This window comes from Melospiza melodia, chromosome 10 (genome assembly GCF_035770615.1).
Source record: "Melospiza melodia melodia isolate bMelMel2 chromosome 10, bMelMel2.pri, whole genome shotgun sequence".
In the NCBI taxonomy this organism is placed as follows: Eukaryota; Metazoa; Chordata; class Aves; order Passeriformes; family Passerellidae; genus Melospiza; species Melospiza melodia.
In genome coordinates, this window is record NC_086203.1 from 16,718,058 (window position 1) to 16,840,428 (window position 122,371).

Genomic DNA, 122,371 nt, shown 5'->3' on the forward strand with positions numbered 1-122,371 from the left:
CTAAGGGTGCTCAGCTGCATTTGGAAGAAACACTTGCTATGCAAGACCACATACAAGCCAAATAATCCTTTTTTGTTCCCAGGAGCTTTTAGTCCAGCTTGTATAAAAATCAGTAGAGTCAATAAAGCTACTGGCTGTGGACCCAGCTAAAAATGAAAGAGTTGGCCAGCAAAATGATTGTACCCTGGATGAGGCAAGAGAGTTTGCCTCCTACCCTGTCAGGAAAGCCCTGTGCAAACTCCTCATACAACCATACTCTGTTTACAACCACTGCAGAGGCACAGGGAGAAAACCCTCAGTAGGTGAAGAGGACACTGGGGCATGGCTGAGACTCCCATGCTTGCAAATTCAAGGACACCCAGGCAGGGGGGCCAGAGTGGGAAACACATCACAGGAGCTACACAGCATCAGATCTCTCCTGCTCTGGTTTTCAACCACTTGCACATGAAGCCCAGATGGTTTCCAGAGTGAGGGAGAAGGGTGTGCTGCTTACACAAGCAATGCCATATTTCAGTAAATATCATATGCCATCCAGACATTCTGGACTGGATCCAATTTCCGTTAGGCTTTGCTCAACTGGGGACCTGGCTCCTCCAGCAGACAGCAAACTCCATTCGTGCTAATGCATGTCTAAGGCAGATCTGTCTCAGGCAGACACATTTTTACCAGATGATCCTTGTTACACCTGGCATGAAGAGAGGATTTCCAATGTTCAGTCAATCAACCTCTGCTTCCAGCCTCAGCTCAGACAGAAGTGAGTTAACTCTTCCTCACCAGCTAAGTGTAGGAATGTGCAGGCCTCAGCAACCTGCAGCTCCCACTTGCCTCTCTGGCCATCCTGAGTCTTCTCAGGTTCCTTTGGGTGCTTCACATCAATGTCTGGTGGGTACCTACAGTGCTAGGAAATACCTACTCTGTTTGATAACGATCACAAAAGACACAACACAGTTGGCAGTGCCTGGAGATAAGGTGTGAAAGTCTCTTTGTAATGTCAGAGAGAAAAGAATATCTTGAGTCCTTTCCTTAGGTACTTTTCAAATTATAATTATTAAACTTGTCTCTAAACTACTGAGGAAGAGCAGAAGTAGGAAGTATTTCAGCAACCCCCTATTTAAAATGTTAAGTTTAAGGAAATGAGGACATTCTCCAGTGTATGCATAGTCCCAGGCACAGACTTTTCTTTGATACAAAACTCCAAACACAATTTTAAAAGATGGTCTCCCTAGTCCTGATTACTGCTTTGCTGCACTAGGATGATGCAGATCTCTGGATACAAACTCTGTCCAGCAGCCTATGTGGCTTCAGGATCCTCTACTAGCCAAGGGAACAAGGTCTCATCCAAGGCATTCTTGCAAGCACTCACCATTTCAGGGCACAGTTCTCCAAAGACATGCTTCCCTCAACCTGCCAACGAGCAAATGTGACCATGAAAGAATGACAACAGTGAGAATCAACACAAGGCAGGAATCATTCCCTGAAAGAACCAACATATATTTTCTCTGACCATAACTTCATCGCCTACTTCTCTTTCAGAAAGCACAGCACATACTCCAGGCAGCTTTAAAAATCAACTTCCTTTTGAAAATCAAGCAGAATTCTTGAACAGCAGAACAAGCTTGGCAGAGGGACTGTAGATGTCTGGCTCACTGGCAACAATGACAAAAGCAGGGCTCTCCTCCTACAGCCCACATGCATGAGACACCAGAATGGACAACACCTTTGTAGAAGCCAAACCAGAGACCCAGCAGCTTTTTTGGTGTTTCTTTTGGACAGTGAAGCCAAAAAAACACATATACTTGTAAGCCAGGATGGCATGGGTTTAATGGGAAAAACTGAAAGCAAGTTTTGTTCCACTCAGGCTCTGAGTTCAGTTGGGGTTTGCCAGCATTAACACTCTGGCCACCACACTTGAGCTGCAGTGGCTGCACAGCCATGTCCTCCCTGCATACACTGAGGGCCAAAGGAGGTGGCCACTGATAAAGCCACAGTAAATGGCACTGCTGAAGCTGTTCGTGCCCTCTTAAGGGGCAAGAGCCACTCTAGCTCATTCTTTGCTCTTCTGTGGTTTCCTAGCCCATGGACGGCTGAGAGCCTTTCCTCTCCCCAGGCCTCCCAGACCCTGTGTACTGGATAACCTCTGCCTTCTCCCTGGTGTTGCGTGCAAACTCCCAAACAAAAGGAGATGTGTCATTCAGAGCCAAGCCTCAAATAAACTTTTCTCTCTGGGAGCAAAGAATTTTATTTAAAAACCCAAACCAGATAACTAACATATAAAGCAGTTCTCAAAGATCAGAGCTCCAGGCATGCTAGGCTCAGCCCAGGAGCACAGGCCTCTGTAAACCCTGGTTCCAGTTGTCACACTGCTGATAATACATGACCATCCTTACAACAGAGAGGAACAAACTAAAAACAACCTTTTAAATCAGCCCAGCTGGTGACATATTCCTCAAAAACTCTGACAAGTTGTAACTGTTTTAAAGCACATGCCCAACATGGTGCAGGGCATCTCTCCAGTTACTTCCATGGCTTCCTTAGCACTCTGAAAGAGGATGCTGGCCTTGCTCAGACACTTTGCTACATCCTTTTGCAAGCTCTGAGTGTCTGTGTGTGTCTCTCACGACTACTCCTTCTGTGGGACTCATGCTGTAAATCTTGGTATTGCTACAGCAATTTCCCAGTCTAATCACATGCCTTGTTGCATTACCACAGCAGTGATAGCTGGTTGAACCACACACCACATCCTTGCAATTGTTTCTATTACTCACGATTGACTTATTTATTAAATTTCAGCTTGCCCAGCCTTGCCAGGAGATGAGCAAGAACCCTGTCACCCCTCCTTGCTGTTGATCAGAGTGGCAGAAGGCAGGTGAGTAGGCTGTGAGTCTGAGCTGTGAAACAGTCCCAGCAATTTTGCAAGTTCATGCTTTCTCCAGCAGTCAGGCTCCCCTTGTATCTACACACCAGGGCTTGAGTCCTGGGAAGCAAAACCTTGAGTTGCAATAGAAATCAGAAGGGAAAGTAGATACAAACACAGAATTAATTTGGGATTTTAGAGTTGGCAAGTACTTCCACAGACTGCTTGTGGCATGGCACCAGGTGCAGTGCACACATCAACCCTTACTTGCAGATGTACCTAAGAGCCGTCCTTCACAGCAAAGAGAAGTGCCTCTGCATGCAAGGAACTCCTGTTGTGGGGGATTTCCTAGGCTTGGAACAAACAGCCTGATAGCTCCTGGCTGCTTCAGAGGCCCAACCCACCATCTTATGCCCTCACAAACACTCCTCTGACAAAAGACTTTGACTCCTTGCTTTCAAAGGGGAGCAAACAGAAGGCAAGTTCAGACAAGGCTCGTGGCTGCTTGCCCAGCCAGGCCTCAGCTAGTCCTTCATAGTAAATATTTGTTCTTAATTACACTGTCGTTTGCCCCAGGAGCTTGCCTGCAATCTGTAGGAGGGAGGGGGATTATGTTGTTGATAGGTAAATAATAGCTCTTTCATCCAGAGAACCCAGTGCATTTTCCAGAGATGAAAGCCTCCTGAATGTTTCCCCATAGGTTAGGGTAAGGATTTTAAATCTCTGTCCCACTCAAGGACATGCCAAAAACTCCCACATTCAGTTCAGAGAGAGTGAGCTTGGAGCTCCACTGTGGCAGCTTCCTCTCCAGCCTTGCTGTGAGCTGGAATCAAGTGGGAGAGGCTCAGCTCTGGCAGCATGGGTTAGGCAGGGTCTGGTCAGCCATTGGAATGTGACAGGAGGACAGAGTCTGCAGCACCCAGCACACGCTGCTCTCCATGTTCTGTCATGTCTGCTCATCACCCTGAAGCCAGGAGTGAGCTCCATCCCTCCTGTGCCCAGGTGCTGCTTCTGCCCAGCACACAGCCATGCTGCTTCCTGCCAGATCCTGTCTGGAGAGCTCCCAAGGAAGGGCGAGGCACTGTCCAAGCACAGAGCAGCCATGTGAAGCAATCCCACAGACAACACGTGGGAAGCAGCCAGTTCTCACTCTCCACAAAAGCCAGCAAGTGTGAGTTTTGATCTTCCAGCACTCAGCTTCCAAAACATCAAAATTACAAATATTTGTCAGCAGGACTAAGGGAAATGTAAGCGAGACAGCAGACCTCTGCTCTGTCTGAGGAGGAAGTGAGAAGTGACTTCCTCCCACCCACCATGAGAAAACCTCTCTGGCCTCTGGGAGGGAAGGAGTGGAGCATTCCCCCTCTCCCCAAGCTAATGTCACTGCCAAAGCGTCCAGCAGCTCAGAGTCAAGCGAACTTCAACCGCACATTACCCATTTCTTCCATAAAGAGGAAAACCAAACAAAAACAGCAACAAGAAAACCACCACAGGCAATCAAAACTGGTATCTAACAATGCTACAGCTCCTGCATTCCTAATCCCATCCCAGTTACCGAGCCAAGCACAGAGGATAAATGCTTGTGAACACCAGAAACGAAAGGAGCCTTCAAAGGCTCTGCACTTGTAGGGGAGAGGCCAACACACAGAAGTCCGACACTATAATATTTAAAAATCTAAGATAAACTGCACTCCTTTCCTCCCACATTGAGCCCATCATTTACAACAGATTTTTTGCAAGTCCCAGCCAGGCAGGAGCAGCTACAGAGCTGATACTGCACTTCTCATGCTCAGGAAAGCAACAGAAACCCTTCAGCACCACCTCTGCTCTCTTGCCCTCCTTGCCTTATCATGTGCAAGCAGATTTGCTAGGCTCAGATTTGTTCCTCCTTCTAAGCATCATCCAGGCCTTTTATTTTTCTTTGCTCTAAACTCTGCTTAAAAGAAAAATATATTGTCATTGTCTGCTTCCAGCTGTAAAGGGCCGACCTGAAATCTGTTGCCAGCGTGCAATAAATATTTGTACAGTTCCACTGTAACTTCATTTATCTCTCTCTACTGCAAAACTTGAATCATTTAGCAGTTTCCCCCTCTTACCCAAGGGCTTCAAGTTCCTAGACAGAAATTTAATGAAGCCTCTGAAAATCCCCAGTCCAATATCCTCTGTTAACACCCCCGTATTGAGCTGGAGTTTTCAGCTTGACCCACGTATGAAATCATCTGTGATGAGAGCAGCAGAAAAGAGAAAGATTTGCTCCATGCATCCTCCCCTCTACAGGAGTACCCCCACAGCTGGGGGACAACCAGTCCCAGGCCTCGCACGAGGACTTTTACACGAGCCCCAGCACCACGAGAGCTCAGACAAATGGTTCATTGGATTATGCCCAGTAAAGGACAGCACTAGAGCTATGGGACCAGAAATGTAACTGGTGTCATGTCTTTCCTCTGGCGTGTTGCTGTGTCCTACCCACCTGAATCTCTTTATTACATCCTTTAGATGTTGACTTTGCTTCCTGCCACTGAATTCGTCAGACAAGCTTCCTTGCTATTATGGTAGTTACAAGGTGCATGGTTAGAGGCACATTTTATGGTGTGCCTAAACAAGGAGTTAAACCTATAAATCTATGTAAGAAGCACATTACATTTAGAACAAGAAGTGAGCAAGGAGGGAAGTCTTGAAAGGCCACTTTCAAACAATCCTTGTTTATCCCTTACTGAGGCCAAGCCTTTAACACAAGTCTGCCAACAAGCCCTAAATCACCTGTAGAAGCAAAAGGCACCTTAAAACCAAAAGCACTGGTAGGTCTGTGCTTCTTGCCAAGAGTCCCACTCCAAAGCTTTCCAAAATTAAATCACCAGTTACAACCTTGTAAAAGATGAAAAAAAGCTTGGATTTGGGGTTAATATGTAATGCTCCTTTTGAAAGGGGAGTGGAGGCAGCCAGGGAGCATAAACGTGTTTACATACAAGGGCTTGAATCCTAAAGAAAGAATTCCAACAAAACAAATTACTTTCAGTTTAATGTTTTGGGGTTTTTTTCCTTTTCTGATGCAGGACAAACCACCTTTAAATGCTAGTAAAAAGGAGGAAGAGCGTTTCTCCTAACTCTGCTCTCTAACATAGATGCAGAGTACTGCTGGGGAAGCAGAGAACAGGGCTGAACAGATTTCTCATCAAAATCTGTAAGCCTGAAAAGAACTATCAGCCAAGAGCAGCTATTGGTGACTTCTGGAGTGAACTCACCTTGAGACCAAAGCAAAAAGCCCAGTCTCTTGATCCTTACAAGTCCCTAGAAATAATGAGAGGAAGGATGCACATATATTTAAGTTAATTCATTCAGAGTCTAGGTGCACACCCCCTTACCTTCAGCCATACAGAGCATAAATATTCACCAGGAAATGGAACAGGGCAGGGGAGACCAGAAGAAACACTGCACATCTTATGAGTCACAGCAAGCCATAACAGAGGATTCATTAACTGGATTCAGGTGATCCTATTAGCTTTGCAATTGCTGCACATCAGGCTGCAGAGTAATTAGGGCTGCAATTCAGAAAGATTTACCAGAACATTTTTTATTAAAACACAGTGGTTGTTAATCAGCCTGACTAAAGCCTTCAGAGCTATTAGCCTGCTGCACAGAAGTCGTAATTACTTCATCCACTGGGGAAGAAGGCATCAAAGAAATTGCCTGGGATCATCTGCAGGTTTAGAGGACCAAAGGAAGACTGAGGAATTTAATGGGACATCTCCCTTTGGCATCACCACAGGTTTTTGATCAAGTTTCCAAGTGGAGCATTTGAGAGGCCATCAGAGAATGTAAGAACATCAAGCCTACACAGGAAGGATTTGCCATCGGAAGTATGCCAAGGCAACACCCAGATGTATTAGCTGACTCAGAGTTACTGTATAAGTGCTAATTGCTGCCTAAAAGTTTAGTGGTCCACCTGAATTACATGATCTCTATCTGCTGAGGATGTTTGGCCACCCTGCAGCATCTCAGAGAAGCAGGGCCTGCATTTCCTCTTCCGGAGGCAGAGCATTTTTCAGTGCAGACAGACTCAACCACACCAGAGAGGGGTAAAGGGCATCTCCTGGCAGCAGCATCAGCTCCTGGGTTTTCCAGTGTAGAGCTAGCCATAGAATATCAGGGTGCATTCCAGCTCCAGTCCCTGACCTTGCTTCCACCAGGTTAAGGCAGGTTTGATTCAGGTGACAGACAACTGGCCTCAACTCTGGCCACAGGACTGAGAAAGAACAAAGCATTTGGGCACCTGCTGCCTTGCCCTGCTCTGCTTCCCAGACACCAGACACACAGCCCTCCATGAGGGCACGGGGCAGAGGCACCAACACAGGCCAGAGAAGAAATTATTTCCCTCTCCACTCTTTCAGACCAGACTTGGTGAGTGTAGCACAGGGGCTCTGCAAGTCAGGCTGACCCTCCTCTGCCACCAGCACTGCCCATCCCTTTCCTAGCTCACTTTGCTGAGAGATTTACTACCAGTACACAGAACATCCTTTCCCACTTTCACCCCAGCACAGCAGCTGGCAGGCACCCAGCAAGCTCCACTGCCCAGCTGATAGACCATGAGACCACACTGTGATAGCTCCTCTGCAGGGAACCCTGCCAGACCCTCCAAAACCAACACCCTCGCCCATATTAAGCAATACAGTTTATCAACAGTCTAAAGGGAAGCTCAGAAAGGAGAACACGATAAAAAAGCAAGTGGAAATAGATGTGCACAGACAAGCTGTGAGGATGTGGAAATAACATTGGGACAATGACAAGTAACCAGCCCTGACCACAGGCTCTAGGAGCGGGGGGAGATCCTCTTGTCAACCAGGCACCTTCAGGAGAGATAGTTTGACTTATATGCTCTGCAGAGCCAAGAGTTTGATGGATTCTGCTTTGCCTAATGCTTCTGAACAACTGCTTCAGTGCCCAGCCTGGGTGTGTGCCAGTGGGAATAGCCCTGTGGACAGGGTCTCCCTCAGAAATGTCCTGCTCAGACACAGAACAGAAGACATGAAAGAATTTCTAAACTGTGCAGGCTTTACTTCTGCAGATAACTATTCCATTTAAATCAGCAAGCTAAATTAGCATGTTAAATATCTTACTATTCCAAGGGGAGAAGGTAGGGGAGGCTTTGCCACCTTCCCCTCCTTGAGCACCTCAAACACTTTTGCACATCCGCCCTACAGGGAAGCCTGTACAGTGTCCAAACCTGGGGCAGGCTTTGTATCATTAGCCATGTACAGCACCTAGCACAGGAGAAATGATGTAATGCAAATAATTAAACATAAAATCATGGTTGGCAGTTGATAGAAGAAGGGAGTTGGTTGGAACAGCTCATAGTGACAGTTTGTTCTTCCTTTGCCCTAATTAAAGTTGCAGAGAGGAAAAGCACTGTCCTGGCTGGGTCCCAGTGCAGCAGAGACAAAGACCCCTTCCAACTTCCAGACCAAAGAAATTCCTTGATCACTGTTGTCATCTTATTGGAAAACTCCCATACCTTCTTGGTGATTTCTCATAGGCAACTCCTCACAGCACTGACTCCTTCTTCTTCACAGCACAGCCAACAAACTCCATCTCTCTCCTTAATCAGCTAACTCCAACCCTTTTGTAGCACTTGTCTTCTTATTGGACACAGCTGTGGCCTATTAAGGGCAGGCCTGTTCCCAATCTTTGGTGATTTGTACAGCTGCACCTCCTCAGGTGTGACACTACCTTCTGCACTATCTTTATTTTCTTACATTCTATCCCTCCACAGATCACTGTCTGACCAACTGCAGGGAATAATTGCCTGGTTCTGATCTCCTGACATCTTGCTGGAAGGGGTTAAAAAAAATAAAAATAAAAAAGACACTCCAAGGACTTCTCAAGTCTTTTCCCAGTAAAGCAATAAAAATAGATCTGATCTTCATAAACCCTCAATACTGAGCTTAACTGAACATTTTGCCCCTTTGCCATTGGACTCTAGAGCTAGGTGTACAACTTGGAGCCAAATGCTCATCAAATGATTGATATCCTTTGTCAGTTAACAAAGGAACCACAAACACACTTCAGTTTTGATGATTCTACTCATTGTGTTCAATTATTCAGGTTAAATATATTTCAGCTAATGGATAATTCACCAATTTTTGGTTGCCTAAATCACATGGTGACTTCCCAACATTAGATCACATATTAAATTTGGATTCCAAGAGGAGACAGCCTAAAGGGACTTGCTTTTCTAGACACTGTTTATGGGCTACATAACCACTGGTTTGAGGGACCTTTCCATGGTCACTTTTTAAAATCTAGGTCGGAATTCTCTTTTATTTTAAAATTGAAAGCTGTGCAAAGGTTTCCAAATTACAGACTCATTCCAGTGACATTGCTGAGAATAAACTATCAGCATTCCCATGAAGCTCTTAAATTTAAAGTGGTGCATACAGAGCCGGAAGCCCTTCGAGCTGTTTTCCTTTGAATCCTCCTGAGTTGTTTTTTTCCCTAAAGGCTTCATTGAGATTTACTGGACATAAATAAAAAAGTTAAACATTTCCTTTTCCAGTACATCACATCAATTGATACTTGACTCACAGACCTTCCAGGCCAAGAAGGTTTTGCATTCTTAAGGGATTGTGTCTCCAAAATGAAGCTTTTTTTGATATGTTTTCCTGTTTATGCTTACATTGTGTTGCAGTTGTAGTTTGCCTTTTTTGTTTCCATGCACAGCAAGAAGCAATTTCAATTAACATATAACAGATTCCTGTAAATTCTCTCTACTTGGGGAAAGTAAACAGGAGGTTTGTGGGGTAGAGGAAGAATTTTAAAAAAACAGAATAAGGGTTATAAAGATGAAAAGTAAACAGGCTAAGCTTCTTAAAAGTCCTTTGCACTGGAAGACACCTGTCTTCCAGCAGGCACAGGAGAAGCAGTGACATAAAAAAGCAGAAGGGGATATACTGAGACCCAACAGCAACTCAAGAGTGTGTGAAAAACCATTGGCTTTTATCAGAAAGGCACACCAACAGCAGAACCACCCGTTCCTCTCCGTCGGTGTCTGCAGGAAACATGATAAAAACTTTCAACAAAATATAAATAAGGAGTCAGGACTTGCCAGCTTGTTGTTTTTTTCTGACAGCCATGCCACAAGGGTGCTGCCCAGGCTCATGTCCCTGCACACTGGGGCACTAGAGATAGTGGAGAGCAAAGATGGTGCCCATCCTAAACTGGCTGTCACTGCTTATTCTGGAGCTACACACCTGAAGTCTTGTTTAGAGCCAGGAAGGAGGAAGACAGACTGGAGGCAGGCTGTGCTTTCCATTCAAAGCTTTGCTCTGCTCACCAGTAGCATCTGAATGGAAGCAATTGAAAGTGGTTCTCTGCTTTTTGGTATTGTTTGTTGATCTTGTCCTCAGTCTCTGGTAATGGAGCACACAGTGTTTGTATTCTTGTCCTCAGTCTCTGGTAATGGAGCACACAGCAAAACTTCCCACTTTTCCCACTCTGCTCTTCCAAACAGCAGTTCACCCAAGCCCCAACACTGAGTGCTCAGCCAGGAAAGGCCTCCACTTTCAGGAAACTGATCACTTCCACCAAGGCTGCCTTAGTAGCAAGTTTAGTGAATGAAAAATGCCCCGAGGAGAAAGGAGACAAGTGAGAGTTTGGCACAGAACACGCACCCCGCCCTGCTCACTGAGCACCTGTCCCTCCCAGTGCAGTGAAGAACATTCACCAGGGCTGCCCCAGAGCTGGACCTGGAAGTCAGCCTGTCCTCAGACCCCACCTCACGATCCTCCTATGTGCTCCCCATCTCCCCCAGCCAAGCCTTCTCTTCTCCAGGGCTTCCCACCGGGCAGGATGCTGCTGTCTGCATTACTCCAGGGAACACCTTCCCAGGTGAGGATCAGGATTCCAGCAGTTTGGTACTCTGGCCTGACACCTTGCTCCTGTGCTCAGAGGAGGCCTTGGAGAAGAAGGGTGAACCATAAGATCATGGTTTGTTAAAAGCTCAGAGCTCAATCTTTCTGCTGGTCTCTTGGTCCAGTGTGTTCACAGCCAGTGCAGGGCATCCTTTTCCATCTGTCCCCTGCTGGCTGAGCACCCTGTGAGCTGGTATGCTCCTTCCACAGCCAGCAGCACAGGGACTCCCCTTCCTGCAGCTTACCCAACAGTACACACAAAACAAGAATTCTTGAATCTTCTTCCTCCAGCAAGCCTCAACTCTCACTCCAGTTCTTCCGCCTTCCTGAAATCCAGTGCCATGCCAGGTGACTCAGGGCTCTGCAGAAATGTTGATCCCTTCAGCCTCACAGCTCTTCACTGCAGGGTGTCACCTGTAAGGGGGGAAATACCACACAGCAGCACCTGCTCAGCAAAGCATCGACATTCCAACAACCACAGTGCAGAAGGACTGAGGGAGAAAATCAACAAGGGCAGGCTTTGAGCTGTGAGAAGGAGCAGAGCACCTGGCAAGGACTGACAGCAAGAAGCAGTGAACTCAGTGACCAGGCTCAGCATTTCAGCAGTGACCATGGAGAGCCACAGTCAGTGTATCCAGACTTGACTGGTGACCAGGCAGTATCAAAGCACCACTTATATAATTAGGAGGTTAATAGATGTTACAAGTGCATTACCAGGTGTTGTGACTTGCTGGAAGCACATCCCAGAAGATAGCAGAAGCAATTATACTCTGCTCACTATTCAGCTGTATCAATCACCTGTAGGCACTACTTAGCAACCCTTTATGAAAGGAAACTTAGCACAAAGGTGATCTGCTGTGCCCACATCACTGTGGATGTCCTCTGAGCCAGCCCTGCTCCCTGACAGAGTTTATCTTAAACATAGCCCAAAAAAGAAAACCAAACCAGCCATCGGAGTCAAACTGTGCACTGTCTGTCATGAAGTAGAACCCTTGGATGACATAACCTGCCATGGTGGACAGAAAACAACAGAGCCAGCACCTCTGGAACAGCTCAGAGTTCACAGGGCAGAACATGGTTGTTCTATTGACTTTCAGGCAAAAATCAATTCTCCTGGGAGAGCCAGAAACAACAGGAAGTGGGAAATTAAGATACAGGTGGCATTTAAATAGCTAAAAAAGCCTTGCCCTTACTCATAAAGGAAGCATGGGACAGGGAACTACTGTATCACTGGTCTTAGGTCAAGCTTTGCAAGGTCTTCTATACAAAAGTGACTGGAAGTTTCTAGGGAGCAGCAGGGGTTTGTACATCAATGTAGCTTCACAAACCTGGTCCAAGGCAAGGCCTATAAAGCTTCTGATGGAAGAAGCTGTGATCAGCCCAGAGCTGGGCAACAAATAAAACACCATCGCCACACACCCTGTGAGCAGGACACAGAGAGTGAAAAGCCAAACGTGTCCAAACTCGCGAGGGCATGACGGCATTTTTCAGGAACTTGCAACACCACCTTCAGGGTGGGGATGAGCAATCAGTGTCCACACCTTGCTGCACTGTAGTCATTCACATGGGATCATGCTGGAACACCCGCTGCACATGAATGCGCAGTTAGGGACCCTCACGCCCCCACAAAGGCAATTCACTTCTCACAAACAGGCACCAGCTCTCACCCTGCTTGCCAACAAAACACACAGAGCATCACAGCCTCTGTGCATGGTGCTGGGATGTGGACAGGACAGGCGGGAGGCAGTTCAACAGGCTGTCTAAAATGTTCATAAAAGCAACTGTTTGTAGGGAAGTCCCCACCACAAACAGCTTCAGCACACTCCACCCAGCCCACATGAAAGGTGAGCATGAGGGACAGGCCAAGCCTCTGACTGGCGCAGGCTCCAGCTATGGGTCTAGGTAGGGGTAAGAAACACACACCCCAATAACCCACTTACACTAGAAGAAAAGATCTGTGGGCCTCTGCATTTTCAGCAATGCCAAGCAAATTTAAATACCCAATGGGCATATTAGCATGTCTGCTTCAGGAAGAAAATCACTCAGCCCTCTTCTTCTCCTTGTTTAGTGTCTTATTCAAATAAAATCCTGAAATTAAACACTCCATCCATGCACTGCAGCTTGAATCAGTATACAAATGACAAAAAATTGCTTTTAAAAATGCCTTTCCCTTGTTTTTTTTGTTTTTTTTTTCCTTCAGGTTATTCCTCTTCTGGTAACACAAAGCAGAATCTGTCTCTTCCCCTCTGCTGAAGCTGACATCAAACAGCAACTTCACCACATCATAAGTTACAATTCAGGCTACTCCTGGAAAAAGATGTTCCTTTCCTAACTAAATGCTAAAGCTGTCCTGGCATTTCTCTTCCTATTGTCTGTATGCAACCCTGTATTTATAAGATTAACCTCAAATTAGGACAGTTTCCTCATTCTTTCTTCACTCTTACTACAGTCTAGCTCCTGGGAATCTGATCCTATCTTCCCCAGAGGTTCCTCCCTGTTGATAGGAAATATCTAGTGTATGTGGGCAGGAAGCACCAACAGAGGATAATGAGGATTAAGAGAGAGTCCTTGTTAGGACTTATCACCAGAGCAGATCAGGAGACTCAGTGGGCCATTTGATCAACAGGAACATTAGGAACTGTCTCACACTCCCACACAGTGTCTCGCCCCACTGTGGTGTGTGTTAAAGTAGCACACGAGGGCTTTGAGGGCAGGATGAGTCGGCCTGACCCATCCAGCTCCTTCCACATCTTCCAGTTCTCCTTTGCTAGAAGCACAGTACTTCAGGAGGGAGGGGAGAGGATGGGTTTAAGAAAGCAAATCTTTTTGGAGCTGGTTTTCTGCCCAGATGTTTCTCAGAGGATACAAGGGTCATGTCTGTTGACCCAGGCAATGGCTTTCCATCACCTAATGATTCTGTCCATTTCAGAGTGACGGGTGCTGGTGAAGAACAAGATGCTTCTGTTGGTACAAAGACCTTCTCATTGCTTGGGCTGTCTGTCTGCAACGTCCATTTGATATCAGATGTACAACAGCCTCAGGAGTCTTCTCCTCCAGCAGCTCTCTCTACTGAGAGAGCACAGTATCTGCAAGCTCCACAAAAGCCCTTCACACACACACACAATCACAGAGTGCCACACAGCTTATTCCAGGACAGTAATTTTTTGAAGAGCAGAAGAATCACAGCCACTAACTATTGTTGGATCCATCTTCATCCTGCCCTGTAGTCCTGTTTTCTATGGTACTTCACAGCAGAACCAAGGGTAAGAACAGGCCATGCAGCTATGTAGCATGTAACTATGTTACATTATAATGCTTGCCCAGCTGCTTGCAGATGTGGGTATACTGTGATTGATTGATATTTAAAGATACTGTGTTGTATTGTAAATATCAATGCACAATATTGAAGATACTGTGTATTGATATTTAAAAGCACCCAATGGATTTCCCTTGCATCAACTATTCTAATGCCTTCCAAACCCCCAATATGTTCACCACATATCCATACAATGCATTTATCCTGTTTGTTCTTAGCTCTTTTATAAGAGGCTGACTGTTTGGAGCTTTAGGACCATACTCAAAGACTTGCTCCCACAGCACAGTTTATTGTACTTCTGAGACCTCCCTCCCTTGTGACATTATCCCATTCTGAGATGGATTGCTTTGCTTTGCTCAGCATCCTATGCTACAACTCCACCACTCCATATTGCAAGGACTTCCTACAGCTATGCAGTGCAGCTTTTGGATTTTGCTACTCTGAATAGTCAACAGACAACTTCATCTGCCACTTATTCCTATTTTTCATTAGCAGACACATTCAACAGTTTTGGCTTTTCACAAGCCCTTGTTGTATCTGACTGATGCCAATCCTCTACTGGGAAAGCCGGTCCCTCACCTCTCTATTTCTCATCTTTTGGCTTATTTTTTGCTCAATAGGGACTCCCTGATGAGATGTCCCAAAGCCCGAGAGCACAACAGGACCTCTGGCCATGGTCCAGCCATCCATGGAGTATCTTGAAAAAAAACTATTTTCTCATCTGGTCTCTCAGCCCAACTCCTCATCTTCCAGGCTGCAATAATGTTCTCCAGGAGGGCTCCCAGTTGTGTCAGGGAGGAAAGGAGAAGAGCTGCAGCCCAGTCCTTAACACCAGGACCCACACCAGGCAATGGAGCAGCCAGGCAAGGAGGCTGAGCTCCTCTGTTTGAGCATCCTCGCCTCTGCTGAGCCTGGCCTAAGCCAGGCCACTGCAAGAAATTTCTGGAGTTCAATATCTTTTTCCTGGGTTGAGCTTGAACTGGTCCCCACAGAAACACTACCAGAACTTCCTCCTGCAATGCCCAGGGGCAGCCACAAAGAGAAGGGTCATTAGTCAGCAACCCAACTTGTTCCCAAAGCCTGGAAAACATCTAGAGAGAGAAAAAAATGTAGTTCTTCCTATTATCCCTTTCACTGGATATTATTCCATAACCCATGGAGATGACTTTTTCCTCCTAGTAACAACCTCCCATCCTGCCAGCCATCCCCAGCTCCTCCCCAGCTTGTCCCCGTGGATTTTAGTCTTCAATTCCCAGCCACACCATGCTTTGGCAAAGGGTGCCTTCAGCCTCCTCCACCCCAGGGCTCCCTGTGTTCCAGCACCCAGAGAACAAGCCTCAGGAAAAGCACCTTCCTCTGTGTTCACAGGGAGAGGCCGATTGCTTCAGATAATGGCGTTAAGTGAGCACGTCGGACACTGAGCAGCACGATTAGTTCCCACAAAGACTGGGCAGTAATGAGAGTGGTTAAAGACAGGTAATGAGTGGGTGGCACCTGTCAGCTTCATAATGTAGATTATAATTTGTTTATTACTCTTGCTGCTGCTTTCGCTGCTGTTGGAATGCAATTAATTAATAGCACTGATGAGTCCTGCCGAGTATCTGTCATCCCTGACCCACAAACATCCCTGGGCTGCCACTGCACAAGCAGGAGCACTGGGCATGTGGTGGCATCACACGGACAGTAGGAAGGATCCCACAGCTTGAGGAGGAAAGTTAAGCATTTGATAAGCAAACCCAAATGCTTCCCCACAAGGAACAGGCTTACAGAAATTCTGGAGATTCAAGAACCATCATCCAGAGATTTGTTGACTGGAAACTGAAAGCATTGATTCTGTGTCAGGGGTGCATACTTGCAAACTGCAGGTTCAAACATGACTGACTTTGTTTTATTGAAAATACCCATATTTTTAAGCCTCACTTCATGCACACAGACTTCATGCATCTCTCTCCACTTTTACTAGATTTAAAATTAGACTGGAAATTTCTCTAAGTTGCCTGAGCAGCTTTACACAGTAAAATAACAAGCTGGCTGCTGTGGGCTTTTTCAGATACGGGGGTTTTGCAGATCCCCCTTATCTGAACCCCCATCAGCATGGTACTCTTCAGCACCAGTGCCTTCAGCATGTCCTGCTGCAGGACCCACAGGATGGAGCAGCCAGGGGGAGCTGAGAGCCTCAGCCTCACTAACTTTCAATAACAGCTCCCCTCCCCAAACCACTTAAATCCTTCCCCTTGCAAAGAAAAACACACCGCAGGGACATAAATAACAACCAGCGGTGAACTTCAGCACTGAACTGCACTATCAGTGCATGTTTGGGCACAAGCTAATGCCCACTGAAGTCAGCAGAAGTTTGGAAAGACAAAACACCTCCCACACAAGGGAGAGACAGAGGAAGCAGTCAGAGCTGCCAGGCAGATAAGCTGCCTGTCAGAACAGGCTTGGACTGTCCTAGCAGGAAGATGTCCAATAAGAGGGAAAGCTATTTGTGGAATGAATGAATAGTGAAGCTTCTTGTTAAAAAAAAAAAAAAAAAAAAGAGAACAAAAGCTCCAAAAAAAACCCCACAAGACTTTCCCAAACATTTCTCACTCTCAGCTTTCTGCCAAGAGGATGCAAGGCCAAGACATGCAGGACCCTGCCTGAACCTCTAACACAGGATCACTCAAAGACAACAGCTGGAATGGGCGCAGAGGGAAGGCGAAGCACGGCAGAGAGGACACTGAGATGGAGCTGACAGCAGAGCTGATCTTTGTTCTGTCAGAGGAGAGGGCAGCTTTCTGCAGGCTCAGCACCCTGAGGCCCATCAAACTCTCCTCCAGCACCTCACATTGCAGAGCTCTGAGAGGATCCTGCCTGGACCACTGCCTGCTCCAAGCAGCAGGGAATCAGCCACCCAGGGAGAGGAAATGGCAAATTTAGAGTAAGACCCAAACAAATTGCATCACTGGAGCAGGGCTGTAAATCTTTCACCAGGTACTGAGCACTTCACTGCCAGGATAAATGCATGGGGAAATGATGGGCTCAATTCAGAGCCACGCTGGCAAAAGGAAGGAGAGTGCTAATTCCTCTAACTGCACCCCCTCATGCATAATTCAATTCCAAATCTCCCATACAGAAAAATGCTGGGCTTTTAGGATGCAATCAAAGCTCAGAGCTCAGTTTCCCCTGGCACAGGGCTTTCACTAATGCCAGATCAGTGACCAGGGTCTCACCAATGCACCAGTCTGCTCCCTCCCATTTTTTGCAGGGCTTATCACAACAATTCACCTCCGGGAAGAAAGCAAGTCAAAACCACAAGTCAAACTGGAGCAGTTCTTTACAAGAAAATGAAAGAAAATAGAAGAAAAAAAACAACACAGACCAGAAACAAAGAGTAAATTTCATGAAAGCAAAACCCCAAATCATGAAAAAATCTGCCCCTGAGGCAATGATGGGAGATGAGAAGAGCAGAATGCCTGATTGCAGAGACTTTCAAAATAAAACAGTGAAAAACCCAGCAAATGGCTTTACATAAGCCAGATGTTTCTCTAAGGAAAGAAAGTTGGAAAATAAATCTGCCTGGATTTCCCTTTTTTCCAGTCTTGGATCCCTCACCAGATATTTCTTAGAGCCCTACATGCTCTTGGATCCCTTGTACCCCTGAGCAGCACAGAAGTGGTACACCTATCCCCTCCAAACCTCCCCATAGCACAGCAGGTCTCTATTTCCAACATGTCCCACTGTCTCTGAGAGGAATCCAGGGTTCCCTTCTCCTGCAGAAGGACCAGAGCTTTGCAGGAGCCACTGCCACATGACATCACCTCAACTCCCAACCATTTGATGAAACAGAAGGCAGTGGAGAAACCAGAGAAAGGAAATAAGGATAATGCAGAACAAGAGCAATTCCAGTGATGAGGACAATTGGTGGGGGAGAGAGAAAGGCCAACAAAGTACTGGTGGTCTCACCTTGCACCAGGCAGACAAGGGGAATCTCCACTGCCCCAGCACCAAGGGGTCTACACAGTCCATGGAGGCCAGTTCCCAGCAGTCCAGGGCCAGCCAGCCAGCCCAGGCAGCTGCTCCTGCTGCAGGAGTCATTCCCAACCCATAATTAAACCCCAACCCATGAGAGAGCCACCAAAGCTGAACCACAGCTTCCTGCCTGACCCAGCTCCCACCCCAAACCAGGATAGTGGCACAGCACAGCAGGGCATCGGGGACATGTCAGGGAGGAGCCCAGAGACTCCAGAAACTTGCAGTTCCTTCATGAGCAGCTCTCAGTCTCTCACAGCAGTGCCACCTCCATCGCAGGTTGAGGGATTCAGCTGGTTCAGAGCCATCCTCCATGGGCTCTTCATCCTCCACAGGACCCAGCCACTGTGATGGCCATGAGCTTTTCAGGCCTTCCAAGGCTGACGGTCAGGGTCCCTTCAGGTGGCACCTGACGTGTCACAGCATCTAGTGGGGAGGCAGAACCCCAAGTGCCTGCCACTACCCATGCTGGGGACAGCTGCCCTGAGGCTGGACACCGATCACTGCCTGCCTCACAGTTTCTCCCTCATGGCTTCCCACCTCATGATTTCCTCCCTCATGGTTTGCCCCCTCATGGTTTCCCACCTCACAGTTTCTCCCCTCACGGTTCGCTTTCTCACAATTTCTCCCCTCATGGTTTTCTGCTTCATGGTTTGCCCCCTCACGGTTTCCCACCTCACAGTTTGCTCCCTCATGGTTTCCCCCATCAAGGTTTCTTGCCTCATGGTTTGCCCCCTCACGGTTTCTCGCCTCACAGCTTCCCGCCTCATGGTTTCCCCCCTCACGTTTTCCCGCCTCACGGTCCCCCCCTCACGGTTTGCCCCCTCATGGTTTCTCCCCTCATAAGTTCTCCCCTCATGGTTTCCCCCCTCACGTTTTCCCATCATTTTGTGGCAGTTCCCACCCAGAGGCCACAGAAGCGGCTGTTGGACGTGAGCATGGCCCCCAGAGAACAGCCACGTTTAGTGCTGACACCTGTCAGGTGTGGCAGCCGGGAGCCCGGGCCAGTTGGTGATACAGCAAGAGACCAGAGGACAACGTCACTAGAGAGGGGAACTGTGCAGCTTGAGTGAAGGAACTCACAGGAACAGGACATGGAGGCGGGATGGGACTCCCAGGAGCTGCTGTGCCTGGTGAACAATCCCCCCCACACCCTCTCAGCAGCCAAGCACTCCACAATGAAAAGACAGATTTGAGGAAGCATGGGAGCAAATGGCACAAAATTCAGAAGCAAGCCCCTTTTCTCACACATTCAGAGCAGCCCAAAGCACAACTATTGCAGCCTGTGCCAGTAAATACAGGGATGTGTTTATTAGCTGAACTATTTGCATGCCTTTACAACACTGCAAATGGCCTGATTTCCTCACATAAAGGATAATACAAGAATGCAACAGCCCACAAATAACCTGGTTACCTTGGAAATGTGAGCACCCAAACTCAGATGGTAGCAGGAAGCGTCTGCTTTTCCACGTGTGTCTCTGGGTGTTGCAACAGCAGGCAAGTGCAGAGCTGCAAAGGTTGACTTGCATCACGCTCAGGATGTGTTCGACGCCACACCAAGGGAAGGGTAGAAACAAGCAAGAGGAAAAATGCTATTAGTAACCATAAAGAGCCTTCCCTGAGTTTGTGTCCTGCTCACAGGGCTCCTGATGCTGGTCTTCCAGCAGGGAATTGCAGAAGCTTGGCTTTGTGCTTTTGCCATGACTTGAAATGGAGGGAATAACTTTTTGAAAGCACCTGAGACCTGTGGTCGCTCTAACTGTTCAAATTAGTTAATATAAAGTCATCCATGGGGAAAAAAAAAAAAAGATTAATTCCCACTCATATCACCTGAGGGCTTGTGGCATCACATGTGAAAACCCAGGGACAGGAGATCTCTCTGCCCAGGCAGATTACTGGGTTTTGGAGAGTAGAACACCACAGAGCATCTTACAAACAGCTCATCTGGAATCAATGGGTTAACCGAGGAGCTTCTCCCTGCTGCGTGTGGGAAGCTCTATCTCCTTGCCAAATTCCACTGCTCTGAACATAACCAGCTTTCTCACTCAGCCTGTGCTCCTACGCTCAGCTAGTGCTCGTGCCTGCCTCTGCAAGGGAGTATAGACAGACCCCACGCTCTCTTCTTCCTCTGTAACTATTGCTCCAGCACTACCCCTAGCCTGATGTCAGTTCTCTTCTCCTCCTCACTGCATTTCAGGACATCAGGTCTCCAAGGAAACCCCTCCGAGATTTGTAAAACACTGATGGGCTGAAGACCAGCCAGGCTGGCTGCTGCTTGCTGCTGAGGCCAGGCAGCTTGGAAAAAGCTCCTGTGTGTCCTGTTTGCAAGTGGCAGGATGATTTTCAGACAAGTAATCTCCTTTGTTTGGCATCAGGGCTTCTGAGTGCCACAGTGCCAGGGCACTCACAGCATGACCCAGGATCAGGGATCAGGTCCCCAGGAGCTCCCTGCACACCAGCTCTTCCTCCAAGGCCACAGCAAACAGCAGCTGTGCTGCTGCAGACAGCCACAACTCAGCTACCACACAAATGTGCTTACAATGCTAACTGCAAATATCCTGCTCCACGCTTTAGCAGAAAAACCTGAGAGGAAATTAGATGGAAGCAAATACAGCCACACACCTGACAAGCTGTTCTGCACTCCTTCAGTGCACAGCCAGCCTCCAGCACAGTTTCCTATCTTCCTCAAGAGCTCCTCTACCATGTAATTACAAGGGAAAACCTAAAGGTCTTCTTTCCTCTGCAAACCAGGTAGATTTTTGTTTAGCCACAAACAGGTGTCCAAATCAATATATAGATTCCCATCATGGAGTCCAGGAGTAAACAAACTCATGCACACACTTGCTTGGCTCCTGCTTCAACCTCTACCTCCCCTCTGCATCCACTAGCCTGAGCTGCTTCTGGAATAAAACTACCTTTTGTGCTCAGACCCCAGGATTAGAACAAGATGACACAGACACTCTGAGGGACTGCACAACTGAAGTCATTTAATTTCTTGCCATTGAGGTTAAGACAAGGAATGCTGGGGGGAACCCACTCCTCCCCAGCTACATGCAGAGTCACAGCTCACTTACATAGGCTGCACTCAGATGTTTAGAGCCACGTTTCACCCTAAAGCATCCTCATCAGCCCCTTCAGAATTCCCACAAACCATGCAGGGAGCACAGTGGGACACGGCACCCCTTCCCCAGGGATGCAGGAGGGGGCTCCAGCTCTGCAAGAGCCCCAGGATAACCCATCAGGTGGCTGCCCACAAGCCCCTGACTTCTTGCTCTCCTACCAAAATAAAGTCTGCTAACACAACAGTTGTGGGCAAGGCCTTGCGATGCCTTTGTGGGCCAGGCTTAAACAGCGAACAAAAGTGTCTTTAGTTTATCTATTTATTTTTGGCACAGAGGAATGGCTGGGGTCAAAGCCAGTCCCATTCTCAAGCTGTTCTTTGTTCTCCAGTTTATCCAATACCCCCTATCCCTCTCCTCGCCCGCCCACCTCCCCCTCTCCATTTTACCACAGGTCTTAAAAATTAAGCTGTGCATGAAACCAAACACCACACTTGAACACAGCCCAGCAAACGCTCTCCATGGTCACACAAGGATCCTAATCAACCATAAAAAATGGATAAGAGCAGCGTGCCCTTATATGGGCAGAGGCTAGACAAGGATCTGACACAAACATCATTTTTAAAGAAAAAATAATATTTATTTGCAATATAAACAAAGTCCCAATATTGGATCAGTATATATAGGGTCACTAATTTTCCTTCATAACTCAGAAAGCAGAACCATTCCTCACTAACAAGCTCTCATTTTTACTAATCAGAAGATGCATCTTATTTTTTTCCTTTAAAGAATAAAGACCACTAACAGCACAGGAAGCCTTTACAAACCAGCTTAGCTGTAATGCAATAGAGATGCACTGTCAAAAAATCCCTGAAAAAATAAATTCCTCCATGAGGTAAGATGCAATTAGGATACTCTCAATTTTCTCACTCACAACTATACGCCCATTCTCCCTTCCAATGACCCACAATCCCAACATTGTGGCAAACAAAACCCAACAAACAAACAAAAAACAACCAGAAAACAAGAAACAGAAGCTCATTCCAACATTCTGATAACATCTTTAACGAAAAGAACAGTTTCAGGATGTGACAGCGTCAAACATTCCTCCAGATGGAGATTTTTTTTAATAATTTTTTATTTTTCTTGAAAAAAGTACAAAAAACTGGATATTTAGAAAAAAATCCGTGGCTTTTTTTTTTCACTAACATGAGAGTTAAAGTGGACAGGGAGGGGGGAGAAAGGAGGGACTACATTGCAGCCAATAAAGAAATCTCTAAATCCGTTCTGCCCTCCTCCCAGAAATTATTACCACTTCCTCCCCTCCCAGCTTGGTAAAAGGAGTTTGCCAAACACTAGCCAGAAATACATACAAGTCTTCTCAGAATAGAAGGCACGGCATAAAGTTATTCGAAAGAGGAAGAAAAAAAATCAGAACCTCTGTTGAAAGCTCCAATCATCTCAGAATTTGCCAGTTAATATATATATTCATATATATATATATATATATATAAAAAAATTCTCTGTTACAATGCTCTCCTCATCATTTCCACACCTCCTCACTCCCCTCACGCGCTCCGTGCGTGACGATCGAGTCCTGTCCCGCCACACAATCCTCGCTCTGCTCCAGGCGCTCGCTGCATTCCCCCTCCACCCCGCACACGTGGGAAAGAATCCAGTGTGCACAAGAAACGCCAGCACTGCAACTACCTTCTGGACTCGGGAAGCTGGAATGGTTTCGGGCCAGCTGGATGACGTTAAATCAGTCAACAGGCAGCAGAGAATGAAGCCGGGCTCAGACATGCTTCTACCAGCTCTGGAGGCTACGAGAGTTTTACCTCTGGCAATAGCAAACAGTGTTTTTGGCAGGGGTGGCATTAAAAAAAAAGCTTGCGGCTTAGTCACCTTGGCTGAATCAGTGCAGAGTTTGTGATTGTGAGTGCAGGAGTGGTGAAGGGGTTGCGGTTAAGCCCAACTGGCCTTCACACATAACAAAGCTTCCTACCAGATGCTAACAACAACAGCAGCAGCATGTATCTCTCTCTGGAGTACCCAGTAATATGCCAGGACATACCAAGGCTTCACAAAGTGTGCAAAATGCATTTGGTCAATATAAACATTTGATTAAAAAAAAAATAAATGATCAAACAAGAAACAGAATAAAATACTGGTTTTGCAACCTGGTCTGTACAAACAGTCAAGAACTTACATATCTAAAAAGAGTTTGAACCCAAAGCTCGAGTAAGATCTACCTTTTCTTATTTCTTTTTAAATCAAAAAAAGTAAACTTGGGTTTTAAAACAGTCTTGGCCCAACACCTTTTGTTCAAGGTTTCCAAGTGCATAAATCTCCTCATTTTCCACAGCAAGCTAACCCCCGGTAGCTCTTCACACGTGTGCGTGTTCTGACAGTCTCAATGGACCCAGGAAAGCGGTTATTGCCGGTGACAGCTGCGTCCGAAACGCTGTAACATCGCCCCTGTTAAATAACCCCCTGTAAAAACACTACCTCTTGAAACCACTTGGATCAGGATACCTAGTGAGCGGCATTAGCCTTCCTAAAGCAGCGACCAGGCACCTCTGCCCAGAGAAGCTACTCATCTCAGAGCTGCCTGGCTAGACAGATATTTTCGTAAGAGTTGAAATACTCAAGAGAAGCGATTCGATGCTCGAGGTCCCGACCAGGCAGCGTCCTCTTCATGTGGACTCCAGAGTGTTCAGCTGGAACAGGTTGTGGTTGGTGGGGGTGGTGAAGTAGAGCTGTTCACTGGGCGAGCGGTTGTCACAGGGGCTGTTGAGTCCCAGAGTCCTCTCAAAGTCCAGGAGTTGGCCCATGAAGTTAAAGTTTGGGGAAATGTTGGATTTTTTCCTTTTCACAAAGTCATAGGCATCGTTCAGGGACAAGTTGAGTTTTTGCATCAAGTAGGCGACAGTGACTGTTACGGACCGGCTGATGCCAGCGAGGCAGTGAACAAGGATCCCACACTTCTTGGAACGGGCCTCATCTGAAACAAGACAAGGGGAAGGGGAAGTCTATTATTCTGCACCAAAAACACATGGCTTTGGAGCAGGGCCAGGTGGCAGCTGCAAGCTCCCAGCACCACAACGACTGCCAGAACTGGATCCCCTGCCCCTAGTGACACCATCCCATGTCCCTTGGACACCCACATCTCTCCCCACAGGGCTCCTGAGATATTTCTGCTGCATGGCAAAGCTGCACATCCCCAGCAAGGCCAAGCACCTCGTGTGCTTGAGAATTATCAATCAGGTCTAGCAACATATCCCTTGCCTAGGGAACATCAAAAGCCTCTACTCAAAAGAGTTGGAGTAACCCAAAGGAGGCAGATGAAGCTGTGGACAACAGCTCCAGGGAGATGCTGATGGCTGGGCACAGCACATCCACCTCAACTCCAACTAAACCAGGGAAGGCTGTGCACTCAGGGCAAGGCTGCAGCCCAGCACTACATGACCTGTTTGTTCTCTTCTGCTATTCCTGTCCTCCTACCACTAGAAAGTTACATGAATGCAGCCAATGCCAATTTAAGTGGAGTCTGAAGTGCAGGAACTTCCCTTATTGTGAAATTGTTCTTTAGGATCGACAGAAATGCACTTCACCACAAACAAACGCTTGTGTTGGAGGAGGCTCTCAGGATGAATGGTAGCGGGAAGCAGGAATGCAGGCTGGACCAAAAAATGGCGAGAGAACAGCAGCGAAATTTCCCCTCCCTTGCCACCAACTGAAAAGCACACACACACTCATTGTCTCTCGCACAGCCGGAACAGCGTGATCCCTTTATGAATTGACATCTCAGTGCTGAAAGAGGGACACACCACTGAGAGCCCTGAATGCACGCAAGTACCCAGCGCTGCTTCTACTTCTGGGCAGCCCTTTTTGAAGTCAGTCATTTGACTGAGAGCTTGGCGGGGAGCGAAAAAGTGGCAGGAGAAAGAGGATCCTCGGGCAAAGCCGGAGGGAAGAGACGCTCTGGCAACGTAAGTGCAGGGAAGGGCAAAGAAGAAGCAGGCAAAACAAAAATCCAGACCCAAGCCACAACAGGTTTTCTGCCCAACCTCCAAAACCAGGCAAGAATTTCCAGTAGGGTGGGCAATCACCGCCCAGTGTACCCAGCCCTCCCCCCAGGCTATCCTGTTCAACATTTTTCCAGACATTTTTGCCTTTCATCTGACCTGCACAGCATTTCTTGGTGTTTGGTTTTAGAGTGAGGTAATCCTCCATTTCCTGTCATTAACTGGAAAGTACAAGCTCAGTGTTCACAGAGACACGGGCTGACTGGAGCGGAGCAAACAGATCCCAAATGCCACATGTCAGCAGGGACACTGTACCTCACCCCTGACGTTTAAAGCCCTGCTCACGCAGGAAGTGCAGATGGGACATCAGACACACTGAAGCAGCAACGTATGACCACAGCCATGCTACTGGAGGGCAGAAGCCAGGGGCAAAGCAGACTGTGTGGGAATCAGGGTTTCTGACAGCTGAAGATCAGCCAAGGATCCACAGCTGCTCTGCCCCATTTCAGGCCTTACAGCACAGCCAGCGCAAGCTACGGGGTCTGAAATAGGCTGCACAGGCTTCAGTCTGCAGGCAAAGGTCCCCCTCTCCTTTACCCATACAAGTGTTTGTAATCAGACACGGAGCCACGGGGCTTTCAATAGTTAACAGTGCTATTACTGCCCGTGCCATTCACCCCCATAAAACAGAGCTGATTAAGCTAATGACTATTGTGAGCAAACAGCACAGGTCAACCTGGAAGTGTACAGCCCTGTTCAGCCCAACATACACTTCCCACAGAATAAGAAGCAATTCTCAAAGTCAAGGCTGGCCTGAGAGAAGAGATCTTCCTTCCTGAACCCCACCACCACCAGCCAAAACTGTAGGGGCTGACTACAGAGCAGTTTTTCCATCCAAGCTCTGCAGTGTAATTATAATCACTAACTCATTGTGTTGACACTTACCTTAGGAGAAGTATCCATACAAGGAGTTAGTTATGCTAGGGTGACTTACAGCAGGATCCCAACTAGAGTTACAAATCCCCTCAGGAAAAGAAAACACACACACACTCCCTGATTTTAACCACATTTGGGGCTAAGGAATTGCTGGCAGCAGTCACACTAAAGCAGTTCCCATCCCCAAGCAAAGCAGCAAAGGAGCTCCCCACTGCCTGGTTCAGCCATTTCACAGCAGTGCAAATCCCCACACAAAGGCGAGAGGCAGTGGGGCCAGTCCAACCACTTGCAGGTAGCTTGGCTAAGGTGCTGCAAGAGGGCTGAATTTTGGAAGGGGAGGCCTCCCTGAACACAGCCAGGGTGAGATGCACCAGATGTGCCCCCTCACAGCGTGACACTCGGCTGCCAAGCTGATGCTGTGCCCCGGAGAGGTGAGGCTGCAGATAGCAGCAGCCCTGGGAAGCAGCACACCACATTCCCAAGCGGTGAGTATGAAAAGAGATGTTCTGCCAACTACCTACCAATGAAAGCAATGGCCTCGGGAAAGAACTGCGAGAGGTTCTGGCTCCAGTGATCTGAGATGGGGATCTGCTTGTACTTGAACTCTCCGTCATGCTCAAACATGTTTGGCAGGTTAGGAGTCACATTCAGGATGTACTTAATGCCGTATTTGCCCAGGACGTCCAGGTTGGTGGAATCTTTGGCACAGCCCAGGTACAGGTAAGGTAGGATCTGGACTGGAAAGGCAGGCTGATTGTTGGGGATGGGGCTCCCGTCCGACTCCGTGGCACTGCTGGGCTCCCTGTCAGATTCGCCATCCGAGCAGTCGGAACTTATCCGCAGCCCTCCCAGGCCAAGGACTGATGCTGGGGGAGAGTTGCTGGGTGAGGAGCTGTCAAGGTTTGTCTCGCAGTGCTCAGAATATTCAGTCTGAAACTTGTTAAAGCCACCTGGAAGGGGGAAAGGAGAGAGGGAAAGGGAGAGGCAGAGAGAAAGAAAAAGATGTTTTAATCTTCAGGATGGGTAATCCTTCCACCTGTGAACATGTTACTCAGAAAGTCTTTACCAGCAAGAAGTTGGTATCCCTTCAACATCACAGCAAGAAAAGCATTTCCCTGCTCCCTTATCTTCTCTGGGCAAACTGATACTGAGCAAACAGGTCCCAGGAGAGTAAGGAGTGGTTCTTGCAAAGTTCAATATTGCTTGTGAAAAATAGGGCCAAATCTCAACCACAAAAGAAAAACATCCGCAAATAAAATCAACGCCAAGACACAATCTCGCCTTGCCAGCGTCTCAAAAATAAGGGTCTGGGGCAGTTTAGGCAAGAGCTATTACTGCCACTTAGAGAGAAAAGTATTCGTGTCTGAAAAGACAGATCAGGGACAACCACCCCACACTCACCCCAGGCACTAAAACTCCACGAAATTATTCACCTCCAAGCACGAAAAAAGACCCTAAGTTTTGCCACAGACTGATCCTCAAAATTATTTTATTACTACAAAATAGGTTTTGCAACAGAGCAGTGTCACAGGTTTGTTCTTCACCCAAAGCACAGCAGGGGAGCAGAGAGATGGGACCCTTCACGTCTGCCCTTAAGACTTTTTCTGGCTCTTCAGCTCAGCTGCTTGGGAAGGAAGGCAGAGGCAGGGAAGCAAAAACCCCACCGATCTACCTCCTTTCCAGGCGGTATTAAAGCGGAGCTCAGCCATCGGGATCTGACACTGACAAATGGTTTAATTAGAAAGGGCTCCTGGAAACTTCGTTAGTGGGTTCGGCGGTTGTGGCGGGGTCACTGAGCAGGACAGACAGCTCCTGCCACATCCATTCATGAAAAAGGCTCGTCCTCGCCCTCCTCCTCCCCCCGCGCCGCCAGACAGCGCCGAGGAGCCATTTTGGAATTTTAATTAGAAACATTTCCCACCGAGGCTCCCGGAAAAAGGCAGAGAAAGGGGCTCAGCTCCTCCCCTGCCCATCGGGGAGAGCTGAGGAGTAACTTTAAAACCGCTCCTTCCTGCTGGGGATGAGCACGACCGGGAGAGAAGCGGGAATGCAAAGCGAGGAGGGAGCAACGGAGCCCATGGGGATGGGCTGATGGGATGGGAGACTCGCCCACGGGCAGGGATCGGAGGATCGAGGGGGAATGGGATCAACCCCTGTGCTGGCCCCTCACCATGTTTTGAAGGAGGCGTGTGCGGGCTGCGCAGCCCCGAGGGCCGGTCCCCAAATACCTGACTGTCCCCCTGCCGCCCCACCCCGCCACCAGGGCTTCTCCGGCTCCCCAAAAAGGGTCTATCAAGGAACAGCCGTGTTTTTTAAAGAGCCGCAAGTGGCAACTTTCTTGACCACTCTCCCCCACGCACGCTCCCCCGCTCTCCTGTTATTCCTGCCTCAAAGCCGCCACCCAGCGACCGGATCGGGAGCACTGGGAGGATGGGAAGGGTCCCAGCAGCCCAGCTGCGGGCTCTGCTCGGCCCGCTGCGATCTTCCAAAATGGCCAAAAACACCCCCAAAAACCAAAGCTCCCAAAGCACCCCCTGCCCTGGCGGAGGGGTGTGTGCGGGGTTCGGCTCCCCCGCAGCGCATCTCCCCGCTCCGCATCGCCGTGTCCCGGGGGAGCCGGGCTGCCTCTCTCCCAGACCATCACTGCCTGGCAAAGGGGGAGGAAAACCCTAGCGAGAGCTTTTAGGTTATGTGGGGAGGTAAAATAAAAAAAAGAAAAGGGCTCTCTTGCCCCTCAAAATTCAGCCATTCCTCCCGGAGGGCTGGAGAGGAGCCTGGTGCCGGCGCGGGGAAGCTCCCTCCGGGGAGCGGAGGCGAGGGGCGCCCGGCGTTGCCCAGCCGGGATCGCTTTGGGACGGGGCAGCGCTGGAGGGGCCGCGCCGGCGGCGAGCCTGGGGGGGCTCCTCCCGCCGCTACCGGGGAGGCGACGCAGGAAGGAGCGGGGCGCTCCCGGCCGCTTCCAGCCTGCGACCATTTTGTGCGGGGGATTAAAGCGGGATGCATAGGGGGGAGAAAAAAAAATAATAGAGAAAAATAGAAACAAATCAGGCAGAACGGATAAGAGAAGGAAGCAAAATGAGTCAGCCACCTCCGTCCGACCAGTGGATGAGCACCGTAGGGATGGAGCGGCCGGCCAGGGGCTGCGCAGGGGGACACGGACAAGGGCTGCGGGAGCGGGACGGGGCAGGAGGGAGGGCGAGGGGCGCCTCACCTTTCAGGTAATAGGCTTTGCAGCCGTCATCGCGCAGCTTCTGGAGCAGGAGCCCCAGCACGGAGGTGGCGGCACCGCTGTCCTGCCAGTCGGCGGTGGCCTCGTCGTAGAGCAGCACCGTGTCGGCCTTGCAGCGCTTAACGAAGCGCTCCTTATCCTCGTGGTTGGGGATGATGGAACGGATGGGCAAGTTGCCCTTCTTGAGGCGGCGCAGCATGAGCCCGGGGATGGCCAGGTTGATGGCCGTCTCGATGTGCGAGCTCTCGAACAGCTCGTGGGGGCGGCAGTCGAGCAGCAGCAGCGAGCGGCCGCCGCCCGACTCCAGCTCCTCCTGCAGCCACTCCGCGCTCTTGCACGGCATCGCCGCAGCCATGGGCGCCCGCGGGGAGCTCCCCCAGACCTGCGTTTTCATGGGGCTCGGCAGCGGCGGCCGCCAGCGCCCGGCCCGCCGGCCACCCACGCGGCGTCCGGACGCGGCCCCGCTCCGCTGGGTCGGTCTTGCGCTACGCCGGACGCGGCTCCGCTCAGCACGGCCGCGGGTGCGCGGTGTGTGCGGCCCGGAGCGCGGCGGCCCCCGTCCTGCCCTAGGCGCTGCGCCCCATGCCGGCGGCCTCAATTAAAGCGGCGCTCGGCCGGCGGCTCGGCGAGTCATGCCTCGGGAGGCGGGGCGGCGGCGGGGCCGCGCCTCAGCCCCGCCCGGCGCCGCGCCGCGCACACGCCGGGCCCGCCCCCGCCCGGCCCCGCCCCCCGCGCACCCACAGCCAATGAGGCGCGGCGGGGGCAGCGGGGCGGCCCAATATGGGCAGGGGCGGGGCCGCGGCGGGGGCAGAGCGCGGGAAGGGCCGCGGGAGCCGCAGGGCGCGGGCACGGCACCGGGAACCGGGCATGGCACCGGGGACCGGGCACGGCACCTAACTGCACTGCACGGCACCGGGAACCGGGCACGGCACCGGGAACCGGGCACGGCACCTAACTGCACTGCACTGCACGGCACCAGGCACGGCACGGCACGGCCCGCCCGGGCTGAGCCCGGACCCTTCACCCGAGCGTGGGCTTAATACAAAGGTCAGGCAGTGAAGTGACCCAGCCCGCGGGCCGGAGGGTGCGCAGGCCCGCGTGGGTTCCGAGTGGGTCGTGCCAAGCCCTGTTTGGTCTTTGACAGGAACTCACAGTTCCAAAATAAAATCCACTCAGACTCATTAAGCCTCCGCATTGCCTTTCGTTCTCAGAATGAGCTACAACATAGATGTTTTTATCCGTGCATCCTTGTTTATTTTTAGAGTATCTTCCCTGTTGGTATCCACTACTATAAATACAAACCTTTTGTGCTGCAACACTAACATTTGAAGACAGGAATGTAACTGGAGGCACCCTTTGGTTTCCTTCCATCTTTTACATTCCTTCTCATGTGAATCAGACCTCTGGTACCAGAAGTTTTCCGTGCCTCACACAAACTGTTCCTGTTACAAAATAGATTTGATCTTTCTCTTTTTAATGAGCAGGATGACATTAAAAATATGGTTCTGTATGAGCCACTTCTCCTGCAGTCTATTTTCACCATGCAGGCAGTCAAACACTGGTGGATTGCTCAGAGAGGTTGTGCAATCTCCATCCTCGACTGATTTCAGGATCCAACTCAACCATCCCCAGGTAACCTGACCTGTCCCCAGGGCTGACCCAGCTTTCAGACAGAGGTCTGATTGGAGCTCTGCTGTGCTCTCTTCTCTCCTGGGTTATCCTACAAGCCCCTGCTCTCCAAATTCCTGTAAGCATGAGTTGGAACCATTCCTTTTTCCCAGTCTGGGGCAGATAAGCCATTTCAATTCTCCCTAACTTTTCATCTCTTTAGCCTCTTAATATAAACTTTGTCAGCACACACTGTTTGAAGGGAAGAGGCAGGTCTGCTTCACCAGAAGATTCCCAGGCTCAGTAACCTGACTAGGTCTCCTCAAGTTTTTTTTCCCCAGCTGGCTGAATTTCAGCCAGAACTGGGCTGTACCTTGTGTAACAGGAAAAATATTGCTCTTAAAACACTCCCCCACACGCAAACAAACACGTGCACACACAGAGTCTTAGTTGTAATGTTGTTGAGAACTGTGCTGTTCAAATGGCATTGTCCCTAGGCAGAACTTCACATTGATTTGTATCTGAAGACACATTTCTTCTGGTCAAAATCTGTTTTTCTCAAAGCTGAGATCTACTGCTGAAACTATTTCAGAGCCATTGTCTCCTCAGTGGTCTTTTATAGACCCTTAACACATGAAATACACCAAGAGGGCTGTATTCCTGTGCCTTTAGTACAAAAGCAGCTCTTGGATGTGCAGGGGTCCCTGCCTCCTTTCAGTCTAATTCCTAAGGCTGGATCCTAATGAAAATACCAACTTAAGACAGCATTTGAGCACACGCTTAACTTTGAGCACAGCGAGCATCTCATTGCAAAACACTCTGTGATTTCAGCGGGACCGTGCTCTGAACCATTCATGGATTTCATTGGCATCAGCAAAATAAATGTCTTGTTGTACATCGCTTTTTTTGTGACTCAAGTGTGCCCGAGAAAGCGGAACAGCAGAAGCTGTCCACTTCCCCTTGCCCGGTTTATTTTTACCACTGGTTGCTGTGGGAAGCCATTGTGATTCAGTGTGGCAGTAGGAAGTTCCTAACACTGCTCTTCGCAGCAGAGGATGTCGAGGTTCTTATGCAAGCCACAGGCACAGTGAAAATAGCTGACCTTTCAGAATGTTTATCGAGGCACCTTCAATTCACAAGGGGAGCAGCAGCAGCTCGTGCAGAGAACTAAAATCTGGGTCTAAAGTCCCTGTTGTGCTGAAAACAGCCCAGAAATCTTACAGGGATCCTTTCTGGTGGTGCGAGGGAGGCAGGTGTAGCCGCCAGCGTGTGGTCCTGTGAAACCAGAAGAGAAATGTTTCACCTCCATTCTGCGGTCGCAGCAGCAACCGCATCAGTTTCGGGACAGGCTCCAGACGCGTCACCTGCGGAGACAAGCGCAGAATTCACTCTGAGAAGGGCCAAAGCAAAATAATGTCATTTAACAGAAGGGTGACACTCTCTGCCTGCCCAGCCAGGACCCGAGGGACACCGGAGGAGCTTTCCCTGGTGTCTGGCTGCTGCGGGCCGGCAGGGCAGGGTCGCGGTGCTGGTGCCGGGTGCGGTGCCAGCCGTGGCCGTGCTGCCCTCTGGAGTCAGCCGCTCACAGTGCGCCAAGGCAGCCCAGGCACCGCCATCCGGGACCGACACCCGCGGGCTTCTCCCGTCACAGGGAAATAAATCCCTGCTCTGCAGAGAGCTGCGGGCACCCCCCGAAATGCCCTCCCATGGACGGGGCATCTCCACCCCGCAAGGTTTCCTGAGACGTGGCTTGCAGGCTGGGGCCAGGACACGGTGTGCCAGCACCTCCTTCAGCCCAGCGCGGCTGGCAGGGCTCAGGGGTGCTGGTGGCGTTTGTCTCCCCACGCACAAGGCTTTGCTGACAGGCAGAACAACACCACTTGTCCAGAAATGGCCCCTGCCCTGCCAGCCCGCAGCAGCCAGGAGCCAGGGGAAGCTTTTCCAATGTCCCTCAGCTCCTGGCTGGGCAGGTAAGGATGTCACCCTTCTGTTAAGTGACATTATTTTGCTTTGGCCCTTCTCAGCTCAGGTCCCAAAAGCCCCAAGTGCTTGTGACAAGGACTGCACAAAGTGATGACCACTCTACATGTGGATTCATGAAATCATAGGATATCCTGAGCTGGGAGGACCTACAATGATCATTGAGCCCAGCATTTAGACCAAGACCATCCCAAGAGTGCCACCACGTGCCTGAGAGCATTGTCCAAACCCTTCTTGAACTCCAGCAGGTTTGGTGACCACTGGCCTGGGGAGCCCAGGGATTGCCATCATCCCCACACCACAAGACCAGACCTGACCTGGGTTTCTAATACAGGTTGTGTGCATCTTTCTGGCTGTTTTTCTGCTGTGGAAAGGCTCTATCCTCCAACAGTCCTTCTGCTGAATGCCCAGTGCAGTGAACAGGCAACTCCCCCTTGCCCACAGCCCCATCCTGCTGGCTTGGCTTCAGAGTGCTTTTGTCTTCACCTGTCCCCACCTCCCATGATGCTGGCGCAGATGTCAGCTCAGGTTCCTCATTTCCATCACCACCACCTCTCTTTTCCCAGATTCTCTGACTGCAGAGCCCACAGGCTGTTTTGATGTTTTAGAAACAAAGACCATGAGTCATGGCAGAACACAAAGTAAGTGCATCATTAGCAGATGTCTGCCCAAAACCCACTCCAGGCCCTGGCAGCCCTGCAGAGGCATCGCTCCCAAGCAAGATGTGAGTAAAGGGCAGAAGGTGTCACACTCCTAGAGGATGCATGGTACCACCTACAGTTTAGGTGAGGCAGGGGCTCCTAAGGATTTACAAAGTAAAGTAAATTAGAAGCTGGCCAGAAGTTAATATCTATTTTCTTCTTAAAAATGAACCTCTGGAAAGCTTTTCTTTTGTAACCTGCACTTTCTCGACAACACTTCACCCCCAAAGGATTTTCCTTCCAGCCTCTCCCCCAACAAACCTGGGCTATAGCAGCTAAACCTTCATAGGATTTACCTTCTCACCACTCATCAGCTGTTTGCTACATCTAAGAAGAGGTATTAGGTATGATTGGTGGCCCAGATACCAGCCCATAAAACTATTAAACTCTTCCAGAAGGATTCTTCACCTGGCTCAGGTGCCTGTGATCAAATATCCATCAGTACCAAGACAGGAAGCGCCTTCCTGGCAGCTCAATGCTGGACTGGCAGCTCAAAGCCGTGTTTTGTGAGCAGGATTTCAGCTGGGAATTTGCTCAGGTAACCTGGGCCCCCAGGCAGCTTCTGGTTTGCTCTGTGACGTTGAGTGAATCCACAGTTTTGTGTACTTCCCATCTGTAGGATGGGGCTGATACCTCCCATCACCTTTGCAAGAGTTTGGGTGCTAAGGAACCAGGCAGGTGGGCTGGTGTGATGTTAACATCCTCTTGCAGTGCTGAATTTCTAGGACTGAATCACTTTTTTCTATCTTTAAAAATAAATTTTTAAAAAAGACTTTTTATTTAATTTCAGCTTCCCTTCCTAATTACTTAATGTAGTAGGAGTTATTTTGTCAGGAGAGGGCACTTGTTGATGGTTTACCCCATGTTTCATTAATGCATGGAAGAGGTTAACTCCTGGTAGTTATGGTAGCAGATGCATGGTTTTAACAGAGAAAAAAAATCCCCAATTTTACTTTCTACTCTTGCACTAATTTGTGACTATTTTTATCAGTGTTAGCACTGAGCCAGGGTAAAAATACTCCCTAGAAAGTTTAGAATTTACATTTGTCTTCATATATATTCAGCAGAAATCCAGCTCCCCTGCCTCCGCACTGCCTAATCTGGACTCATTAACTTCACCCGCCCCCGAGAAAAATGTCAGATGACTTTGGCCTGGCGAAGCCTTTCACCCACAAACACTCAGCAGGAGGGTCCAAGTCTCCTGTCTGCAGCAAACAATCCCCGTGGAGCATCAGCTCTGGCACTGCAGGCATCCAGCTCAGCCATGGGAACAGATTCACCCTTCCTGACACAGCCCTGTCTCGGGGCAAATCTCCCATGCTGGGCTCCATCCCACAGGGATGCTGAGCCCTGGAAGCATCTTCCACATGGCAAGGCAGATGGATGGAGGCTGGGGGAGAAGCACCACAAGGAGAAACCTTTGTGGAGCATCTCCTGAAACACAAGGCAGCCACAAGCACGTGGAACTGGCATTGGAGGTCCTGGATAATCCGTTTTTCTTCTATTAAATGGACATAACATTTGGCTCTCTGAGCTGCCCTTTTGCTGCACAGCTGGAGACTTTCATGTCAATGTGTCAATGAACTCTGCTCCAAAGACAACAGAATTGTTCTCTGGCAGGTTCCTGCAGAAGAAGCAAACCATCCCCTCCTGTGCAGTGGGGTCATTACCATCTCACAGGGGCACAGCAGCCCAGAGGGGCTGAGGCTGGAGGTCCCTCTGAGGAGTGTCCAGTCCAGCTCCTGTCTCACAGCAGCTTCTCTTAGGGCAAATATTGCCCCTACTATTGGGTATCCCAATAGCTCCAAGGATGGAGGCTCCACACCTTCTCTGGCCAGGTTGGTGCAGTATTTCATCATCCTCACAGTGAAAAAGAGAACTGATATGTCCTGTGCTTCAATTTGGTCCTGTTGCCCTCACTGGCCACCCCAGGAAAAGTCTGGCTCCATGTTCAGGGTTTGAGGAAAGCCCTGAATTTTTATGGAAATGGGTGTGTTTTCTGTGAAACCCAGGAGAGAAAGGGGTTCATATTTAAGCAGGAGCTGAGAGCCCAGAGGCTCCCACAGCAAGAGAGGGCAGCTCCAATCTAATTAAACTGAGAAAACATCCTTAAGCAACACCATTCCCCTTCTTCCCTGCTTCACTTCCTGGGCTCCAGGCTCCTTCCAGAGGAAGAACTGGAGAATATTTAAGATTATTTGTCCTTTTAGCAGCGAGTTTTAAATGAGGAGGTCTGGAAGCTGCTCCTTAGAAAATCCTCCCCTGCAGAGGACCAGAGGAGGGGAAAGTTCCAATGCTCCCTTTAGCATGAGACTCTCCAGAGTCTGTCACTGCAATGATGGAATAGGACAGGATATTCATGGGACTTAAGAAGCCAATAACATCTACCCTGGCTCAGGCATGTGCTGGACACAGCCTGCACAGCCTGGAGTTGAATACAGACCTCCATTTCCCATTTATCCCTCCTTTTGCATGCCAGAAAAACCCTTCCTCCTCAGGAAAGAGTGAAGCAAGACAGAAATGGCCCAAGGCACGGGGTGCAGGACCTGTTGGTGCTGTGTGAGCCCTGGCCCTTGGCTCTGCTGGAGCTCCATCCCTCCCTGGCTCTGCAGATCCAGCACCTCGCCCGGCCTTGCACACGTCAGTTCCTCAGCAGCTCCTCCAGACAGCCAGGCTGTTTTCAAGAAGCAATTTCCTGCAGAGGAAGATTTTTTTTTCCAAGGAGCATAAGTGGGGAACTTCCTGGTGCAGGCTTTTCATGGGAAACCATTGTGAGAGCAGCTTCACCACCCACCAGGAAGGGCTGTCACTGAGCAGGCTGCACCCACTCCGTGTGCCCAGCCCAGCTTCCCAGTGCATGCCCAGGGCTGAGTTTGGTGACCCTCACTCATCTCCCCGAGCTGCTGCTGGGATGCTGACCTGTGGCAGGGGAAGGGGACAGATGGTGAAGATCTGGACTGGGTGCAGGCAGTGCAGAGCCTCCCAGGGAAGGTTCTGCATGGCCTGTCCCTCTGCTGGGAGAAGCTGAGAGGAGACATAAAGACTTCACCATACTTTGGCTCTCCAGCCTTTGCATTTTCCCTCTTCACTGTGCTGCTGGGTCTGATTTCCAGCAGGGCCATCAGCTACCAGGACAGGCTTCTCCCCACACAGATCTGGGTGTCACTGCTCCTCAGCCTGGTTCTGGGAGGCACCTGGGTGCTCCTCTGAAATGCAAACCCTGCCAGGGCTTCTCCCAGTGCTGCAAGAGAGGGGCAGCCCAGCTCAGCTCTGCTGTGGTGGAGCCAGGGCAGGCCCAGTGGCTTTGGGATTTACCCCAGAGCCCAGAGGCAGCCCCAGCCCGTGGCAGTGCCCCACAGCCCTGGCTATCAGTGAAACCCCAACATGCACCAGTTAAACCCTCAGCCAACACAGACACTGGGGCAGCAAGTTGCACTGTGCTGCTGCTTCTCACCATGGGTGGTGTTAAAGTCAATCATTCTTCATATCCTTTTACTCCAATGAGCTGTGCACGTCTCCCAGCCAGAGCAGGTTTCCTACAATGCTACTTTTCATTCATGCAGTTGTTCTGGTTGGAGTGTATTTTGTGGCTATGAATGGACAGGCAGCCCAGGCTCATGCCCTGCTTTGAGCTCTCACACCTGTGCTCTCCCCTGGAGAACTTCTGCTGGACATCTGTGAAGATGCTCTGGTTACAAAGGTTTTTGCCTTGTGTCAAATTCTCTGGTTTTGCAACCCCTCACTGCACTTAAAACTAAACAACACCCAAGAATCCATTTCCATGCAGCATTTCAGGAGCAAGGGGCTGGTTCCTCTTTCAGAGCATCAAAAAACAACTTCTATTTTCCTCACAGCGTTAGCAATGTTCAGCTGAGCCATGCTCTTTTTTCCCCAAAAAAGTTTAGTTTCCAGGAAACAGGACTTTATTTTGAACACAAAGCACCCCTTTGGCCAGCCTGAGGCTCTTGGGTACATTCACAACTTCTGAATACACATATATGACCTACAAGAACAGGACCCAGCATAGAGGGAACTGAACCAGGTCTTGGGGAAGAGTCAAGTCACTTCCCAATCCACCACTGGCTTAATTGTGTGATGCTGGGCAGGTTCCTTCCCTCTGTCTGTGTCCTGCTTTCCAAGCCTTGAACTGGGGTTTAAGTTCCTTCATGCAGGACTCTGCTGGACCTCAGAGTTGGCAAGAAGTACCTGAAGCACTCACAATGTGCCAATCCAGTTTCTGGCAGCAGTGCCTCATCAAAAAGGATGAATCAAAACCTCCTTCCTCCTTCCCCCTTGGCCTGCTGGCAATGCTCTTCTTAATCCAGCTCATGATGTTGCTGATTAATCCAGCTCAGGATGTTGCTGATTGTGAGAAGGCACCACTGGCTCATGGTCAGCTCATTATCCACCAGGACCTCCCAGGTCTCTACCTGCACAGCTGTTTTCCAGCCAGCTGGTCCCCAGTTTGTACTGGGTCATTGTACAGGTGAGTGGGGTCATTCCTCCTTGGGGGCAGGAGCTCCCACTCCCTTTGCTGGACTTCACAAAGCTCCTCTTTGCACACTGAGGTCCTTGTGAATGGCACCCTGCAACGTGCAAAGCCAGGGGAGCAGGGAGGGCTCACAGCATTCCATAGCTCAGGTGGTGGATCTTGGAGAAAAGGATGGAATTGGAGACACACATCCCTTCCCTTCTGCCCCACAACAGCCTAGGGACACCCAGGGCACGAGAAAGGGGGATCCTGCCAGCAGCTGGTGCCATCCCAGCACACACTGTGCCTGTGCTCCTTCACTCACCATGTGACAAGCAAGAAGCAGCACTCAGGGAAGGAGGTGACCAGGCAAATTCAGCAAAGACATCCCAGGGAGTGAGTCACTGGCTCTGCGTAAGAAGGCAGACTCTGGAGGGAGAAGGGCAGCAGGGAAGAGAACACTCCCAGGAGATGGCTGCAGGATGATTAAAAGGCTTTCACTTGGACCTTGCTTTGGAGAGCCCTCTGCCAGAGGAGTGAGAGCAGAGCTCTGGGCGTGCCCACAGGGACACAGCAGTGGGAGCTCAGCTCCTCAGGGAGGCTGCTCCCAGAGCAGGAGAAATCACCCACCTAAGCCAGGCTTTTCTCAGGAGAGGCTTGGCTCTGGTGGTGACATTTCTCAAGGGAAATATTATTTCCTTGAAAACCTTGGGTATTGAGGTCAGCTAAAAGCTTTCAGCACAGTGGCACCAGACACACTGAGCTGGCTGAGTCACAAGGTAATTTCCAACATATGTAAGGCAACTTCCGAGGACCAGAGAGATTCGTCACCATGTTTTCCTGGTGACACCTTCAGTTGTTTTGCTTCTAAGAATCAGCCTTTTGTTTACTGTTTTAGCTTATTTCCTTGTGGAAAGCCTTTCATTTACTCCCCAGCATTACCTGTAGCTTTTAATCCCAGTAGGTGAAGGAGGTGGAAGAGGAACAGCTCTTCAGCAGCAGGGCCAGTGTGCCAGAAATGGTAGGGTTTTTTTAAGCTGTTCATAAAGATAACAAGAGATGAAAAGGTTGTGTCAGGAGGGGGATCTTCTCTAGCTGGAAAGCACGAAATACAAGAGCACTGCTGTCTCTTCTGCTGGGGCCCTGGCATTTCTGATCTTACTGCTCTTAGGCTTTACCCTATGGAGCAGATGCCCCAGAAGGACACTCAAGGTGGACGGGTGGATGGGAGAGAAGCTGCCAAGGCACTCACACCCATCCTAGAGGGGCTGCAATGCCTCAAAGAGAGAAGAAAATCTGGCTGGAAAAAAAATCTCAGAGCCCAGACTTGTTGGGTGAAAGGTGTTGGAAATGCAAATCATTAATTTAAAGAACTGTGCCGGGAACCAGGGGTGCCAGGCTGAGCTGTTATCTGCTGCATCAGCTGTGAGCCTGGCTCGGGATTTCAAAATAAAATTAGACTTGCAGTATATGTCTTTAAATATTTAAATTACTTTCAGTAATTCATATGGTGACATTTAAACAAAGTACACCAAGCAAACGGCTCCCAGTGCTAAAAGGAAATGTTTGCAGGTAATAATATTTCATTTAAAAGGGAACAGCTGATATCAAGGCAGAATCTTAATGCTGAATTCAACCTACATTTCTCTCTCAACCAAGCAGGGAGGAATAAAGACCCAGGCCAGCAAATGGTTAAAGATGTGGAGTGGTGTGATTGAAGTGCTGGTCCCAGACACCCCGAAGAGCTGTGAATTACGTGGGTGCCCAAATGTTTTCAGATCAGGGCTGCTGTAGTTTTGTGGGCTCCCAGAGGTGGGGACAAGCAGTTTCCTGATGCTGGGAAGTGAGGACCATGGGGGCCTCCTGCCACCCTCACCTGCCCTCCCACAGCCTTCCTGGGCCCTTTGCTGTGAGTCTGTTGCAGAAACTAAAGGGAAAATCCATCCTGGGTGCAAACGAGCAGAACTCAATGAAGTCAGCTCACACACAGCAGCTTCACCACGGTGCTGCCGGCCAATCTGGAGAGCTTAGCTGGGTCTGTTACATCAGTCACACTGGATTTCATAACATCAGACATTTCAATGAGGGTGACTCATTCTCTCTTGAAGGGTATTGTATGTATGAGCAAAGATGATTAACTTTTGCTGAATGGTATGATTTCTGGGATGGGAACTGCTATTAATTAGGAGCGGATCTCAGATGTTCACAAACCCTGTTTTCATGGCCTACTTTGTATATTTTTCTCCATTCTCCTTGTTTTTTTAGCTCAGGATAAATATTAAAGTGCTCTTCCCTGCTATCTGGCACTAAGGCAGCCAGATGTCCAGCAAAGGCATCTGACTTTCATAGTCAGGCACGGCCCAGGGCTCAGTTCCTGTGGCCAAGCTTCAGCTACTTGCCCTAAAAAGCTCAGTTTTCACATTAAAAGCAAACAAAACAAAATAAAAGGGAGCTTCCAGCCTGCACAAGTGCAGCAGATAAAGTACCAAGGGAGGTAAAATAAGCACAAGTGTCTCAGAATGCAAAATCCAAAGAATTATCCTTTCTCACCCTCCCCCCAAATTTTCTTTATCGAAAGAAAGATGGGAGCTTATGCTAATCTCACACTTCTGGCTGTTGAGGGTTGAGGTTTGGGGGTTAACACCACCAAGGATCCTTGGGATAAAGAGTTTGCCAGGTTCAGGGAGAAAAATGCCCTTTCAGCTGCACTGGCTGCAAAGCTGGACAATGTACCAGCACAAGGGTCAGGGTGTTTGGTGTCTTCAAGCACATCTGCAGCACCCAGCACTGTGGTCCTCTGGAGAAATTAACACCAGCCAGCTTGCAAAAGCCAAAGGAGGCTGGGATGGGATGGGATGGGATGGGATGGGATGGGATGGGATGGGATGGGATGGGATGGGATGGGATGGGATGGGATGGGATGGGATGGGATGGGATGGGATGGGATGGGATGGGATGGGATGGGATGGGATGGGATGGGATGGGATGGGATGGGATGGGATGGGATGGGATGGAGCTGTCATTCCCCACCCCAGGCAGTGCTGGGGGATGCCAGGGAGCAGCCAGGCTGGAGCTGGGGACCTGACAGGTCAGTGTTTAACAGCCTGGCTGTTCAGTGGCACCTTGCCATCACCTCAGGATCCCCAGCATCTCTCCTGGGATGACAAAGTCCCCTCCCAGATCCAGCCTCTCAGCTCCCTCTTGTCCTATCCCATGGCACTGGCAGCGAGCAACACAACATCCCACAGAGCCAGACATCCCACCCTGCTCCAGCCCCACTGCTGTGGGCAGTAAAACAGACTGGGAACAGACAAACTGTGGTCAGTGCCTCTGTCTGGCCAGCAGGGAGCTGGAGGAAGTGTCCTGTTCCTGGTTCCTGGTGACACCACCGTGAAAGTCAACTGTGACTTCAGAGAGGGAAAGGAAGGGTCACAGCTCAGCCTGTATTCTACCAGCAAGGATGAGGTTCACGTGCTTTGCCCAATACCCCATCCCCACAGCCCCTCCAGCACTCACAGCACTCCTCAAATGTCAGGCAGGGACTGTGAGCAGCAGTGAGGCAAACAAAGGTCACTGGATCTGTGCTTTTCCCCTTCCATCAGCTGAGGCTGCAGGAGGCTCCTGGGCACAGGCTGGAGAGCTGGTCCTGCTCCACTGCAGGCAGTGATGAGGAGCATGAGAAGCAAACTCAAGAGAAATAATTGTTTATAGTTAATCGAGAAAAGAAGAGATGATTTCTTTTAATTAAAATTCAGGGCTAGGTGTTTGAGCACAAATGGGGGATGAGCAGTGGAACTGCCCTGTGGGTGGGCAGCCCTAACCTGTGGGGGTTTGGAAGCTTTTGGGGCAGTGACTGGCTCTCCTCTACCCCTCGTGCTTGTCACCAGGCAGCGGGCAGAGGGGTGGCCTGCCCTGGCTCAGGCACTGCAGCCAGGCTGGTGGCAGCACACCTGGAAGCACCTGCTGGCCAAGCCTCCCTGTAACCAGCAGGCTCCCAGGCTTGCTCTGGAGAAGCTGGGAGGTGTGGGAGCATTACAGGGCTTCTCCTTCCAGACTCAACGGTGAGGAATGTGCACTCGAAACAGAGATAGGGCTGGTTTCACTTGTGCTGCACACCAAAGCCAACCACGAGGCTCTCTGAGATGAAGTGGCATCTAGGGGTAGGAAAACCCCACAATTTGCCTAAAATTTGCACCCATAAAACGCCACTGGCAGATCACAGTGTGGATGTGTGATTCAGGCACAAGCCTGGGATGTGTGAGGCACTGCCCAGGCGTGCAAGGAAGGCTGAGCCACGCAGCACCGAGGGTTTCCTTGGAAACTGACGCACGAGGGGCTTCTCCTCCACAAGCATTCTCCCCCTGCCTCACCAGGCAAAGGAACAGCCCAAATCCCATCCCCACCCCAGACCCCATCCCCACCAGGAGAGCTGCTGGGGGAAGGGGCAGTGCTGAGAGCTCCAGAGGGGCTTTCCTCACCTCCGAGCGCTTTTCCTGTTGCGCAACTCACCCGTGCTTCTAAAAATGTTTGCTGGAGCAACAGTCTCTAAGGCGATTTCCATAACAATGGGTGCAGAAGAACGATCCACGCTGCTGCTGGAGTGATTTGCTCGCTCACACAAGCGGGCACACAGCAATTCCAGCGGTGAGATGCTCCTGTCAATGAGAGAAAAAGAGTATTTCACTGAATGCTCTCAGCAGCTGCTGGAAAGCTCCCCAGAGGCCCTGCTGTCCATTGCCTGGCCACGGGGCATTGTCAGAGTCTGCAGGCACAAAAATACCCACAGCAAAGGTACAAAACCACAGAAAATGCCTCCACACCTTTGGCTGGTGTGCCAGCAGTGCCCAGCAAACACACACCATGCAGGCACCTGCAGAGGGGCAGGACCCAGCAGCTGCACTCCAACATCAGCCAAAGCTCCTGCTCCACCCCAGGCCTGTATCCTTACAAGGCCCCCAAGTGTTTCTCTTTTATCTCACAGTTCTGGGTGCTCAGCCCCAGCCAAAGCCAACCAGGTTTGCTCCTTCCCCACATCTTTTCCAGTTGACCCATTAAAATCAACACTCAGCCATTGCCTCCAGTTTGAATCGCTCACATCCTGCCATTACAGCTTTGTTTAAATCCGTGCAGAGCTCAACCTGTTGTCAGACAGACACTAATTGGTGTGTTTCTAATTATTTGTTTCCATCTTAAAACCTGTTTTTCAGCAGATTGCAGCTTTATTTTAATACATGCTTGGCTAGAGCTTGATATACTGGTTGCCAGTAACCTAGACACAAATGGGATTGCATTGCACAGGGGGAGCAGGGAAAAAAAGAGACTTGAATTAAGAGCCTGTTCATAAAAATGAATTCAACAAAATTGTGAAACAAGCAGCAGTGTTACATTGCAGAAGATTGTTTCTGTATTCCTGTTTCTACCTCTTCAAATAAGATGAACCTCTGCATGCACAAAAGGGCATTTGAAACATCTCCTTACACAAACGCTTTGACCATGTTTTTTTATGTCATCAAAGCTCTAAAATTTAGGGTTAATCCTTTTTATACTCACATGGTTGGTGTTAAAATTAGCTCATCAGTGGGTGACCAAACCAGGATCAATCTCAACTGCTTTCCCAGGATGTGAATGCAGACACTCAGCCCCTTCATTCAGGCAACACCAATAGGCTTTTCCTCTTCCAGGAGCAGTCCTGGCCCCTTGTGTCTTGGTCACTTTCACACAAGTCTTCAGAGAGCAGAAGTAGCTGAGGTGCTGCTCCAAGGCAGCTGACACTGCTGGGACACACCAGGCAGCACAACCAGGGCCCTGGGACCTGCCTTGCTCCATTCTCCCTCTGTAGCTCTTTCTCTTGTGCTGAGGATTTTGGGGTCTCCCATCTAAAATGCAAATAGGGAAACAGAGGCAATTAAACAAAAATAAAAACATGTAATTTGCTGGCAAAAAAAACTTTTTAGTGCAGGTCATGATCTGCACAGCTCTGACTAAAGCTGCTTGCAACAGTCTCACCTTTGGCTTCTCCTCTCCAGCTCCTGCCTTTCCCTGGCTGTGGGAAAATGCAGCAAGAGCATCCCACGGACAAGAAAGCCTCAGTCCCCCAGCCCAGGGGTTGTGAGGACACCCACCCTCCCACCAGGACAGGCAGGAGCCACATGAGGAGTGGCAGTGTGCATTCAGCAGCCTGCTGTCTCTCTGGCATAACCTGACCTCTGGCTGTCTCCACAGCAGCCACAGAGGCAGAGTGAAATCCCTGTGCAGCTCTTTCCAGCAGTGAGCACACTCTAAGGACATTGATTTCTCTGCAGGCTTTTTGTCAGCAGACAAAGGGGCTCAGAAGCTGATGCAGCCAGAGGGGTGTGAAGATGCTCTTCCCAGGAGGAGCTAACTGCCAGAGGGAATTGGGTTTTCTGTTGCTAACACAGTGGCCTGGGACTTTGAAGGAGACGCCCAGGCTGAGGGCACAGCCCTGGCCCGTGGTGCCCCTGGTGGGCAGAGGCCCAGCTGAGAGTGGGCAGCATCTCCAGATGAACACCAGTGATCTCCTCCCTCCTGCAGGTCTTGGATTCTGTGGCGTACATGGCCCACACAGGTCATTCCACCTGGGAGAAGGCCTTTGCCAGGCCAAATTTTGGGGGTGGCCTGTTGGATTGGTCCTTAGAGGAGCCTCTCACGCAGACACATCTGCCTGCACCTGAAAACTGAGCCAGTGGGGATGGAGAGGGCCCATCACCTCCTCTTAGCCCTTCCCCATTTCCACACAAAGACATTTTTGGTGAGCTTCTACTCCTTTTTTTATACTAAAAAGGAAAGAAAAGAGGAAGATACGCACTTGATGTTAAGGAAATCTAACAGAGCGTGCAGCAATCCAACTGCTCAGACACATATGCCTCCTTCCTTCTGCTCCATACCAGCGAGGCTGTGCCATATTTAGATCTGGCTCCATCTCTCACAAACTTGACCAACTGTTCCTCCACAGTGTCATCTCTGCTTGTTTACCCCCAAACTGTTCACTGAAATCTTCAGTTTGGTGAGGGGAAAATAATAATAAAAATATTAATTTTAAAAAAGGTTTTCTTTTTAATGACAGGAAAAGCACTAAATGCCCAGAAAGGCAGATCATAACTGTAGTGGGTAAGAAGGTTAAAAGATCCCTTGGTGAGTCATCATCTCCAACAGGGACTCCAGTGTGAGGAGGCAGAAGTGTTTCCTAGAAATGAGTGGCCCTGGGGTGCTCCCAAAGTGTGTGCTCCCACAGGAGTGGCCCTGGGATGCTCCCACAGGAGTGGCAGGTTCAGTGACCACACATGAAGGCAGGCACAGAGCTGTGGCCACACTGGGGTTACCTGGGTGTGACTCCTCCAAGGAGCTGTCCTGTGCAAAGCAAAGGGGCAACAGCCTCCCTGAGGGAAAGGATGAAAGTACAGCTTTGTCACAAGGAGGACACATGGGAAAGAGCAGGGAGCATCTCCTGACCTTCCTCATGGTGCCAAACCACGGCAAGTTCACCCCAGTGTCTGGCCTCAGCACTGGGACAGGAGTCAGGCAGAGGTGGTTTTGCTCCACGCTTTCAGCCATGGTTGTGTGACACACGAGGCAGAGGTGAGCCCTTGTCCTCCCACACACAGTGAGGAGCCTTGGAGGCTTCTCTGAACATCCCCACCTCTGTCTGGCTCGCCTTTGATGTCAAGGCACTGCAGTCTGCTGGAGGCCTGGTGCCAGCCTGTCCTGCAGGATGTGCAGCACAGCACCCCCACACCAGCCATGGGCCTTGCACACAGAACTTGCTCACACTCGAGGCAGATCTTAGGGAGTTAAGAGCATTTTCTTGGCTTGCTGTGCTGGTGGAAGAGCGACTTGCAGCACAGCAGATGGATAAAATTCTAATTTGGGTTTCACATGATTTATATAAATAGGCTTAGACGAGGTTGTGCAGAGATGGCACAGTCATCTGCCAGCCTTGCTCTGTTTACCTCGAGACCCTCTCCTCCCCCTGCTAATGAGCACCCAGCAGTGCTGGCAGGAAGGAGTCACCTCAGCTGTGTCACCTCCTGCCCATGCCACCACCCCGGGCTGTGCTCCCAGCAGGGCAAAGCAGCCTCCTGCCCCCCACACCTGGCTGGGCACAGCTTGCATGCTCACCCCTCAAACCCAGAGACAATTGTCAAGGAGCACACCACACTCAGACTCCCATGGCTGGCTCAGAGGTGGGGCAGGGTATGGACCACGCTGCTCCCTACCCAGGGCAGTGGGAACAGGAGCAGGGCTCTCCCAGCCCCCCTCACTCACAGGACACCAAGTTCTGGTGGGGCCTCTCCCCACGGGTGGGTGGCTCAGAGTCAAGGGACACCAGTGGCCCCACCGCCACCCTCGTGAAAATGACACAGTAACTCTCCCTCCTCCCCACTAGTGCATCACCAAGGAGCCTTCACCACATCCTGACAGAAAGCATCAAGCACATCTTTGTCAAGTTTAGTTAGAAACCTCTTCCTCACCTCCACTGCTCCTCTGTCCCTCAAAGGGTGACATGAGCTGGTGCTGCTCCTAACAAGGGGCTTGTGACAAACAGATGAAGGTCTGGCTCCTGTGAGGCTCCAGCATGCATCTGCTGAACATCTCCATCTAGTATTGTCTCCTAGAAATCAAATGTGATGTGATCCCAGCAGAAAAATAGTAGAAAGCTAAGCTGCTGTTTTCTTTAAGTGGTCACCAGAAGCTGGATATGTGACAGCTGCATCTTCCCAGTGTCAGATACAGCTCAGGGGTCACTCACACCTGGTGCAGAGTGACCAGGGGCAGGGCTCTGCTTTTAGCACACACTGACCACCAGATATCCCAAGGTCTGAGATGCAGAGGCAATCAAAGCAAAAATGCCAGGTCTGGGCTCTAGTGGGACACAAGTTTGTCCAGTTTTTAGGCCAAAAGCCAGACTGCCAAACAGAATGACACTTCTCCCTGTGGGCCCACAGTACCCCGTGTCACACCATGTTACATTGTCATAGAAAACCTCTGCCTCTGAGTGCCTTTGGCCCTGGCAAAATGATCACCATCACAAAGCAGATGCACAGTTTGAGGTAGAAAATGATTGGAAACATCATTAAACTAGCCCAGAGTTTGTCTGTCTGCATCCTCATTTTTACAACCTGATTTTCTACAGAAACAAGGCTCTCACAGCCACACCACCCCTGCAGCCCAACTCTCCAACTCTCCTGCTTTTTGGACACTTTCAGCCACATGGGACTCCCAGTTGTTGTGGGAATGTAAGTTTTGTGAGGGTGGGGGGCTGATGAGGAGGTGATGGTGTGTGAGAGCCCCTGCACCGACACAAGCCAATCGGAAACCAGGCTTTGCTGGCTTCCGCTGCTCGTGGAACAAGCTGTGTTATTTGTATCCCTGTATCCTAGGAGCCCTCCTTTCTGTCCTGCACAGCCCCTGGCATGAGCAGCATTTTCCACGGTCAGCCTAGAAGGAGGGAGCAGACTTTAACTCCTCAGTGCAAAGAGCACATTCCCACATCAGGTTATTTCCATGCAACCCTCCCCAGGAGAAAAAAGCCCTGCTAGGACCAAGGCACCATGCAGAGAAATCTCAATGCCAGCAAGGGCTGTCTCTAGGAGAGGTGCAGGTGGCTTGGGAACAGCTGGGGACTCTCCTGGGGGCTGCTTGAGCCTACACAGCTCCTGCAGCCAGTGCCATCCTCAAACCCCACCTTCAGCCTGGTTGCTGCTAGAACTCTCTGATTCAGCCTCTCTTTCCAGCCATGAATCATAAACCAGCTCTTCACCAGCTGGGATAAGGCTCAGGTCACCAAAAAAAGGAAGAGAAATAGATTTCTCAAGGGCCAAAGCCCCTGTGATTTGACAGAGCTTCCCTGCTTGTGCATCTGCGCTGGAGGAGAAAAGCGATGTTGTGCTGGCAGGTGGAAATACCTCTGCCCAAGGAGATGCAAGCAGAGCCAGGTCCTTGCTCTGGGCCATGGTGGAAGGTAACAGGAGCTTCATCAGGCACCTCCAGCTTGAGATGAGCAGGCCAAGCCATACATGGCTTGGAGCTCCTTGGGATCTGAGCCTGGTACAAGCCCAGGTGCAGAAGGGGAAGTCTTCAGGGAGACCACAGCCACCCTAGTCCTTGCTGTCCAGGTTCATCACTGAGCTCCTCCTTAGCCAGCCTCAGCCACATCAACATTCCCACCCCTACTTGCTCCTGTTTTCCCAGATCTGCCTCTCATTATGGGCAGCAGAGAGAAGAAGGGAAGCACAGAAGGGCTGGAGACTCAGGTCAAAAAGCGGTGGGGTGCTGGGACTCCAGCAATTCCTAAGAGAGCTGCACACGTCCTGTGGATGAGGGCTAGGAGAGACACAAGGTGCAGGACCAGGTGGTGCATGGAGGCCCCCACCAGCCCCTCCAAGCTGGGCTGTGGCATGTGTGGGCCTTAAAAGCTGGACCATGAAACTTCTGTTGAGCTTGGAGGGTCAGTTTGTGCTGCCCTGGGAAAGAAGAGCAAGTGGCAGGTTCAGGGCACTGCCAGCAGCTGGGCAGAGCATTCCTGCATTTCCCAGTGCCCACCACAGTGGCAGATGAGAAACACCTCAGGCAGAAAATATTTGGGGTTTTCTTCTAATAGTTGTTGCCTCTGTGCTGAGGACATGCAAAAAAAAGGGCTGGATCTTCTGTCAAAACCATTTCCCACTGCTGCAGTGTTTTTAAGCAAAACCCAAAGCATTCCAGAAGAGAATGGGGAAGACACCCATAAACCAGAGAAAATAACTTATGGTTAAAATATTTCAGAACTGGATGATTTAATTGTTTCTGGATTTCATTTCAAAGTTCATTTTTCCAAAGTTTCTAAAAAGCACCTACTTTGAAGTAATGGCAAAGATATTTTCTTGGAGAAGCGTGAGTAGCTTGTAGAGGCAATGTTTGAAAAATAATAAAAAATAATAAAAGTTTGCTTTTACAGAGCACAAAGATCACATTTGTCTAAGAATATACTTACAACAGCAGGATTTCACCAGCATGTGAGCCAGCAGTTGGTATGGACTCAATCTCTGAGGCTTTCCCAGTCTCTTAGCAATTAAGTGACATTATTTCAGTCCCAAGCAGTAGAATTTCTTACATCTTCCAACAAATACCCCATCATCAAGCTGGAAGCTTTGACCAACAAGACAGCTGATTCCTGCCACAGATCACAAACCTCTGCTTCCCTCTATGAGTCAACACTAAGCACAGATTTCAGTGTGAACAATGAAATCACAAATCCAGCCTCGATCCATGCCAGCAGAAAAGTTTGGATGAAGCATCTACTGAAGCCTCTTCCTTGAGCAAGGGACTTTCCTGAGCTGGGTGCTCAGAGTCACTGCCTGTCCCTTGGGACACAGGGGCATCAAGCCTGGCTTATTCTGGTCTCATGTGGAGTGAAATCACCACCACTCCAGTGCCACTGGTCCCCATTCACAACTCCATTCACTCCAAAGCATTCCCATGGCCAGATGTTTATCACTCTTGTGTCACCCTCCAACTATTTTGCAGGGGTGGTAGGAGTGGCTTTTGGAAGACGTTTGAGTACACACACAAACACAGGCTTGGGCTGCTGTGTGTTTGGACAAATAAATAAGTGCAACGAATCAGTAGAAATGTTTTTATGTTAGCTGTGACCGGGAAGAGAGGATCCCAGCCCTGCCAGATGAAAATCCCCGTGGGGATTTCTAAGTGCACCCAAAACCAGCTGGACTAAGACCTTGTTTGTTCACCCCGCGGATTTGTGTGGGTGAGGAATTTAAAAAATATAGGAAGCTTTTAAAAAATAAAACTAAGTAAACAAAATAACCCCTCTGCCTCTTACCTTCACACAGACCGAACTGCTGGAAGAACAACATGGCTCTGTGTGTTGGGCAACACAGCCCTGAGCCAGCTCTCTCCAGCCCTGAGCTGGAGATGCAGCACTGATGGAGGAGGTTGCTCCTGCAGCTCCCAGCACCCAGCACCAGCAGTTTCTGTCCAAAATAACCACTCATATACATGTATTCAAAACTGCCTGGGTTTTCTCTCCATTTATAACGCACCTTGGAAGGTCAGCCTGTCTGGGAGTGCTTCTCCTGGCAGCAGCAGGCAAGCAGCAGTTCTAGTACAACACCAGTAGTAAACATCAGTAGTGTTCTTCCCCAGATAAAGCTGTCCCAGGCCCACTTGCCTTGATGTCCAAAACAGATGCTGCAGGACCTGGTGTTCCTGCTGGTTACAGGCAGTGATGAGCTGTTTCCATATCAGGAGATGGTTTTGAGGAGGCAAATGACGAATCAGCAGCTGGAGATGGCTCAAATGGAGCAAGGCTGTCAGAACCTTGTCAACCTGTCACGGTTGTTTTGGTGTCAGGACCTGTAGAGGGGAGGCAAAGCACAGCTTGAGTGCCCACTGTCACCCTAAGTACTCTGAGATCATTGCAGCACACAGGAAGCCAGAACCCATCCCTGGGCAGGGCAGCCCATCCTGCTGAGGTCAGTAGGGCAGATGTGCTCAACACCTGGCAGCAGGTCCTAGCCCTGATCCCTCTGAAACCAGCAGCTAAAGCTCCCATTTAGCTTCAATGGAAACAGGATTTGGCCTGGATCTCAGCTAAAGCATGGCCATCAATGGCTTTGCCTGGGGTTTAATTCCCTGGATTAAAGGGAATTTGCCCCGCAGTCACTGAGGGAGCCCCAGGCCCCTGGGCAGAGCTCAGCACCCACATCCCACCAGCACTGTGTGCAGCCAACCAGAGCAAACTGACCCAAGGGCCCTGGGTTTAAACAAACAAACAGCAAAAAGAGAAATAAAAAGGAAAAAAAGAAGAGCATTTATTTCCCCTGCAGCTGTGCTCTCCCAGACAGAGGATTTCTGTGGCAGGACAATGACCCTTTATGCAGCGAGGTTAAGTTGCAGTTACTTGAAACTATCAGCTCTTGTGTTCCCATCAGCTCATTACCTCCACAGTCAAACAAGGCTTCCCCATGGGCAAGGATTGGGTCATGCTGTTCAACTGGACACAAGGGCCAAGCAGGGCTGGGTTTAAAGGGATCTCAGGGGAGCTGCCCAGGGCTGCTTTGGGAAGGGGGATACAGCAGGTGTGCAATCCATCCTGTTGGGAGAGGCAGGTCCCATGTGTAAGAAAGAGGAACCCAAAATCAGGCTCTAGAGTTGGAGTTTTGGTTCCCAAATGTCCCCTCTGATAGCAATTTACTACCATCTAGCATCAGTCTTGGTCCTCTCCAAAATACTTAAGGTATCTTTGTACCCAGTGTGACATCTCCAGTAGAATTTCACTTTATCTTTCTTCAAGCCAACCTCCAACCCAGCTCTCTCCTGGCAGTTTCCTCTCCCACCAGCTGTTTGGGGAGGGCAGCACCTCTTTTAATTACCTATCCAAATTCTCTTCATGACCCAAATGGAAAGAAACAGCCCGAGATCCCATTGGCTGCAGTTAGGCTCAGCTTGGGAAGTTACTCAATATTTGGGCACATCCCACAGTCAGCAGCACATAACATGTGATGAAGATAATTTGCATTTCAGGGCTGCAAAGCTCAAGAGAGCAGATGCTAAAGCCTGAGTGGTGCTTCTGAGCTGAGGCTGCAGGGAGGCAGTCGGAGCACAGGGAAGCACATGCTGAATGTCACCTGGGGAGGCCATGGCTGATGGAGCATTTGCATTTGTCCCCATGCAGAGGACTCACAGGGATTTACAGACCAGCCCGGTGCCATGCAAAGGCAGGGGAAACACCCCTCACACTGCACAGGTGTGGAAGGCAATGTGCAGTGGAACAGGAGGAAAACAACTTGCCTGCACCTTCTTTGCTCACCCCAGAAGTGCTGCAGCTCCTCCAGTTAAACCTGGATGCCTGTCAGCCCCTGTAGCACTGCAGCCTGGCATGGAGCGGGCAGCAAGCCTGGGAGCTATGCTTGGAGCTGCTCCAGCTCTGCACAAGTCTCCAAGGGAAAAGTGTGGCTTCCATGTTGTGATCCACCCCCTTGCCCAGAGGTGAGATCCATCACTGAGCTGTAGAATGAAGATGAGGTGTGGGATCAGCTTGCTACCCTGCAGTCTTGACTACCAAAGGAACAGATATTGCATTATTAGACTCCAGAGCACAGCCCCAGCTCCCAGGAATCAGTGCCTGGGAAGGGAAGGTGGGGGAGCAAGACAGAATTCGCTGGGGACCCACATAAGCAGGGAGCTGCTTGGAGCTCCCTTCTGGGGTGTGTGCAGCAAAGCACTAAGGAAGCTCCCAAACACACAAGGCATTTCAAACCAAAAGCCTTTTTCTCCCTCCCAGCTTCCTTCCCAATTCCTTGGGATCCCAGTCCAGGGGAAGAAGGAAGCACAAATGCAGAGGAGTTGAGCAGAACCTTTCTGAAAGGGCATGAACCATGGCCCAAACAGAGCAGGACCAGCTCTGCATCCCAGACCCACCCAGAAGCCCAGCTGAGCTTGCTGCTGCCTCCTCGTGCCAGGGGACATCCTGGCCTTGCCAGGCCAGCCCCAAACACTCCGCACCATGGAGCACAAGCTCAGCTGGGCTTTCTGCACCAGCCAGCTCTGCCTGTCCCTCAGGGCCACTGGTCAGGAGCTCAGGGGATGGCCTAGACATGGCCACCATTTCATGTGTGGATTTCATACCTTCCATCTTCAAGTAGCTCCTGATTTAATGATCCCACAGGTTTCCACCCAAGCCCCAGGCTATGGGGAAATTTGCACAGGTGTGGCAGTGTCTCATTACACAGCAAGAAGGAACAGCTCCTGGCCCTGGGCACCAGAGCTTCCAGAGTGCTCTGGGTGCTGCCCCTGCATCACCCCCTGCTCCAGGTGCTCTGTGCAGCCCCCATGAGCCTGGCACCTCTGAACCCACCAGCACTGGGACAGGGCTGGCACACAGAGCTGAGGCTGGGCATGGACTCCTCACTGCTCTGTCTGGTACTTGCCATCCCACAGTCACCCAGGGTGTGAAAAGGCACAGGGTAAGTGAGCTAAATACCATAATTATTTAATATAATTAACCACAGGATTGAAATGGGCCCATTACCAATGAGATAGGCTGCTAGAAATCTTCCCTCCTCTTTTTTGAGCACCAACCCAAACACAGGAAAGGCTTTGTCATACCTTCCCAGTGGGGGAGCAGAGAGGAGTAGGTCCTGCTTTTTGTTTTGCCTTTGTTTAATTAATATTATTTTCAGAGATTGTTGCTGCTGACTTCAAAGAGAAGCCATGTCTCATCTCAGGCCCTGGCACTGCAAGATGCCAGCATGACCCCACATTCCTAGCCAGGTGCTCACACTGCTTTGGATCAAAGCAAGAGAGGCAGCTGCCTTCCCCATCCCCATCAACTGCTTCCCAGGGCTGTGGCCAGCACCTTTCCAATGGGGACAGTGAAATTAATTCATTAATTACTTCCATCCTTTGGTGTTTCAGGTGGGGCAGCTTACAAGAACTATCCATTCTGCATTTCTACGCCTTCTCAATGCAAAAGAGATCATTTTAAAGCATTTTTGGTACTCCAGTAGAGATCTTTTCAATGAACCTGCTTCTCACTCTTGCCAAAGCAAAGAGAGTCCTGGACAATACACAGTGGATGGGCTCTGGCCACATGCAGCCCTTGCACCAGGACTGGAGTGTTTCTGCAGTGCTGAGGTGATGGTGGGAAGCAGGGATATCTCATAGCATACTGAGGCTTGGGTATTTCACCAGCAATCAATTCAGCCCATAAAAGTTGTGCTGCATTAGGAGATCCCCCTTTGTGCTTCAGGTACAGCTGGAGAACAACACTGTGACTGTAAATGGGGAAATCCCTCACAGGACTGTGGGGTTCAGTACAGCCACCCTGGGTTCATGGCCAAACAGCCAACGTCCTCCTGTCACCTCCTCCAGGGCCATCCAAGCCCCCACTGTGCCCCACAAGCCAAAACACACCTCGAGACCCTTGGGCCTATGAGCAGAGCCACCCAAAGCTACACCATCATCCCTGGCTGGCCCCTGGTGGAGCAGCATCCCCTCAGCATTTGCAAACACTGCCTGCATTGGGGTGTGAGGATGAAGACATCCTTGGCAGGGCTCTCCCGGGCTCCCTTCCAGCAGCCCTCACTGAGGAGGGGTGACCAGCTCCCAGAGTGGCTCTGTGAAGCCATTCTCTACCAACAGCCTTCTCCTCCCTGCCATCCTCAGGGGGCACAGCAGCAGTGCCCTGCTGCAGGCTTTGCTTCCAGAGGCACCCAGAAGGAATCCTGGCTGCTCACAGAGTGCAGCTGGGTGCACCCAAAGGAGGGCACTGCCATGGAGCAGCAGCCCCCAAGGGCTCCTGTTCAGTGGGCTGGGTGACACTGCTGGGAAAAGGCTCAGGGAAAGCAGGAAGGAAACCACTCACCCAGCTCAGTCTGTCTCAAGCCTGATGCTGTGGACAACCAGGAGTCCATGGGCTCAGCAAAGCCTCTGCCCACCCCAAGGACAAGAGCCTGGAGCAGAGACTCATGTGGTGCAGAGCAGGAATGCAGGGGGATGCAGAAACCTTCATTTAAACGAGAGAAAGAAGGCATGAGTGATGAACACCTTCCAGAGGGGCTCCAATAGCAAAGGAGGCACTCACCCCTCACTGCAGCAAGGGTTTCTCCTCCACTCTCTTTGGTGCTCAGCACACACCCAGGCAGAGAGGGCAGGGAGCTGCCCTGGGGGGTGCTGGGTGCCCAGGCTGCTGACCCTGGGAGCAGGGCATCCCTCAGAGCCAGAGAGAGCAGCTGGGAGTGGTTCCCAAATTAACAGGAGTGGGGGCTGAGCTCCTGTGTTGAAGTATTTAAAGATTTTCTGGGCTGGCGTCTTCACCTCCTCGTCCACCCCAGCAGCACCCGCCGTGGTTCCACCAAAGGCAGTCCCAGTATAGCTCACCCTGCAGCGCTGGGGCTGCATCCTGCCCTTCCAAAAGCTTTTCTTTGCTCAGAGTGCCCCTGCCAACACACCCACAAACACTCACCTTCTGCCCCAGTTTCCAAATCAAACGGTTTAATTTAGGCCTGGATGAATTATTTCAAGTGGGGAGGAAAAAATGACAGGCAGAAACTGGAATTTCTCTGCCTTTTTCCAAAAACTAGCACGAGCCATTTCTTTAAAGTTCTTAAGAGATTGACCAGAAAATTAAAAACACTTGGTCTTTTCATGACTGCTTCCATTTTTTCCTCTCATTTTTTTGCTATGACAGAAAGCAAAAGAGAATACTGAAACCACTGAAAATCATTTACAAAAGGGAAGAAAATCTTATTTCTCAATTACAACACACAAGATTTTTAGTCTTTTTTAGCATCTTCACTTTCTACCTTCTTACTCCTAGAATACAGCAGAACAGGGAGATATCTTAAAAAGATTCAGGAAAAAAAAAATCTCCATTCCACAGATTCTGGCTTCTCATGCCCAAGAGAAGTTGCCAAAACTTACTGATACTTGAAGACAACATACTAGCACTGGAGCAGTGATGGTGGTGGCAATAGCCAGGAATTGATTTGGAATGAATTGGGTTTGATGGTGTTTTTACCATTTTGTGTTCCCTTCCATGCCCTTGGGGTTCAATAAGAGGCTGCAACACAACTCCTTTGGGGCTCAAAACTACCAACCAGAGACAGTAACTTTTCTCCAGGCTGGGGACAGCAAAGCCACACACGGCTGCTGTGGAGCTGCAGAGCTGGGGTTTGCTCATTTGACTTCCAAACACAGTGCAATTTGAGAATCAGCCTCCTCTGAGCAACTTCCACGACCAAGTCTGAGATAACCACACATCTCTTGACCTGCTGGCTGCTGTGCCAGCAAGAGAGGCTGCACTCAGGAATGAGTGGATCTGTCCTGAATGCCGGCAGTCAGCTGCCCACAGTTTGTTCAGCTGCCCAGGGGACACCAGCTTGGCAATGAGGCGTCCTTGCATGTCCCAGAGTGACAGAAAGAAAACACATCACATGAAAGTTGTGTGTAGCTCAACGTGCTTTAGAGGTGCTCTTTAAGGGGCCTACAAGCTCTTGCAAATCAAATGCACCTAAATACCAAACGGATTTCAACCTAATTCCAGAGGTAACACCACCTACTCACATGCCAAAGCAGGGAGCAGACAGCTTGCTAATTAACGTGTCTCCTTCATGAATATTGCACTTCCCGAGGAGGAATTTGGTGCTCAAGCAAGAGGCTGCTGAAAGGGAGCCAAGCCGGGCTGAGCAGCGAGGATGCTTTGAAACTGCTGAGATCCCTCTGGCAGGGCTGGTGCTAAAGCCAGCCCCTGGTTTCACACCCACTGGCTGAGTCAGTGGGTGCCACCCGGGTGCCACCTCCAGAAGACACTGTCAGCTTCCAGCCACTTCTTGGGGGCCACAGCAGAGGCCGTGGCTGCCATGGGAAGGGGAAACACAAACCCACAGGATGTTTGTGGTGCTGAACCTCTGTGACATTTGACAGTACCTGGGGCCTGACCTTTTCTAACCCACAACCAAACCCCTCCCTAGAACCTTCTGGGAGCTTCCTCAGGCTGCAGTACCTGCCCCAGCACTGCCCTATTTTCTGTTGTAAGCAGCCACCAGGGCAGTGTCCCACAGTCCCATCCATGCACAGTTGTCACACAGCCCCACACACTGAGCTGGGAAGAGCCAGCTTTGCCAGCCCCACTGGAGCCCATCAGGCAGGTTTCCCTTGGCCAGGGCTTTCAAAGCTCTCCCATGATGAGGCATTACCTTGGTCTCTGTTTCCCCTGGCAGCCTCCTTTGATGTTACCCCATGAGACGGAGCGAGGAGCCACCACAGAAACCTCACCAAGATACACCTGGCACTCTGAGAATGCAGCAAGGTTCCTTGGAGTCCTTCCCACACCAGCATCCCCAGCACAGCTCAGATGCCTGGTGCTCCAAAACCCATGTGGTGCCTAAATCCTGCTGGTCCTGTGCGTGGCTCAATACTGAAGTAGAAACGACACTCCTGAGCCCGCTCAGGAATCTCACTTCACTAGTTGTAGTTGAACTGGACAAGGAAAGCCAGGTTTGACCACATTAAAAGGGTTCCTGCTTTTTTACCAAAGTGCTGGAACTGCAGTGCTGGGGTCAAAGGACTCATCATTTCAGATCCCTGCAAACTCAGCCCGGGTGCTGACAGTGCTGGAGAGCAACCAACCAACAGCCCAAACCACATCAACCAGCACCAGCGACCGACCAACAGCCCTGTCATGGCCTCATGTGGAAGAGACCTCCAGAGGCACCAAATGGACCCCTTGGGACTACACCACACCTCCAGAGGAGACCACCTTCACCACTGGCCAAGCAGAGAGTCCTGCCCAGCTCCTGCTCTTCACAGAATAAATTCAAGGGCTGTGTGTGAGCTCTCCCCACAGCCGGGCTGTTGGCATTCAGCCTATGACAAACAGCAGCAGGCTCCAAGCTGAGACTGAATCCCACAGCATTAAAGCCACTTCTGAGAAAATGCACAGCCCATGTTATTACCCTGTGGGACAAGAAAGCTTCAGAGACCTGTTCTGTAGCCCTTTCTGGACAATCACCCCTTAAATTTAGCTCCTACTACATGTGTGCATGAAATCTGCTTGGAAGAGCAAAAAAAAAATCCCAGAAAATTCACACAATCTTCATTAGCATTTCCAGCATTGCACAAACAGCCTCCCTAGCCACTGGAAAGTCTGCCTTTACCCAGCCAAAATGCTCCTTTGCAAGTCATTTGAGCTCTTACCTCAGAAAACTCCTTTCCTGCCCACACACACAGGGAAGGAGCTGTAAACTGACTTTATTATGGTCACGCACGTGCTGTTGCCATGGAAATGGACACGATGCTACTGGATCCGACTGCAGCACGGCCAGCACAGCAGGGACCACAGCCAGGATCCTCGAGGCAGTGCTGCTGGAGAACCCCCCTTGGCAACTTGCTAAAAAATCGCCCAACCAACAGCAGTGAAAGCCCCTCAGACCAGGAAACTGAGGGTAGCACCAATGGCAAGTACACCAGAGGCCACCTGACACTCATGGTGGCAGCAATGCAGCTCTTTCTTTGTCATGAGCTCCACTGGAAAGTTATAAAGTCAAGGGGAAAACATCTCCAAATGTTTCTTGTTCTTCAGGTGACTGTGCTCAAGGACTTGGTCTCCTCAATGACTTGGCCAGTCAAGCCAGCCCTGTGCAGGTGTGCCATGGGCCACCACAGGAAGACAAAGTCCTTGCAGTGAAAAGCAGGACATAGCCCAGCCTGATGCACGCTCCTCAGGCCAGAACCTGCAAGGTGCAGCCCCTGAGGTCAGGAACAGCAGCCTTGGTGATGGGGGTGTTCCACAGAGCCTGCAGCTGTGATAATAACAGAGGCTATCAATTCCTGGAGAAGCCATCCTCTCTCAAGCATGATGGAAACCATCTTTGCCAGGGGAAGCAGAGTTTAAGCAATGGCTTGCCAAGGGCTGCCTGCCAGGGAAGGATGGGTCCACACATGCCCCTGATTCTTCTTCTAGGCTCTTGGCATCCCTCACAATTGCTGCTGGAAACAGGAGATGCTCCAGTCGGACACACAAAGGCTGTTCTTATCTCCTCCTTCAGGGCTGTGCTCAAGCCCTGTGCTAGGCAGGGCTGGGGACAAGTCCAGGCTCAGGCTGTGCCAGAAGGGACCACACTCAATCCTGCAGCAACCTGCCCCAGGGGGCAGGACAGAGGCCAGCTGTGCTGGGGCTGAACAGCAGCAAGGGCTTTGTAAGCATGGAAAGATGAGAGGCAGACAAGTCCTGTGAGTTTAGGAGTTGCCAGCATGTCAAGCAGAAAGGGCTCCGTGTTCAAGATTGCACAGGAGCTTTGAGCAAGCTCATCTAGTGAAAGGTGTCATCTAGAAAAGCTCATCTCCAAGGCATGGAAGTGGAACTCAATGATCTTTAAGGCCTATGCCAACCCAAACCATTTTATGGCCCTATGATCATGCAGATTGTGAAGGAAAGCAGAATAAAAACTTGACTCACTGAAGACAGAGAGAGGACAAAGCTCCAGTTGTCACAAGTGGGTCTTGACAAAGCAAAAATGCTCCTCTAAGGCCCTAGGAAGGAAGGAAGGACATCCCCAAGCTGCCCCCTGATGTCCAACTGCTCCATCCCTCCAGGCTGTGTGAGGAGTGTCAGCTCTCCAAACCCCTCAGCCTCAAGCAGCGTGGAGATGTCAGGGTGCACCCAGTGCCTGTCACCAAGGTTCAGCTCTTTGTGTGGGCAGGAAGGTTTCCAGCACCCTGCCATGCTGGATGGAGCCAGAGCCATCATCCTGCCATGCTAGAGGGAGCCAGCACCCTGCCATGCTGGGATCAGTGCAATTTCTGGCCCAGGCTGGTGCTGGAGCTGTGGCAAAGGGAGATCCCACATCAAGCACAGGGCTCTGTGCTGCACCCTGAGCTGCCAGCCCACACTGGGGCTGGGCTCCCTGCTCACAGTTACACATCTGCCCCTTCCTCTGGCCCTTTCATCATCCCAAACCTGGCACTGGCCTCTCACTTACCTTCCCAAGGGTTGAAAGAACCTGGCCAGTATTTATAGCAGCCAATCAAGCCAGTAGTGCACTGGATGCTTTGAGAAAAATAGCTGAGGCTTTTCTGAGTCCAGGATTATTTATTATTCATCAAATTGGATTCCAGCTTCCTCCTTCGATTTTATGTGTTGGTTTTTCCTAAAATATGGATTTTAGTTTATGATGAGGTTTTACTTTAGGATTAAAAAGGAGGGCATAGAAAAGCAAAATAGGAGAAAGGAAAACAAGATGATAAAAAAGGCATTCTGTAAAAACAACAAAATTTTCAGTGAACAAAATTTACCCTCACAGAAACCAACAAAGGCCAGGACATCAACCAAAGTGACAGTGCACATTTTTTATTAATTACTTCATATGAATCACTCAATGGATCAAGAACCCAGTTTACACCTCTACCAGAGCCAAAGTGTCACAGCTGACAGAAAGTGTCCCAAAGTGGCTGTGGGACAAGTACCCTGCCAACCAGCAGGATCCCTCTGGGAGGACAGGAGAGGCAGGAAAAGACACTTGGCTGATGCAAGGCTCCTGCTCAGAGCACCTTGCTCTCCTGTCAGCCACCTGGAGCACACCTGACAAAGCCAGCTGACCACAGGGCCGTGAGAAAAGGATGGGACCTGCAACTGAATTACCACATCTATTTTCTCCAGGGATTGCCCAGGAGTGAGTCATGCCAGGAGGAGGCTTTGAGCAGGGTCTGGACCTGGGCAGATAAAAGCAGAGTTATTTGTGTGTGTTTGCTTGAATCAGCCAGAGAGAAGTGCACAACACATCAATCCTGCAAAATAAATCACCAGAGCACCATAGAGGGCTACCCAGGAGAGATGTCCTGGGAACTGCTCTCCTTCATTCATCATCTGCCCTGGGAAGAGAAACCACAATGCAAGGAGAAACCACATGGCCAGAGGAGAGATGCCAAGGCACAGGACACCCTGTGCCCACCCAAAAGCTGTGGTGGTGGCTGGGGCAGACAGTGCCCAGGCCTACACAGGGCTGGGAGGGAAATGACAGGATCAGATCTTCCTGGCATTGTTCCTCCCCGCTCTTCCCTTTTCCCTCAGAGAAAGGCACTCCCCCAGCAGAACAAAACTCCTGTCTCAGAGGTGGGGGATAAAGGGATGATCCCTTCCCTGACACCAAAAACAAGGCAGAACTGACTACAGTCACATCCCACTTGACATGAGGCTGCAGTGGGCACATGGCCCCTTCCCCCTGCACCAGGGACCCACTGTGTGGGGTCAGGGTAAGAATCACCCACAGATGCACAAACACACTGTCCTACAGTGCTGCCAAGCCCTGAACAGGGAGGGGAAACAACCAGGGGAGCTTTTCCCTGAGCAGAGCCTTTTGGGAGAGCCACAGAAGGGCTCCAAGGCAGTCAGGCAGGCATTTCCCATTTCCCTGGTTACTCCAGCAGTGAATCTCTCCCCCTGTGTTACAGGTGTTCTCCACTGCTGCAGGATCACGTCAGGACAAGCTCTGCAGTCCCCAGGGCTTGAGCAAGTGCAAGTCAGACAGGCAGAGCCTGAGTGTGTCTCTTCCATGCCAAGGGGAGGGAGAGACAGCAAGAGCCATTTAAATGGGGAAAAACAAGTTCACAAAAGGGGAATCAAATCCACCACAAAAACCCAAACCCAGCACCAGGATGTTGGTGGGAAGAAGGCTGCAGAGCAGGCTTAGGATAGAAGACCAGGAAGAGGGAGAGAGCAGCACCTGCAGTAAAGGACCAAGACTGGAAAGAGAAGAACCAGGCTGAGGAAGACACCAGGAAAGGCAAGAGACACCTCCACAGCAAGAAACAGATGGTCCAAAATGACAGGCAGGTCCTTGCACGTCACGTCAGGCACCCTGGGTAAACATTCATGCTGACATTTCACACCTACACAGGGCTGCATCATCACATCCCAACACCCAGCAGGAGAGACAACATCCTTGCTGCACTTGTCCCCAGGGCCAGGTCCTCCAGCCCAGATCTCTGGAATTAGACCTCAGGTCTGTTCCCTGGAGAGCCTCAGTGGAAGGTCTGTGTGTGAGGAAAGGGAGTCCAGCTCAATTGCTTTGTTGCTCTGAAGAGCTGCTGTGCCTCAGACATTTCTGCTCTGGAGGATTCCAATTTATTTGGTCACTTTTGCCCTGCTCTTCAGTCCAGGGCAAATATTTGAAAATATTTTCCAGGGGCACAAAAGTTGCTGAATTCTCCTTGATTTCCTCTTGAACCCAAGGGTCACAGCAGCCCTCCAAGGCTTGTGGTGAAGGACCACAACACCTGGAAGGGGACACCACAAACCTCAAGGAGTCATTTTGTCATCCAAGGCCAGGGGGGAAGCATGCAGGTGTCCCCAGCCAAGCAGGGAACATCAGGGTGCCAGGGGGTGTGATTTAGAGAGCCTTTTCCTCCCTGACACCTTAGAAATTAGCTCTGATGTCCCAATGCCAATGATCATTTAAGACTTATCTTCCCCCATCTCCACGAGCTTCAACACAGGACAAACTGAGCAGCTTCTTACGTGACTGAAAAAATACTGAATAAAACAAGGTGATAGGATTTAGGAACTGGGCAAAATGGATTCAGATCTTTCCAGAAGCAAGAGGAGGTTGCACCTGGATGCAGTTCCAAGGGAGTGCTTTGAGCACAGAGGAGCAGCAAAAATCCCAGCACTGCCCTGACCAAAGTCAGCCTAAATCTGTGATGGGCTCAGGGTAAAGGAAGTGACATTTTTTTGCAGAATTGCTGTTCACCTGAATCGTTCACCCAGCTTCACTCACAGCAAGTCAGTAGATGCTGGCTGGCAGCAAAGGCCATTTGCTGGTGTTGCAGAATGACTCCTGCTGAAGCACTAAATTGACTCCCAAAATTTCCACTTTTGGTAAAGAAAATTTTCCCCAATGCTACCCAATGAGAAGTCTATCATATTTCAACAACAGCAGGGAAATCATAACCACTTGTTCCTTGGAAGACTAAAAACAACTAAGCAATAAGAAACAAGCAATTTCAAACAGGACAATAAATTTTCTTTCAGTCATAAAAGAAAAGTGTCATTTTTTCCCCTCAAAGACCCCAGAGGTCTCTAAGCATGAATGAAAACCAGAAAATTGCTGCTTGATTCCTCCTCCACAACACAACTGAGTATATGGAAACATCTATGGGATCTGTGTAACAGGAAAAAATCTCAGAATTACCTCTATGAGAGCAATGAGGCTCCAAGTTCCTGATAAAGGATGTGCCATTACACCTTACACCTGCATTGCAAAATGAGTTTGTGCTAAGGGCAATTAATCCCTCCCACCCCAAAACATTTCTATCAGATCTGAAGTGTGCTGGAAAACAAAGGCAATTTTTATGGGAAAATATTCACAGTTGTTTTTCTATCCACACGTGTCAAAATTGGAGTGGGAAATTAGGAAAGCCAACTCATCAGAGAATGCAATAGTGTCACTATTTCCACCAAGGTACTTGTCCATCCTTGCCCATGACTGTGTACCCTGGCACAGCTCACAACCCACCTGGGTCCTGGGCAGAGGGACAGTTCTGTGTGCAGCATGCACTTCAAACACTTCCTGAACACCTGCAACAGGTATGACACATTTCCCAGAGCTGTCAGCTCTACCTCAGCTCTCCAGCACCTCAAGAAAGGCAGTCAGCATTTCTCCTAGACCCACCTGGTTCCTGATGGAAGGTACAAAACCATGGCCCACTCAGCATGCCCACACCAGCTCCCTCAGCCTGGGAGCCAAGCAGGAGTTTTACTGACCTGGTTTGTAAGATTTAATAACTGTCAGACCTCTGAAAGAGCCCACACAAAATGAGCTTGTGCAGAAACACTGGATGGGCTTTGAGAAGAGCAGGCATTTGCCCTGGACTGAGGAGAGTCTTGCTGCAGTAAAACCCAGTTCCTTCAAAAAGGGTTTACACCAGTTAAGTGTTTCCTAACAGTGCAGATGTTCTGTTGCAGAAAACTGGTGTAAAGCTGGAGGCCCACACTCCCCAGCCTTCATTCATCATTTTCAGCTCCACAACATGAAACCTCACTCTCTAAAGCAGTACAGAGACTCCAGGTCAGCCAGCCCAGAGGCTTTCCACAAGCATCATGCACCAAAGACAAGATATTGCAAGCTTTCCTTCACAGGCAGGCATCTGCTGCTCACCCAGCCACACCACAGCAACCACCTGGTAAACTCAGACCTGTAAGCTTTTGTTGCAGAAGGCACAACTGAGGGCATTTAGATAAGAGATGGCATTTAAGACAAGAGAAGGTATGATAAGAGATGGCATTTAAGATAAGAGAAGGTATGATAATCTCCTGATTATGCCTCCCATGCAGCCTAATCTGTCCCCACAATCTGCACAGAGACCACCATAGCACTGTTCCCCCAGGCTGGGTGACCCCCAGGCAGGATCCATGGGTGATGAAGGGCAGATGAAGTGCACACATCCTGGCCAACCTCATCAGCTTTGATCTGCAGCTTATTGTCTTGGCATGGTTTAGGGAGCTAATCCTCCCCTGTGGCTGGGGAGGACACGACCTCCCCAGCTTCCCTCAGCTGCACAGCCCCACAGGGCACAGGATGGGGGGAGCTGGGCTGCCTGGGGGCAGGTCAAGCTCACAAGCTCAGGGAAGTGTTGGGCACGTCCAAATCGTGTGGATTTTTTCTGAAATCCTCCTACTCCATAGCAGCCAGCTTAAGCAGCAGGAGCCTCATCTCTGGCTCCTTCCTCTGCCTATTGCAGCAGCCTCCCCTCATGCCCTGAGCCACCCTGGGCCATGGTGAAAGTGCAGGTATCACCCCAAACACATTAGGGAAAGATGTAACACTGCCTGAGCAACCCTCTTTGTGCAATGCAGGTGTAACACAGCCAGCCAGGGCAGATCCCATCCAGCACAGCCTTATCTCACAGCACAAGCTCCCTGGGTCAGCTTTGAGAGGTGAGTTCACACTGCAGGATATCACTGTGGTTATCAGTAACACACTATGTATGGCATCTGCTGGACAACAGATGCTTTCTCTTGCACTCTGCAAGCCTTTGGGAAGGAAACCCTAATTTTGGGATTTGCACCTGAAGCCCACGACCAAGGAAACCAGTCTCAAAGTGGTGGTGATAGTCTGTTCCAACCCTGATGCTTGAGGAAAGATGTGGTTCTCAGGAACTGCAAATCCTATCAGCAAATTCTGAGCATATTGAGGGAGAGCCAAGAAAATGGACTTGAAGCAGGGACACACTCTGGTCACTCAGCACAACACAATAGGGAGAAGGGCCTTTTTGTCAAGAGATGCAGTCTGCAGGGAAGAAAAAAGGAGAGAAGGATCCCTTCCTTCTCAGAGATCTCCAGTGAGCCTAACAGGCATGAAACCCTCAGGAGACAAACAGAAAGAATTAAGACACAAAATCCAAGTGTAGAAACCATCCTGTGAAGAGTCAACAAGGGAGGAGGTTTGGTGTGGAAGACAAGAAAGCCTCTTGAGAAAGCACTCAAGAGATGAGCTGCAAGATGCACAGGAAATGAAAGAGCACCCAGAGCTCTGCACCTGGGCTGTCACCCAACCAAACACATTTCAACACAGCCATGAGCTATTTCCTCAGCCAAGCACAGACACAGGTGAGGGATGCAGGAACTGTTAGGACATGTCTTTAGGATGCTGCTCTGCAATCTCCAAAGAGACTGGTTCACCCTCAGCAGCCTCTGTTTTGACTGACATTTCCATCTCATGGACTGTAACAACAGAGGGGAGAACATCACCATAGTGGGTTTTCCTGTAGCTTTCCACACCAGCAGGTTTTTTATCAGTAACTCTGGTACCACTTAGCTTTGACTTCCACACCACCCCTTTCATAGCAATATTATCCCTGTCTATGGAGAAAAAGGCCCAGGTCTCCAGGGGCCTCCAGGTCTCCAGGGTCAATCATCAGCTCCAGCTCAGGACAGGGAGCTCAGAGCCAAACCAAACTTTTGCTGCAACACCACATCCCTACCCAGCACCCAAACTCTGGGGTGCCTTCCAGTAGGCAAAGCCACAAGTATCCCACAGGACAGCCAAAAGAAACAGAAACACAGGTGCTGATCTTGGCTCAGCCACTGCAGCTGCAAAGCTGAGCCCCACACAGGCTGCAAGGGCCAGCTGAGGCTGTGGCACCACAGCTGGATGCTCCAGCCACACCACACTCCCACTGCCAGCAGCACCCAGGCAGCTGCAACCAAACCTGCCTCACCATGCTCCAGCTGGAGGCCACAGCACAAGCACTGCAGGCAAGTGCCATGGTCTGAAACAAGTCACTGCACCTCCCAGTGAGTCAGGATCCCTGTCCATGAAGGGTGGCTGGAGTATGGCCTCTCACACCTCACAGGTCTCCAGCAAAGATCCCAAGGATGTCTGTGCCATGCTGGCATTATGAGACATCCCACCTATGTGACAGCTTCCACCAGACAGGAGAGCAGAGAAACCTCCCAGCAGGGATGTGGTGGGGCTCCAGGAAGGATCACCAGCTGGAGAAAACGACTGTTCCCACACTGTCCCAGACTCCTGGATGTAGTGTAACTCACACACATACCAGTACACTCAAGTAGTACATGTTTTTCCCTCCAGCCCTGTGTTGTCTCACAGGACTGGCCCTGAAATCCTTTAGAAAGGGGTTTTGGAAAACCCACCAACTGGGGGACCTCAGGTGTGGAGCCTGCAGAAGCCCATGACTGCCAGGGTAGGATAAGAAACAGTGCACACAGTTCTCAGTCAGGCCAGGCTTCTTGAGAGGCTACAGGAAAGGAGAGGCAAACAAAAATCACAAAGCAGAAATACCTGGGGAGGAGGTGGAGCCAGATCCAGCATCTCCCTGGTGGGCAGGAAAGGAAAGTGTCATGGTCTGTGCAGGCAGGAGGGTTTCAGGAGGATGGAGGCAGGTTACAGGTAGCCACAGGAGAGGGGAGTAAGCCACACATCAGCAATAATTTGGGTCACTGCCACATCCTGCACTCTGGCTGCAGAGCCTGGGGGATGGCACTCGCAGTGAGCAGCGTTTGGTGCAGGGTGGTGGGAAGCTGATGAAGGGTAAGGAGGGGTCCCAGGACATCAAATAAATGCTGGGATAAGAATTCCAGTCATGCTTTTAAAGAGGTTTCTGCCAAGGCCACTGCATGCTCTTGCCCCTGGGCTTGGTGGCTGCACTGCCTTGCCACTCACTGCAAACAGACAGACAGACAGACACACTGGCTCCAGCCATGGGAGTCACAGTCCCTTTGTCACTCACTCAGTCTTGAGCTCTCTGAATACCTGAGATAGCACAGCATCCATTTCATGCCAGTCTCAAAGACAGGGAAAACCTTTCCAGTGTCTGCTGGAGATTCACCATTTGGCATTCCAGCACCTTCTCCCAGAGCCTGGCTCCCGGGACAGGGCCACAGCAGCTACCTGCAGGATGAGGGGCAGCTGATCCCACAGCTCTTTGATCAAGACTGTGAACTGCTGGGGTGGATTAAGGAAAGAGGACTTCAGCTGACTTTCATTAGCTTTCTGCTGCTCCTTTCCCAACTTGGAAATTAGCAAGTATTTGCATCCAAAAGGCAGGTGAGCCAACCTGCTGGGGATAGGGAGGAGGCACTTTGTAGAAGGGGCAAAGGGGCTTTTTATTTAAGTGAGGGGAGAAAAGACTTTCCTGTCTTCCTGGGCCAGGCTAGAAAATCCAGACAACACAGATGCCACCTGGCTTTCCCCTCCCCTCTGGTGCCACAGTGGAGCCTGGTACAGGGCTGGCCAAATGACCATATGAGATTTCAAAGCTGCCTCCCAACTTCAATAGGTGGGAGAGCAGGAAGGAAAGCAGCCCCTCAATCACCACACAGATTTTCATTGCTATTAAATATAATTATCTCTGCTGTCTTTCATCTTCACTTCTCCTGTGAGAGCTGGCAATGAAGGCAGCACACAGTGAGGAGAGGCAGAGTGGGGGAATTGCAGCAAACAACACAACCTCCAAAATGCACTGCTGACCCTTGGGGAGGGAGCACAGGAGGCAGGGAAAACAAGTCCATCACTATCAAAGGGTGGGAGAGGGACCAGACACAGACACTTGCTCAGCTTTGTTTCTTTCCCTCACCACAACTGCAATGTCTCCAGAGCACTCTGAGCCTGCTCAACACCACCAACAGCTCCTCCCAAAGGTATCCCAAGAATTTTCAGCATCCTCTGCAGCACAGAGCATGGACCATATCCCCCCACCTCCCACCTGGGCTGCCAAATTTAAAACACCAAATGTCATGGCCCACCCTTATTTCTGGCCCTGCTCCACTGTGTGACCTGCAGGTACTCAGGCAAGAATTTCTGTTTCTGCCCCCATCACCTGGGCTGCTGTTAAGGCATTTTCATGGACAATCCACCCCTTTGTGCTCAGGTGAGCTCCTCTTCTCTCCAGCATGGGAGATGGGAAAGGCTGGCCAGCAGGCAGGTTTTCACTTTCTCCTCAGCACACCTTGCTCCAGACACTTTGTGGTAAGAGCTCCTTTTTAAGACCTATTGATTTCATAAATAATAGAGTAAAAAAAAGAAACACATCACACAAATACACAGGTCAAATAATCTCTCCCTTAAGAAACAAAGAGGAGCTACAAAGAAAAAATAGCCCAGCAGGCGAGCATTGATCTTTAAGCAAGAGATCAAGTGGCATTAGAGTTATTTGTTAATTAACTTAACAGCACAGAGATAGGGCCAGAGTCAAACAGGTCACCTTGGGGATCCTGCTTCACAAACATGATCTTGAAGCCTGCCTTTCTCATTCCAGGAGCACCCAAGGAGTTTCTGCAACACCACAGCTACCTCTGCCTTGGTTCTACTGACTGGTGTCCACAGGGGACAAGTGCCAAAAGCCAAAATCTTCATCCCTAACTCCTCTAAAAAGCTCCCAGCCTAGGGAATCCAACATGCAATGAGAAACTTTTCCAGACAGAGGCCTGCATTAGAAGACTCTGACACAGAAACCAACACCTACTGCTCCCAGAATGAAAAGAACAGTGTCTCCTGAAGTAACCACAGCCTAGAAGAACAAAAGGAAAAGGATATTCCTAGGCTGTCACAGGATGAAAACCATCTCAGTTAGCCCTGGTCACCTCATGGACCAGGTGTAACAGGGGACAGGCAGAGCCCTCGTGGCAGAGGGGACTCACACAAGGGGAACAGCAATGCCCCCCGTGTCCCCTGCCCACGCTGCCAGAGGATCCCATGGTGCCCAGCACACTCCAAGGTGCTCATTTCAGCTGGAACAGGCAAAGCCCTTCCTGCAGTTGGAAGATTGCAGCACACCAAGGCTCAGCTCTGGCTGTGAAAACGTGAGGAGGGAATCCCTGCCAGGAGCAGCCACCAGGCAGCTGCTCAGCTTAACCCTTTCAGTCACCAGCTGCAAGAACAGCTACCACCAGTGGCACATGCTCCACACAAAGCAGGATTGGCCACAGCAGCATTCCTCACTGGAAATTTGCAGAAAAATCCTCGTGCCACACAGAGCACCACTGTATCCTCAGCTTGCCTCATCTCTGGAAGGCAGCAGTAAGTTATGAGCTGCATGGAAGGTGCCTGCAGGGAGCAGGAACAGCCAGGGAGAACAGGGGTGACAGCTTTTTGGCACTGGGTGACGGCACTGGTTCAAGCCCAGCATCTTTGTGACAACAGAGCAGTGTGCTTCCAGCTGTATTGCATTATCAGGGAGGAAGGGCTGGAGTGAGTATAAAGAAATCTAAAGGTGGTCACTGGGGAAAGACTTCCTTGCAGATGGCAAATTCTTGGCCTGGAGCAGTGGTCACCTGGCCTGTCTCAGCTACAGCTAAGCAGAAAATGACCCTCTGCCAGAACATGTCCAGGTGTTCACAGAGCTCACCCCCACCAGAAACCACCCCACAGCACTCTCTCCCATCTTGCTGGTTTAACCATATACCCTCACCTTTGCTCAGAACTGATACCAGGCAACTTCAAACTCCACCTGAGGTGACAGCCACCACTTGTGCAGTGCAGCACAAAGGCTCTCAGCACACGTTTACCAGCAGCACTGGCTGCTGTGCTACAAGGAGACAGGGAGAAAAGAAGGGATGCCAGAGACCTGTGCCCTGCAAGCCCATCACTCTTTTCACTGACGCCCCACATTGAAATCTCTGACAAACTTCTTTCATGGAACCTGTACCTCAACAGAGGAAGGAATTTATAGACATCTCCTCTGACAAAGAGAACAGGGGGACTGAAGAGTGATGTCTGCCTGCAGTGACAGCTCTGTTGTAGAGCTGTAAATCCCAGCTTTCCCCGAGACACACGTAAAACTTCCTACAGCACACTAAATCCACAGGTCAAATACACAGAAGAGTATCAATACAAGAATCTTCTTTCCCAGCTTATTTCCTTCCCAAAACTACCAGTGATCAGGTCCTGCCACTTGAGAAGCACTTGCAAACCAACCATTTCTAAAAGCAAGAGAAGAAACACAGCCCTGCTCTCACGTCAGAGTGACAAACCTTTGTAAAACGATTCGCTTCCCTCCCCTCCTACTCACTCGTGTTTCAAAAAAGACTTCGTTCAAAAGCAGCTCTTTAAGGAGGTTATATAATAAGTGATTTGTACCACAAGGCTGGCTAGTTTTAGCCCAGCTACTTAGATCATAGTTGGATTTTATTTCCTGGTTAGTTGGCAGGACCCATGTCCAGTGACGAGCCTGTGGGCAGAGGATGCTCCTGGCCAGGAGAGTCAGAACCACAGTGCTCTGCTGTTTCTGCCTATTCAGTAAAGCTCTGCTGTTGTATCTGTCCAACTCCAGCTCCCAGACAGGAAGGAAAGTGGGCACTGCTTGAAGATTCTTACTTTTTCACAGATCACAGTTATGTTTAACATGCTCCATGCTCACAGCAGCCAAAGCCATTTGCAGCAGCACCGGGCTCCCCAGGGGCCAATCTCAGCACAAAGAACCCTTGCTGAAAGTTTAGTGAGGTCATATGTCTGGCAAATGTAATGGCAACAAATTAAACTACTTTTTTAAGAACTTGGCTTCCACCGTGCCTTGGAGATCCAAAACAAAATCCTTAACTCTTGGTGGGCTCCTCCTGCACAGAGCTCACCACATGAGGTTTGCCAGGCAGGATTTGTCCTCGAGCAGTGCAGAAGCCATGGCAGCCTAAGGACAAGCCACAGGCTGCTCCTCACTTGGCTGCTCCACTGCTCCCCAAGTTAACAGCTTCACAAATGGGACACTGCAGATGTGCCTACATTAAAAAAAAAAAAAAAGATCATGAGTGTAAAAGTGGGTTTAACTCACTCCAGAGGCTACTCTCTCCTTAGCACTCAAAACCTGTGCTGCTTCGTGGATAAAGAGCCTCAGAACAAGACAGACAACAGGATTTGGGCTCCTCAAGATTTTTTTTTTAAGCTGTTGTTCAATCTAAGCCCAAGGATTAAAATGTCAGTCTTGTAGTTTCCAAGCTTTGCCTGCCTCTCAAGCAATAGCCAGCCTTCTGAAGTGCTGGTACATTTTAAGTCCTATTCCAGGTAGGAGGGTTGTAAGGGGGAAAATGAAGTTGCTGAGATTTAGGATAAAGGAGGTAGTTAATATTGTCAGAATCTTTTTCTTGCCTCCTAAATCATATACAGGTTGTAAGATTGCCTCTCCTTCTGACTCCCCACTGCCATCCACCCAGGGTTACCACTACAACAACATGGAACAGAAGGGTAAGAAAAGCAATTTTCCCAATCTGCTGCTTTTGATTGGGATAGAGTTTATGCTTTTACCCAGCAGCTCCTATAGGGCTGTTTCAGATTAGTGCTGGTAACAGAGCTGATAATTCAGGGATGCTCTATTTGCTGCTGAGCAGTGCTTACACAGAGCCAAGGCCCCTTCCACTTCTCACCCCACCCCAAGAGAGGAGGCTGAGGGACAGAGTTGGGAGGGGACAACCAGGACATCTGAGCCCAGCTGACCCAAGGGATACTCCAACCATGTGGCATCATGCTCAGCATGCAAAGCTGAGGAAAGAGAGAGAAAGGGAGGGCATTCACAGTGCTGGCATTTGTCCTCCCAAGTCATCATTACATGTGATGGAGCCCTGCTGTCCTGGGGATGGCCGAACACCTGCCTGCCCATTGGAAGTGGTGAATGAATTCCACATTTTGCTTTACCTGATCAACTGTCTTTATCTCAATCCACAAGTTTTCTTTAGTCTTCTGATTCTCTTCCCCATCCCATTGAGGTGAGGGGCTGGGTGGGGATCAGCTGCCAACTGGGGTTAAAACACAACACCCTATATTTCACTTGTCCTCAGCATTTGAGCATTTAACCTGTTTCAGAAGCACACTTACATCTTTCAAATGGATTCACTCAGAACATCTGAAAAGCATCTGTGTATCTGAAGTGCCCAAATGCGGGCACCTCTGGACACACATGAAATGTGTTACTTGTACTGCCATCCTCTCTAAAATACTACATACAGTTGCTTCTGTGTCTCTAAGACATTAGAAGCTACACATTAAAAGGATGCAAAGGCTATTTTTAAAGTAAATCACAGAATATTCTGAGTTGGAAGGAACCCACAAGGATTATTGAATCGAACTCTCAAGTGAATGGCCCATACAGGGATCAAATCCACAACTTTGGCATTATTAGCACCACACTCTACCTGAGCTTAAAAACTGATATAGGAATGTTTCAATTTTCCCCTCCACACCCCAATCCCAAAGGCCAGTCCACAATACTGAGGATCACGTTCAAAGTTTAGGCTCTTGCAACTGATTTATGTCATTGTTTCAGTGGCAGCAGATCAGGGCAGGAACAGCTGTTTTTCCAGCAGCAAATTGGCCACAGCATCTTTGAGTCCCCTCCTCCCCACCCATCTGCATCACCACACAAGCTCATTTCAATGAAAATGATGTCAGGCTCTCAGCAAAAAGCCACTGAAAGCTTAGAGCAAGAGCACAGAGTATCACCACTGAATTGATTCCATTAAGGGAAAGTAATGATTTATCAGACTCAGAGCCTGGAAACAGAAAACAAAGTCTGTGGCAGAGCAGAGAGAAACTCATCATCAACCAAGCATGGAAATGAGAAAGCTCTCAGCCTCCCACAAATAAGGAGTGAAATATTGTGATCATGCCAGCAAGGGGCTCTTAGAGATGTACAAAAGACCAGGAGGGAAAGAGACCAGAAGCTTCCTAGTGGCTGGCAGGAAAATACAACCTGTGGGATGAGGAGCATTAACACCACCAAGGAACTGTCCCAGCCAACACAGCCTGCAACAAAACCAGGTGCAACACCTGAAACCATCCCAAAGCCAAAACCACAAGGCCTGGCCTTGAAACCAGCTAAACCCCATGTGAAGTAAGGATGCCAGCCTGTCCTCAGGGAAGCATCCAGAGTGCCACAACACACATGGAGATGGCACGAGGTACCACCAAGGGCAGGGACTGAGGCAGCCTCCCTGCCTGCAGAGCTCAGACAGACAGTGCTGAGGAAGGTAACCGTGGGGTGCTCAAGTTTCTCCAGGAATGTGGGTCAGAGTTTATTGCAGGAAAGGAGACCACCAGTATGTGTTAGCAGAAGAGGTGTTGCAGACAGGATCTCCCAGAAGTCCAAATTCTTGTGCAGCTACATACTGAGCAGCTGCTCAAGCCCCAGAACAGTCAGGAGGAGCAATGAGGGGAGGAAGGCGCCAGTGATGAGCTACTCAATAGTGAAAACATCTGCAAAATGACCAAAAATTAAAGGCAGTCCAGTATGAGAAGAGGGGAGTTCCATGATGGAGAAAACATTCCACTTCCTGTCCCTTTGCCCTGTCTTTAATTTAAGAAGCAAAGATGAAGCAAAATCTCCTTGGAAATCACCCTGCATCTGACACGCTGGGGCCTCTGTTCCAGCCTCAATCATTTTTCCTGTTGCAAATGGGAGCAGGATGAATGTGACAGATTTAATCACCTCTGCACAAATATCACCCAGGGGCTCAGCTGCTGTGTCAGATTTGCTGTGTGAGACTTGGCTGAGACAAACCCTTCCAGGTGCCAGTTGCACAGGACCTCACCTGCTTGATATGGTCCTAGAGCAGAGGTGAAAGCTCAATATGGTCCTAGAGCAGAGGTGAAAGCAGATACCACTGCCCCAGATATCCTGAGAGCACTTTGCTCCTCACCTTCAGGCAGCACATGCCTCAGCAACTGGCCTAGTACAGCCTGGGCCAGGCATCTGGCAACTCCAAGGTGCTTACACACTTGTAACTTAGTAGGACAAGAGACAGGAGAGATGTGACCTTCAGTCCACGTGCTGGCTGCTGGACTTCTGGAAAGCACAAGAGATCACAATTGTTACCCACACTTAGGAATAAAATATTGCTTTTATTTTAGTGAAGTAACAAAGCTATTTACAGATACAGTAACTATACATTCCAATTGAAAAATAGATTGTGCTCAAAATTGTAAAAGCAAGTCACACACAGTCTGTTAGGAACACACACAACCTCAAACCTCCCAACTCCTTCAGCTCCTGTCTGATCTCAGGAAATCAGTTTGTTCTGTTCTGAATGATTTTCTGCTGAGTCTCAAGACATTCCTTCAGCTTGTCTTCAGTGAGTGTCAGCCTCTGCTCCAGGATGGAAACTGTCTGCAAAACAAAAGTGAAAGCTGCTGTTGAGCTACTGACAAAGACACACTGCACTCCCAATAAAATGTGCCCAATAAAATGCTAAATTCACAGGAATATTTTGAGGCTGGAACTCCAGTGTCAGTATTCCAGGAGGGCAGAGCCCTGCATGACTTCAGAGAGGAGCAATAGCAGACAGTGGGCACAAAGCCCTTCTGCAGACAACACCAAGCACCCATTTCAGCACTGGCTCTGCATTTCCTTTCCTGGACAGGTTCATGAGGCACCAGGCACTGGAGAGCCACCAGACACATTTCTGCTAACGAGACACAAATTTTAAACAATTTTACTCAGTTATGGCTCTGATTTTATCTCTTTGCTGCCAACCATTTCCTCCCTTCCCTCAACATCATGGGTCTGCTGTAATTAAAACACTCAAAACTTGCTGGACAAGCACCATGACAGGCAAGAAAACCTTCCCAGCCCAAGACAATACAGCAGGAGATGGAGGGGAAAAACTCCACTCCAAAAGTGGCAATATCTCCCTCAACATAATGCCTACATTTCATTGTGTAATCCACTTACCCTGCAAAGGATTGCTCTCTTTCTCCTGGAGCTGAAGTCATCATGTACAGGATGCACAGGAAGAACATTTTAACCACGTGGCAATAAAAGCTTCTGCTGAAAACCTTTTATTGATCACTCCAAGATAATCAAGGGCCCCAGCTATGCACAACCACTTTCAGCTTCCAGAGACACCAGAATGGCTGATAATGGGTGGTGATGATTTAATGCTTTAATATCCATAAACTTATCAGCAACAATCGATAGCTTCACATTTTGGGCATTTTTACTGCATAAATAACATCCTCTGCTAAAAACAAAGGATGCTCAGAACCTTGGACTTTAATGAAGTAATTCAAATAAACTTGGCCAACTGCTGTTTGTATAGCAGTTATACATAGAAAGCCTTTTAATAGCACATTTCATAAGCACATCTCTAAGTGCCTGACAAAAGCAAGCAGGTCTCATTATCCCCATTTTACAGCTGGGGAAACGAAAGCACAAAGAGAGGAAATAGCTTGGCTAAGGCCACTTGAGACTAAGAAAAGTCTGCTGTAAAATGATTTGGGGAATGAGACGAGTCGTGGGGGAGAAGAGAAAACAGACATGGTGAAAACAGCAGGCATAAGGCAAAGCCATCTTGCAAGACTACATCAAGGAAGTCACGAAGGGCTTGAGGTTGTTCAGTGCATCATAATGCACCTTCCTCTCCTCCCTAAACACAGTTCAAAGCTTATTTCTAATATATTTCTTATTTCTGACCTGTGACAAGGCAGAAGAGCTCTGCTGCAGCTGTAGAAAGCTTCACTTGAAAGAATAAACCCTGCATTGCCCAAATATTTCATGGGCTACAGCACCAGCTGCATTAAAGTTTTTTCCTCCTCTACTTCCATCCCTTAGAGGCACAGGAACTGAAGTACACAGAGAACCAGAAGAAACACTGTGGTGCCAGCAGGTAACATCCAGGTGCCCCAGAGCCAGCAGGAGCCCTCCCATCTATTCAAAGGAGAGAGGACTTAATCTTTTCCACATCCAGCCATGCCATTGCCTAGTGACTGTCTTGGAGACCAGGACAAAGCCACCAAGGGCAGAACACAGCAGGCCAAATGTCTACCAAGGGTTTACAGCAAAGATCTCACCCTTTAAGCAACCAGACAGAGAATGAAAACCAGTAGGGATCCTGGCTTTTCCATCTGAAAAATGAACTAGTAACTCAACACTCCAATAAAAAGAGAGAGAATGAAACATTGCATCAAATTTCCTTTAGAAAGATAATCAGCTGAATTAAAGGCCCAGTCACACTGCCCTGCCAGAAGCAAAGCCCAGATCACTCGTGGCTCCTCTGTTCCATGATTTACTGCCACCATGATCCTGTCAATAGGAGTTCAGAGCTGTTACACACAGCACCATGAGACACAAGCAAAGCAGCTTTCACAGAGTGTTGAATTTGTGAGAAAGCTGTAAGGAAAATGTTTATTGGAATGGAAATTGCACGTAAGTATAAGCAGAAACTTGCAGTAAGTATTTTTTGGAAACTAAAAGTGGAAAAGTAGCAGTCAGTCAGAAATTAAATTCAGGAAGAACAAAGTAGGAATCAATGACACTAGTCCATTTAGACTTGAATATATGATGAATATAAATAGCCAGGGCATCTGATATCCTGGGAAGGTAAGGGAAAGCACAAATACTGCCCAGTTGCTATAAGTGCTATATTGCAACTTGCACAGAACAGCTCCTTTATTAGCAGCTGAAAGTTTTACAATATTTCCATGCTGCTATTTATAAAGCAAGTCATTCTCAGGAGGCAAATGAAACTGCACCCATTCAACTCCTGCATGCTTTTGCTATGGCTTCTCAAAGATAACAAACCAGCAGCTAAGCCAAGGAGGAGAACACTGTTAGCCAGATCCAGTGAGGATTCACAGAGCCCAGTCTGCACTCTGAGACAGGATCTGGGCTTCCTGGAGTGTCAGGAACTCAGTGCATGTCTCCATCACACACCAGGGAGTAAATGCTGGATAATTTATTGAAGTCCTGGCTCAAACTGGCAGAAGGACAACAGCTTAGGCTTAAACAAGAAAAAAAGACCAAGCTATTTATTTTTTAAGGAGTGTTTTTGACATTGCAGTAATATACTGAGTATTACTATGGGCACCAGAACAGAATACAGGAATTTTTCACAGAAAACCTAAATCACTTCTACCAACACTTCTGGCAACATTGGTCTTCATTTATCTTCACAGACTCAACATTGAAAAAAACCAATCTTCTGTTTGGAAACGTTAACGAGAAGCTATGGATAAATAAAAAGTTGCCTCCAATTTAGTTAAAAATTCTGGGTAATATTCACTCCCATCCTCCCCCAGGACACCTGAACTGAGGCACCCAGCAGTCATGCTTGCTTACCTGAAGACAGGTCCCTTATGGCATTCCTCCAAGTTACTTTTACAGCCCAAATAACAGTGATTTGGGATGCTGCTCCAAGGTGCTCTTATGGTATCTCTTCCTTAGTCCCTCTTAAGCAGCAGAGATAGTTCAAAAGCCACTGGCCTTAGGGCTGAAGCTTCTGCAGCAGCCCTGGAGGGGCTTTTGAGGAGGACAGATAAGGAGAACCAGGTGCTAATTGAATGCCAAAAGAAACCAGTTCCACCAGCATGGAAGGAAACCTGAACAGGAGCCCAGAGCCAGGGAGCAGAGGTCACCAGCAAGGCTCTGGAGCAGCAGAGGAGCCCCTGGAAGGAGAGATCCAGCCAGCCAGATGGGCCAAAGCAGGACTCAGCCTGGAGCTGGGGGCAAGGCAGGCAAGGAATAACTAATGGAATAACTAATGCTCAGCTCAGCCTGCTCAGGGACATTCTCTGCAAGGCCAAAGGGCCTTTCCAGTATGCAGCCACAGTGGCTCTGAGCTAGCCATGGAATAGCACAGGGGACAGAACTGCCTGACTGACCATCAATAATCAGGAAACTCTCCCAAAAGGTATGGACACAGCAGTTCCTCAGAAAAGTAACAACAGCTTGGCTGAACCTACAAGGGATATGATCCTGCACACTGACTGCACCACAGATGTGTTCTTGGCTTTGTGCAGGAAAAATAGGACACTTGCACTTCTATTCCTGTTTCTTCAAAGCAGAAAATCCCTCTCTCCACTGATCTCAAAGGAAGCAGAAGTAGTTTCCTAGCTTTACTTAAAAAGATTCTCATAAGTTTGCTCCACTGTTTTTTCTAAGCATATGCTAAAACATTTTGCAGAGCACTAACATATCAAACAGCTCAAAGAAAAAACATTACTTCTGCCTCTTCATATTTTTCTTCCCTATCTGACATGTTAATTTATGAAGACAGCATTTTCTTTTCAATTTATAAAAAAATAATCACCCACAATAAGCACACAACAAATGCAGAAGTTTGTAAGTTTCTGCACCCACACTTTCTCCACTCCACTGTGTGGGTACAAGGCAGAACTTAGGGATTGATGGTTTTTAAAAGGTCCATTGAAGACTACAGATTGCCCATAGATTTACAGAATGGGACTTGTCACATTTGAACTGCAGGTTGCAGGTTAGAGAGCTCTGCCCTCTGTAACAAGCATGGCCAGTGCAGGTGTGTTTTCAAAGACACCCTGCTGTAACTTCAGGTAATTTTCCCTAAAATTAGCTATTTCAGAGCCCACTTTACTCCCAAACATGGCCAGGAAGTACATGTGAACTGCATCATAAAAATGCTGCCTTAGCATCCAAGGGGCAGGGAGGTAAATCAAGCTTGGGAGCCCTTTCTCTAAACTAATGCAATGAGTGAAATAAACTACATGGGAAGGGTTTGCACTGGGGTAGCCCTCCCTACCTTTTACAGGAGGAAAAAAACCCTTAACTCCCACCACTCATCACAGCTTACAACTCCAAACTGCAGCTGCAAGATTGAAAGGCTCATGGCAGAACTTATGCAGAGAGTTCAAGCACAAAGCTGTCTGGCAAGAACAGCTTCTCCTCCTCCCATCCCCTGCTGGGCTGTGCCCCAACCTGCAGCCAGTGCCCCTCAGCCCAGCAGCTGCACCTGGACCCCCAGAGCAGATCCCTGCTCTTACCAAGCACACCTAGAGAGAGCTGGGCTGCTCTCCTCGGTGCAAATTGGAATTTATCAGCTTTGAGATGGCACCCAAGCCAGCTACACCTTCTGCACCTCTGAAGCATTCTCAGAAGAGCTGGCAGCTCAGACTGAGTGAGGAGAGAAGTCTCATCTCACAGTAGAACAAGGCATGAAGCTTTCACAGAATTAACACTTTATGTAGCAAACAAATGCCTGCAAGGACCAGCCTTACTCCAGTGGTCAAAGCCTTAACCTCAGAGTGGGTTTTGGTTTAAAATAAGATGTGGGGTGATTTCTAACACAAATGATAGCTCCTCATGTGCTCAGACTAAAACAAGATGTGCTACCCCAAACATTTAAAACCAGGTCTGTAGCCCCTCACCATCTGAATGGTTTTGAAGGCAGACTCTAATGTAGACTCTCACAAAGCCTATTTGCACAGACTGTTTAAAACCAGGCTGAGTTAATGAGTGAAGACTCAGCACTATCCCATTCTCTAATTCAACACCATGAACCTTCCTGGGTTTACTTTGTAACTTGCTTCAAATGTGGCTGGCCAGGAACATCTTGGTCAGTGCTGCTGCACAGACTTGAGTCAGGAAGTCCCACAGAGCCCTCAATGCAGGTTTTGCACATCCATCCAAGGCTCACCCTCACATGTGGGGTCACATGCATTAGGAACACATGACAATGCCTGCAGAAGGACAGATGCCAGCACTAGGCTGGCCTCATCAGGATCTGCTCAAGTTGTGTTGCTCAACAACCTCCTTGTCTGCTCTCTAGTGCAGGGCATGAGAGTTCATAGTCCCACCAGCTCTCTTCATCCACCATTCAGACATCCACTACTGAGGACACTTGGAAAGTAAAGAATTTTCTGTTTAGCAGCCTGAAGCACTACAAGAGGGAAATGGTTACTGAGAAAACTCAAAGCCAGTGCTCAGCTACCCTTCCCTTAGAATTAAAATGAGGGTGCTGAGGCCCTGGCCAGGCTGTCCATGGAAGCTGTGGCTGCCCCATCCCTGGCAGGGCTCAAGGCCAGGCTGGATGGGGCTGGGAGCAACCCAACCTGGCAGCAGGGCTGGAACTAGATGAACTTTAAGGTCCCTTCCAAACAAACCATTCTATCATTCTCAGCTGCCACCTCTCCTTCCACCTCCCAGCACACCCCACTTTCTGCAGAATTACCTGAACTACAGTTTACCAACCCTTTCACTAAATTACAGGAGCAACTTTGGTGTAATGCACAAATCCCCTGCAGTGGTACTCAGCACAGCAACAAGTGATCACTTGCAGTGCTCACTGTGCTTTTTACAGTAGGAAAACCACACAAGCATACACAAAAATTCCAGTATTTGCCAGAGCAAGCAGCATGATCAGTACCAGTATCACAGTGACCAAAGGGACCCTGGGGTACAGAAAAGGTTGTCTTTTGTATTAAATAAACCCCAGGTACAAAAATGAGCCACAGGCTCTGCCAGTTTCATCCACACAGGGTGGAGACACAAGGCACACAAGCCCCTTGCAACTGAGTCTTTCCATTTACAGCCCTCTGAGTAGAAATGTTTCATCACATATTGCTGTTGCTTTAGTCTTGACAGCTGCTCAGCCAAAGCTGAACTGATGGCACTTGCATCACATCCTGCACGTTTCTACAAGGGAATGGCTGATGGCTTCAGTGCAGCCTCCTTGCTGCAGAGCCCCCAGACCTCTGGGGCTGGGCCAGCACAGCAAAAGGAGTCAGCAGACTCCCACTTTCACAAAAAAAAACACAGCCAGTCAGAACAAGCTACAGCAAAATGTCCAAACATGCACCATGACAGCAACAGTACAGAGGTTAGAACCCTGAATGACCAGAGGTCTTGCCCAACCACAAAGACATCAAAGTCTTCCCATATCCATCCCCAGCCTCTGAGAGGATGCAAATCTCCCACCTAAATGAACTCAGCTGCTGGTACCAATAGCTGAATAACAACTTATATTCATCTTCAAAGGCTGCTTGTGAAAACAAATTGTGGGAGGTGTTTAATATTCCTTCCCATTGAGGGAAAATGGAAGGTGAAGGTCCTGTGACCATCCAGGGAGAGGATGAGCACTTCTGAAGAGCCAGCCTTCAGAGGGTGCCCTGCTAACACAGCAACAGCCCTCAGAGTGCATTTAATTTAAGCAATCTTAGAAAGGAGAAAAGTGTATTTGCATCAAGATTTTATAAAAGCGTATTTTGGAAGTAAATTTCAGGAGGGAAAAAAATGTTGCTCTGCTGAATGACACAGAGGACTGGCAATAAGCAGGGTACTTAATTTGTTTTGAGTGAGAGATCAAAGCTACTGAAATCTCTAAGAGATGGGTCTAATTCACAAGAAATAGCCTCTATGTCTTTTAAATTCAGATTTAAAAACCAGGCTCATCTGACACTCCACAGATTTTCAGATGAGAACTTTTTTATTAGTGTTTCAGATTTCAAACTAGTTCTCTTGGAGTAAAAATTACTTGCAGTTTTTTTCCTGTATATTGGGTCCATTGGTGTTCAGGTATTGAGAGCACTACAGAAACCAAGATATTTGTGAACAGCAAAGATAGAAGCACTTGGGACATGATCCCCCCCACCACTGCCAAATATTTCTTCTTGATTTGAAACTGCTTGAAGTCATAAAGCATATATTTTACTACTTTACATTCAGTGCCTCTCCAAAGTGAGACCACATTCATCCCTCACCAACATAGGCTTGAGACCACATCTCAAAAAAGGAGTAAAAATTTGATTTAACTCGCTTTCATTACTAAGCACTGGACACACAAACATTTTCAGCTTTAATTAAAAAGCAGCCTACTTGTGTCCAAGTCTTTTTTTATGCTAAAAATAATTTAGAAAAATTCTTTCTCCGCCTGCAATCTTTTCTGGAGTGAAATAATCCTTTAATCTCACATGAGCTAGATTGTCCTTCAATTCAGGCTTTGGATTATTTTACAGATTTATCAAGTCTTCTCCATTTCACTGTGTTGTTTTCTCCCAGCTTCACTGCAAGATTAGTTTGGGGAAGCATATAAAGCCATTTCCTGTGGGTGGATTATCACAGCTATTTATGAATTTTTATGCTAACCTGGTTCTGAACTCTTCTTTTGGAGAAGACATCTTCCTTCCCACATAAAACCAGCAGCTTTTGCCTCAGTGCCTGCTGCCCACAGATGAACAGTGAACACAGCAGCTGGAGGTGTTTGGAGTGAGGACAAGAGTACATTAAACTGTTGGAAGATGATCACTGCAAATGCAGCCAAGACAGTTACTCACAGATGATCTTTGCAGAAGGGCAGCTCAGCTCTAAATGCAGGAAATGCACCTGAACCAAGCAAATCTTTGATATCTGCTACATTTTTGTTTCAGCCAAAATACACTTTTCTGTGCCAGGTTATCCAAGAGAGAAAAATCACCTTGTTTGCCCCTTAAACTTAAATATTCACCCCAACCCTTCCGAGATACTGAGGTCCAGTCCTCAATATAAACAAATAAATGGATGAACAGTTTGCATTTTCATATCTCTGAAATGCCAGTAGAGATTTTTAAACACTGAGACACTGACAAGAGAATAAGCTGCAGGAAAGGGAGGAGCAAAGCATCAGTATCATACATTGATTATTCTCATCTTCCTCATTCCTTTGCCAGATGTGAATTGCCTGCTTTCCTACAGAAGGGAACCAGGGCATCTAAGTAATCCAAAACTACTGGAACAACTGGCTTATGTCCAGGTCTCAACTTCACTCTTCAAGGCAGCAGAATAATTAAGCACATGCTACTGTCCTGAAAAAGAGCCATGTAAGGCCAAACACAAACTGCTCGTAGGAAAAAATATGAAGACCCTGTCAGGTCACATTAGCCCAGTTTCTTACAAGTAAAATGAAAGAGATCCTGAAAGAGCTTTGGGGAGGAGGAGGAAAAAAGGTTTCATTGAATTAAAGACCAGTTGAAAGAAAGTTGCCAAAACTTTAAAGAATTGAATCACATCAACAATATAAGAATGAAGCCTAGTAAAGCTTCTATTCACTCTCATGGTTACTGCTAGTTGTGATACACAACAGCCACTGGATTCTTTTGATCTATCTCTCTCTGGTAAGAACTGAAGTGCCCAGCTGAAGGAGCAAGTTCTGCTTCAGTGTATCCTCCTGTGCAGGGCACAGCACCTCCACAGCCTCAGTGATTGGTGACTGGCTGGAAGAGACCTCTGAATTGAACAAAAACAATCTCACTCAAAGCACATGACACCTCATTTCATCTGGAAATCTACTGCCAGCAGAGGGAAGGTACTAATAATTGGTGATGCAGCTTCAAGTGTGCAGCTCAGAACAAAGCTGTGTGCTGGCAAGAGATGACAGCCCACAGCTGATGTCTTACTATCACCTCTTTCAGCAGAAATTGGAAGTATTTTCTCTCCTTCCCACTTCTACATGATACCAGGTTTAAACCTTGAAATGAGAGTTACAGAAAAAAATATTAGGAAAATAAATTTGGCTTAGATCTGCATAATTTCCCCAACTGGTTTATCACAACTTTAACTTTCCCCCACCGGAACTTTACATGATGGCAACACAGCCTTGCATCTACAACAATGAACACAGGAACTCAAGGTACCACATCAGAAATGAATCCAAGCTCCCATGGAGCTAACAGATTAAAATTTCTGAGAAGCCCATGGATGGCTGTATCATTTCTGGAAATCATGCTCTTTCCCTTTAAGTGGACGGCTCTGTTTATGCCCTTAGAGTTCTCCTGAAATACACAAAACTCAGGAATTATGATTTTAACAGAGCACTAGGAGCATCTTCAGCTCTTCTCCAAGAAGAGAAAACAGTGACACCTGTTAAGTGTTGTTTATGAAAGCTTTCTGCTGTGAAGAAGCAGTGGTGTCCTCCTTTCACAAAGAAGCCATCAGGCCCAAAGCTGCCACACACACACACTGGTTTGAATCTGCTGCCTGCAGGGAGCAGCACCCATTTGTGCTTTGGCAGAAATGCCTTGAAATGACAACCAGCCCCACACCAGGCCCTGCTTCCAGTTCCCTTGGATCTCTGCACACACAGCTCCTACCAGAGCACATCCAGCTGCAGAGAGGGGTAACAGTGGCTCTGCTGGAGCTGCACTCCCTTCTCCCACCAGCCCAAGGTGGAAAAGCCAAAGTTCAGACATGCAAGTCAATGCCCTCCCTATCTGCCTTGCTACTGCCCACATCCCTCCTCTCTGAGGTGCCTTAGTCCAGGAATGAGGAATTCTTCCAGGCTCATTTGCTAATAAAGTTTCTTTGGTGGCAGTTTGTGTTGCTTCTACACATCAAAACCTTGGCATGAGAGCAGCACGTCAGGAACACCTACCTGTACAAATGCTTTAAAATGGTGTTAATACAACATACACAGAGTAGAACCAATGGGAAATGAAGTGCTTCAAAGATGGTAAAAATGCTACAAAAAAAGGTAAAAGGTTGAAGAACACAGTTACTCAAGGCAGCTTTTTGGTTTTTTGCTATTTCAGGGCTATTTCCAATTTTATCCTATAACTTACTAATTTATTCCTCCCCCACTGATCTCAATTTCTCTTTCTGCTAGGTTTAAAACAACATTTAGAATTTTCTACAGTTACACAATATCTTCGACAGAGATATTTGCATTGCTTATATTTAGGTTAAATCCCACACGTACTGTTTACTGCAATATTTGCCTCCTCTAAACACCTATGAAGTTGAAAAGGAGCCATTACACATCCATCACCAGAAATGTGGATGTGATTAATGTAATGAAAGATAACAATCACATTCCAAGCTTGCTAGGGAGACGTAAAAACAGTATTAAAATATTTTGTGTATACATTGGGTTGCTTTTTACTCACAAGTATGAGGGCCCAGTGTCACACAAGATTTCCCTCCCCTCCTCCACTGTTCAGTGTTTTAAAGATCACAGCAAAAGTGCTTTTTTGCATTTCTGCCAAGTGAACTTAAATACCTTTTGGGTTTCATCCTACACTATTTTAGACTGCTTGTAGTTGTGGCATGTTTTTAATCCCTAAAACAGCCTTCAGTCTCCTGATGGGCCCTCCAACCCATCATCTTACACTCTTTGACAAGTACTTTGACAAGTTAACTCTCTCAAGAGCAGAGAGCTAACTCAGACTACTAATCAGTATGTTCAACACCAAGAGTTTAAGACCTACTTGTTCTTCCTCAGAAACAGAATTGAAACTCACAGAAAAACCCTCCCAACAGATTTTTCCATCCTACCACCACAGTCCCAGCTACAGGAGACCTCCAATGTCTGCCATTCCATACTTTCTCCCTGCTCCTCACATAGCTCAAAAAAACACAATGAGATTCAGGTCCAGCCCACTAGAAACAGTATTTCTCTACAATGACCAGTTTAGATAATCAAAAACACTTCTATCCCCAAATTCTTATTAAGTAAACACATTCTGTGATGATCACCATTCATGGCTGGTTCTCTTCAAACATTGCTTATTGACTCCAAGAAAGAACTGTTTGTTAATGCTTTAGCAAGGGATTAGTTGTTTGTAGCTGTAGGTGAAAAACATGTTCCAGCAAGGAGGCACAGAAGGGCCCAGACTTGTTGATGGGAGGAGGATTCTGCAGAGATTGGACTGTGTAGGTGACTGCAGGGTGGGGAAAAGGAGCAGGATCTGAACAGAGTTCACCTATGGGCTGTGGTATAACGGAGGAGGCAAGAGAGACACAGATTATTCACCAAAACAGAGTTGTTCTGCCAACCACTCCTTTAGGAATCACCTCAGATAAACCCTGGCTGACAGCACAGTCTATCAGAGCTGCCCCAGCAGCCTCTACCACACTGCAGCACAAAGAAACCAGGGAAGAACAGGGCCTAAGGTGGAAGTCACTGTGAGGGAACTGATAGAGAGAAGCTGAGAAGCAGATGATGAAAGACTTAACAAAATACTAGTAAAAAGCAGAGGTTTTGAACTAGCATATTATTATTCAATGAAACTATTGCAAAACATTCCAAATTCTTCCAGTCACAAGTACCTTTATCAATAACAAATTAAAAAGCAAATCATACCTGAGTCAGAACATCCAGCTGTCCCATAATATGCTCCAGGGTATTTGCAAGACTGTTCTCCTCCTCTTGCTGCTCATGGGTTCTAACAGAATCCTGAGTTTTTGTTTTCTTATGATGAATGCCACCATCCATTTCTGACTGCTAGAAAAATAAACAGACATGATCTGCTACTGCAATGCAAATAACTGCACAGGGATTGCTGCTCCATGGAGGGTAAGCAGTAAAGGACAGTTTATGCTGGGACAGTCTATGCTACTAAAAACAGGCAAAGGAGGAAAGGAATTGTTCTTGCCACAGCTGGAAAAGGAAAAGCTTCTGCTGACTTGTCTGCCTGCTCCAGGTGGAGGGTGGTTTTGTTGTTTTCTGGGGGGGTTTTGTGTGTGCTTTTGTTTGTTTTTAAACTCCCACCAGGAAAGGCAAACCTTAGATAAAAATCTTGAAGCAATACTACAAGATTGAAGTTTTCTATGTGCAAAGAACTTTGGTGTGCTCTTGTGGCACACAGGCACAGACTACAGGTAAGTGAAGACTTACTGGAGCTGCTTAGGGAAGCACTACATCTCAATGACAGGAATTAAGTAAGCTATCCCAGAGGAGTCTGATTATTTCACTCCAACAGTGAAGTTAAAGCCTCTCTCCATGTTTGGTAGTTGAAAAAAGACTAAGACACTGTACCATAGTTAAGTTCAGAAGCAGAAGCAAGATGTCCCAATATGCATTGGAACTGTTTTGATTAAGTAATTTTAATTTTGTTTATATCTCAAACTGGTTTTCCTCCTCAACGAGATTAAGAACAAGTTTACTTTGAAGTTTCAACTGTTTTAGTTATGCAAGCTTGAATATTTCATTCAGAATAAATTAAGTTTGAAAAACACAAATACATCTCTACTAAAGAACCTATTCTTCTTTCCTTTTCTTTCAGAATGGTATCTTTCTTGTAGAACAAACACTATTTGCATTGTTTACCTGCAATATTGCCAGTAGAAGCAGTACAAAGAGGTTTAGCTAAAGGAGGTAGCCAACTGGTTAAGCAACTGCAGACTTCAGTTTCTCAATTTACACTAATGGACAGAATTTGAATTGAAAGCCAAGATCACAGCTCTCAAAACACTTCTCCATAGCCCAGTGCCTGGTGCAGCTCCATCCCATGCACTTATTACTCACACCAAGTTTACAAATCAACAAAGCAAGGAATTCTGACAGATTGAAAAACAGTCAATTCTTCCACATGTACTTTTTCTAAGTAGAAACAAACATTTGCCTCTGTTTCTTCTCTCCTATGCAACAGCAGGCATGCATTTCTCACCAGCACACTACTGATTTACCTGCTCCTTTCTGTATTTGATGCCAGATGTGTGCAGATGTGCAAATAAACTGCAACAAGACCAGCTCACATAACTTGAACCACCAAACTGTTCAGTACATCATGAAGATATATACATGCATACAAAAAAATTCATATATTTAAAAAATATACATAAAAACCCTTGTGCTGTGATTGAGGCCACATAAAGGCTCCCAAAGCTGAGATCCAGCTCAACAACACAGGCAAAATATGCAATAAGTAGTACAAGGAGCAGAAATTAAGTACCTAGAGAAGGTGGAGACTGCAGGGGGTGAGCAAGAGAAGAAGAAATAAGAGGAGGCTGCAGCAGCTTTGACAGGAGAAAGCCTTGCTGCTGGCCACCAACTGCAAGGAGCTGACCATTCTTGCAGACCCTGCCCACCAAACCACCCTCCTACAGCTAAGCCTCACATGGCCAGTTCTGCACAGGGAGCAGGAAAGAAGGGGAAGGTTTCAGTGACAGCTGCTCCACAGGGCTCACTGTGCTCCCCCACAGGCCAGGGGGCAGCTGGGGATCAGGTGGTACCAGCCACACCAGCCTCTGCTCATTTCCTCCCTCCCACCTGCTTGAATAATTGGGATTGTCTACAGGCCCCTGGCCAACACAGCCCACACTCCAGGTCACACAGCATGGGAGCCACACTCCAGCTACTCCTGTGCTGCAGGAAGCCAAAGAGCCACACATTGCTCACTGATGCATTGATTTAATCAACTAAAATAGGTTCTTGCAGAGATGAGATCAATCCAGTCTTAAAAACCTCCTATTTGCTGCTTAAATTTAAAAGTGAAAACAAACAAAACCCACAAACCACTGCTTTTCAATAGGTAACTAGCATTAAAAAAACATTTTCTTTCTATTTTAAGGCTGACTAGCTTATGCTGATGATGTAACTTCAGGCCAGTCAATCATGGCACAGCAGAAATTTTAGTGAGCTAACACTGCATACAACCTGCACTTAAAAACCCCAAATGATGATGAGCTATCCTCTTCAAAACCCATTAGAACAAGCTGACTCACAGAGCAGAAAAATGACTGTAGCAACAGATTTTCTCCATCTATCTTTATAGCATATGTCAGACAGCTTTTCATAAAAAGCTTTGGGGTTGAACTCTGAGTCTATATTCTCTTTGTTACAGTTCACAAAGTGTAAGAGCCTGGCAAAGGCAATACTGCAGAGATGTTCCCACACTGATGCTTTAGGGGTCAGATGCTCCCTGATCATGTCAGGCTGAAGGCAGAGCTGTCAGGTGCCATGTTCTGCTGCTCACCTCACAAGCTACGTCCCACTCCCACAAAAAGCCACCTCCCAAAGGCCATGGGGGCTCCTGAAGCCAACAGCCCCAGAACAGAAATATATCTACATTTAAAAACAGAAGCATGACAACATGACATACTGTCCCATTTCAAACAGCACAGGCTCCTTGCTGCCCACCAAGAAATGCCACAGCTGCAGCCTTCAGCAGTGAGGTTCTGAGTTAGTGCCTGTGTCTAAAGCAGGGACACAGCCAGCCAGCAAATAACCACTGGGTCACAGCAGCCACTTCCCAAAGGGAGCCTTCCAGCTGACCAAGGTCTTTGACCACTCAGTTCTGGGAAGTGTGCACCTACCTGAGGAAGAACCAAATTGCAGGCAGGTTGAAATATTTTAAAATATTGTAAAAGCAGACTAAATCAGCTGCTGTTCCCAAGAATGAACAAGAAAACCCTTAGAAACATACAGCCTTAGAGAGACTCCAGGAGCCCTTCTAAAGACCATTTATTTCATCTGAGCCAGCCATCAGGAATTTAAATTCTAACAGGTTTAGAAAAACATTGCAAAAATACAAAATTGTGTCAGTCTCAGTACCAATGACCATTATGATTACAGGCAGTGACACCTGTGCTCTCATCTGACTCACCTGTGGGTGAAGTGCCAGCTGAATGCTGGGGACAGGCACCAGAAACAATGGCACTGCTGCAGAGGTTTGATTCATTTCAGTCAGAGTTCAAGTGTACAATTTATTTGGCACAACCAAACAAATGTGTCTGCCATTAAATATCTTATTACAACATCTGTGTATTACACCCTGGGAGCAGAGCAAGGAGCAGCTGAACATTAAAGGAAGAAGAGATGAGCAGTTTCAGAATACAATACAGATCTCAGTGACAAAGGGAAAACAGAAGTGATTTATTTATAGCAACCACTTAAAGACAGCACAAGGCAACTACTTGGGGGAAGGGGAAAATTAATCAGCCTTCATTCCAGAGGTCTCTTAGTGAGCCCCTTATGAAAATTGTTCTGGCTAAACAGCATCCTGGCCAGCAGTTGGAGTGCTGATCAGGGCTTGGGGGGCAGGTATGAGCTAAACACCACATGTGCATCTGTAGGAAACTGCAGGAGACAACTAAAAATGCCATTTTGCTCCTTAAATGGTGATCCTCAGAAAATATATTGATACAATAACCACCTACCTCAGTTTTACACCCACTAATAAAATGTAGAATTCTTATAATTCGGTCCAGAAGAAGTATTTCTTCTCCCTTTTCCTCACCTCTCTCCACTGGATGGGAAGAATTGAGTGGTGTGAAGGGGGTAGGTTCAGCTCTACCTTTAAGTCCCTTCCAATTAATTAAGAGTAAATAATTTACTCTTTTGAGAGGTTTGTGTTTTGGTGGGGTTTTTTTAAGACAGTATGATGTTGCCAAGAATTAATTTTCAAGTATCTAGAAAGACAGCACACCCCTTAAACAACACATACATCCAACGTGTTCAATTCAACACAGACCTTCAATGTATTAAAATCCCCTAGTGCAATCAAATTCATTATCTTAGCTGAAAAAATTCCCCAAAAAACAAAGCAGCAGAAAATCCTCAAAGGTGCTGTATGCAGTTCATCTGAACCCCAATTCTACTAATCCAAAAAAAGAGAAATACCTTTAAAAGTCTATTCTGAGAAGTCATTTTCACTACAGGTAAAACACTTTAATGTGTTCCCACAGAGCAACAGTGACATCCAGTGGAAGCACATCAGCTCCAAGGTAAGCTCCACAGGAAGGTCAGGTGGAGCACACCGTGCTAGACAGAAGGGCTCATGAAAAGCTGGGAAGTACCTCAGTCCTCCCTGCTGCACACAAAGTACCACTGACTGAGCACAGGCACAATTCTCTAGCCTGGAAAGGCATCCCCTCTTCAAGGCAGCACTGAAATTTCTGGAGCCATCACATTCTTCAAGACTTGCATTACTCCCCATCTACTGTCCAGAGCAGCATAGGGTAACAACTCAATTTAGGACACAGGTTAAATTAGCTTTGTGAAACAATTAATATGACCATTCATCTATGCTCAACTCTTATGTCAGAATTCAAGCTGCAATAAGGCAGAGAATTTGGGAGGGAAGGAGAGGAAAGAGAAGGCAGATGAAAAGAACATTACTTACTTTTATTTTTGCTTCAGACAAACAGTACCTTGGGTTTGATGCAATCATTTACGCAGAACCCTCCTCCCTACTGGTGTTTCTAAAAAACCACTAAAATTTGGCACCTCTACTGTAGCAGCCATATTTCACCATAGGCCAATAAATATTAAGTTCCTGATAAACTCAGGAAGAAATAAGAGTTAATATGGACATCTCAAAGCCATTTAAATGCCCAGGCACTGCTGTGCCAAAGCCTAAGTGAGGCACTGGCAGGAGGAGGCAGAAGCAGGCTCGTGTGTTTAAGTGAAACAGCAGCAGAGCATCCAGCCCTGCTGACCAGAATGCCCAGAAGGACACAAACAGGGGAAGAGCTGGTGCCCAGCTGAGGGACTCAGAAATGTACAAAACAGCCTGTCCATACAGAGAAGGCTGCACTTGGACTGAAATTTGGATTTGCTTGCAGAAATATCAGCATCCTATCTCTGCAAGTGACCCTGTCTGGCCATCTCCAACCAAGAACAGGTCCTCACCAGAAGGGAAAAGCTGTTCCCATATTTCAGTGACCTTGCTCTGTGGTTCAGTGTCTATTGGTCCAGTTTACTTACCCTATAGTCTGTGTCACTTTTCAATCAGGACAGACAGTAGTACCATCAGCTTCAAGGTAACACTGAAGACAAATGGGAGTTTGGCACATATTGCATTTCCAAAAGCACAAACAGCATTCATGTCAGGAGTGAAATAAGAAATAGTAATGCCAGACACTGAAAGCCCAGTCACAGATAAAACTTAATGACTGCCAACTGTTAAAAAAATAAAGCAAGCCTGTATTTCTTGAGAAGGAAAAGCTAAGGGTGGACTTCAACATTTTAGATTTATGTTTCCTGCATTTTATCTCCCTTAATCAATTTTCCCCTCCCATCAGTCCTAGGGTTTCTTTAGGAAATAGGAAGAGGTCTTTCAGAATTCAGTATGGAATAATTAAGCTTTGTTGCATAGGTGATGTTCAACTGTCTAACACGCCTCCTGGAGAATAACAACAACAAAAACTTCAACAGAACAGTTTTGTGTGGAAACAAGCCATGATAGGAACAAAAACCTAAGAATGAAAACCACTTGCAAGAAGTGTCACCAAGAATTGAACTGCTTCTTTCTGGTCCTGATTTTGGAAAAAAACTTTCAAGTAAAGGCAGCCAAACATTGAAAAAAGGTGTTTATTCTCAGCCTTGGGTTGTCCAGCTACAGGTTCTTTTACATTAAAAGCATCAGCCTCCAAGGCAAGTGATCTGCTGAAATGGGAACAACAGCTTCCAGCTCGTTCCCTTCATCAGAATAATTTTTCTTTTTCCACTGATTTAGGTATATACACACTGTGTAACATACAAATCATGTGCATACCTATTTTGTTACTTATATACATGTATAAAAATGCATGCCATGTATATGTAAATGCAGACACAGACACACTACAACACATGCACTTGTTCTTACTCCTTGAAGTTTGAATTTTAGCAGAAAAGTCTGAGATCTTAGGAACTTTTAAAGCTTAAGCTAACTTCATCCATCTCCGAGCTGGCACAAAACTGCAGCTTGAAAAAAACTTTAAAATCTTGCCTCCATCTCACTTCTTTGAATTATGACTCAAGCATTAAAACAAACCTCATACAGCAGCAACCTAAGTGGGAGAATTTACATTAATTAGCCTGAGATGCTCAACTTAAAAGGCAATTTTTATTCTGACCAATAATGACTTGTCAGGACTTGCCTTATTGTTCCAGAGTCTAAGAACAAATCTATTCACAGTAAGATGACAGAAATTCAAAGCTGATCCTCTTATTTCTTGAAGAAATCTTGTCAAACCAGAGCACAAGGGAAAACAGTTGTAGCAGCACAGCTGCTCCATCCACTACCAGGCAAAGCTGCTGCAGGTTGCTGCAGTCATTCAGGCTCCTTGCACAGCCAAGCTGAGGGTGCTGCCTTTTCCTCTCTCCCAGTCCTTCACCAAGACACTCCTCCTGTCACTCCATGCCCTTATCCCTCTCCAGCTCCTCTTGTAGGCCCCCCTCAGGTACCTGAAGGGGCTCTAAGGTCTCCCTGGAGTCTTCTCCAGGCTAAACAATCCGAAGTGTCTCAGCCTGTCTCCACAGCAGAGGTACTCCAGCCCTCTGATCATCCCCATGGCCTCCTCTGGACCCACCCCAACACATTTTTGTCACTTTGGGGGCTGCAGGTGGGGTCTCACCTGAGCACGGCAGAGGGGCAGGATCAGCTCCCTCAGCCTGCTGCCCACAGGGCTTTGGATGCAGCTCAAGGCACATTTGACTTTCTGGGCTGCAAGTGCACATTGCTGGGTCAAGTCAGGCTTCTTGTCAAGCAACATCCTCAAGTCTTTCTCTTCAGGGCTGCTCTCAATCTCTTTTTCTCTGTTCCTGTTTAAGATTTGCTCCCTCACAAACCAATTACAAAGTCACATCTCCAAACAGGCTTAGATAAGCGGGTTTCCTTTAATAAAAGGAGGGGCAGCTATGGGTAATCATCTGCAACCACCCTGCTTGAGAAGGACATAGGGAAGAGCTCCTGTGATCAATCACAGCAAGGCTGCTGCTCAACCCTACAAAGTTTCTGCTTGGACAGCCAGGTAGGATAGAGAACAGTGGAAACACCTCGAGTACCCATCATAGTTTTTCTTTTAAGTAAACAATCTACCTACCTATCCCAGGAGGAAGGAAATTGTGCACCAGCCTAAGTTCCTGGAGTGGGAATCCTCAGAAAAGTAAGGTGATAGCAGATGGGGAAAAATCATCATTTTGCAGACCACATCTTCACCACAGACTGAAGATTGGATCCCCGCTCTTGAACACAGGATATAATGTGTGTCTTCCTTATAATGCTTAAAGTTACATAAACAGAAGGGGGTGGAGAAGGTGCAAACAAAAACCCACATTCACATCCCATTGCAAAGAGCTGCAGCTCTATGCAATCAAACTGATTCCCAGGAAGGAATTTCACAGGAAGTTAAAAAAAAAAAGGTACAACAGGATTCATAAGTATTAACAAATGCCAAAATTAGATACAGTTACCAATTTGGAGCCAAAAGGTCAAAAAAAGAGGCACATCTGGCCTGCGAGTAATTGAGAAGGAATTTGTTTACACAAGGACAAGCTGACAGGATGAACTGCTGCAGTCAGCATGAGACCATGGGCTGAGCACTGGAGGCACCCGAGGTCACCAAACCAACCCAAGCAGCAAAGGAGAGAGGTGGAGTCAGCTCTGGACATTCAGTGATGGACTTCAGACAACTTTATAATCACATCACATTTTCTGGAATTTGCCTCCAATTCTATCCAACAGGACCATTTGGGATAATTTACCATTGAAGAAATAAGTACAGTCCAAGGCCTGGAGAAAGCTCTAAACTCAGCAGCATCAAAATAACCTAAATGTCTGTCTTAACTCAAAGACACATTTGAAGAGTCACAGGCTGCTTGTTTCCAAGTCCTTTCTGCTGAAATGCTGCTCTTACCAAGCCTTCCTTTGTGAAGGTCAGCCACTTAACTCTGTAAGAGCTAAGGATATTTAAAACATTTGTGTTCCTGAATTTCCAAAGACAATGTCAAGAGGACAGTTTTTTGCCAAGAGAACGTCAGAGGACAGTTCCTACTTCTGGCCATGTCTCCCAAATTGCCCTACCAAGGGATTACCTCTTTCTGAGTCCATCTGTCTCAGCACAAGCAAGTTTTAAGGTATTTTTCATTAGAAAGTTATATATGGATGTTGAGGCTAAACTCTCCTCACATAAGCCTCCTCCTTTGCAAAGTAACATTGTGCACAGTTACAACATGCCAGAAGGTTTATGTTTATATCTGAGCAAAAAGATCTATATATCAATGCATATTTCCATAATATTTTATTAAAAAAACTGTCTACCTACTTAGCTTATACTACAATGCTTTTATTCACCATTTGCAGTGTTTAGATAAACAAGCTTAGATAAACACCCAAGCACTGTCTAACTGTCCGTGTGACATCAGCCATTCAGCATTTGCTGTGACACTTTACCATACCCAGCCTTCCTGGAATTAGTAACAGCAGCAAATCTGTTCCATAATGAAACAAGTGTTCTTGCACACTCACATCAGCTGCAGCTACACATGCAAAGCTTTCCTTGTACCTGTAGAAAGAACAAAAGTCCACCACCAAACCTCCAACATAAAGCACATTATCTGCCCTCTCTGGAAAAAAAAAAATCCTATGTTGAATGTTTTCATAACTTATAAGAACAGTGAACACACCCTCTGATCTGATCCTAAACAACTCTTCATCCAGACAGACCTAAATGCTTACAGTTCCTGACCCCAGATAATTATAAAAGTTTGTATTTTTGAAATCACCTACACAACCCATTCTCTCATTCTGACTTTCTTTTAGGTCCTCACCACTCAATATTGTAGCATAAAGCATAAATTTACCAATTAGATTCTAGATCAAAGGAAGCACAGTCAGAGGATAAAGGCACAGGACTGCAAGACTTCCTTTCTTCCCATCAGCTTCCCACTGCACACACCAGGAGTGCTTGCCCTGAGCTTTGGGTTTCAAGGTTATTATGCAACACTTTAAAGCAACAATTGTTAGCCTATAATTTAAGAGCAAGCATTTATTGCAGAGCTACTACTTCTGATCTAACATTTACAGTCTCACATCTATGCTAACATACTTAGAATTCGCTTCTGACAGCTTCAGTTGTTTATCACGCTTTCACATCTCTGCTTTCACACCAGCCACGGCTGCAATTCTGCCCATGTGTCCTTCTCTCATTTGCATTAGTCCTTGCACAGATCAGTTCTCCTTCCAAAGCAAGCTGCATCTCCCAAGCCTCTGTATTTACAGAAAACACAAGCAGGTGGGCAGAGCAACTTTGAAGTTTCTGTCCATTGTTACAAACATGTCCAATAGCCTGATTCATCCTGAACTAAAACCAACTGCCTGAGAAACCAGAATCTTCTAAAGGCTCCAGTCTCCCTCTGCATAGGAAAGTGAAAATTGGTTTGGAGCAAGTTTGGTTTTAAGCTCACCAACCTTGACAATATTTCATGACTCTTATCCCACAGCTTATTTAGGATTGTTTTTCCTTCCTATTCAACTTGATGACAAACTAGTTTTGATGTCTGTATTCAGTTATTCTTTCTTGCATGTTAGTCAGCCTCTCTCCATGAGAAACCAGATACTGGTTTTACACAGCCACTGTTTTCATTAATATCTGTGCCTTCACAATGCTTAACAAAAACAATTATACAGCTACACAGCAGTATAAGCTTTCCTTGGAAAAATATTCTCATAGACTTAAGAGTGGAAACAGATGTGTCAAGAATAGTGTTCATGTATTTTAGGGGTACCAAAACTAAATAACCCATATGCCTATTTTAAATGTAATTAAAATCCGGCAATGTCTGCAAAATCTAAAGATTATTCAATAGGCAGAATCCTGGCACACTAACACAGCAGTAGAGAAAGGAGGAGTAGGTTCACTTGTCATTGAAGGAAAAGGTGACCTTGGCATGAAATCAGGATCTGCAGGTGGCAGCTTCAAGTCTGAATTTGACAGAAAACAACTATCTCACCTACCCAAAACCCACCAAAATAAGCAATTCACTATTAAAAAAGCAAGCATTTGGCTCAATACGAAAGAAATTAAAATACAGTGAAATTTAAGTCTTGCAGTGGGTTGTAGGAGTGGTAGTACTCTTAAAGAGCCCAGCACAATCTATTTCTAAAAGATACAAGACATGACATCGACTTAAAAGAGGAGACTGACATGAGTGTATAAGTTACTATGGAGCCAAGATCTCCATGCTCAGGTTATACTTAAAATAGAGAATGAAGCCATTTTCAGATACCAGTTTCTTTTTAACAGCAAAGAACATTTCAGATCAATTCTAAATTTAATCTTAACCTAGGGTATTCAAATGTCTCAGAGGACATTATTTATTCTTCCCCTCCTAACTTGAGCAATTTTAACTGCCTTAATAATCCAAGGATATAGTACTAGCTGTATTTTGCACCTCCCACGCTGCATGCCCAAGCCAAAGCTTGCATTTGGATGGCAGTTTAAGAAAACTCCTTGGAAGTAATTTAGGACCCCAAATCAAAATATCTTTCTGCTGCATGATTGAGCATGGATTCAGTTCTGCCTCTGCAAATGCACAGCACCTGGGCCAAACTAACACATGACACCTCAGAATACAGAGAGCCTTGTTTCCTACAGCCTCAGAGCATCACTAAAGCAAACCCTTTCAGCCACCAGCACGTGACACAGATTTGCTGTCAGTGGCACACAAACAGCTGCTCCCAGCAGCATCTACTGGATGTTTGGCCAGGTAAACTCTCCTCCACAGGGGAACACTTGTGTTGGAGGGACAGATGTTCAAGGTGGTTAGGCATTGTTCAAGGGATTTGTTCAGCAGCTCCCTTCAACGGACATCTTAAAAGGTTTCATAATGAAAAACTAAGTTTTAGAAGAGCTCAGGCATTTTCTTCCTTTCTTTAAAAGACTACTGGATAAGATGCTCTGGCAATACATCAGCACAGGAGAGGGTAAATTTACCATCATTTCCCATTAGCTGATACCTTGTCTACATTTTTTTAAGCCATTAAGCATGCTACAAAGCAAAAGTGTTATTTTTCTCCCAGAAAGGATGTATCTATGCTGTATTACACTCTGCCATGTTTTAAATTAAAGCAGATAGAGTTCAAAGCTAGACCAGTTCAATAGGCTAATAAACAACGAGGTCATTGGACTGATAGTTTCATAGCCTGCATAATTTTGGAGTTAGAACAGGAGGGGAGGAAAAGGAAGAAGTCAAATTTAGCTAAAACCAGCCAAGGACCAATAAACACTTTCACCTCCTTCCTCATGTGACTGTTTCCTCCCATGCTCTCCCACTAACCTACATGAACCAACCTCAGGTTTTGTTTGCTTTCTTTACACAGCATTCCACATAGCAGGGCACCAGGCTTAGAGCTGCAAACTCCAACCTTGTTCATCCCAAAATACTGTGGCTATTCCAGTATCTCCAGCAATGGACTGAAGCCATATTAAATAAAAACACCATTGTGTTTGAGAGGTAACTGTAGTGCCCCAGTAAAGATCTAAACTGATATGGGTCAAAGACACTGCCACAGAGCAACAGACATTGCCTGAAGTTTGGCCTTCAGCTGGGGCAATGCCACTCATGCACAGACCCCTGGTTCACAGAAAGCCTTTCAGCTTACAGCTCACACTGAACAAGATTAACTAAAAACCAGCTATGGTAATAACATACAGCAGAACCCTATAAGTATACCCAAATGTATCAAAAATATCCAGAGATTGACAAGACAAAATAAAGACCTTTAAATGAATCACCACCATGTGCAAAAATCACAGCTTTTACGGGCAGCAGCTTTCAAGGGTCACTTGTAACAGCCAGATCTGATCTAAGTTGCACTCAGATCTGTGCATCACTGAATTGCTCAGCTGCTGGATTTATCCTCAGGCACAGTCAGAACTCAGAGGTCTAAACACATGATTCAGGGAGCAGATATGAACTAATGTCTCCAGGTATTGAGGAAAGAAGCTCCAGTACAATATGTCACCTATTTGTCATGTGTGACACCTACACAAGGCAATTTTTTTTGTCTTTGCTGACTGTCAGTGAAAAGATATCGTGAATTCTATTTTCAGGACTGACACCAGCCTGAAGGATTCATGTCAGCTAGCAAAGCCAACTTCAGTTGTTGCTTACATCTGCTTTTTTGGTGAACTATCACTCATGTCACTATGAACCACACATTCCTAAACAGTGGCTGTTACTAAAAAACACATTTATACATGCATCAAGTTTATCTTCCTTTTAAGATCATTATATATAATTGCCCTATGAAGTAAGTACAGTTAAACAAAAACAAACAATACAAGGTTAGTTAAAAAACAGCAGCTCAAATAAACAGCACAGAAAGATGATTCTACAATTCAACCACCTGAGTCCCACTCCAAGGCTGCACAAGTGTACTGGAAAGGAACTCTCCACAATTACTGATTGCTGACCTACCCCAGTGCCATGGGTCTCATCCACACTGCTGCAGTATTTCTGGGGTTTCACTACCTCACCATAATCAGCATCAAAGTTGGTCTTCCACACCATGACCTGCAGAAGAAAGTTACCTCCATTAAAATTTCCCATCTAAGTTTGCTTATAGGTCATTTTTTTCAACCCTTCAGAAGAATCTGCAAACTCACAAGAAGTTTCCCTAGGAAAGCTTTGCCATTGATTAAATTAAGGATGTTGTTTGTAAATATGCTACTAAACACAGACAGTTTAACTGAGTTCTCAATGGATAAGTGATCTCTTTCAGCATGCTTTGGGTCAAGAACATCATTAAACTAGAATGACCAAAAGAACTTCAAAGCAACATGAAGAATACACCATTAAAACCACAAATATTTTTAAATACCATGCTCAGCATTGTAACATTTATCAGCCACAGCCCAACTCAGTCATTCATTTATCATGAGACTCAGAGGGAAAGGAGAGTTAGTACCAATACCAGCATTAGAGATCTTAAGCTAGTTTGTCAGCTGGACACCAAACTTAAATCCAAATCCATAACATAGTACTGATTTCAGAAAAGAGGCCTCTGACACATAAATCACTCCAACATATCAAGAGGAAATCCATGAAATAAACCTCTCAGCAGTGACTTTACAAGTTTAAAAAAGTTAAAGAGCAATCAATCAAAAATTTCAGAGGTCTGAAAGACATCCAAGATTCCAGACTGCTCCTCTGGTTAGCAGAAGGAGCACTTATTCTTCATTTACAAATTTGCATCACTGCTTTGCATAAAATAAAATCAATTTTCTGTCACTGTTTCATGGACAACCAATAAGGCCATTCCACTGTACAACAGGAAAAACAAAGTGATGTTCTTGATGAATTGACAAATCTATCTCTTCACAAAGCTGCTGTTAGAGATGGGCATTGCCACCTGGTCCAACCTGGGGATTGGGAGCAAACACAGCCCTTTGAAGACTGATGATCCTTACTCAGACCACTGCTTTGGGCTGAAGTCTGTCTGTGTCTACAGCAGAGCAACTCACAGTGCTAAAACCAGGACATATTTGCAGCACAGGCTGGGCCTGATTGCAGTTTGGCAATTGAGTATGGGTTTCTTGGGCTACATGTCTTATATTACCAGCAAAAAAATTGGGTTTGACCTCTAGTTTTTTGTTCATAAAACAGAAAGTTGCTTCAGCATGGTTCAGACATACCAGATAAAAGTTACACTTTTGCTTTCCCCATTGTTCAACAGAGAACAAAAAGCAGCAGCTTTTAAGGAAATGTGAATCTGGATTATAACTTAGAAATTAATCAGGTACCTGTTCATCAGAACCTCCAGAGGCAAATAAGTCTCCATCTCTTGAAAATGCTACACAGGTAGCTGGGCCCTGCAAACACATTTAAAAGACAGGTTTAAAAAAAAGAGAAAAGAAAATGAATTGTTATGTTCCATTCATTACAGCTTTACAAGGTATTTATCATTTGACATCAGCAATCTAAAGGCAAAATTTGAAAAGCTCTTACCTGTCAGGTAAATGGGCCATAATTAAGATGCTCAGCTTGCTGGCACTTACCATTTCCCACACTTCTGACCCCAGTTTAAGACACCCACTTTTCAATTTATGGCAGAGACAGGAACAAGCCAATTTTTACATCACCAGACTTTTTCTTGTTCCCGTCAAACATTCCCTCTTCACTTTAGAATTAGCAATTTCTAAAACTCCTGTTCATTTATTAAAAGTGTTGAAACTATGAGGTTTTTGTATAGTAGGCTGGCTTGAACTGCTTTTCTCTTCGTAGTCTGATAGGAGAGATGCCAGAGTTAAGGTATCCAGGATTACCTCTGCACAGGACTTGCATTTTGAAGAAGGCTCATGGTTAAAACACTCAGTTCTGAGAGACTTTAAATACTTCTGAGTGCTACAGCACACCTTCCACACCACACACCTATTTCAATGTGTTTTCCACCCTCCAGCAAGCACACAGGAGGATGCACATGGCAGGCTGAGGCAAGAGCTCTGAGCTGCAGTCAAACAGAGCTGAGGAATTGCTACGTGTGTTTGAGCCCAGGCACAACAGACAAACTGTTCTGCTCAGAGTAAACAGCTGAGAACCCAGATCCTGGGGTTTTATGTCAGCTGCTGAACACATTCCTCTGCACAATGTTCAGCAGCAGGGGCAGAGGTCAGAATGAGAACTTCCAGAGGCTGCCTATGGAGCTGACTGGCTGGGGAAGGCTTGAGAAAACACCAAAAACAAGCAGAAAAGCCACAACAACCACCAGAAACCTCCACCAAGTGATCATCCACCTCCTGACAGAAGCAGTTACCCCCTTTCAAGTAAGGCCATGTATCTCAGAAGGCAAATAAGAAGCTTCTCCTTACTCTGTTGGAAGGAGACACAACTCTGAGTCCCCATCTTTCCAATGGACACTGCATGAAAACCTCACACTCTTTCTTTGCCTTCTTTATAAAAGTGAATTCAACATAATAAATTCTGAAGACAGACAAATACCCAAAGACTGCATGTGAAATAAGCACCCATCTGTCACCGCAACCTGTGTCCCACAGTCTTGTGGGCATCCAAACATGCTGGCACAAGGTTATGGCAGCAAAACCAGAGCCTTGCTGGGCTCAATCCCAGTGTGAACAGTTTTAGCCTCCTTAAAACACATAAAGGTGTTTCCATATTATCATTTAACACACAGTGATTTCCAAATGCTTTGAGGCTTCCCCTAGCAACACCTCACTAGAGAGGCCTTGCCAGGAGTGCTCCAGTAGCAGCAGCTCCAAGGCGCAGGCGCAGTCCCTGCTGTGACTCAGCTCACTCACCTGACACAGCAGTAACTGTAGGGGTAGGTATTGCACACCAGAGACATCAACCAGCTGACACAAACTGTGCTCTGCCTTTATTCCCACCCACCTACCCCAGTGTTCAGCTCTCTAGTCATGTGTCAGGAATGGAGGCTCTAAAAAAAAAAAAAGCAAAAGCGAAAGACAAGCAGTAAGAAATGGTAGAAACAACCCCACAGCCAGAAACCTGCAGTGGTGAATATTGCTCCAAGATAACAGAGGTTGAGCATACAGAAGCTGCTCTTGGACTATAATAAACCAGTCAAATTTTTTTCTGTCCTCCTAACTCTAAGACAAAGTGTTCAGGAACAAGCATAAGTGGGGAACACTGGAAAGGAGCAGTGTTTCCTAAAAATATTTTTTATCAGTCTAAATATTTCAGTCTATTTAGACAAAATCTAGTACAACACAAATCACATCAAAACAGGCAATGAACTGACTCCAAAGTCATGGCATTATGAAGGGAAAAAAGTTCAACAGAACATATTCTTCCCAAAATAGAAAATTATATCAAAGACTGAATGTGCCTTTATAAATTGAAAGAAAGGGAACAAACAAGTCTACAGACGCAACATCCTCTACAGATTTGTTGACATAAGTTAAGTGAAAAAGTATTCCTGCTCCATACACTCCCAGAACTCTTCCAAGATACAACAGGTTTGCTGTAGCAACAGTTTGCCAAATGCCCTTGCAATTTAATATTGACACACCAAACTAAAACTAAAAAGCTACACTTGGCAGTTATTAGATACAGCCTAAATTCCATTTGTCCCAGGAAAGCACAGCAGAAATCCAACAGATTTCTGATGAAGGTCTGGATAACAGATATGAGATTGGAGAATGAAGAATTGAAACCTTTTCCCCCCTGTGTTAATTTACTGCTTGCATTAAAAGTATCAAAAAGTAGCAGTTGCATATTTTTCTATAAAAGTTGTAGAGGGAATTTTAAGCTTATTTCCCACATAACTAGAACTTGTGGGATGCAGCAGCCTTCTTCTACTGGATCTGTAGAAGGATCTTATTTTCTGTAGCAGGATCAAATGGCCCTCTATTAGTGTTTCCTGGAGGTTCAGAATTTCCAGCCTGAACCCCCCATGGCCCAAGGTGCTCCACACAAGCTGCTGGCACCAATCCCCAAACTCCAGCAGCTTCTTGCCTCAGACTACACAGCAAGCTGCAGGAAGAAAGGGTTGGGCAATGACATACCCCAAGTCAGTGGTAAGGAACATTTCTGTTTAATCCTCAGCAGGTCAATGTCAGGACTGCCAAGATTTTGTGCATGTCCAGTAGAGTTTGAAATTATAACAGCAGCTTTAGTGATACTGGGAGAGCTGCAGGAATTTTGAAGAAAATACAGAAGAAAGCAGCAAGTCACCCACTGAAATTGTTGAGTGAGAACATGGCCACTGACATTTAACTCATCTCCTCTAATGAAAGAGTACCAGGCAAGTACCAGAAAGCCTCGAAAAGGACAAATAGCCCAAATACTGGATGGAGCAAAGCAACCATAAAGAAAAAGGAAGCCACAGAAAGGAATGATAACAGCATCAAGCCTCATTGTTTGCTGCAGGATTCCCAGTGAACACAGCTCAGGCAAGGTCAGATCTGCATGGCAGGGCAGCTGGAACACCAGGTGACAGCCCATTTCTAACTGCTTGCACAGGTGAGAAAGGTGAGGCCCAGCAAGTTACATCATTTATGTGCAGAGATAGAGATTACACCTTCTGCCTATTTTCCCACTTCCTACAAAGGAGGTTGGTGAATGCAAGGCCTTTGTTGCCCTAGCATTGCCCAGGTTGATCAGCTTACATAAAACATTATGTTTGGCCTTCAAAATAGATGGTGAGACTATTCTGAATGACTTGAATGCATTAATCACCAAGATCTGAAGCCAGGACACAGATTACACCACCAAGTGACTGGCAGGATGCTAATAGCATCAGTAACAACTGACACAGGGGTGACATAACACAACAGGAATAGCATCACTGAACACAAAGCTTTCAAGGGTAGAGCTAAAAATAGATGTCTCTGAAAGAAATACTTAAGAGAAAGGCCAAGAGGTTAGTCTGGAGAAATATGACTGGAGCCCAGAGTCACACCTGCACTCAGGCAGATGAATGTGTACCATCCATAAATAATGAGTGGACAATCACAGAGAAATCCCTCTTGAACACCCTCTTCTTCTCCCAGAGCTGCTGGGCACAGAAGGCACAACACTTCAACAACAACAGGGCCAACACCAACAGGCAAGTCAAGAGAGGCCAGACTTTCAGGCTTCATCTAGGAACAGAGCTGACATTTCAGCTTCACAGAAAAAACAACAGCCAGGTTGGAGGGGGTCCAGGGATAAACCAGAGAAGAGTAGTTTAATGATGCACTGGCTGCACTATGAAAGGAGAGGCAGTGTGGAAGGAAGCTAGAGAGACAAGTGGGGTCAAGGACACTAGCAGATTTTTACTTTTTTTGTTTCAGTCCTGCAAGAAACCAATGCATAGTAGAGAAAAGCCAGGTAAGAAAGCAAGGAAAATGCCAAGAGTTGGAATAAGGCATACCTAGAGGATGCAAATATTTGAATTAAAGGAGAGCTTCCTCTTCCACTGCCACAAAAGAAGATGTAAAAGTGGGAGCCAGTACATTCAGCCAAACTCTCCAGGAACGGACTAACTAGTGCAGAGAGAAACAGGAGACATGAGAGGAGACAAGGCCTGAGAAGCAAATCCAGCAGTAACCACACTCTGGGATCCCAGCCCTGGCATCATCAGCTCTAGGCATAAAAGAACAAACAGAGCAGTCACTGCCACTGTTGACAGTGCTTCAGCTGCTTCAAGCATGGGAGAAGAGGGCAAGTCACATGGGAAAGGAAGAAGGGAAGGGAATCCAGAAGAAAAGCACAGGGAACAGAGGTGGCAATGACAAGGATGTTTTCAGGTGGAATACCTATGACAAGAAGCCCCAAGGATTCCCAGTACACTGAGCTTTGAAAAATTCCTGAGCAAGACTGATATGTTTGCATCCTCCTTCAGCAGGGAGTAAGAGCTACAACTAACACAGGGCAAATTTATGCTGGCATCTTACAGCTGAATCTTCAGCAGCTTTAACTCCTGAAAGTTTTAGTCTATAAAAATATAAGGCAAGGACAGAGAACTCAAGACTCAGAAATGCTGGCCTAAGTCAACTGCTTGTTGTTTGCAACACACATTTCTTTCTTGTTTGTTTGACTTCTGTGCAGCCCAGAGATATCACTCTTCAAAGAGAACAGGCCTGCACAGATGTTTAATGCCACCTAGGCAGGGCAGACAGTAAAGGAGCACATTTGTTTCCTGTGCACCTGCTCAGGAGACCTCACTCATTAGTCAGTGATGTTGCCCAGGTAGGTAAAATGTAGCTACTTCACAGTTCAAGTCAAGGTTGCTTGAAGAATTGTAACTTTGCATTTTCTATCTTCCTATTTATGAACATAACCATGAGATGTTTTCTAAATATTTACTGAGGACTTCCATTCTACTAAGGAAGTCAGTCTGGAAATGTTCTAATTAAACCACTCCAAAGGGCAGACAAGTACCATGTACATACCTGCTCTCCTCTAGCAACTCTCTGGGGTGGCTTTGAGGCCTCAAAACATTCTGTTCTTCAACAATGATTCAGTACTAGAGGTGGATTTACATACCAAGCCAGTGTCTCATCTGTATGGAATTAGATAAGGGCACTTCACAGCTTGAAGCACTCCAGAACCAAAATATGCAGCACAATACAGAATGATATCTTGCAGCTGCAAGATGTCAGCTCCAAACTGCAAACTTCTGTCTCTAATGATCCTTCTGCTACAAGGGGCCAGCTACATTTCAATTAAAGACAGCAATGTAAACTTGGCCAACCTCCCCATGTAAACTACAGCTAATCAGCTGCTAACAAATTTCTGGCACTCCAGCAGTTGCGTCAAAGAATGTCTAAAAGACCTCGGGTTTTTTTCCTTTAAGTGTCCACTTGCATGCAGCCTTCCCAGAACAATGTAACAGCAGCCAGCTGTCAAAGCAGGAACAAAGTGTCAACCAGAACAACCTCAAAAAGTCACAACTCAAGAACATCCTCAGAACAGGCTGTCCATTCAGTGACTAACCTGCAGCACTCACTTAAAAAGGCAAATTAATTTAATGACCAAAAAGTCCACACCACTTTGTTTTTAGCCTCTTGAGGATACTGGCACAAGTCACAGTAATAACAGAGGGACAAAAAAGTCCCTCATTATTAAGTAAAGTGGATTTATCTATGAGCAGAACTAGCTGGAGAAGCAGCCAGTTCAGGAATCCACCCCTGGAGACAGCACAGCCTGTAGCCACTGACAGTGGCTAAGTGGGAATGAAGCACAGGTTGCCATATGCTTTTAACAGAAAAGCAAGGTATAAGTTCAATCAGGCAGTCAAAGAACCACCCCACAACAACACAGCACGTGCCAGGCAGGGAATGCCAGGCAGGACTGGTTGCACTGATATCTCAGTGCAATACCCTTAAAGGCAACCAGAAAGCTCCACCAGCCACTTCAATACTTGCACTTGTTTCCAAACTGAAGAAGCTGTAAATGCCACAACAGCAGCTACTCTTCATCTGTGCCAAAGGCAAAGCTTTTCCAATGCCACTTAGATGCCCAGGAGAAAGAGGCAGACACTTTTATTGATCTGAAGCAGCAGGGAGGAAGAACAGGGAGCTTTAATTCTGCTTTTGAATAGATGATCCACAAACTGTTCTTTTAAAGCCTCGAGTGAAGTACAACATTAGCCTAAAGGGACTTTCTATTGCTCATTCTGAAGATCTCCATCACCATAATCAGGTTTGGACTCTCATTCAATGCTAAACTCTTTTTTTGTGTGTGTGCTACTGCAGTCAGTGAGGCACAGCTAGCAGCTCAAAGGGGAGAAAAATGGAAAGCAGGTTCAGCCTGCTGCTGAACCATAACCAGGCACATCCCTTCCTGAGGGAAGGGGGGAAGTGTAAAGATTTCCCATGCTTCTAACACTCACCCTTTTCCAGGAAGCTTCTTCCCAAGAACTCACTTGGCAGATTAACACAACAGACAAATATGAAAACAAGATTAAAGCAACAGAAGCTTTGCAGCCCCTATCTGATAGGAATATCCACTCAGTCCAGTCTTCCAAGAACAGTTTTATACAGCCAAGGCCGACATGTTAGGATAACCAGCATTTGTTATCTCATTCTTTTAACAGCTGAACCCTTTGGTCAATTTTAATCAAAGCTCTACTTCATGAAAGATTTAAGCATAAGGTTTTCCTATTTTTTCCATTAATATTACAAAAAAAAATATTATTAATATACAGCAAAAGAAAAGTTACAGAAGAAACGTGATCTTTTTAGACATCAAACAAGGCAGTCACTAAACAAAGCCACAAGAAGACAGAATTATCAGATTTACAGCTTACACAGATACCATTATTGCCCACAACAATCCCCACCAACTCCAAAAAGCTTCAGGCTGTGGTTTTTCCCTGACAGTTTTTATGCTTTAAAATTCAGCCCCCACTTTAAAAGAGACACAAGTGGGTTAAGAATTTCTGTTCTCCTTGTCCCTTTGGAAAGGGATGCCTTAAGGCAGCTCTGCTTTTTCACACTCCACTCTGCATGGACAATGAAATTAGTCTATTTATTTTCATTTAAGATTCAGAAAGAGAGCTCCAAGCATTCATAAAATTAACCTTACAAGCAACACATCCAGCAGCATAACACTAATAGGCCAATCAGTTAAACTTAACCAACCAGCACCATTTATCACCTTCAATTGTATGATTCAGTCCATTAACAAGATGTTCCCAAATCAAATCCCAAAATAGATATCCTCTCTTTTACTGCTACTGTTCTTGAGTCTCCTGCCAGGTGAACAGCATTTATCTTCAGAACACCTGTGTCAGGGGGCCAAGTGTTATTTGCAGCTCTAGAGGGAGGGAGACAGAGCTGCACTGGAGGCTGACAGGGTCAGTCAGAGTCAAGGGTGCTGCTCTGAGCTCCTTCTGCCTCAGACTTGAATCCTCAGTATTGGAACTCACTTTTAGTCTTGCTTTCTCTTCTCTCCATTCCTGCCTCACCTCCACCTCCTTCCCCTCAAAACAGTGATGATCTCAAAGATTATTAGCATTATAATAATGATTTTACACAAGGAAGCTTTCAAACAATTTCTGGTCACGAAGAATGAAAGTCTTAAGCATGCATTTGCTCAGTTTATTGTGAGTCTGTACATTACTGTAAAAAAGGCTTTGCCTCACCTGGTGACCATGCAGAGTATAGAGAAGTCTTCCTTCTAACAAGTCCAGAATCTTCAGAGTTGAATCACTGGAAGCAGTAACCAGATAGTTTCCAGAGGGATGAAAGGAAAGGCTGTTGACCACAGAGCTGTGCACTAAGGATGGAAAAAAAAAAAAAAGTATAATAGTCACCAAGACCAGTTTACATAAGCCCAAGGCAAAAGAACAAAATAAAGCACAAGCACATTGCAATTTTCTGTTATAAAATTTAACAGGAAAATTATCATGGGGGAAACATTCCACAAAAACTCTTCAAAGCACTGGAGAACAATAACAGTAACTCAATTCTTGTAAAAATAGGCACTACTTTACTGAAAGGAAAAAGGAAGCTTTGCCAATTATTCTGAGAGATTTAATGTTACAAAAGCTTCCAGTATAGCCCAAAATGTACTGTATGTGCAAGTGAACTACAGGATTCTGTGAAAGTGCTGGACATTGATGTACTTTGCTACTGTGGAGCTGCTGGTCTCACTCCTAAGTCATTCTAGATTAAAATCTGCATCTCAGGACACTGAGAAGACTGAAATTACAATGGAAGACACTCAGAGTTGACACTGCACAACTTCTTCTGGTTTACTATCTGACTCTAGCCAGGACTGGGGTTAAGAGAAACTAGGAAATAGGAGCAACTTGAAAATGGTCCAGTACAAGCATTATTTCCTCAGACATCCTATTTGTCTCGCCAAAAATTTAGAACAAATACAAACAGCCAAACTATCAAGAGTGTGAACTTGCAATAAAGCCATTTTCCCTGCATGAAGATGAAGCCCAAGATTTATTCTGAAAAAAGCTAAAGAAAATGTTCTAGGAAAAAAGTCAAACTTCACTGAAGTTCAGTAACATTAAACATTGAATATATGACTTTTTTCCCTCCCCAAACTCTTGCAGAACAGGCTATTGAACATATTTATTTATGAGAACATGCAGTACTTCACATATGCCCAGCTTCCTGAGTGTATGTGACACTGCAGAATATTAATATGCCTGAGGAGGGATTTAACCATCCAATTATTCCTAATTATACTATATGCCCTCCAAATGTTCTGGTATCTCAAATCTACTACTTCTGATACATCACACCCAACTAAATTTATATTCTGTTGAGAGTCTACTGTGCATTTTGAATCCACACTGCATATTAAGAAATCCCTTAAAATACCATTTTAAGTACATTAGAAGCTAATATTTTTTGCATATGTGGATTTGAAGCAGATAGCTGAAATAACCTTGCTCAACTGTAAAACAGAATGTCTCTACTTTTGAAATTCTCAGGAACACTAAATACCTCAGCTAAGCTCTGAAAACAACTCTTCTTGACCCAGACTGTTACAAAACAGAAGAAAACCTTAACACAGGTAACTTCTAAACTGTTCTTCTTCTTGGTAAATATTGTCTGTCACACAGCTATATCTTCCTCTACCCCTACCCTGTATCATGCTACCTACTGAAGGAAAAAAAGGTCTGTGTGGAGTTTTTTCTTATGAAAGAGTGATAAATATCTTTTTCCCTTGAAAATCTTATTCTGAGGAATTTGTAGTATTCCTCACCCCCTTAGAATCTATATTCAGATAAATGTAAACGTATCTTGTCAACTAAGGAAAGTCCTGAAAGGAATCACATCAGAAATAGACAAGATTAGTAATGTATCACATTTCCAAGTTCTAGAAGGTAAATAAAGGATTTCCAGCTTCACAAAAAATCCTTTCCATAATGGAAAAAAGTCACACAGACTGTAGCTGCATAAGTAGTCACAGCTTCTGTGCCCAAGGAGTTACTGGCTCTTCTAAACTCAGAGTAAAGTTCATCTCTACTGTCAAGGCAGCTCATACCTCCCACAAGACCATTCATAACACCTCTCCAAAAAAGGGCCAACACATCCTGCCACCTCACTTGATTTCATGCTGTGAGCAAGAAATCCAGTGCAGCACCAGGTGGCCTCTCCCAGTGACTCACTGCTACAAGCCCATCCTTCTGCCAGCCAAGCCCTAGCAAAGTAAGAAGAGCCTCTTAGGGGACTTATACTAAAACTGAGTCCTCCCAGCCTGCTCAAAACTGTCCCAAGCCCCACAGCATTTCTTTTATGTAATGCAACCCTCAGTAACACCAGCAAGTAGATAAATTAGGATGAATTTGAAACAGCCACAGTCTCCACTGAACAGGTAACCACCATCAGTCCCATCCAAACTGAATAGAAGTACCAATTATTCTTTTTAAATAGGAATAAAAAACAGGTTAGAGCTGTTTCCATAGACCTGCTACAGAGGTGTCCCCCACACAGCTTTGGACAGGGAAAAAATGTCAGGCAGTAAACACTGGCCATTTTTGTAGGGGCTGTACAAAAGAGTCAGTGCCAAGCAGAGAACCAAATAAAGCATCTGTGTGTTCTCCTGTACAGTAAACGTGACCAGAGCATACTTTGCTTGGCTCAAAGAAAAACACACCATACAAAAGGTTTTGCAGCTTGCTCTCTACTTCCAACTTTCATTTACAAATGTCACAGTTGGAACAAGTGCTGGCAACAAGAGCAACACTGCTAAAAGACTAATCAGTGCTGGAAAGCAGCCCAACTTCAGACGCAAGAGCCCGAGGCAGGGCCACTCATCAATTAACTCCATGTTTAAAATGGAGTCCCTGGCAATCAGGCTGCATCAGCACATTCTGAAGGCACAGATGCCATCTAGTGGGACAGGAGTGGCAGCCTCACAGGGGAGACACAAAACTAAATCAGATTTAGTCAAAATGAGAGATGTATAAACCCTCAGAAAGGCAGGATTTATAAACATCCCCAGAACATGTTACAAACACATCAGTTTGTAGCCACAGGTGCATGAAGTGATTGCAAAAAAACCACCACTGCAATTTAAGGTTTCTTCAGCTATTATTACTATTTTTAGTTAAAGGTTTAATCCACAGTTAGGATTTACACAGTAGCTGTTAAAAATAACACTCACCCCAGGAAAATGATCACTTCAACAGCAAGGCTGTCACACTAAAATGCCATTCAGAAAGGGTGGGATACCAGGGAAATATGTCATTGTAAGGCAAAAAATAAACCTGGCAGCCAAGCCTAAACCACATCAGATTTGGACAATTTAATAGCAGTAAGTGGAAAGCAGGAAGAGACAACTTTTGAGCCAAGTTATACTGTGGCTGGAAACATGCACTGCAGATCTTACCACCATTGAAAAGCTGATAAAGCAGGTTAAAGGACAACCTGACACTGCCCAAGTATTAAAAAAACACTACTGATTTTAGCAACAAGACTTCAGGAAGGCATTTCCAAGTCTTGATATGGGCCACAATTTAACAACACTTATTACACAAGTTGCACGCTCAATACTGACGAATTGGAAGTCACCAAAAAGTTAACAAAATCTAACAGATATCTAACTATCAGAGAGCTGAGAGTGACTGTGATCCAGAACAATGCCTGAAGCTGGGAGGCTGTCACAGCAGGAATGCACAAAAGCTTATGTTGAGGGCAGAAAGGACACACCAAGCTCCAGCCCCATGTCTCTGATCTGCTTTATGAGCATGCCAGAAGCAGTTCCTCAGGGAAAAGTTAGCAAAATTAAGTGTAATAAGCTACCAACACTGAAAACAGTGCTAGAGAATGCATTCATTTTAAAATATCACAGCAGCCTTAAAAACTGTTATTAGCAAAGAAAAGCCACATTTTGGCTGAAGAAACTAATGCACAGAATAGGTCAATCAATCTCACAGAAGCTGGCAGGGAAGGGAAAGCACCCTTTTCCTATCCAGATCTACCAAAGAGCAGCACCAATCAGTGGGACAAGAACATGTAATGGGAAGAGATGCCATTTGGCATCATCAAAGCTAATTATGGAAGCTGAAAAACAGAGTTTGGAAAAGGAACCATAAACATGGATCATAGTATAGAATTGCAATTGATTGATTTTGATTTTCCTTTTTGTTAACTTTTCTTATAAAAGAACCTAACATTCTGAATTGCTGGAATACAATTCTGACTCCTCCTATAGGCTTATTCAGAGGCAGAGGCCACATCCTTTTTATTGCACAGCACCTTCTCAGTAACAGTGAATAGGAGCCAAATGGCATCACAGGTAAGACCCATGCCCACCTGCAACGTGGGACAGCCTCAGGATTAGCTCTGGAGCTGAACAAAAAGCAAAGCATGACGTCTGGTGAAGAAAGGCTCCTGCTGGCAGGCCTAACCCAGTGCCTTTCTGGAAAAGCAGCAGCTGATGGAGAAACAATCCTTGGATTTCAGAGCAACTGGCATCAATAGATGGAAAGGTTCAGCTGCTGTAAGCTGTTGACTTGCCTTGGTAGTGCTGCAGCAGTCTGTTCATCCTGACGTCCCAGAGCTTCACGGTGCTGTCCGTGCTGCCCGCGGCGATGCAGTTACCGCTGGGATGGAAATCCACGTGGTTCACAAACCTGCAACAGCACCAAACCCAACTGCTGCCTGCAGCTCCTGCTGCACACCAAAAATGCCTCTTCAACAAGGGGTGCTACAGCATGACTCACTGAGCATTATCCTGAGGAAATATCCTGAATATTGATTTTGCTGAATTTCTTTTAAGACCTTGTTTCTAACCCCAGCCAGACTGCAGGCTCCTACCTAAGCACATCTTCAGTAGTTCACATTGCAGGTGTAGGAGCTGCAGACACAAACCTCCTGAAATCTGATGGATCCAACTGTCACAACAACATTTTCAAGTCTTCATTTAATGTTTGCATAATATATGTCTTCTACTATATTAACATTATTTCCAGAGTGATGCGTACAACACTGAACAGAGATTTTTCTTCTGTTAATTAAATATAAGATGCAACTTAGTGAATTTGTGCCTGAAATCGTATGTTGCCCCTTGGAAAGTAGCAAGGCTGAGGCCAAATTTCTTCCTGGACCTGAATCCAATCAATTTTTAGTTTGAAAACATAATTACAATAAAAGCTTCAGACCCTTCAGGAAAAGATAACTCCTCACCAAACAAATTGGATAAAATTAATTATCTTTTGACTATTCTTGTAGCAAGCACCGAAAAAAAAAATGAGCTATTTCAATAGGTTGTTTGGACAAGACACATACTTAAGAGCATTGAAAAAAATAAATGTCTGAATTTGTCTTACCATCACTGTATATTACTTAGAAAGAAGAAAATATTGCACTAGAAATTCAGTGCAGCAATGAATTAGGGAGATTCCAGTCTCAGTTCTCTGAGGACTTGTTTTATGTTTCTGGGTAAATTATCTTTTGCTACATTCCAAATTTAACAGCTATTTTTCTGAATGCAAAGCGGGGGGTTTGAATAACCTCATTGTTTAAAAACTTGAAGATGAATCAAAGCATCAAGTGCCATTCTGTCAGTACACTTTTGCACTTTTAATTTATGTCAACTCAGAGCAAAATAAAAGAAGAGATAAGGAATTTAAGCATCTCCAAAAATAAATAAGCACAAAGAAACTGAGGCTTGATGTGCTGGACAGTTACTGAAATATAACCCTCACAGTTCTAACCTTGAGCAGTCAAAGGGGCCAGGGCAATTCTGGACTGGGCCCTCACACTGGCTGCTTTTGCAAGAGGTGCTGATGGTTTTTCAAGCAGTTTTATAATTGCCAGGACAGGGACCTCTGAACCTCACAAACCAGGTGTAAATTCCCCACTTCAGACATCACCACCAGGTACTTACCCTCCATGCTCACAGAAGGAGTGGATGCATTCTCTGCTGGTTTTGTCCCACAGCTTGACAGTTTTATCATCACTGGATGACACTATCAATCGTCCATCAGGAGAGAATCTAAGGCAAGAGTGACAGCAATTAACAAAAGCCATCAAATGAAAGGAGTACAGGGTCGACTGAATTTGGCCAGGTGTTTTAACATGTTGGTAAGCACAACTAGCTTCTCAAAAAGTCACAGCGGCATCAGTGAGACTGAAAATCCAATCACTAAGTTGAGGGAAAAGAAAGCAAGCCCTAAGTACTCAAACTATCCCTAACTCCATGAGCACATAAAATAACCCTCAGGAAAGTCTTGAGTCTGACTTAAGATATTGTGTCTTACTTGTTTCAATTTAAGTGTACCTCAAGTTGCAAAACAATTCCTGCCTTTGCCACAAGAGTTCAGAGCAACACAGCCACTCACAAGAAAACAGCTGCAGCAGAGCCTTCACCATTCCAGTGACTTAGGAGAATATATTAAGTTCCCATCTCAAAATATCACGTACATGACAGATCCAGACCTCTCTTCACAGGTATACACATTACAGAATCAGGACTTGAGTCCCTAACTCCAGATCATCAGACATACTGGAAAAACATCCTTTCTGCTCTTCTGTGGGCATCTAGAGTGCCACCAGCCACTGCCACCACCATGTTCCACAACTGTAATGAACTCTTCACCTACAGAGGAACCATGGCTTTAGCCTAGATACACATAAGCATAAATAACTCCTTGAAACCAAATCTGAAACTGTTATCAGGAAATAATGTTCTTATCATGGCAGCACTTAAAACATTTTAGAGGTAGCACTGGTGATCATTTTAACAAGGGGCATGACAAGTCTAAAGAAACTAAGCTGAAATAACAGCAGAAACATCTCCTTTTTTTTCCTATTAGCAACTTCAAGACACAGAACTCTCCTTACTAGATAAAAACAAAACACAGAACAAATCACAAAGCAGGAAAGCCTCTGCTTGACAGATTACTGGAGAAACACAACGTGGGTACAGATAAATACTCAAAGAATGTCTCTGCAGGTCAGCAATGTACTTCAGTCACTAGACACACGTGAACCACCCTGAACAGAAATGTGTTGCACCAGACCACGACACTGAGCCTCTGCCTTGAGGGATAAATCTCCATCTCTGTCTGTCAGAGGACTGCACTCACCTGGCACAGCGAACCCAGTTGATGTGCTGACTCAGTGAGAACAGAAACTTCTGCCTGTGAACCGTCCACACTTTGATGGTTTTGTCATCAGAAGCTGTAACTAAGGACTGGCCATCGCTGGAGAAATGAACACTTCTCACGGTTCCTGTGTGAGCCTTGAACACAGTCGATTCTCCCTTGCTACACAAAAGGGAAGAGCTCTTTAAAACTGCACAAAGGGCAGCAAATGCATTTGTTTTCTGTACCTGAAAGCACAGAGCTGCTGCATGCTGAGCAGTGCTAGCAACCATCACTTCTATGGGAAGTGCACGTGACCACAGTAGGATAAAAACATTGATCGACCCCAAAGTTGCTCATGCTTCATGAGCAGTACAGAATACACAGCTAAAACCAGTTGCTCCAGTTCCATACTGGAGGCCAATCCAACAGGAAACAACCCATGTTTCCTATAAAGGGGAAAAAATGCCACAGCTAATTTGTGCAACCATTTAAACACAAAAAGATCAATGTAAAAGAAGACACTTTGGTTCTGTACTCTTGCCAGGTACTTTGCTGCAAGGCAGGCAAAGAGTGAGGTGTTTTCACAGCTCATTCAAACAAGAGCCAAGCAGGCAACGACCTCCCAACTGCTCCTGGAATGGCCCATGCCCAGCTGGCCATTCCAGTGCCACATCACACACGAATTCAGCACACCTGACACTGTACAGCTGTGAGCAATCTGCCATTAACTCAGCCAGGCAAGACAATTCAAATGTGTTCATTTTTCTCTACACATCATTTCCAAATAAATGCAAGATGCATTTTTCTGGCTAATAAGCACAAGACATATTTAGAGATCCAAAGCAGAGTGTATTTAGAGATCCAACAGGTTTATGGAACTCTCAGTCCAAAATCTGTCCTCCAGCATGCACTGTACCACCACGAGCTCCATATCCACAGACTGAAGAGAAGACAAAGACACAGTGGTTCTTCTTTCCCTCCAACAGATCCCTGTCCCATAGCCAGAGAACTGCTACAAAGCACTAAGGAGAAATTCCAAGCCATAGTTAAACACAAAGAGAGGCAGAAGGGACAGGTACTCACACACTAGGGATCCACAAACGAACTGTTTTGTCTCTAGAGCCTGAAGCCACGAGGTGACCAGAGGGTGAGAACTGGACACACAACACTGCATCTTTGTGGCCCAAGAAGCGATAGGCTCTCATCTGAGGCTTCATGCTCCAGATCATCAGGCACGAATCCATTGAGCCACTCGCTGAAATAAAAAAGGAAAAACAAAACCAAACTTGCATTAGCTCTCCTCCAATTACAGAAAAAACTACATTTCACACTCAGCTCTCCATCGTAGCTTCCAGCAGTCTCAATACATTGCCCTTGAAGCTTCACCAGTCTATTGCAAGCTGTGGATTTCATTATTGTCATGCATATAATTTCATTAGTAATTCAAAGAAAACGAGGCCAGCCATGCATTACTTTGGACTGACAATTTAATTCCAAGAGTCCCGACATGCAACAGCCACAGGTTGCACATCGTCCACACACTCAGGAAATGAAGGTTATCTCTTCACTTTCTTATGGGCAAAGGCATTAGCTGCAGCAGGTTAAATGTCACTTCAGATTAAGCAGAGAAGACCACTGAGTTGGTGTCTTAAAAGCACGCTGGCTACACCTCCCTCCAACACCTCTCCCTTGTGGCAAAACATTGACCAAAGTCAGCTCAGCAGTTCTTCACAACATTCTAAAAACACAAGCTTGGAAGGTGAGTGGAGCAGTGCTCAACTTGCTGTTAGCAGGAAGCAGCAGCAAGACCTTTTGCTGTTGCAGAGCTCAGTTACTTCCACTCTTCCCCCCATCTAACTAAAGCAGAACAGCTCTTTCTTTATCCTCTGGCCACCAAAACACAGACAATTTACCCAATTGTTTCTTAGCACGACTGAAGTCCACACTAGTGACAGCATCTCTGTGGCCTTTGAAGTGCCTCTCCAGGGATGGATCTTCCTAGAAGACAAGAATGTTCAGACAGTACAGATTTAAGAACCATATTTGTACAATAAAATCATTTTATTTCTAGAAGAAGTGAACCAAGCCACATATTCACCCCGCAAAAAAACAGGCAGAGGCAAGAACCATTGTGCAGGCAACTGCACAACACAAAACACAAATCTCACATATACCATAAATTTTAAAAGAAGCAAATTATCCAAGCTGTTATTAGCTTGGATCTTGAGTGACTGCACAAATCCCTCATGCACTTTTACAACACGCTGCTGGCACAGAGACTCTAAAGCTGACTGTAGAACAGATAAGCCATGTCCATGATCACCTGAGCAGGCAGCCAAGCTCAGCTTTGCTTTGACAGCTGCTCATCTCAGCTCAGGTGTAGCCAAGAGGCCATTATTTGCACAGAAGAGGCAAACTCACAAGATTTAACACAACTGTTGAAACAGGCAGGACAAATGAGAATTGCAGCAAAACAGACTGACACCTAACCCCACCCCATAGCACCTTGCTGCAAAGGCCAACAAAAGCCGGAGGCCAGGCAAAAAAAAAACAAAGACCTGAGAGAACTATTACAAGAGCTTTTAACACTTGAAAATCGTTCAGGACAGGCTGGTCAGCCTTCAGTCCTTGCTCTCACACATTGCCACTGCCTCCCTGGCAATCCCACACTCAGGATTTGACCAGAGCCCAGCACCCAGTCCCAGAGCAGGGCAGCGCTCCCCGCTCAGTCCGGCCCCCCGGAGACCCAGAACCCCTCCAAGAGCCCGGAGGTGCCGCTCTCCACAAACAAACACAGACCAACCCCGGCTGCACAGCACCCCGCACCCAGGGCTACACCCCAGCATTAAGCTCCCCGAACTCCTCTGTCCCCAGCCCCACCTGCATGAACCCCTCCGAGCCCAGCACTGCCTCCCACCGCCACCGCGGCCTCAGGGCCCCCCACAGCACCAGACACTGCACCAGCCCTGCCTTCCCCTTTCACTCTTCCGGGCAGTGTCACATCCCTGCCGGCTGGGACACAGCGGCCCAAGAGCTGCCACCGCCTCCCCCCGCTCGGCGGGATGCCCCGGTGCCGCCTCAGCAGCCCCACACGGGCTGTGCTGGTCCGTTCCATTCCCGCCCGGCCAGCGCTCACCTCGCACAGGGCGGCCATGACGCCCGGCGGCCGCCGTTCGGTTCCCGCGCCGCGCGCGCCCCGTAGCAACGGCCCCGCCCAGCGAGGGGCGGGCGGGGGCGGGCCCGGCTGAGGGCGCCGTGGCGGGCCCGGGGCGGGAGCCTGGCAGCGCCTCAGGGCCGGGTGTGGTAGCGGGCTGCTCTGAGCACGGCCGGCCCCGTCAGGGGGCTCAGGACGTTGGGGGGCGTTGGGAAAGCCCCCTCCGGCGCTGTTACAGCCGTTACCCTGGCAGGCTTGGTGCCGCTCTCGTTCAGTGCCCACCACTCCTCTCGTTTGTGTCACTGCTGCTCTGAGGCCGAATGGCTCCCGAGCCTGGTGAGGCGGTGTCCGGATCGCAGCCAGGGGAGCACCACAAAGCCGTGCTCTCCAGGGCTGAGGGTGGGCTGCTCACTTCTAATAAGTGGTTCAGCTGCTGGGAGATCAGTTGCTTCTGCTTGGTCTGTGAGTGTTCCAAATAGGAACTCACCCCGGGGTTGTGCAAAGAGCACAGGACAACCGAGAAGGGTTTATTCTTCCAGTGGTTTAATACTAACTCAAATTTCTTCCAACTCTGTTCATCTCTAGGAACAGTACTATTAATTAGACACTATGGACTGCACACTGACTGATCTCTAACAGGCGCCTGTGTGGAGCCAAGATCTGCCTCTCCGCAAAGCTTGGGCTGACCGTCTGAGCTTCTAAAGGGGCCTTTCCTCCCTCTGTTCTGCATATAGGCCCCTTCCTTTAAGGACACCTCTCCTCTTGCACGTTTCTGACAGCCAGGGGTGCGCTCTGTTGAAGCTGGGGTTATAGTAGTAGAGGATCTAAAACAGGCAAAGGAGAAGAGTTAGTTGCCACCATCTCCCCGGTTACTCCAAACCACAGCAGAGGATCATGTACCCTGAGGGCTGTGTAGAACCTAAAGCTCAGGCTAAAGCTTGAGATGGTTGTGTTCAGGCATCACCACCTCTGGGGTTTTGCCTCCTGAGAGCAGAGCAGTGTAGGATTGTCAAAAGCAGAACTACTTTTTGAAAATAAAACTATTTCTCAGCAGCTTAAGTGCAGATGTGAGCAGGCAGGCAATCTTGTTGGTCCTTTGATGCTTGGCATTGGGCAAGTGCCACGGGAAGGTTTCAGATTTGGTACAGCAAGACACAGAGCAAAGATATTCAGAGAAATCAGGTTATGCTGAGCCTGTCTGTGCCTTTAAGGGGTTCAAAGTCAGTAGATCTCACCAAAATGTATCTTGTCCACATTTCTAGTAGTCAGAACGACTAACACAAACATGCCTGAGAAGGAAAAGAAGACCAGACCACTTGCTCCCATCCCCATCCCTTCCATCACAGAATCATGCACTATCTTGGGTTGGAAGGGATCTTAAAAATCATCAGGTCCCAACCCTGCTGCCTTTGGCAGGGATGCCACTCACTACCCCAGGTTCTCACAGCCCCATCCAGCCTGGCCTTGAATACTTCAAGGGATGGAGCATCCACAAGCTGTCTGGGCAGCCTGTGCCAGGGCCTCACCACACTCACAGGAAAGGATTTCTTCCTAAGGACTAATCTAAACCTGGCCTCTTTCACTACACAACTGCTGTTCCTTGTCCTGTCACTCTCTGCCTGCACTAAAAGTCCCTCTCCCTCATTTTTATAAGCACCCTTATGAAAAGTGGCTTCTTTTCAACCTGCAAATGGCCCTCTATGAGGAGGCCTTATTTGCTGTGAAGGTTCCTCTCTCCCCCCAGATTATCACAAGCATTAGTAGCTGTGCAGAGCAGCTGCTGTACCTGGCTGTGAGCAGAAGCTGCTGCTTCCTCTGCCAGGAATTCGGGCAGAGAGGCAGATCTTTGGAAATTCTGCTGCACTTTGGTGAATCCATATGCATTCAGCTGTCGCATGAAACTTTTCATTTTCTGTGTGTGGAAGACCCGCTGTCCTTCCCTGCCCAGCACCTCCACTTCAAAGAGATCTTTGTTGATGGCCACACATTTTCCACCCTCACTCCACCAAATTGACTGAAACTTGCTACTTTCCAGCATTTTCCAAAGCTTCTGTGGAAAGCGCAGGGACGAGAACTCTCGCTCCGCAGCCATTGCCCTGGACAGCTTGGCTGTGTCCCACCAGCTGGCAGGCAAAGAACAACTGGCACCAACAGACAGCAGGTTCCAATGGAATGTTCTGGCATATCACTGTGGTGCCTGTGCTCTGGGGACATTGCAGGTGACATCTCAGTGATGGTTGGTGGTGCTGCCCTGGCAGGGGGAGCAGCCTGAGCAGAAACTGCTGAAGGGAATTGTAGAGGCTGATCTCTCTTGTTGCTTCTCTGTCCCAGAGCCACCAGTGGTGGGAGTGCAGAGCCCAGCAGTGCCCACAGAGCTGCCCTGAGGGGCTGTGGGCCAGGAGAGGCCTGGGCTGTGTCTGGCTGCACCAGGAGTGGGCCCTCACCAGGGAGGAGCTGGCATGGCTGCAGCCTTGTGTTGTCCTCTTATTCCATACTATTATCTCCTTATTACAAAAGCTCCATACCTTCTTGGTGTTTCTCATGGTCAGCTCCTCCAAGCACTTCATCACAAAGCAGCCAACTGACTCCAGCTCCCTTCTCACCCAGCCACCCCACTCTTTTATAGCACTCTTCTTCTCATTGCTTACAGCTGTGGCCTGTTAAAGTCAGGCCTGTTCCTAATCTTTGATAATTGGCCCAGCTGCAATTCCTTAGGGGTAAGATTACTTTCTACACTATCTTTATTTTCTTATATCCTATCCCACTACAGCCTTGGGCATCCCAGGGCCCTGTTTGGAGAGTTTTCTGGCTGGGCCCCTCTGACACCTGCAGAAATGGGGCTCCCTGGATCCCTGCAATGCAGAAACATTGGATTGGAGAATAATTTTCTTGACATCTCCTGCACCTAAGCAGCAGGGATTCATTGATGCCAACCCATTGTCTTTGCAAATTTCTTGAATAGGATTGCACTTTTTTATCTAGTGGGTTTAAAATTAGCTGGGAGAGATGGAGCAGGGGACACGCTTCGTTTCTGGCATGAGACACAAAAGCAGTAGTTTCCTTTCCATCCATCAATGACCCAGCAATCAGGCTGGGGGAACAAAGTCCAAGCCATCTGGTCAAGAGATATTCTGGTTTACTTGGTCTGAATCACTCCTGCTTTGTTCATAAATGCAGAGCCATGAACACAATTCCATGAATGGGTCTTCTCAGGGAATCCATCCCTCCTTCTCCCTGATACACCGCCTTCCTGCAGCAGACTGTCTGCTGGTTCAGGTATGTCTGTGTGCCTGAAAAGCTCTGCATTCCCCCTGCCCTTTGAGGTACTGCATCTGAAGAGATGCATTCCTCCCTCAGACATGGCCCTTCTGCCCACATAGCCATGGATTTTGGATCTGGAAGTCTGAAGTGGTTTCTAGCATGGCCTGACCTGTTCCTCATTAAATTCTTTGGCATTTTAGTATTAGCTTTTTTTTTCTCTATACTGAAATAAAAAAAGAAGATAAACATGATGCTAAGTATGCCTGAGGTCTGGAAGAATCCATTTTAGAGAAATAAAAAACCGGAAACCTGTTGTAATCGCACTCCCACTTATAAAAGCAGGAAATGGGAACATCTGCTTTAATTGAAGGATTCCACCACTCAAAAAACCACCCCAAGCTGCCTTCTAGATAATACACAAGCAGCATCCATGGTGGCCACGGATGGTTACTTTGCTTACCTCAGCCCTGGGGCGCCACTGTGTAACACCAACAGCCAGAGGGGGCAGCAGATCATTGGCAGGACACTCTCACCTGTGGGAGTTCAGAGCAAATGTCAAAAGAGAAAGAATTAAAGAAAATTCATTAATAATTAAAGAAAATTCAAGAGGGGAACAGGAGCCCATGGGAGCAACAAGCACACATTGGGTCGAGCAGTGAAGTTGACAGTCTTGAATAGCCCAGCTCAGCCATTCAAACATCCTTGTGGCATTATCTGATGGAGTTTTCCCAGTCCCTCAGAAACGGCGTCCCTGGAGCCAGCCAGGGAGGGGACACTCAGGCCATCCATGCGCTGTACCCCCGGTGTCGCCGCAGGGACTCCTGCCGTCCCTCAGGCCATCCATGCGCTGTCCCCCCGGTGTCCCTCCTGCCGTCCCTCAGGCCATCCATGCGCTGTCCCCCCGGTGTCCCCCCGGTGTCCCTCCTGCCGTCCCTCAGGCCATCCATGCGCTGTCCCCCCGGTGTCCCCGCAGGGACCCCTGCCGTCCCTCAGGCCATCCATGCGCTGTCCCCGCGGTGTCCCTCCTGCCGTCCCCCAGGCCATCCATGCGCTGTCCCCCCGGTGTCCCCGCAGGGACTCGTGCCGTCCCTCAGGCCATCCATGCGCTGTCCCCCCGGTGTCCCCGCAGGGACTCCTGCCGTCCCCCAGGCCATCCATGCGCTGTCCC

General features: G+C 47.4%; 2 protein-coding genes and 1 long non-coding RNA gene across 9 annotated transcripts; all 3 read right to left on the reverse strand.

The window, feature by feature from the left end:
• Window positions 1–21,762: 21,762 nt before the first annotated feature.
• On the reverse strand, window positions 21,763–29,749 carry DUSP7 (dual specificity phosphatase 7). The gene is made up of 3 exons (XM_063164579.1): window positions 29,323–29,749; window positions 26,633–27,061; window positions 21,763–24,151 (listed from the first exon to the last, which is right to left on the reverse strand). Exons 1-3 carry the CDS (start codon window positions 29,732–29,734, stop codon window positions 23,844–23,846), a joined length of 1,149 nt encoding a protein of 382 aa, XP_063020649.1. The 5' UTR covers window positions 29,735–29,749; the 3' UTR covers window positions 21,763–23,843.
• Window positions 29,750–30,618: 869 nt separating this feature from the next.
• On the reverse strand, window positions 30,619–50,828 carry LOC134422478 (uncharacterized). Of its 5 annotated transcripts, none has more exons than XR_010028815.1 (6): window positions 50,157–50,828; window positions 43,651–43,976; window positions 42,610–42,755; window positions 41,617–41,787; window positions 39,043–39,137; window positions 30,619–32,312 (listed from the first exon to the last, which is right to left on the reverse strand). It is a non-coding gene; the product is annotated as an uncharacterized LOC134422478 (long non-coding RNA). The 5 variants fall into 5 exon arrangements; XR_010028814.1 differs by having other exon boundaries at window positions 37,084–39,137; XR_010028817.1 differs by lacking the exons at window positions 30,619–32,312; window positions 50,157–50,828 and adding exons at window positions 44,927–45,114; window positions 46,590–46,634 and having other exon boundaries at window positions 36,869–39,137.
• A 23,110-nt stretch (window positions 50,829–73,938) lies between these two features.
• POC1A (POC1 centriolar protein A) lies at window positions 73,939–121,684 on the reverse strand. 3 transcript variants are annotated; one of them, XM_063164583.1, is made up of 11 exons: window positions 121,664–121,684; window positions 116,702–116,786; window positions 115,872–116,043; window positions 114,789–114,968; window positions 113,588–113,695; window positions 112,216–112,331; window positions 107,871–108,004; window positions 100,066–100,134; window positions 98,741–98,836; window positions 85,916–86,056; window positions 73,939–74,223 (listed from the first exon to the last, which is right to left on the reverse strand). In XM_063164583.1, the coding sequence occupies exons 3-11, from the start codon at window positions 116,030–116,032 to the stop codon at window positions 74,125–74,127; spliced, it is 1,104 nt and encodes a 367-aa protein (XP_063020653.1). In that variant the 5' UTR covers window positions 116,033–116,043; window positions 116,702–116,786; window positions 121,664–121,684; the 3' UTR covers window positions 73,939–74,124. The 3 variants fall into 3 exon arrangements, with proteins under 3 accessions (XP_063020653.1, XP_063020652.1, XP_063020651.1); XM_063164582.1 differs by lacking the exon at window positions 121,664–121,684 and adding an exon at window positions 117,925–117,972 and having other exon boundaries at window positions 85,916–86,053; XM_063164581.1 differs by lacking the exon at window positions 121,664–121,684 and adding an exon at window positions 117,925–117,972.
• Window positions 121,685–122,371: the final 687 nt, after the last annotated feature.

Coding starts and splice junctions, on each gene's coding strand:
- POC1A (XM_063164581.1), bottom strand. Junction 116,044..116,701: donor TCGTGCTAAGAAACAATTGG/GTAAATTGTCTG, acceptor TTTTTATTTCAG/CGAGTGGCTCAATGGATTCG. Junction 114,969..115,871: donor CGTTTGTGGATCCCTAGTGT/GTGAGTACCTGT, acceptor CCTTTTGTGTAG/CAAGGGAGAATCGACTGTGT.
- DUSP7 (XM_063164579.1), bottom strand. CDS start 29,734: ATGAAAACGCAGGTCTGGGGGAGCTCCCCGCGGGCGCCCATGGCTGCG. Junction 27,062..29,322: donor CAAAGCCTATTACCTGAAAG/GTGAGGCGCCCC, acceptor TCCCCCTTCCAG/GTGGCTTTAACAAGTTTCAG. Junction 24,152..26,632: donor CGAGGCCATTGCTTTCATTG/GTAGGTAGTTGG, acceptor GTCTTGTTTCAG/ATGAGGCCCGTTCCAAGAAG.